General features: G+C 37.5%; 1 long non-coding RNA gene across 1 annotated transcript; it reads left to right on the top strand.

Moving 5' to 3' along the window:
* Nucleotides 1–31,814: 31,814 nt before the first annotated feature.
* Nucleotides 31,815–120,999, top strand: LOC118152985 (uncharacterized). Its single transcript, XR_004742079.3, has 5 exons — nucleotides 31,815–32,043; nucleotides 70,624–70,707; nucleotides 106,895–106,947; nucleotides 107,089–107,185; nucleotides 120,339–120,999. It is a non-coding gene; the product is annotated as an uncharacterized LOC118152985 (long non-coding RNA).
* Nucleotides 121,000–121,257: the final 258 nt, after the last annotated feature.

Genomic DNA, 121,257 nt, shown 5'->3' with positions numbered 1-121,257 from the left:
CCCACCTGCATCTAGTATTCTAGTCCACAGCCACCTGCTCAATTCTCTTAGGTTTTCTTAAACGCGTTTGTCAAGCACCCTATCAAAGGAGTGTGCTTCCATTGGACCTTCCTCCTAGTTGCCTCTGTATTTTATAAAGAAATACCCAGAAGCCACATTCTCCATAAAGCTCCTGAGAGGGACACCTTCTGGTTCCCTTCACCAGCTAAGGAATGAGTAATAAAAATAGGTGCATAGTCCATAGATCAATTGTGATAACATCCTCTCTAAGACCCATGGCGAAACGTTTAAAATGGCCGTCTAGCCATTTTAAGCATTGAATGAGCCTTCCTCAAAAAGAGACTGATAAGAGCCATGAAAAAAAGGAATAAGCACATTCTTAAGACCACAGATATTGATGATTCCTCATTTATGAACTATGAACTCAGATTTTAGTGATTTGCCAAGAAAGAAGAAAGACTAAGTAAGGTCACCAAAAAGGGAATTATTTAGATTTCTTTTAAAAATAATTACTGTTACTCTCAGAGAAGATGGGTTAAATGGCCTGTAAATAGAGGTTTATCTGCAATTCAGTAGTCCGAGCAACTCTCAACGTATTAGTTATAAATTTTCCCTGACATTTAGTATTCAAGGGAATCTCAGGTAAATTATTTATCTTTACTAATGGCCAATAGCTTCCCATCTGAAAGTGAATATACTGTGCCAGTAATGGATTTTGAATTTAGCTGCACATCTGCTTTTGAAATAATGGATAGAAGTCATCTATTTTCTACTTCTCACCATCAAGCAGCACTGCACTTCACACATGATATTTTTGCTATGTCCATATGAGGTGTGTAAATTTCCACTAGAACAAACCCATCTTATAAGAGTGCATAGTAGGAAGAGAGTAATCCAAGTTTCCTGTAATCCAAGCTCAACCACCTACTAACGGAGGGACTTTGTACTTCATTTCTCCCATCTCTAAGTAGGAAAAAAGTGTCTATTTTGAAGTGTTGTGAAAATTGAATGAAATGATGTGTATAATATTCTTACGAGTCCTCAACATACATGTAATTGAACATATATGCATTCACATCAAACTTTTTTAAATGCAATTAACATCATCCAAAAAAAAGACTCTTCATCTGGAATCAAGAATCAACTTGAAAAAAAAAAAGTCAAAATATGAAGACCAACATTTTCACTCTTGGTATACTATTAGGAAAGTCTAATGGATGTCAATTAATTTTTAATGAATAAATTTTGGAAACATACATTGAAATGAAAAAGAATCAGTATTCATAAAAGGCCATGTAACAAGTCTAAGGGAAGGGCTATTAGAAAGTTTGTGTGAGATTAGTCTCAATTTCTCTTGCCATAAATTCAGCCCATAGCATTTTTAGAACTGAGAAGGGGTCCTCAAACAGAAAATAAAAATGTCTTCAATGGGAAAAAATGGAATTGTTTTCAAGATTTTTATCTGAATAGCTTTGTTCTTGATGTGAAATTGATAGTCTTAAAACCCCCGAAGTATTTCTGCTGGCAGCCATAGTCACTTTTGCAAAGCAGAGGGTAAAGTCAATAAAGAAAATGAACTTTCTGACTTTATTCTTGAAATAAGGAAATAGGGGGAGAGAATATGTTTAAAAGTACAATTTTAAGGTCATTTTTATTTCAGTGTGATTTTGAATAGCACTTTGTCATACTTTTCATTTTTTCTTTCTTATTATGTACAATTGACTAATAGTTCAGTGGATTTCACAGTAGAAAAATGTTGGTAATTTCTGCTCATTAAGTGTGCAAGTAACAGTGCTAACCCCTCTCAAATTGATGTTTTATAATGTTGAGGCTGATACAACTACTTAAATATTTATAAATTCTGTATTAGATACAGAATCATCTATATTAGATAATTAGATACCTCCTTGTTAGATAATAAACCTGATTAGATTCTTTTTGCCTTAGGGGCACTAGCAGCATACCATTTAGCAATGCAAAAGGAGCCACACTGCCTCCCTTCCAAAGCCCAGTTTTTCCTCTGAACAGATTTGTGCAACAATTGAAGGCAATAATCAGCAAGTAGCTTACAGAAATCCAAAAATTGCTTTTTAAAGATTTTGACTGTTTGTTGCAAGAGTCTACCGATAGAAGATAATAGAGATTGGACTGAAATGATAAGATGGTAGTGGTGGCCCACCTGTTCCACTGTCCATGGTACTGAAATAGTGCCTGACTACTCAAAAGCATAGTCTGAGAATCAGCAATATTTGCATCACGGGGGAACTGTCAGCATAGCAAGATTTCAGGCCCTTGCCCAAACCTATTAAATCATACTCTGAAACTCAACAACATACTCAAGTGATCTGTCTGCATGTTAATATTTGAAAAGCACTGCACTAGGGCACACTTCGCATGTACTCTGACTTCCCTGGTGCTCTGCTTATATCAGCCTTCACTTCAGTCCCTTCCAGAAACACAGCCCAAATTCTGCCCTTTAAGCTACATTTCACTTAGTGATGGCGGTGTGGTGTTTCACAGAGAGCACAGCCTTTGCATCTAACAGCTGGGCTAAAATATTAACTTTTACTAATTATTCTGGGTTTCATTGCCCTTATCCATAAAGTCCCAATAATTTTAATATGTTCATATAACACTGACTTAAGTATTCACTGATAGTAAAATGATAATTGTAAAACATTTGGCTCTGCATGTAGCAGATATTAAACAAATCTCTTATGCACTGTATGAGTTATACATCCTCAACCCAAAAAGGGGTGCCCCCTCAATATAATACTCTCAGGCATGGTGAAAATTTATTGTAAAAGAATTTAATTCTCTAATTTCTGCTCAATCAAAATAGTACAACCATATTAAAGTAGTTAACAAAATACAATTTTTAAATTCACTAAATCATCTTTCTGTTTGGGGTTTCTCCATCCGTAATAATGACCTAGAGTAAAGAAAAATAAGGCTTTTCTTGACAATTAGATTTGTTTTATTAAGTTAGGACAAAACTATTTGGCATCTTGAATTCTAAAATTCTTATAAATATTGAGATATCTTAATCCTACAACCAACAGAAATCTGTACACACATACAGCTGAGTTTGTAAACAGTAATCATTTAGACCCAAATTAACCCAAAATGTTGGTAAAATAGAAAGCAGTTTAAATCATGCTACTTAAGGGCCCAGGGAATACCCTTTCACACATTTCATTTGGAACATGAGAAATATGTTGACACATTCGTTTTTCAAAAGAAGCTTCAAACTTGATGTAATGAGTTTTGACACTAGAGATTATTGCTCATTGTGTCATTTCTGATCTAAAAACACCTGTTTATATAAGGGAATAAGTTATATTAAATTTGAGTATGTCAGATCTTCTTTTAGACACTAAATTTATTCTTTGCCATTAGATACCCTTTTTTGCCACTCCTTAATTTTTTAGTTTATGAATACAAGCGTCCAGCTCAAGATCACATAACCACAGAATGGTAGGGCAATAGCTGGAACCTGGATTTACCTATTCCTATTTCAGTGCTTATTCAACACTCATAAAACATGACTCATGTTAGAGTGCTTTATGGATCCCATGTGACTGAAAGAGTTCAGCATATCCTTGGAGGCTATGCATTTTCCCAGCCCTACCACACCTTCACACCTAAGGAAACAGCCTTGTGATAAAATATGAGCAGTGCTTCAGTTTTAGATTGTTGTTTTATTAATTGAGAAAGCACTCACATAATGTATTGGGTGTTATATTCAGTTAGGGCCCTATAGAAATGACCGAGTGAGAGCCCTTTTCCACATATTTATTGTGGTCTTGTGTGTTTGGCACTTTTGTAAGCAAATAGCTGCAGTATGAAAAGTGTCCTAATGGGTACAAAATGGCAATATAAAGTAAGGATAATCATAAATCCTTTGTTCAAAGGAGATTTCAAAGACATGGGGATCCAAGACCTTGGCTTTGAAAGATGCAGAGGCTTCAAAAAATGGACGAGGATGTAACAGAATTCAGAAACAGGGAAATGTGTGTACAAGTTCCAGAAAAGAACACAGTATTGTACACTCAGAGAAGTGTAGGCAGAATCAGTATGGCTGGAGTTTGGGAAGGCAGAGGAGAAATAGGCAGAGGCCAGCTTGCAGAGGGCTTTGCATTTCAGGTTAAAAATTTGTTCTGTGTCCTCAAACAAATCAGACCTATTCAAAAGTTGAAGTTTAAGATACATATAAAATCAGTGGATTGTAGTATTGCATATAGTGATAAAAGTATCATATAAAATTATTATATAGTACTTAATGAAATAGGCACTATTATAAAGCATTTTCTATTAGCTCTTCATAATAATCTTCTAGCATAAGCACTAATTGTTTTTCTCTATTTTACAGCTGAAATAACTGGAGTAAGGGAGAGTAAGTAATTTATCCAAGTAAGTAAGTGGAGGAACTGGGCTCATCAACCCATGCAATCTGATGCTAAGGCCTGTGCTCTCATCAACTATGATAGCTGCCTCTCAGTGAAACTGGAAATCACCTCTGTGCCCATCAATAGGAGACTATTTAAATTATGACATGTTTATACAATAGAATATCATGTAGCATTAAACAGAAAATATCTATATCAACTGATATGGGTAGGTGTCAAGGAGACACTATTAGTGAGAAAATAAGTTGTAGAATCTTGTATAGTGTGATCTCATCTTTGTTAATATGTGCATGTGTGTGTGTGTAAGACATGGTGGGATATACACAAAAATATTTACAGAGGCTACCAGTGGGGAATGAAATTGAAGAATAAGGGTATTACTCTAATTTTTAATTTCGACAATTTTGTTCTTTCAAATTTTTTGGTGAAACTGTATTATTTTGATAATGAACAGTTTAAAAAAATAACAACAGCAACCATCAAGCCCTTTGCCTCCTCTGTCAACTGTAGATATAGCAGTGAGATGGAGCTTACTGACAAATGACAGATTTTGGAAGTTCACCTTCACATTTTCAGAAGTTTCCTGACATGTACACACAATAAATTTAAAAACTGAATTTCACCTCAGAATTTATCAGCTAAAATGCAAGATTTTTAGAATCTTTACCAAGATCTGCAATCAGAATTGAAAGCTTCCTAAACTCTCAGTGTGTCTAAAAGAAAGTTTTAAGGAATCTTCAGGCAAGTGTAAACAATGTGCAGCTTCCTTCTATTTGCTTCTTTTAGATACATGAAAGAATGATTTACTTCAAAACACAGAAAAAGGCAAGGTAATGGTTCCTTGATTTTTTTAATATCCTGGTAGGAAAGATGCTATCTGCTTAGATTCTTCTGCCTCGGGGGCAAGGAAAATGCAGCTTTTTGCCAAAGGATATTTGATTAGCAACCCACAGCTGATAAAAGAACAGATAGAAAATAATAAATTTCTGCTATGAAAGAAATTAACCCTACTCATTAGTCTTATACCTAGTTTAGTATTTCTTTTGTTACTGACAAATCTTCATTCCTCAAGTGCTTGTCAAATCAGCTGTTTTGTCTTCCTGTTAACATCCTCATTACTTTACTTAAACACAATTTTGACATGTGCCAACAAAAAATTTGAGAACTGTGCTTTTATAAAGTTTACCCAAACATATTCATGAGCAATGCTCTTTTACAGTGTTTAATAAAGTGTGTTGAGTACCAGCAGGTTTTTCCTTCACAGGTTGATCAATTACCTACTAGAGATTTGAAATTATTTTTTTAGCCTTGAGTGGGAAGATACACATTGGAATGTTGGAGCTCTGAGAGTTTAATATGGCAAGGATCTGGCAGCAAACAAATGTTAAGGCTAGGACAAGAACACAGGGCTCCTGTCTTCTTGCTCATTATCGTCTATGTAAAAATACTCTTAGAGGAAATGGTTATAACAGGAGTACAGGTGGTTTGCCAGGGGCTACTGCAAGTCAGGAGTTAATGTGGTACAGCCACCTGAATCAGCAATTTTGCTGGATGATTGAAGAAAGATTTTTTTTAACTGAAATAAAAAGATGCCATAGCAGATAATTTTTTAAATCACATAGATTTTTGAAGGTAAAACACAAAATGGCAAGAAACTCTCCATTCCCATCTAATGATTTGACCTATGTCCCCACTTCACAGTACAGCAGATATAAATGTAGAAGTCCACTTTCTTCAGCAAAAGAGATATTTTGATTGAAGTCTTTTGAATCACTTGCAAAATGGGAAGCTAAGCAACATTGAGTCACTCACATTTGAGAGCATATGGAACATGAATTAATTGTGGCTGATTGTCCTCTTAATTTCTTCCCTATGGTTCCAACAGGTAAGTGACTTCTTCATAGAAAGGAGAGTTACTAAGTCCAGAAACAAGCAAGTGATTGAGGACCAAGCTCAATTCAATGAATTCCACTCTCAGAGAAAAAAGGAAAACTAAGAAAGCTGTTGGGGACTCTGGTACCATCTACAGGAATGTCAGAAACAATCAACTTGTGATAACAACTATTCGTTCCTTTATTCAGTACACTTTTCATGAGTCCCTACTGCTATGTTCCAGACCACAGTGTTTACCCTTAATAACGTAGATGCCAGAGGGGAAGATGATAATTACATACATAATATAATGTTTGGAAGTGATACATGCTATGAAGAAAAATAAGGTAGGGTAAGAGGCTGGATAGTGATCCTGAGATGAGAATGTGATTTTATGTAGAAGTATCAGAGAAATTCTCTTTAGGATGCAATATGAGAGCAGATATCTGCATAAAATAAGGCAGGAGCTTTGCAAATATCTGCAGCAGGGGCAGACCAGGCTGAGGGAAAGGCAAATGCAGAAATTGAACTAAAGTGTTCTGGGCAGGTGTAGGGACCAACCAAATGACCACTCCAGCTGAGAAAATGAGAAAAGCGTGAATACAGATTGATGAGAAAGTACAAGGAGTCCGGGACCTGATCATCCAGGGATTTGTAGGACTCAGGTTTTGATTATAGGTTTGATGGGAAATCAAAGAGACTTTAAAACAGGTGAGAATCTTGATCTTATTTGTATGTTGTACAACCTTATTTGCATCTTTATAATTCTGAGAATTTAGTAAGATTTTTCAAACAATGATGGCAACTAAACAAAGGAACAGACAAAATAGGCTGCACCTCTACAAGGCTATGGCAAGGAAAAAATGGAACTAATGGAAAAGATAGTGCAGAATCTTCATTGACATAAATCTTTTGTGATTTCTCCAAATGTTCACTAAATCGTGCTGCTCTACACCTTGTGTAGATGTTTATCTAATAGCCACTGGGCTGAAGTACCCAACTACGCCTGCTTCCACTTGCAGTATTTCTGGGACTGCCCCTCTTGTCTCTGATCCCACTTACTGGTACTTCTCCATTTTCCCTGTATCTGTCATGCCATCTTGCCTCACTAATGATAGATCCCTGGGGGCTACTCCACTGAAGCACAATTTCCTTTCATTGCCTGCTGGGTTTAGCATTTTTCCTTTTTGAAAATGGAATTCCCTGATAGTCACAGCATTATGTGACCACAAGCTTCCTCCAGTAGAGAAAATGTTGCATCTTTTCAGTCACTGGAACCACGTGGATAAACAAAAAGAACTGCATTAAGGAAGAGTTACACATGTCATTCAAGTTTAAAAATGGAGATGACACCAATGTTAGTTGCATTTTTTTTTTTTTTTTTGAGTCAAAGTCTCCCTCTATCACCCAGGCTGGATTAGAGTGGCACAATCTCTGCTCACTACAACCACCACCTCCCAGGTTCAAGCAATTCTCCTGCCTCAGTCTCCTGAGTAGCTGGGATTACAGGCACATGCCACCATGACCAGCTAATTTTTGTGTTTTTAGTAGAGACAGGGTTTCACCCTGTTGACCAGGCTAGTCTCAAACTCCCTGCCTCAGGTGATCCACCCTCCTCAGCCTCCCAAATTGCTGGGATTACAGGTGTGAGCCACCACGTCCGGCTAATTGCATCCTTACGGAAAACAAATGTACCCTACAGGCACTGCTACAGATGTCAAATAGGATGCAAAAATCGAAAGTTCACTTTATCTGGGAAACCCACACATTACTGATTGCTGAGAAGGCCAGAGTCTTTAAAGAGAGACTTTTTCTGTGTTTTTAATAATCAGTTGATTTCCCAAGGAAAGTGTGGCTCTGGAGTGCCATAACTTTTTAAAAATTTTAGCATTGGGTGAAAAGATTAGCAAGTCTCAATCAGAGAAACATCATCTTGATCCCATAAACAAAAGATGACTCTGCTATCTCTTCCAGTTTGAATTAGCATCATCAGGTTGTGCCAAGGGACATCAACTTTCATTTATTTTTGTTAACTTTTATTTTAGGCTTATGGGTACATGTGCAGGCTTGTTATATAGGCAAACTCATGTCACAGAGGTTTGTTGTACAGATTATTTTGTTACCCACATACTAAACCTGGTGCCCAATCGTGATTTTTTTAATTCTCTCCTCCTCCCACCATTCACCCTCATGTAGACCCCAGTGTCTATTGTTTCCCTCTTGTGTCCATGTGTTCTCATCATTTAGCTCCCATTTATAAGTGACAACATGTGGTATTTGGTTTTCTGTTTCTGCATAAGTTTCCTAAGGATCATGGCCTCCAGCTCCAACCATGTGCCTGCAAAGGATGTGATCTTATTCATTTTTATGACTGCATAGTATTCCATAGTGTATATGTATCACATTTTCCTTATCCAGTCTCCAGTGGTGAGCATTTAGGTCTTTGCTATTGTGAATAACACTGCAATGAATATATGCATGCATTTGCCTTTATGTGTCTTTTTTTCATATTCTTGTTGGCTGCATGAACATATGCATACACATGTCTTTAAGACAGAATAATTTGTATTCCTTTGGGTATATACCCAGTAATGGGATTGCTGGGTCAAATGGTAGGTCTGTTTTTAGGTCTTTGAGGAATTGCCACACTTCTTTCCACAATGATTGAATTAATTTACATTCCCACCAACAGTGTATAAGCATTCCTTTTTATCTGCAACCTTACCAGCATCTGTTATTTATTTTATTTTTTTTTACTTTTTAAAAATAGCCATTGTGACTGGGGTGAGATAGTATCTCATTGCGGTTTTGATTTGCATTTCTCTAACAATCAGTGATGTTGAGCTTTTTTCATATGCTTGTTGGCTGCATGTGTGTATGTTTTGAAAAGTTTCTGTTCGTGTCCTTTGCCTACTTTTTAATGGGGTTGCTTTTTTCTTGCAAAGTTGTTTAAGTTCCTTATAGATGCTGGATATTAGACTTTTTTCAGATGCATACTTTACAAATATTTTCGACTCTTCTCTAGGTTATCTGTTGAAACACTTGGCAGTTTCTTTTGCTGTGGCATACCATACTTTTAAGGAAAACTGATGTCTGAGAGATGGCCTACAGCCTGCAGACACAGATGTGTTAGTTGATTTTGTATCCCTCTGTGAGTCTCTGATTTTTAGGAGAGTTAGTCTGATCTTTTCTTCTGGTCTCGTTTGTCTTCTGCTCTTCCCTTCATCCCTTTGCTCCCTAAGATAGTATATTTGAGATGGCTGATGTAGAAGTCAAAGCTTATTTTGGATAAGCAATTTTATTTTTGTAGTAAATTTTAGGGTTACAAAATCTAGATTAAAAAGAGGGCTGGAAATTTCAGCTGACATCCTACTTTGTTGTTGGAAGGTATCACAAATCATGTTATTTGAAGTTGTACCTTTATTTCCTAGAATAAGTGCAGATATATAAATTAGAATTTTATTTTTGGAAACCCATTTAAAATATAAAATACAAAAATTAATAACCTAAATAAATAAAACAAAAGCATATGTGTTAGGTGCTTATGTCCTGGAAGGGTTGTCTCCTCTCCTCTAGGTTTAACCAACTGATGGCCAGGTGGAGGCCAAAGTATCCATCTTATTCCTGGTGATGCAAACAAATTAAATAACTCCCAAATGCAGAGCTATCAAATCAAAGCTGGATTAGAGATTCTATTACAGCCTGAGTCATTCTACTCCCTCTCTCTCCATCACTAGATCTTCTGTCTCAGACAGTTAAGCTGGAGCAGAAAGAAAGACTAGATGCAGGTCAGAAGTGGTGGCTCATGCCTATAATCCCAGTACTCCTTGCCCACTTTAGGAGGCCCAGGCAGGTGGATCACGAGGTCAGGAGTTAGAGACCAGCCTGACCAACATGGTGAGACCCCATCTCTACTAAAACGAATACAAAAATTAGCTGGGCATCCGGCAACCAATAGAATAGGAAAAAATTTTTGCAATCTACCCATCTGACAAAGGGCTAATAAATATCCAGAATCTACAAAGAACTAAAACAGATATACAAGAAAAAAACCAACCCCATTCAAAAGTAGGCAATGGATATAAACAGACCCTTTTTAAAAGACGACATATATGAGGCCAACAAACATGAAAAAATGCTCATTATCACTGATTATTAGAGAAATGCAAATCAAAAACACTTTGAGATACCATCTCATGCCAGTTAGAATGGTGATCATTAAAAAATCTGGAGACAACAGATGCTGGAGAGGATGTAGAGAAATAGGAAGACTTTTACACTGTCGGTGAGAGTGTAAATTAGTTCAACCATTGTGGAAGACAGTGTGGTGATTCCTCAAGGACCTAGAAATAGAAATTCCGTTTGACCCAACAATCCCATTACTGAGTATATATCCAAAGGATTATAAATCATTCTATTATAAAGTCACATGCACATGTATATTCATTGCAGCACTGTTTACAAGAGCAAAAACCTGGAACCAACCCAAATGCCCATCGATGATAGACTGGACAAGGAAAATGTGGCACATATATACCACGGAATACTATACAGCCATAAAATAGGATGAGTTCATGTCCTTTGTAGGGACATGGATGAATCTGGAAACCATCACTCGCAGCAAACTGACACAAGAACGGAAATTCAAACACCACATGTTCTCACTCATAGGCTGGTGTTGAACAATGAGAACAAATGGACACAGGGATAGAAGCATCACACACTGGGGTCTGTTGCAGGGGCACTATGGAAGCAACAGCGGGGATAGGGAGGTTGGGGAGGAATAACATGCAGAGAAGTGCCAGATATAGGTGACGGGGGGATGGAGGCAGCAAACTGCATTGCCATGTTTGTACCTATTCAACAGTCCTGCATGATCTGCATATGTACCCCAGAAACTAAAGTGCAATTAAAAATGTATATAAATTAGCTAGGGGTGTTGGCATGCGCCTGTAATCCCAGCTAATCAGGAGGTGGAGGCAGGAGAATTGCTTGAACCTGGGAGGCAGAAGTTGCAGTTAGCCAAGATCGTGCCACTGCACTCCAGCCTGTGCGACAGAGTGAGACTCCGTCTCAAAAAAAAAAAGAAAACAAAGAAAGAAAGACAAGTGCAGAATAGAGTGCTGGCCTTTCTAACTGGTGGTGAGTATATCATTTTAAAAGGAAATAGATGTGAACAAGAGGAACCTTTCACACAAGATCCCAAAAGAAAACAAGAAAGGAACAAGAAGCATTTACGCTTTGCTTTTTTGCTGATAGAAATGTGAAGAAATAGAAAGTAAATGTGTCAACTCCTTCCAACATTTTAAATAATTATTAATTAGGTAAAGCCAAAATTTTTTACGGTATATCATAAACGATCATTTTAGCTAAGGCTCATTAGTATAAGAGCTCTGAGAATCTCAGAATATAGACACATCTGTTATAGGTAAAGCTCCCCAGAGCAGCATGTTTTCTTGCTGCTCATAGGAACTGTGAGTTCTATTCAAAATTAAAGTCAACTCTTCAAAATGTTTAATTTCTAACTCAGTGAGCATGAAGACCCCAGATACACTGGAAAGGCAAGTTCTCGGAAAGAGAAATTTTCATATCCTTCAATGGTCTTTACGTGCAGCTACACAATAAGCTTGAGTGGCCCTATCCTTCACTTTGCATTAGCACTTAGATGTGTAGATCAGGTGGGTATTTGGGGTCCCTTTGATTGGAGGTAATTTGCAATCATAAATAGGAGAATCAGTGGTTACTGATGGTTGGGATGATGTTTTATTTATAGTAAGAAAAGTCATAAAGTGAAGAGGTTCCAATTCAAAACCCCTTAAGTTGTGAGTCATACTGGAGTTTTAAAATATGAGAAAAACTGCTGAAATAATTTTAATGGGCTTCTACTCATAAAGCCTTAATATCTTGATTCATTAATAAAGATGCTTGACTCGAGTTGATCCCCCTTTCTTATATAAGACAATCATATTAATTTTTGATCAAGTTTTTTTTCCCTGAAAACATCCATGACTGTATATTGCAACAAGATAAAGTGCAAACTATTCAGCTTGTCATAACAACCAAGTGTGCTTTTTACCTTCCAGCCTCATCTAAAACCCCTCTCATGAAACTAACAGAACTGCCTTCCCTGGATGTCCTGACAGTTAATTTGGGAACAGGCATAATGACACATGACCCATGACAGATACTGAGACTTTTCTGGTCCCAATTATGAGAATCTGTTCTCTGCCTTTTGCTTGTTGAGCTCCCTACATTCATCTGTGAAGTCAGGCAGTCTTCTTTTGTACCACTTGAGGACAGCTGACAAATTCTCTCCTTCCTGCTGTGTGATGGGGCTTAGAAGCTCAGAGTCTGTATTTACTCATCCAATAAACAGGTGCCAAGAGCCTGCCATGTGGCAGGTACTGAGGATTCAAAGGCATTCCAAACCCTGCTGCCTCTTGGGGCTGTTTCAGGAGACTTGGACACACTTCCTATCCCCATGTTTCCCAAACCAATCTCGTCCATAATTTTACCTAAACCTTGTCATAGCCTGGGGGATTCGTATTCGCCAACACAAATACAGTTCCATCTAGATTAACACAGTATCTCCTGTTTTATCCAAAACACTCCTGGATGATGAACACCCTGACAGGCAGGAGGAGCTGAGTTGTCTACGCAGCTGCCTGACAGGAAATACCTCTGTACATGGCTGCTGCTTGTTTCTCAGAAAAGAGGTTGTGAGTTTCTGAGGCTTATTTCATTCCTAGGCTGCTTTTTCTAATATCCTTCTCCCTTTAGGGAAGCCACCTGTCCTCTACCTCCACCTCCACGCAGGCATCTAATACCTTCCTGTTCTAGGCATGCTTCTGCCACCTCCACCCCCATGCCCTGATCCCCACAACAGAAAATTCAACTCAACTCTGCACTCCTTTATTAAAGATATATATATTAAGTATTGAGCCACTCATCACCCCACCTTAAGAGGTTTAGAATAAATGGATGAATTGATGGAAATTTAATCACAGCCTAGTTTTAGATCCATAAAACATCCCTTTTCCTCCATTTGGGTACTACGATAGAAACAAGTTGTGTATACATTTTGGTAGAGGAGATGGAGGGGGTGGGTTGGGCATGAGGGGGCAGGTGTCCTGAAACAGTGGAAGAAAAGTCTTTTAGACCAAATGAACGCAGTCTCTTTTTTTTGTTCTTTCTGCTTCCCTTCCGTCCCCTCCCTTCCCCTCCCCTCCCCTCCCCTTCCCTTCCCCCCATTTCTTCCTTTTTTCTTTCTTTCTGGAAAATATGCATATATTGAGGTGAGTGGCCTCTGCAGCAAAGGATTGCCTGATAGAATCCAGGGAACGGCTGGACTCCATGGCTCATGTCAGCAATCCGAGCACTCAGCACTGTGGGAGGCCAAGATGGGTGAGTCACTTGAGGCCAGGAGTTCAAGACCAGCCTGGTCAACATGGTGAAGCCCATCTCTATTAAAAATACAAAAATTAGCTGGGACTAGTGGCATGTGCCTGTAATCCCAGCTGCTGAGGAGGCTGGGGCAGGAGAATGAATGAACCTGGGAAATGGAGTTTGCAGTGAGCAGAGATCACATTGCTGTACTCAAGCCTGGGTGACAGAGCAAGACTCTGTCCCCACAAAAAAAAGAAGCCATGGAAAGTTAGAAACAAGTCTCTCCAGAGAATGTTTAAGCATAATATATTAGGAAAATAAATTTAGATTAAAATATTAGATTCCAGGATTTTGCCAGTGGGCAAACATAGATAGCAAGAGATACACATGTAGGGAAAACACTGGGAGGACAAAAAACAAAATGTTAGCAGCTGTTCTTACTAGTTTAGTTGGGGTTAGAGGAGAATTTCTTTTTTATGTACTACCAAATTTTCTGCAGTGAACATTTGTTACTCTATAATAAAATCAATAAATTGGTAATAAGACAAGGAAAACAAAAGCCAGAAAAGCTTTTGTCTCTGAAGTTTACTTGCTGCCTAGGGTGCCCAGTGGGCCCTGTCTTATAACTGTTATTGAGGTAAAAGAGATCCATGACTCTTTTTTTTTATTTGAGACAGAGTCTCGCTCTGTCGCTCAGGCTGGAGTGCAGTGGTGCGATCTCAGCTCACTGCAACCTTCACCTCCTGGGATCAAGTGATTCTCCTGCCTCAGCCTCCTGAGTAGTTGGGATTACAGTTGCCTACCACCATACCAGCTAATTTTTTTTAATTTTTAGTAGAGACAGGGTTTCACTATGTTGGCCAGGCTGATCTCAAACTCCTAACCTCAAGTGATCCACTCACCTCAGACCCCGAAAGTGCTGGATTTACAGGCCTGAGCCACCGCTCCCAGCCCATGACTTATCGTCAGTGATTTATTCTAGCACCGATACCTTTTCTCCTGCCATTTTCTTCAACTTCTAAGCTACTTCTCAGTACTCCCAGCCCCTAACTCACCCAGCCCACACATACCCTTTGCCCTGGGACTGAGCTCTCCCCACAATGAATCAGCTCTCACAGTCTGACTTCTAGGAGAGGAATATGTGGACAATCTTTGAATCAGGAAAATAACAGAAAATTGAGCCTCTAGGACACAGATAGCTTTCTTATAATACTGCAGAGATATGCCTTTTATTATTTAAGTATTTCTTCTCCCGTGCATCAGTATGTTATTTTTGTACTGGTCGTGAAGTGTGCAACAAAGCCCTATGTGACTATAAAGCATTCTTTTCATTGTTTCGGTCACGACTTTTGATATCGGTAGCTCACTTGTGTTCCTGATTTGTGGAAACTTGGAGTTGACTCAGGGGCCCTCAGGGAGAATGTCTGAGCTTTCAGTGAAATGAAATCTTTTTCATGATACGTTTAAAAGACTATTGAAAAAAGATTCTGTGTTTATTGATAATGCAGCCCTGAGATTGCCTTTTATACTAGATTTAATATAACATTAGACAAAAAACTAAAAGTACACAAAAATCAACAATTCTAGAAGTGATTAAATTTTATTTAAAATTTCCAAAAAGTTATCTACTTTCAGAAATTTTCTAAAATGACTTACTTAACTCATTTTAGAAAAGCCAAGCTTTGTTCCTTGCATAATGGAATCAAGGCCCCGGCATGGTCAAAATTTCCGAGGTTTACCATCTACATTGCTAAGTCATAATGAGCAGTTCCTTTCCTTTTACACTCTATAGATAAAGCCTTTGGGAATTTTATATGATTTGAATAGTATTTCTTATTGCCACCTTTCAGGAAAGCTACTTAGGTCAAGAACAGTTCAAATCAATTAAATATCGAGTTACATATAAAATTTACCACACAATTAAGTGTTGGGTTAAACAATTTTCCTCTTAATTTTTAATTTTAATAATAGAGTCTCACTGTTTTAGTTATAATTAAAGAAAAAGAAGTGTTTATGTATGTTTATTGCAGCACTGTTCACAATAGCAAAGACTTGGGACCAACCCAAATGCCCATCAATGATAGACTGGATAAAGAAAATGTGGCACATATACACCAATGAAATACTATGCAGCCATAAAAAAGGATGAGTTCATGTTCTTTGCAAGAACATGGATGAAGCTAGAACCATCATTCTCAGCAAACTAACACAAGAACAGAAAACCAAACACCACCTGTTCTCATTCATAAATAGCAGTTGAACAATGAGAATGCATGTGCAGGGAGGGGAACATCACACATCAGGGCCTGTCGAGGGTGGGGAGGTTAGGAGAGGGAGAGCATTAGGAGAAATATCTAATGTAGATGGTAGGGTGATGGATGCAACAGACCACCATGGCACATGTATAACTATGTAGCAAACCTACATGTTCTGCACATGTACCCCAGAACTTAAAGTATAATAAAAAAAAAGAAAGATGTTCATTCCTAGTATTATGAAACCCTATCCAGCTGATATGGTGTTTTATATTTTTTAAAGAAGAGAAATTCCTTAAAAAATAAGATTACACTATGGTTTACAGAGTCTCTAAAGTGAGTTTTAAAGAGATTAACTTTAATTAATTATAAATGTGATTGCAAGATATGAAAATTAATAACCCAATTCTTAGCTAAAATTAATTGAAAATTATGCTTAATGCACAGGTTGCTTAGCAATTACATTTTTATGTTTTTACATTAATTTTCCAAAAAGCTCCTGCTCAGTTTATGCATGATAGACAAAAATAGCTCATTATGATTCCAAAACAATTTTTCTAGGGTTTGTAACCAACATCCTGTTAAAAAAAAAAAAGGCTTTCACTCTCTAGTTCTTAACTGTTCTATTTTATTTGATATATATTTATTAGACACAGGGTCTTTTGAGAATCTGGTAAAATCTATGACCCCTCATCCCAGAAAAAGACTGATGTAATCATATTCACAATTTTTCATGCTCATAGAGGGTTTCCTGACAACCTGATAGATATCCTTCCGTGGACCACCCAGCTAACTGTAAACCCAAAGTTAAGAACTACTGTCCCAAAACCAGGCAAATAATTACGGTAAGGTCAGGAGACATGTCAGTGTTTTTGGCTATAGGAACTCTTTATTTCCTTATCAAGTTTAATCCATTGGTGGAATAAAAACAATTTTATGGATTTTTAAATGTATTGAGCTAAATTTACAAAGGTGTTTGGATATGGAAAACACATAATTATATATTTTAATATTTTTGGCAGTTAGCAGGATCACAGAAAATGGATAATACATAGTGAACTGTCATCCTTTAGCCATTTATTTCCTAAAAGCCCTCAAAAGATCATGTTTCCATGTGTTTAACAATCTGCTACAGTAACAACAAGGCTCCCACTCACAAGTGCTGCCATCAGCCCCTCTCATTAATAACATTTCCAGGATGTCATCCACATCCTCACATACTGACAGATGAAAGGCACTCCTCATTGTCAAAGTTCTCACTGCAAACACACCCCTTCATGTGCCTTGAACTTTACCAAGAATATTTTCATTCACCTTTATATAATTTAAATATTGTTACAGTTTTAAGCTGGATCGGCTTCAACTAACCAGAGCTGGCTTCATTTAATTTTGAGGCAAGTAAAGTATGATTTTGTCCCCCTTCTTACTCAACAAATCTGCTCAGCAGGTAAGAGAAAACAACAAAGTAACTAAAATCTGAATTACAAAACAAGGCATTCCTGTGCATCTTTATTCTAAAAAGTCATTTAAGTTCGACCATTTTGCTTGTACATGGGATAGTCTAAATTATCATTCAGCCAAGGATTCTGGTGTGATGTCATGTGTTAAAGTAAGATAGAATCATGGACCATATTGGTTATTATCACTAATTTATTTCCTTCCTCCCCTCCCTAGCTCCCTCCCTCCTTCCCTCTTTCCTTCCTTCCTTTCCTTTGCCCCCTCCCTCCTTCACTCTTTCCTTCCTTCCTTCTTTCCTTCACCCCTCCTTCCTTCACTCCTTCACTCCTTCCTTCCTTCCTTCCTTCCTTCCTTCCTTCCTTCCTTCCTTCCTTCCTTCCTTCCTTCCCTTCTTCCTTCCTTCCTTCTTCCCTCCCTCCCTCCCTCCCTATGTCTTTCACAGCAAACTCAAACAATACACAAACAATAACACTGAGAGTTTGTGGAATCCCACATCAGTAAGGCTTAATTATTAAAGGTACCTAAAACTTCATGTGTTCTAAATGTACTGAAAACCCTTTAATACTTCTGGCATTGTTTTTTGCATCCAGACAAATTTCACTGAAGGATGACACACCCTGAGGCCTGACTACATCACAGAAATCAAATATCATCAAACAAATAAATAAACAAAAAGGTTCAAGAAAAGACTGAAGCGCATAACCTTCACATTCATCATAAAGGATGCCAGATGACTGGTCATGATAGCAGGAAATTTCATGCTGAGCTGTGAAGCAAGTCTCAAAATGATATAAACATAAATATAATCAGAATATCCAGTTGGATCATACCTAGTATTTTCTTCCTTTTAGCATTTCCAAGGAAGTTTTGTAGAATTAAAACATGAAATTGTGAGAATCTATTTTCATTTTACTTTAACCCTTCTAATTTTTACTTAATTGATTAGTATTTGTGGTAATAAGAATAATGGCTCTTCAAAGATGTCCATACCCCAATCCCCAGAAACTGTGAATATGTTCTGTTGTATAGCAATGGGGAATTATAACTGTAGATAGAATTAGGTTTGCTAATCAGCTGACAATGAGATGGGGAGATTATCTTGGATTATCCAAGTATTCCCAATGTAATCCTCGGGATCCTTATAAGCAAAAGAGGCAGGGAGGCAAGAGAATCAAAGTCAGAGAGAAATTAGAAGATGCTATACTAGTGGATTTGAAGATTAAAGAGGCCACAGGCCAAAGAATAAGGGAAAAGTCAAGGAAACCGATTCTTCCCTAGCGCCTTGAGAAGGAACAAGCCCTGTGGATACTTTGATATTAGCCCAATAAGACTCCTTGTGGACTTTCGACTCAAGAAATAAAGTTGCATTGCTTAAACCACTAATTATTTGGTCATTTGTTATAGCAGCAATAGAAAACTAACACAATATTATTTAACACATATTGTGTAACTATCTGTGTATTATAGATTAGATGTAAGTTATGGTCCCTAACTTCAGTAAGATTAGTGGAGGTTATATCCTCTGCATATCATTGAGTGAGACCTCTGAGGGAACCTATCACAATATTAAGAGTCCCATATTTGAGGGGCATTTAGATAATCACATAAATGGAGAGAAATAGACTTGGAAATGAATGGAGAATATTCAAATTGGGAAGGCTATCATCTTTCATTGAATCAGGACTTGTATCCTGATATCCACACTACTACTGAAGTTATTTCTTCTACACCCAACCACCAATTGTAGAAGGTAAGAGTGTGAATTAATTCTTGAGAGTCCTAGTTTCTGAAAGAGGAGTTTAAAAGGGAGAGAGAGAATGGAAAACAAACTTAAATGTAGATTTAGTCCACTCACACTGCTATAAAGAACTGCACTAGAGTGGGTAACTTATAAAGAAAAGAGGTTTAATTGACTCAATTCTGCATGGCTTGGGAGGCCTCAGGAAATTTACAATTACAGCAGAAGGGGAAGCAGTCACATCTTACATGGCAGCAGGGGAGAGAAGAGTGTGTGAAGGAAAAACTGTCAAACACTTATAAAACCATCAAGTCTCATGAGAACTCACTCACTATCACAAGAAGAGCATGGGGGAAACTGCCCCTATGATCCAATCACCTCCTTCCAGGTCCCTCCCTTGACATGTAGGACTTATGGGAATTACAGTTTGAGATGTGATTCAGGTGGGGAAACAGAGCCAGACCATATTATACTGTCCCTGGCCCCTCCCAAATCTCACATTCTTTTTACATTTCAAAACCAATCATGCCTCCCCAACAGTCCCTTCAAAGTCTTAACTCATTCCAGCAGTAACTCAAAAGTCCAAGTCCAAAGTCTCATCTGAGACAAGGCAAGTCCCTTCCACCTAGGAGTCTATAAAAGCAAGTTAGTTACTTCCAAAACACAATATGGGTATAGGCATTGGATAAATGATCCCTTCCAAATTGGAGAAATTGGCCAAAACAAAAGGGGTGTAGGCACCACATAAGTCTAAAATCAAGCAGGGCAGTCATTAAATTTTAAAAGCTCTAAAATAGTCTGCCATGACCCCATGTCTTACATCCAGGGCACACTGATGCAAAGCATGGGCTCCCATAGCCTTGGGCAGCTGTGCTCCTGTGGCTCTGTAGGATTCAGCAACTGAGGCTGCTGTCATGGGGTGGGATTGAGTGTCTGGGGCTTTTCCAGGTGCATGGTACAAGCTGTTGATGGATCTTCTATTCTGGGGTCTGGAGGATGATGGCTTTCTTCTCACAGCTTCACTAGGTGGTCCCCCAGTGGGGACTCTGTGTGAGGGCTCCAACCCGACATTTCCCTTCTGCACTACCCTTGCAGAGTTTTTCCATGAGGGCTCTGCCCCTTGCAGCAGACTTCTGCCTGTATATCCAGATATTTCCATAAATCCTCTGAAATTTAGGCAGAGGTTCCCAAATCTCAATTCTGAATTTCTGTGCATCCACGGCCCAACAACACTTGGAAGTTGCCAAGGCTTGGGGCTTGCACTCTCTGAAACAATGGTCCAAGCTGTATCTTGATCTCGTTTAGCCCTGGCTGGAGCTGGAACAGCTGGAATGCAGGGCACAGAGTTCCAAGGCTACACAAAGCAGTGAGGGGCCTGGGCCCAGCCCATGAAACCATTTTTTTCCTCCTAGACCCCCAGGCCTGTGATGGGAGTGCCTGCTATGAAGTTCTCCAACATGCTCTGGAGGAATTTTCCCTATTGTCTTGGTGATTAACATTTGACACCTTGTTACCTATGCAAATTTCTGCATTGGACTTGAATTTCTTCCCAGAAAATGAGGTTTTCTCCATATGAGACCAGCTCAGCAAGGACTGCATTGTCCACATCACTATCAGCATTTTGTTCAAAACCATTTAACAAGTCTTTAAGAAGTTTCAAAATTCCACACATACTCCTATCTTCTTTGGGGCCCTCCAAATTATTCCTACCTCTGTCTATTACCCAGTTCCAAAGTTTCTTCTGCATTTTTGGGTGTCTTTATACCAAAGGCAAAGGGTACCACTCCCAGTACCAATTTACTGTATTAGTCCATTCTTACACTGCTATAAAGAACTGCCCAAGACTGGGTCATTTATAAAGAAAAGAGGTTTATTGACTCATTTTATGACACATCTTATTGACTTACAGTTCTGCATCGCTCGGGAGGCCTCATGAAACTTACAATCATGGTGGAAGGGGAAGCAGGTACGTCCTAAGTGGTGGCAGAAGAGAGAAGAGCGTCTGCATGAGGAACTGTCAAACACATATAAAACCATCAGATCTCATGAGAACTCACTCACTATCACAAGAACAGTATGGGGGAACCACCCCCATGATCTAATCACTTCCTACCAGATCCCTCCCTCAACACATGGGGATTGTGAGGATTATAATTTGAGATGAGATTTGGTTGGGGACACAGAGCCAGACTATATCAAGGTGCCCAGCTGTACTCAGTGCAAATGGTACTGCTGGTGATGGTAGAAATCAACATTGCCCAGTATGCACTTGTGTCAGGCTGGTCTCACAATCTTTTCTGGTAGCATTAGCATCTGATGGTCTAGTTAAGCCTTGGTTATAATTTATATTCAGGGCTTTATAGCTGAGGCATACATTTGCCTGAGTATAAACAGTGATTCACATGTAAAGTGGCCAGAAACTGATCTTCTACAAAGACCACCACAAGATTGTCTAGCAAGGTGCAAACGCCACATCTTGAATGAAAGGGTTGAAAAAGAGTGAATTACACATTCAGATTTTGACGTAAGTACAAAGAAATGGTATCCTGCCCCTCAAAGGAAAGCAATTACCTTTCCCTCCTAGCATAGAGACCCAAAGAATCACCAACCAGCATTCTTCAGGCATTTAGCTACACTGTGTAAGCAGGAAGCACAATGATGGCAGGCACTTCTCCATTACTCATGTGAACAGGTGAATTTTTAGGTGTCCCTCTTATAGAAAACATAAAAATGAAAATGGAACAAAATATGGAACAAAAATAAATATGGGACCAGTTATCCAAAATGTTACTTCCACTCACCTAGGATATTATCTACAGCTATAGTAAATATGCTTTCCTTTTTTTAGAATAAAACTTTCTCAGAGATAGTCCCATGTACTAGGTTTGAACTCTCCAAAGTAATATTACATAATGTTTAGATGCAGACATATCAGAATTCAAATCCTGGTTCTGCCACTGTGTGATGCTAACAATCTAAACCCTGTTTTCCTTATCTATAAAGCAGGGATACTAGAAAATATCTCATAAGTGTTTTTTGATCATTAAAGAGATAATTTATATAACATGCTTAATATATTGTATTACTAAATGTTAGCTTTTAATAGCTGAAGCATAGTCATCTACTGACACAGAGTAAGTGTCTGATCATGTTGGCTTACAAAACCCCAGCTTTGACCATGTCGATTGGGTAAATAAATGAATAACGAGTGTGTATCTGACTTGTTTATATCTAAAGCATGTAATGAGCACACTGTCCTTCACTTAGCAGGACATAGGTGGCCCTCTATCATGAAGATTCATTAATGGAATTGTTTCCTGATTGGCAATTCAGTTGAGCTGATCCATCACATTCCTTGATGTGTTTGGTGACAAGTCACATACATTGGAGAGTTGGTGTTGGTTGGGATCAAAGCTATACTACTCAGTCTTGGCACACTGTTTTCTGGTTTTGGAATGAACCTACTCATACAGGGAGAGAACCCACAACCTTGGCCTTATTTCCATTCACCCTGGAGCATGAAAAATCTGCTAATTGACTGCCTGCTGACCACTTGGCTCATCTTTGGACATCGGAAAGCCAACTTTGAGAAAAATAGCACCTGGGAGCCTGACCCTTTGCTGCTCTCAGGTCTTGGCCCCATCCCCTGCAGCACAGATATAAGGGTGATTGATATTGCCAAGTGTTTTGAAAATACTATAAATCTTTCAAATGAAAAGAGTTGATTGATAAATGATATGTTGTCCTTTTCACACTAAGCCTGCATGCTGGCTGTCTGCTGGTAACAGATTTGTCTACTGTAAATATAGCCTGGTTGTTCATATCCTCCTGCCTTTCTCAGATAACCACACTGATGGTGCAGCATAAAGAGAGTTATACCAGAAGTTGGGGAACATGGGCTTTCATTCTGGATCTGCCACACATTGTATATATAGCTTTGAGTAAAGGGGAAGAAACTAGCATTGTTGAATGTCTTCTAAATACAAGTCTCTGGATAAGATATTGCATATGCATGTAACCTCTTTAAATCTTCCCAATAACCTTGGAAGGCAAGGATAATGATCCCCATTTTATATATGAAGAAGATGAATCTCAGAGAGACTGCAAAACTTGCCCAAGATTATTGGCTTAACAAGTAGCAAAATCAAGAAGCTAACTTAGTTCTGCTCATTCTAAAGCCATTGCTGATTCTAGCATACCATGTTTCCTCTGAAACTCAGTTGTCTCATCTGTAAAATGAAGGAGGTGAACTATATGGGCATACACTGTTTTCAGTAAAGGATTGCACAAGAGCAAAACCTAATGCCTTGAGGACCACAATCTTTTTTTTTTCTTTCTTTTCCTTAAAAGTTTACTTCAATAATGTGTCCATGCCTTATGTAGAAGTGTTGCAGGATCTTCCACTGAGATAATAATTTGTTCAAATGTGTTTCCCTCTTCTTTTCCCTTCCCATCACCAATTTCAAGCAATGAGCAAGTTTATGCTCCTTTGCCTCAGAGGACATTTATGGCAGGATGGACAGCAGAAGCCACTTGAAATCAGAGAATTTTCTTAGTTTTTTTTTTTAAACCTAAGCTCTTGGATGTTATTATGATAAGCGTGCCAGGGGATGAGGAAGGAGAAAGCAGTGCCTTTGAGGTCAACACAAGGAGGAGGAAAGATTTCTCCAGAGAATGAAAAGAATGTTATTTCTGTGCAGGAACCTGAGCATAGCTCCTTGGCAGACCCTCAGGGAAGCTGCAGCGCCACTGAAGAATCTGGCTGTCCTCTGAATCCAAAGAAACTGGATCCCAAGCCCGGAGCTTGCAGGCTTAGAAAAGACTCCTGGGCCTCCATGTGGCATGAAAGCAGAGCACATAGGCTTGAAGCATGACTACAGATGACTGTGATGAGCTGGAGATGAAACTCATTCTCCATCTGTCAGCATTGTGAACATTTCCTTGATGTTTATGCAGCCTTAATGACTAAAACTGAATTTCTCCCCTGTTGGACAGTACAAGAGCTTATATCAGATCCCTTATATTAATCCCAGTGTGATTAATTTAAATCACATTGATTTAAAATAATAAACAAATGTGATATTTCCTTCCACCAGAATTTGTAACCTGAATCACACCTGCTCTACAATATTGGATATGACTCAAACTTGAGTCAGGTTCCTGTGGAAGGTTTATTGAAACCTATCTTCCTTCTGTTTATAATCTCTCATAAGGTCCCTTTTTCAAGGTTTAATTTTAAAGGAATTAAATATGAGCTATTCAAAATTCTTTATTTAAATTAGACTCAGCTTCCAGTAAAATTGATAATTGATCCAAGTCTATTTAACAATATAATTGCTAGTAGTCAGTCATGAAGTAATCATTTAGAAAAGGGTTATGATGTGCTGAACCACTAGTTCATACTTAAGTTACAATATATGTCTCAGAATCTTAGTTCCTTCTGAGGAGAAGGTAGAACAATGAGATCAGGAAGGAGCACAAAGGGACATGGGTGGTTGTGGTCGAGTTCAAAAGTCTAAATTTTAAATGGGTGTGTGAGTATCAGCCTTTGCTTTATTATATATAATTCATAACTTACATGCACAATGATACTGTTTTGCAGATCTCAAATATGTAAAATATGTTTTCATGCTGAAAACCTGTAGCAAGAAAGACCTAGGTCATAATCCTAATACATATTCCTAAAAGATTTGCTTTACTATTCTGCCAGAAAACTGATTTATATCTCATCACTCCTCAAACTTGTCACACCTGTAACACACACACACACACACACACACACACACACACACACACACACACACACACCTGTGGCCACATCTTGAACTTTATTGAGGAACTAAGCACAATGATTATGTTCTAATCACTAAATCGACCAAGTGGCTTGCATCTGACCTTTGCATTTTTCCTTCTCTTCTGCTACAATAGAAAAATTATAGCAGTCCCTCCACAGGTCTGAATCCCATCCCCTCCAGTAGACAAAGATGTTTTTCCTGTATCAGCTTGCAGGTGCTGTAGTAACTCTCCTTCAATAAACAGCCATAAACAGCCTCTCAGGACCTAGGATCCCCTCAGCTAATTCTTTCTCCTTCACAGCAAAACTTCTTCTAAAAATCTGAACATCCTATTAGCTTACATTTTCTCATCTCCTAGTTTTCTCCTCAGCCTACTTGGCTGTGTATCTCCACTCAAACCACTGATGTTGAGAGCACAAAAGTCCCCCCATTGTCAAATCCAACTGTTTCTGCTGGCTACTTTCATGAGCTGTCAGCATGTTATTCAATATAGTGGAGGGCTCCTTCTAAAACACTCCACTTCCGTGGTTTTCCAGCCACCTCAACTGATCCCTTCTTCAGTCCCACTTCTGACACCTTCTCTGGTGAATCCTAACTACTGCCCAGGACATTTTCTCTGACTTTACCTCTAACCTCTACTTTCTGCTCTAAACTCATACACAGATGCTTTCTTGACATCTTCATCTGAATGTCTAATTTACCTCTCAAACTTAACATGTCTAAAACAGAACTCCCTTTCCCTCTAATCTTACCCAGTCTTTTCCTTCTCAATAAATAGTACCACCTTCTACAGCCTCAATCACTCAAAACAAAAATCTAGTAACCACATTCCATTCATCTCATAACTTCCCCTTTCATATTCAAATTCTCAAGCCCTGGCAACTATCCTCCAAAGAATGCCTCTGCTCTAGTTCTATCTACCAACCTAATTCAACCATTATTGTATTTTTTTTTTTTTTAGCTACTGCCATAGCCTCCTAACTAATCCATTACTTCCACTTTTACATTTTCACCAACTACCCTCAAAATGACAGAGATATTTTTAAGCAGAAATCAGAGCATGTCTGCCTGGCATGATTAATCCCTAATCATTACAGGGCCTACTTCACCTTGATGTCCAGGTATTGTGTCTAATGTCACCTCTTAAGAGAATACATACTTCACCATGCTATGTAAAGTTGTAAACACAAAGAAGCACTTACACTTACACATATATATGTATTTTTTACCATTTGTAAAACTAGTTAGCTTACTATGTTGGCACATACTAAAAGCTTATAAACTTCATGTGTTTATTTTTATCCAGTCACTAATATGACTTCCCTCATTAGCTCTAAGCTTTTTAAAAAATAAGTTTTCTTTAATTTTCTATTTGACAATTTTATTTTCTGGATATAATGTTAATGTTGTCTTCTCTTTTATACTGTCTTATTTGCCTTGTATTATTGCATTGGACAGAATATCCAAAGTAATGTTGAATCTCAGCGATCATAGTAAACAGCAGCCTTATGGTTCTGACTTTAATAGAAGTAGCTCCAGTATAACATTAGCTATAGTGACTTCTTTGGGAACTCCATGCCAATTCCACTTTTCCTGCTTATATATCTAATACTCTAATATCTTTGATTTAGTTCTAAATTTCTTTAATATTCAGTCATGGCTTAAATTAATTTATATTTCCTGTTGTACCTGTTTGTATTCAAAGGATATCTTATTCCTTAAAATAATTTCTGCAGAGAGCTAAACTCATCCATATTCTGTTCTTTTTGTGGTATCATTTTGTACAGATGAATGTTTCTGGTAGCAGATGACCTGGAGATTTTATAAATGGTAGAGATTATAATGTTGTTATTTCAGAAGTTTCTTTTCCTAATTCTTCCAAGCTGGGTCAAGGGAGCAGACAGCACCCAAACAGCCAATGCCCACTCAGCTCATCAGAAGAAATACTAAAGCCACCTTTAATCTACCCTTTCCACCAGTGATTTTTGGTACCCCCATTTGCTGCTGCAAATTCCTGGCTTTTTAGTTCTTCTAGCTCAGGAGCATCAGTTACATAATTCTTCTTTAATTACACTTCTTCAGTAAGATATTAATATGTTCCTCAAATCCAATGGGCACATAATTTAATTTCCTCCCTTTTCCTATTCTAAACTAACCATCTCAAGCAGCCATTTCCAGTTACATTTCTAGGTAAACCAGTTTCCAAAAACATGGCTATATGGCTGAATTTCACTCTATGCTTTGAAGTTCTGATATTGGTAACCTTAGATTATTTATGTAGATTAAAGCTTTGATAGCAATATAAACTCATGTAGGCTATTCTAAGAAAGTTTATATCACAAAATACAGCCATTTTAACTGCATCCCAGGTCTCCTATACCAACAACCCAACATGTTTTTGCATCTTAATAGGATGCCCTCCATTACCTACAAGTCCCCTTTGTTACCCACCTCAAATGTAGAACATATCCTCTTATCTCCTGGGCCTAACTTTCAGGCAACTATCCTTACTTCATCATACATGAAATGTACTATGCTGCAATTATTCATCTCTCCCACACTTATCAGCATCACTGAACCATTTTTTTTTTAACTTTAAGTTCCGGGATATGTGTGCTGAATGTGCAGGTTTGGTACATAGGTATACATGTGCCATGGTGGATGCCATCAACCTGCCATCTAGATTTTGAGCCCTGCATACATTAAGTATTTTTCCTAGTTCTCTCCCTCCCCTCTGGTCTACACCTAGATCCCCTCTCTCTCTTACCTGTGGCCATCTAAAGACAATCTCTTATATTCTTATTTCCCTCTGACACTCTTGTCTTGGTAAATCTGCCATTTTTACTTTATACTCATAAACCTTACACTTGCTTTCTTTCCACTTAGATTTCTCTACATTACCTCTATATACTTTGGATCCCAAATGATTTTCTATATTTTATCCAGAGATTTCTTAAAGTTGATAATAGGTGGATGGAGAATTCTAGCAAACCAGGTCTATATTTGGATGACCAGAACTTTTCTAAGGTTCAGAATTTGTAATTGGCTAAACAGCCTTGGTCTTAAGATGTAACTGATCCTAGTAGTATCAGCATGGTGGGCTGGAGGAGGTAAACAGAGAGTGTGCAGAATAGAGGCTGAGGGGACCAAACCTGATTTGGGTTGACCTCATGTGTAGTAACCTAATAATAAAACCTCAAAGTCCAAGACAACTTGGATTCAGTTTCCTTATAGCCTAGTGTGAATATACAGAAGGGCTACTCTTTTAGGTGGAGTTATGGGATTCGTAATGCCAGGGCATTGATGGCATGTAAGTGGTAGCATCTTAACCCAAAGAAGTGGGGGAAAAATGAATTTCAAATTTAAACTACTACCTAGCCAGTGCCTCTAGGTAGTAGACAGAGTTCAGCCTATCAGGAAGTGAGGATTGGCTAGTACTGGGCTGTTGTTTGGCCAAAACCAGATGTCAGAGTCCAGGGCACATAGCTCCAGGCCCAGAAGTTCCTGTAATATGAGTCAGACTTGGAGCATGAGTCCTATCACATGATTGGCTTACCAGGAGAAACTGTGGAAAGAGTATCAGTCAATTATCCCATGGGTCCACTTCCAGGTCTCACATGAGATCTGCAGCATAGATCAGCAGGTGAATTTTAAATCTCAGCTTCAGTGGAAAACTCAGAAAGTAGATAGAAGACAGGCAGCTACGGATAGGGGTAAAATAGACCATACCTAAAGAGTTAGAGCCTTCTGGGCTGGTCTGTACTTTAATATTTTAACCTCAATTCTGGAGATAAACAATGTTTGCTTCATTAATTCTCCTGGTTGGTTTGAAAAATATTTACTTTTTAATTAATTTTTTATTCACGTCTTCCTTTTCTTTGTTGATCTCTTCACATATATGTTTCATTAGTCATAATTTGGGCATTGTAGCCACTTCCACCTTATAAATTCTTCTGAGTATTAAAATGACAAAATGTTAAAAAGGGTCTTACATTTAGCATAATGCCAGATACACACCCCTCAATATGATTATAAATATTAATATCAGTATCTGTTCCACAGAGATTATAAATGCCAGCTGTCGGTTTAGTAAGTCTGTAACCAGGCTTCACGCCAAGTTGACCATTTACTCAGTTTTAATTTAGATACCTTTGGATGCATAAGTCTAATGGCTATTTTTATTAGATTCCTTTTATTTAAAGAGTTGTCTGGTTTGTCATCCATTAATTTAGAATTTGCTAGTTACTAAATATAGAATTTCATGTTTTTCAGTCCTAAATATTTAAGAGCTTTACTGATATTCTAGAGAAAAACGAATGTCTTTTTTAAAGCTATAAGTTTGATATTTAATAGTAAATTCAATTTAGTTTAGTTCTAGAATCTGGAGAAAAGTAGTATCTGTTTACTGCAGCTTTCTTTGGAATGAACTTCTTTAGCCTCTGATTTCTTTTAATCAAATTTTGACTGATGTGTTTCATGAAAAAAAGGCACATGCAATGCTTATTTTTCATAGTAAAATTCATTGATTTATAGCTGTCCATCTATATAAACATCATGTTCCAGGGGTTTTAAATTCATTTAAGGAAACAAGAATATAGTCTAGGAAAGGAAAGTAAAGCATTTCATAACTTATGAGGTACGTACTGGGAAGAAACATACCATGCTAAAACGAATGCTTTCCTATGAAAACGGAAAGTGTCAGGGGAATTATAATAGAATTATTTGTTTGTTTATTTTTAAAAATATATTATATGTATATTTAAATATATAATATTTTAAACAAATATTTGTTTAATGTTTGTTTATAAATGCAATTTTTTAAAACCTGAAATAAATTACAATTTAAAATATAACTTCCTTACAGTTTAAAATGGTATTCACTGCAGTATCATGTCTATATCCACCAGGGTAGTGCCTGGATGATTGGTGCAGTTTACAACTGGAGGGGTGGAGTAGACATTCACATTATCCTCTATGGGACTAGTATCCATGCCCAGAATAGTGCAGTGCACAATGTGTACAGCTGTGCTCAGTGGCCCTAAATATGGCAGACACACTCATAATTAATGGCAATCCTAAATTCCTGTGGCATCCAAATTGTTCATTCCACAAAAAGAAAAAACAAGTGCAAATATTTATGGACTGCCTTCTGTGCACCATTAAAATTACTACAATGCCTAAGAAAGAATTCCTACACGAAAGGAGCACAAAGGGAAAGCCAGACGGATGAACAGTAAAATTGAATGTGATACAAGTATTCAGTTAGGGAAATGCACAAGGTACAATAGGACAAAAGAAAGGGGGCATTCAACACAATTTGGGACTTCAGAAAAGAGTTACTAAAAAATACATCACATGGGCTCAGCAGTGAGAAGGAACAGGAGTTTGCAAACGAAAAAGAAATGACCGGGCATTTCTAGCAATAGAAACATCCTGGGTAAAGTCATAAGGGCAGGAAATATCAGGGTATATGGCAGAAGACATAACCAACTCAATACTATTTAAGCATAGAACATAAAGGCAAGTGTAAAGAAACATGAAGCTAGAATTAAGGCAGGTGGGTGATATAAAAATAGAGTCAGAAACTCCAAATTAGAAGCTACTGCAATCGCCCAGATAAGAGATGCTGAATGCTGAAACTAGGATCAAGATAGCAAGAGTGAAAAGGAGGAGACAGATTAGATAAATTTTCATCATTTATTCATTCCTCGGATATTTGCTGACTTTTAAGGACTATGATCAATATTCCTCTGTATTTATCAACCCAGTCCCTGTCCACATGGCAGATGCAGTCACATAAGGGAGATACACGGGAGGCAAAATTGAGGATTAGGTGTCTGACAGAATTGGAAAATAAGTAAGTGAAAGCCAGGCAGGTCAACTTCTGGATTCTTGATGGGCAACAGCTAGATGTGGCCCATTCTCTAAAATCAGTATTCCTGTGGGGGGAGAGGACGATGATGAGTACGGGAATGGGCACATCTAACTGGAAACACTCAAACCATTTAAAGAGTAATTTCAGCATTTACTTTTGCCAAAAATATAAAGAAATACATAAATCATACATACTGTGATGGTTAATTTTAGGTGTCAACTTGACTGGCTTAAGGGATATCCAGATAGCTGGTAAAGTATTATGTCTGGGTGTGTCTGTGAGGATGTTTCCAGAAAGGATGAGCATTTGAATTAGTAGACTGAGTCAAGAAGATGGCCCTCACCAAAGTGGGCAGGCATCACCCAAGCTGTTGAGAACCTGAACAAAGAGGCAGAGAGAAGGTGAATTCTGTCTCATCGGGAGCTGGGACACCCATCGTCTCCTGTCCTTGGATATCAGACCTCCAGGCTCTCCAGCCTTCAGACTCTGGGGTTGGCAGCAGCAGCCCACAAAGTTCGCAGGTCTTTTGTCCTCACACACCTTCCTTAGCTCTCTGGCTTGCAGACAACATATCGTGGGTCTTCTTGGCCTCCAAAATCATGAGTCAATTCCCATAAGACATCCCTTCTTACAGATCTCTCTCTATATATATATATAGGTTCTTTTTCTCTGGAGAAGGCTGAATAATATACTACATATACATAAATACATAAAACTACTATGAGATTTTTGCTAAACAAAAAACCTGCTAGATAGAGCTCTTATGAATGGATGCAGTTATTCAGAGCTGAATTGTACGTGCGGTATTTCATTTAAGGTGATACTGATATATTTATGGCAATAAAAAGATGTTTAATTTAAAATGACAAACTTATAATTTAAAGCAATAAAAATAATACACAAGAACCCCTGACTCCGTGGCAAGATTGAACTGCAGCCTCACAGTATGAGGCACCGGGAAAGAATCTCTTCTTGTGTGTAGGCTGGACCCAGACCAGTAGGCGATTGCATCTGGGCAAGTTCTGTGAATGAATTAACATTTTCTATTGAAACAAATGTTCTCTAAAAAGTCGTTTTTGTTACTTTACTTTCAGCTGTTTTCAAGGATTATTCAGATTTTTCGAATTCAGGAATTCACTTGAAGTATTTAACAGATCATCCAGCTTCTTCCCAGCATAATTTTCCTAATAAGTGGCATTTTAACCTACTTTCTTCAGGAAAAGAGAAATAACTTCAAGGAGAAAGAAAGTACACGGTAAGCTGATACAAACAGTCCAGAAAGTGCTTCACAATTTGAAAAAATCTAAGAATGAAATTTTATATTTTGAGGGTAAAAAAAAGCTAGTTCCCAAAATAATTATGCCTTAATATTATACAAATTCATACAACCATATGAAAAATACAGACTGTCATATACATACTTCACAGACATTTCTTAACAGCAAAATTGATCACAATTAACATACTCATCACATGTATGGCTTTTGCCAAATAGGGGCAGCAATCTGTTTAAAAGGATAACAAAAGTACTGAATTAAATTTTCGTTTTAAATCTGAAAATAAGAGGGTTGACCTAATTATCTTGAAAGTAACTTCTCACTAAAAAAGCCTACTATTCTAGATCAGTATTTTGGTATTAAACTAATTGTTCTAAACTAAAGTTTCTAAACTTTGTAAATTATTAACAGTAATTTGCTCTATGTAAAATGTTAAGACATTTTGAAGGTTTATTTACACTTAAAATGTTCTATTTTTAATCATGCAAGATTGATATGTTATTTTTAAAAGTTCCAAGATGTTAAATGCCAGAGTGTATTTATTCATTCATCCCTTGTGCCTTCCATGCACCCCATCATATTGAGCCATTTATTTATTCATTCATTGGTTTAAATATTTATTGAGCATATGCTGCATATCCAGCACTTCAAAGGCACTAATGAAAGGGAACCAGAAGGCACATTTTCTTCCCTTTTCCCTTAGAAACTGGTTGGACTGGAAATTCTTTCTTTCTTTCTTTTCTTTCTTTCCTTCTTTCCTTCCTTCCTTCCTTCCTTCTTTCTCTTTCTTTCTCATTCCTTCCATCCTTCCTTCTTTCTCTCTTTCTCACTTTCTTTCTTTTTCTCCCTCTGTTGCCCAGGCTGGAGTGCAGCATCGCAATCTCAGCTCACTGCCACCTCCTCCTCCCAGGTTCAAGCGATCCTCCTGCTTCAGCCTGCCGAGTAGCTGGGATTAAAGGCACAAGCCACCATGCCCAATCAATTTTTGCATTTTTAGTAGAGATGGGGTGTTGCCATGTTGGCCAGGCTGGTCTTGAACTCCTGGCCTCAAGTGATCCTCCTGCCTTGGCCTCCCAAAGTGCTGGGATTACAAGTATGAGCCACCATGCCTGGCCTGAACAGGAAATTCTTGAATGGTGCTTAACCATGTACAGCAACAGTCTAAGCATTCATCATACAAAAAAAAAAATGATAATGTTACAATGCAAAATATTAGTGTGCCTTTGTCCATAATTTCAGAGAAATACAAGTGAAAGAGTGAATAAAGGTAATTGAATGATGTGACTTGTCAGGGATTCGCTACAAAGAGCATCTCGAGGGAAGCCTGAAGTGTGGATTGCTAAAGAGGAAGTGGGGATCTGGGGAATGAAAACCCCAACATAGAGGCTGCAGGGAGCCTGGCTTTTGCAAGGTCTGGGAAAGCAGTATCTGTTGTCCTGTTCTCTCATTGTCTTTATTCTATATCTGTCTAACATTCACCTATCAGAAGAATCACTTAAGTACTTTATTATGTTTACTGTGAATGGCACTCTTTGCTGTTTTGACTTTTTATAAAATGCTCCACGATAACTGCTTGTAAAAAAGTTTTATTTAATATGTCAATGGTCTTTGTATGATAGTTCTTTCTGACTTTTCACTTGTTATTCCATGAACATTTTCTATTGTCAAGTTTTAAATGTTAAGAAAAAAACCAAACAAACTAGGGGCTTGAGCTTCGAGTCTAGTTTCCGTTTTTCTGTTAACCAGCAAATCACTACCATACTACCACCTAGTGGGCCATAGCAGCAGCTTCCACGATTGACAGAAATTGTAAATTCAAGTAAACTCAAATCTAGGATTCTTCAAAATTTCTGCTTTTGCATGAGTTGCTTGGAATACTCAAATCATCTTAACATAAAAACCATATCATGAATGGTTGTTAGGTTTCCAGCTTGCTCACAAAACCATTGATCCCACAATGTACTTTGTTTTGTTTTGTTGTGTCTTTTTGAGACAGTCTCACTCACTCTGTTGCCCAGGCTGGAGTGCAGTGGTGCAATCTCAGCTCACTGCAACTTCGCCTCCCTGGTTCAAGCGATTCTCCTGCCTCAGCCTCCAGAGTAGCTGGAATTACAGCTGTGCATCACCATGCCCAGCTAACACAATGTAATTTGAATGAACACTTTCCACGTGTGCTGACCCATCTGTTGTCACAGCTTCGTGGAGACTTCTTATGTCATCTCACGTGTACCTTCTGCTCTTACTCATCCTACAATCTATGAGAAAATGGCTGATTCCCAGCCTTCCGCTCTGGCCTTGACCTGTACTCTGGCTCTGGTAGAAAAGGACCTTCCATGGGGTTTTTCTCTCTCTGTCTGCTGCTGGTTCCTGAAGCTGTGGCTCAACCAACAGCCAGGTTCGGCCTCTGCCCTGTCCCAGTTCTGGAGCAGCTTCCACCCCACCCTTGCCTGGCTCTTATGGATGCCTCACTCCAGCCTTGCCTTGCTGATGGCTCAGTTAAACCCTCACTAATGAGTTCCCATTGTGACTTTCACCCTGTGGCTGGATCAGGGTCTTACAGCTTCTCTTGACCAGAGGGGTAGTTTTCTTCTCTATTCCTCTTTTCCAAATATTCCTAAATGTATGACGAATTAGTACTATGGTTGCCTGACCCTAGGGTAAAGGGAACACAGTAGCTCAAGTAATTTCTCATTCTTCTGGTTTTTTGTGATGGCCTCTGTCCCTGAGTTGAGGCCTGAATATATGTAGAATATGTCTAGCTAAAAAGAGACTGCCTTACAGTCTAGACTTCTTTTTTCAAATTTTATATAAAGGTGTAAAATATGTCATGGATATATAGGTAATTTGGCCAGGCAGTGTTTTAGGCCCTAGGTATAAGATGCAGTTCTCATGGAATTGACATTTTATTGGGGGAATGAAAGACCAAAAGTTAGCACATATGTAAGATATAATAGTTTGGATGATGAAAAGTGCCTTGAATAAGAAAAACAAGGTAAAAGGACAATGAATACTGGGGATAGTACGTGTTGCTGGGGGTAGTTTACATAGGTTTTCTAGGAAATACCTCTGGATTAGTTGTCTATAACTGCACAAAAAATTACCCAGAAGTTTAGCAGCTTAAAATAACAAACATTTATTACTTCACTATTTCCATGGGTCAGCAATCCAGGTGCAGATGAGCTGGGTGCCCCCGAATCAGGAAGTCTCCTCACAAGTCAGCTATCAGGGTTGGGGCTGCAATCATCTCAAGGCTTAATTGGGAAAGGATCTGTTTCCAAGCTCATTCACCTGGCCAGTGATAAGCCCCAGGGACTCACCTGGCTCTTGATCAGAGCCATCAGTTTCTTGCCTCATAGGTCTCTCCATAAGGCAATTGACAAGGGTTCTAAAAAAGAAAGGCTGGGAGAGAGCATGAAACATGGAAGCCAGACTCTTTTTGTAACCTGATCATGGAGGTGACATCCTATCACTTTATTGTAGTCTATTTGCTACAAGTGAGTCACTAGGTCCAGCCCACACTCACCTAGTAAATATAAGGATGCAGAGTGCATTGGGAGTCACATTAGACAAAGTGATATTGGCTGAGAAGCCAGAATGGAGTAAGGAACAAGCTCTCTGGGGAAACAGTTCCCATGACAAGGGATCAGCAAACATGTAAACCTTGAGACAGACACATTCTTGATGTGTTCAAAGAAAAGCAAGGAGGTTCACTTATTTGGAGCCCAGGAAGCAAAGGAGAGAAGCACAAAAGATGAAGTCAGATATACCTGGAAGGTAGACACTGACTTGCTGTCTGTCACCATAGATCAGCGTGCAATTTTAAGAATTTCATATAAATGGTGTCATACATTTATATAAATAATAATCAGAACATTTATTTTGAGATTTATCCATGTTTTTGAGTATATCAAGAATTCATTCCTCTTTATGTCATGGATTGTGACACTGTTAATCTATTCACCCATTGATGGACATTTATGTTGTTTCCACTTTCTGGCCATTATAAACAAAGTTGCTATAAACATTGATGTGCAAATCTTTATATAGACATACTTTTATTTATCTTGGATAGTTACATAAGCATGCAGCAACTGAGTCATATAGCAGCTATATTTATCCTTTTAAAAACTGCCAAGCTGTTTTCCAAAGTGGCAGAACGATTTAACATTCCCACTGTTCAATGTGTGTGAGTTCCAGTTGCTCCACATTCTACCCCAACACTTGATTTGATCAGTCTTTTTAATTTTAGCCATTCTAATAGGTGCATAGTGACATTATTTTGTGGCTTTAGTTTTCCTTTCCTTAATGATTAGTGCTATTTGAAGTTTTTTCATCTACCTACTTGCTATTCATTTATCATCTTTGATGAAGTTTCTGTTCAAATTTCTCCCATTTCTTTTTTTGAAGAGGGAGGAGTTGCGTGAGTTTTGAGAGTTCTCTGGATATGCTGGATTTGGGTCTTTTATTGGATATGTGTTTGATATTTAGTTCCCATTTCTGCTATTTGTTCTTTATTGTCTTTTTCCTATGACTACCTTCTTTTGAATTCATTGAATAGTTTTCATAATTCCATTTTTATATTCTCTATAATTTTTAAATGTATTAGGGGACACATGTGCGTATGCATGCATGTGTGTGTGTGTTTATTTTTGTCTCTTCACATTTCATTTTGGATACTTTTTATTGATCTATATCAAGTTTACCCATCTGACAAAGAGCTAATATCCAGAATCTACAAAGAATTTAAATTTGCAAGAAAAAACAAACAATCCCATCAAAAAGTGGGCAAAGGGTATGAACAGACACTTCTCAAAAGAAGACATTTAGGCAGCCAATGAACATATGAATAAAAGCAATAAAAGCTCATCATCACTGGTCATTAGAGAAATGCAAATTAAAGCTACATTGAGATACCATCCCATGCCAGCTAGAATGGCAATCATTAAAAAATCAGGAGACAACAGATGCTGGACATGATGTGGAGAAATAGAAATGTTTTTACACTGTTGGTGGGAGTGTAAATTAGTTCTACCATTGTGGAAGACAGTGGCATTTTCTCAAGGATCTAGGTCTAGAAATTCCATTTGACCCGGCAATCCCATTACTGGATATATACCCAAAGGATTATAAATCTTTCTGTTATAAAGACACATGCACATGTATGTCTATTGTGGCACTGTTCACAATAGCAAAGACCTGGAACCCACCCAAATGCCCACTTATGATAGAATGGATAAAGAAAATGTGTAATATATATACCATGGAATACTATGCAGCCATAACAAAGGATGAGTTCATGTCCTTTGCAGGGACATGGATGAAGCTGGGAACCATCATTCTCAGCAAACTAACACAAGAACAGAAAACTGCATGTTCTCACTCATAAGTGGGTGTTGAGCAATGAGAACACACGGACACAGGTAGGGGGACATCACACACCAGGGTCTATCAGGGTGTGGGGGACTAGGAGAGGGATAACATTAGGAGAAATACCTAATGTAGTTGATGGGGTGATGGACGCAGCAAACCACCATGACACGCATATACCTATGTAACAAACTTGCATGTTCTGCATATGTACCCCAGAACTTAAAGTATAATAAAAAACTACAGGTTGAGAGTTTTGTTTTTGTTTTTTCAGTATTTCCTGACATTGCTCCATTGTTGTCTAGTTTGCATTGTTTTCATCAAGTACTCTGCTCTCCTCCTTGTCTTTGTTCCTTTGTATCTAATGTTTTCGCCTCTAGCTTTTAAAATTTTCTTTTTTCACTGGTTTTAAGCATTTTCATTATTTCATTAAAATGTGTCTTTGTGTACTTATCTTCATGTTTCCTATGCTTGGGGTTCTTTAAGATTTTTAGACCTGAGGGTTTATAATTTTCATGAAATTTGGAAATGTTTTTAGTAGTTATTCCTTCAAATGTTTTTCTGTCCCTCTCTCTCTTCTCCTCTGTGGGACAGACAAATTCTCATGTATTAGTTTGCTTGAAGTTCCCCCACAACCCACCGATGCTCTATTAATTTGTTCAAGATTCTTTCCCTCTTGGATAGTTTCATTTGGGATAAAATCTATTATCATGTCTTCAAGTTCACTAATTTTTTTCTTCTTCAATGCCTAATCAGCCATTGATCCAGTCTGTCTTTTTATCTCACACATTATAATTTTGACTTTGAAAAATTAGATTTTGTATCTTCATATCTATAACAGTTTAATGTTTACTCTAGCTCTATAAATACACAGAATGCCTATGTTCTGTTTTAATCACAGCATTAATAACCTTATCAATAAATTTAATGCCTTTAATAACTAATTGTTTATGCAATTTCTGGGCTAATTTCAATTGATTATTTTTTACCCACTTGTGGGCCCTGTTTTCCTGTCTTTTTATGCCTATTAACATTTTATTAGATGGGCTGGGCACAGTGGTTCATACCCACAGTAATCTCAGCACTGTGGGAGGCCAAGGCAGGGAGATCACTTGAGGTCAGAGGTTCAAGACCAGCCTGGCCAACATGGTGAAACCCCATCTCTACTAAAAATACGAAAATTAGCTGGGCATGGTGGCATGTGCCTGTAATCCCAGTTACTCAGGAGGAGAGGTGGGAGAATCGCTTGAACCCAGGAAGCAGAGGTTGCAGTGAGCCAAGATCTCGCCACCACATTCCAGCCTGGGTGATAGAGTGAGACTCTGTCTCAAAAAAAAAAAAAAGAAAGAAAACTTTTATTAGATGTCAAACATTGTAAAAATTTACCTTCTTGGGTGCTACATATATATTTTATTTCTATAAATATTCTTGAGCTTTGTTATGGGAGATAGTCCATTGGAAACCATATGATCATGTTGAGTCTCACATTTTTAAGCTTTGTTAGGCAGAAGCAGAGCAGTAATAGTCCAGGACTGATTTTTGCTGTACTACTGAGGCAAAATTCTCCTGAGTACTCTGCTCAAATGCCCAGTGAATTATGAGGCTTTCCATTCTGGCTGATGGGAAGAAGTTCCAGTTGTGGCTCCATGTGAGCTTCAAGGATTTCCCCTCTAATCCTTTGGATTGTTGCCCCCAGCCTTGGGTGGTTTCCTAACATGCATGTGCTGATCAGAACTCAGCTGAATACTTACAAAAGACTCCATACAGAACTGCAGTTTTCTCTCTAGGTAGTTCTCTCTTTTCTGACATTCTGTTCTGTGGCCTGTAGCCACCTCGGCCTTCCCAGACAATCGACATTGTCTCCTTACTCTGAGAATCTGCTGTAGGTCTGCAGCCTGAATACTCTCTCCAGGCAGTAAGCTGGGCCATGTACAGGGCTTACTTTGCTTATTTCCCATCTCTTCAGCATCATTGTCCTTTGTTGCCTGTGGACAATGTCTTGAGAACTGCTGTTTTGTATATATTTTTTTCTAGTTTTCTAGTTGCTTCCAGTGGGAGAATAAATCCTATCTCTGTCGTTCCATCTTGGTCAAGAGCAGAAATTAGATGCACATTTTTAGAATAGCCATTCTATGTATTCTGTCTTTTCTCTGTGTACAAAACAACTCATCCTTTAAGTGCAAATATAATCTCAGCTTCTTTGTATAAGACTTTCCTGACATTCTCAGAATTTCCTAATGAACCCTATTACAGCATTTATCACAGTGTATTTTAATTATTTGGTTATATCTCCTCTGTTAGGAGAGATATACATAATATCACATATCATAATGTAATACATGTACTTATTATATCTCAAGGGCCTAGAACAATAAGTAACACCTAGTAGGTCTTCAACAAATACTTTATGAATGTTCTGTGAGCTCTTTCTGATTCTTCTTTGGAAGGTGCTCATGAACTGGCCATCAGTTCGTCTAAATCTGGAACGTCAGCCTTCAGTATTTTAGGATTTTAGGAAACTGTTGGGCTCCATTGCTGCCTTCTTTCTTCCACTCCCTTATCACCTAGTTGCTCATGGTTGTTCATGAAAATAATAGCTAATAGTAATGATAGGAACAGTAAGGCAAATAGCTGGTGGTGGCTACTAAATATATCCAAATTGTAACTCAGGGTTTCTCATAGGTCCATCTGCACTGAATGCTAAAACTCCACAGTCCAGAAGTCAGAATGCCTGATGTGCAGTCTGCTCTGTCACCTCCTGGTTGTGCAAATCAGAGCGGTTAACCAAGCTCTTAAAGCCATTTTGTGGTTAACAAAGTGGAATGATAATCATACAGGTTTACAATCTTTTGTCTGCAATTTCAAAATCCTCCTAAAAGCTATGAAAACCAAACGCTTTGTCATAACTCATTTGGCATCAAAATCTGACCTATATGGAATGAACTCACCTGAAATTCTTTACAACTTTGATTTGATCTGATTATGATTACTCAGACCCTCCTGGGTATAATGTATAATGTATGCTAAGGCCACCAACTTTCTTTCTAAAAATTGAAAACTGCTAAATTCCACAATCTTGTCCCAATGCACATAACTTAATAGAGCATACACGTGGGCCAAGCATTTCCTAAAAACGACTGTGGGTCTTTCCTTGCCTCATGGGGTGGTTGTGAGGTGTAAGGATAACATGAATTAAAGCTGTTATCACAGCACCTGGATGCAGCAGTAAGCCTTCATGAATTTAAGTTATTTTTATTTTTTAATTATAAAATTTTTTAGCCCAAAATACATTCTCTCAGTCCTTCTGGAAAAGCACAAATAACCGATAGCACACTCTTCTAGCAGTGTGCTCAAGTTTTCTCTTCTTTTTTCTTTTTGTCACATTTTCTTTTCCTTCCTTCCTTCCTCTCTTCTTAACATCCCATTCTCTCTTTTTTTTTTTTTTTTTTTTGAGACAGCCTTGCTCTGTCACCCAGGCTGGAGTGTAGTGGCAGGATCTTGGCTCACTGAAACCTCCGCCTCCCAGGCTCAAGCGATTCTCTTGCCTTAGCCTTGCGAGAAGCTGGGATTACAGGCACCCACCACCACACCCAGCTAATTTTTGTATTTTTAGTAGAGACAGGGTTTTGCCATGTTGGCTTGGCTGGTCTTGAATTCCTGACCTCAAGTGATCCACCCACCTCGGCCTCCCAAAGTGCTGAGATTACAAGCATGAGCCCCTGCACCTGGCCCCTAATATCTCATTCTTTTAATCTCTTTGAGAGTGTGATGAAAAGATAGGATCCTTCTTCCCAGAAAATCACTCCTTAGCACATATAAACACACTTTCACATGCTCCTTCACAGACGTCACAAATTCCACCAAGTCCATCAGGGGATCCTATTCTGGGGAGCTAATTGTTCTACAATTAATATCATATGTATAAGAAAAATACCATTCATATGATTACTACTGTTTACCAATAATTTAAATTGTTTAAAAAAATCATTTTATACTAAAAAATACTATGCAAAATGTTTAAATATTTGGGAAAAAGTGAAAATATTTTCAAAACAAATAAAAGGAATAACAGATAAGTTACTATCCTAAATAACTTAGGCAGGTGAATGAACCACACCACCTCTTATGTATATTAGCAGCTCTATTTTTCTATGATTCTATTCTTGTCAACAATTCAAATGGGTGTAGTACACATAGCTTATAAAGTGCTTTCATATATATTAATTCCATAAATCCTCACAGACTTCTTGAGAGTTGGGAAAGAGTCAGGTATTATCTTCATTTTACAGATTTAAAATTCAGATAGGCCAAATGACTTTATGAAAGGTCACATAACTCAATCTCCAAATGTCTAATCCAGTGATTACACCACCACATTCACCGGTTCTTATGAAAATGACTCCCACAAACAACTCTTTCATTCCAAGTTTTCACTGACACTCTAAATCATATTTGCATTTGAGTTCTTTTATATGTATGTACCTCTGATATATATATATATATATATATTCATATGATATTTTTCTGACATACTATAAGATGGTGGCTGTAACTGCTTCCCTCCCATATTTTCTACTGGCTTTTATCTAAGCACGTGACATGCCAGTATAAGCCAACAGGCATTGCTGTGAAAATCAAGGACAAGAACACCATATTATCCTCAATGCTCATTAGCTTGAAAGCACAAGCACAATACAGTATGTAGTTTGAGCAGGGAACTTGTGGTTCGTCCATATATTAAGATTCAAATAAGTCATAATACAATGGAAATATTAATTCATATTTAATGAGGATGTGATAACCAATAATTTTTAAAGTTCTGGTATTCAGAAAGCACCGATTATTCCCAGAAGCACTTGGAGGGCATTTTTAAAGTCACATATAGCTATACCTGTAGAAAATGCAAAAGAAGTCAAATGCCAGGTCAAAGTTTTGTTCATATGACACTTAGTTTATTTCATCTATTATGTTCTTTACAATTTCCCTATTGAGGGAATTTTACTCCTGAGAGATCCGTGACTTTTCCAGAGCCAGATATTTATCTGTGAAGATTACCACCTAACATTTTGTTAATTATTAAATTTAAATTCAATATCTTTTTTGGTTATTTCTTATGGCTAAATCCCACCTGATCCCTTAAAAGTCATGAGTTGAGTTCTTTCACATCAATAAGAGGAATTATACATGAGCAAGTATGACTAATACCTAAATAACACTTTCAGTTTGCATCTAAAAGTAAATTAAAGAGAAAGACTAACTGTAAGAATGTATGCCTTTGATTTTGTGGGTAAAATGGTGACCTATAATCTTTATGTTTGTAAGTGATGAATCATAACCCAACATAGGTTTCCATTTGGAATTTATAAAGGGTTTTCATAAATACTGTCTTGCTCAAAAATGTCTATTTTGGAGGTCCCTTTATTTCAGAGCCTCTTCAGGGCTACATTGTTAGTTTCAAATGTTGCTTTTGTTGAACAGATGATAAAAATATAACAATCAGGGCTTTAGGCAGAACAAAAAGAACATAAAAAAGTGTGTTTTGTACCTTCAAATTTTCATTCTTTTTCTCTAAACAAAACCATTGATAACACCTCTCCAACATACATATTTTACATCCTTTCCACCTTCCCTCTTATCAAAACCCGGTTTCAGATAAGCAGCTGGGAATTCTGGCTACACACAGCAGATTAAACACACATGTTTACTATTCCTCCTCTGTAACACACCAAAATGAAAATAAATGCTTAAAAGGGCATAAATCTACAAGAACAAAGAGAATGGGAGAGCAGATAGCAGATGAGAGATGTCAATAAAATGTTGGACTCAGGGAAGCAGATGGATAAATAGCAATTGATTTGGCAGACCAGAGGAGACAGAACTGTGAGCTTCCAGGGGAGGAAGCTGCTTAGCCCTGGTGAATAGTGGAAAGACTTAAATCTTAGGGTTAGTAGGTACCTCTGATAGCAGGACTTCAGGTCAAAGCTGCAAATGGGACGATAGATTGAAAGTTTACGTGAGGCTCAGTTACACCCCCAGATCTTCTCCCCAGGAACCTGGCCCTCTTCTACCTCTATTGAACAAATTTACCTTTGGAGAGACTTATAGCTAAAAATAGACAGTGGGGTGGCATTGGTGAAAGGCAACAAAGAAAGTGAGGAAATTTAATAGAGTCTACTAACTGAACAGCGAGTCTCAAGCCCCTTTACCCTTTGTCTCTCAGACTGCTTACAGCTGCACTTTTATTTTCCAGGCAGGAAATTCCTTAAGGAGTTAGTGGTTATTAATGAAGGGCAATTTCATCCACTAGGGGGACATGTGAAAATGTCTCAAGACATGTTTGTTTCATACACCTGGCATGTGGATAGGGGCTATTGGGGATTGCCTCTGGTGTCTAGTGGCTAGAGGCCAGGGATGCTGCTAAACATCCTGCAAATACACAGGCCAGCACCACACACAAAGAATTACCCAGCACAGAATGTCAACAGTCCCAACATTAAGAAATCCTGCACCACGACAGTGCTTTTCAAAGTGTACTCCCCAAGCCCACAGCATACTCAGCAACTGGGAACTTGTTAGAAATCCAAGACTCCCCAGACCTACCCAATCACACACTTTGGCGGTGAGTCTCGGGCCTCCGTGTTTTAACAGGCTTTCCAAGAGATTCTAACTTTGTTACAGTTTGAACCACTACTGAACCACTGCTCTTAGGAAGCCACAGAAACCCAAAAGAAAAGCCCCACAGATGCCGCGAGCTGGTGATCCTCAGGGTGAGGGTGTAACTGCCCCGCGTTCCCATCATGTGCTAAACCCCATGAGAACCATCAACTTATCAATGCATGACTCTTAAAAAAGAATAACCAGCCAGATAAATCACCAAATGATTGAGAAAAAAGTATCTAACATGAAAGGAACCCAAACGAACAAAAGGTATACGTGTGTATGCATGTATACTCACACATAAGGTCTATGATTAATATCTTCAACAAAATAAAGTGGGTTTCAACAAAACAACACACATGCCATTTTAGGCTGGATTATTTTAAAAGAAAAAAAGTTAAAAAGCAAAAATTATCATCAAAAGAATTAAGAAAAAGAAGAAGAGACAAGGCACGGAACCAAAACAGGGAATTGCAAATCACAGCCCAACTGAAATGAGAATAATTTGAAGCTGAGTCCCATAGTGAATAGGGTAAGATTACTTTACTGTCTCCTACTCAAAGACTGGATTGGCCCTGGACCCATAGGTGGTTGAAATAAGAAAAGACTCTACCTCTGGCAGAGGAGGACTGTAAGGGTAAGGGACAGGAAGGGCCTGAGGAGGACAGAGCACTCTGTAACAGTGTGGTGAGCAAACACGATTCAGGAATCAATGCATTACTTTCCTTTCATTTCCCACTGTTGTTTTACAGTTTCTTCGGTGGAAAACACCTGCTTTTTGATAAAAGCGGTAGCCGTTTCCTGACTTCTCACTCTTAAGTAATAGAGAGAGAGTTCAACCACCACTTAAAGTCACAAAACGAAGTCTTAATTTACACATGAAACTTGTCCAGTACAGTATATCAATCAACACTTCCATATTTATTTAGGGTAAGATGTCTCCTTCTCCTCTTTTAGCTACATGCTACAGAAGAAAGAACTTATTCATTAGCAGAAGGCATTTGTTAGCTCTGGCTTCCCTCTTTCTCACACTGCTTCTCCCCTCCTGCTGTCTGTAGTTTCAGCCCTCAGGCCTGCAAGTGGGGAGAGGGGAGAGGCAAAAAGATGCTTTCTGGACTTGTTTCAGGCAGGCTCCTGCTCTCACTCGTACTTCTTTGGGCTCATCAGAGGCCCTTCTCCTGATGGGGAATGAAATCTATTCCTGTAATTGTCATTCTGTCCTCAGATCCTCATTCTCTAGCTGTTCAACCAAACAGAGACCCTGTTTGGAAGTTCCTCTAGGACAGGACTTGAAACTGCTCCAATCCATCTCATTTGGCTCTTTTTTCCCCCCTCTCCCTAAGATGGCTGTCATCTGGTCCCATAAGACTCTTACATCCTTTGCCCTGGTAAATGTGGACATAGGAGACTGTCTCAGCACCGCCACCTCCACTCTGCTGCACAGGCCTCTTAAACTAAGCCTAAAAGAAAGCTGTAGTCTGGCAGATGTCTTCATACATTTTTTTTTCCAACACTTTAGATATTCCCTTTTCTCTTAGTCTCAGCCAATTTTTAAGAACTATAGGGTGCCCATGCCTGCAAAATAGCCCCTCACTTTCTCAGGAAATTTCAGAATAGTGCTCTGGGCACACTGTACCATGAGTGGCTGCAACAGCAGCCAGGGAGCTGTGGGCTAGTGGAACCCTCCTCGCCTCTGCCTTCAGGATGGCACATAACTTCTCCAGGCCCCTGTGCCCTCGTCTCCCATAAAACGCATCTTTTGTAAAATGTAACTGCTTTCTAAATAACTTGCAGTCCTAACATGTTTTGATTCTGACCATATACATAAAACGCTATTTTGGTAAGTGGATGGGTAAAATCTATATTCACAATAGAAAAGACTCAAGTATAATAAAAGATTCGAGATTCTTTTTAAATGCAGCTCCTCCCCTCTCTCTGTAGGTGCACCATTTGGGGGAGGAGGTGAGGTGGTGCAGGGGATGTGTGGTTCTTTGTCAGGGCTCCTGGCTCAACTTCACTCTCTATTCAGCCCTCCCCAGCGCTGGAGTCATACATCCAAGATACACCTCTCCAATGCCCTCACATTGGGCTAATACTAACTCTCCCGCTTAATCCCCAGAACAACAGTATTAGCTGTGATTTCAGCTTTTATCTTTGAAAAATCAAAACCTACTAAATTCAGCATATAGTTGTAGTTATTGAGGGTCGCACACTGGAGAATCCATTTATCCCATGCAGTGAAAAAAATTAGTGGCTATGTAAATAAATATACATTTACAATCAGTCTTCGGCTCATAATTTTTGCAATATAATTCAGATCCTTAAGCCTGTGAGATATGCCGTCTACAGTTATAAGGCATGGAAATTCACAGATGTTAAATTATCTGCATAGAGCACATTTACTGTAATTCTGAATTCAATAGAAGTACATTATTTATTGCCTGGAAAAATTATAGCACTAAAATAGAATATAAAAACATTCAAGGAAATTGTATTCCTGAGCTCACAACCAAAACTATATTGTATGTACAATGTGTTGAATTTTGTTATAATGTGTATGTTGTGCCTTGTTTTTTTTTTTAACAAAAAGAAATAAAATATTTTCATTAACCAAAAAGTATTTTTAGAAGACAGAGATAATTAACCCTAGAAAGCAAATTATTCCTTTAGTTAATTATAAATGAAATATAGATAGAAAACACTTCTATCAATAAAAATTCTCCTCATGAGAGTTCTAAAACTCACCATATATACAATAAAATCTTCTCAAGAGGCAATGCAGTATAGTTTTACTAAGATTACATTCTCATTACAGATACTATAATATTCATAAAGATGTGGGAGCAATTACGGTGATGATACTTTGCATTATTTGAAACAATTGAAACTGATTCTGTTTCAAATGGATAGGCATACCAGAAAATTCTGGGAGAATATTATTCTCTAAGGTAAGAATAGAGAAACCATGAGTGCACATGATTCTTCTCTTATTTTTCTATGCATCCGCAGCCCATTTGGGGTTTGGATTTGGAATGCAATATTATGCTCAGACAGAAACAGGTATTATCTTAATTGAATAACAGAATTACCTACAATTTTGTAAACTGCAGAAAGGTTTTTTATTCTCTCTCTCTCTCTTCATATGATATTAGTAAATGGTTGCTTTCTGAGCTGGAAGGAGAGAACTGGGAAACCTGAAGTATGCAATTGAAAAGGCGTTAGGGAGCTTTTCCCTCCCAATGGCACAGGAATCTGGCAGAGGACAATCAAGGACATTGGTTAACAGATGCAACGGCAGTGAAAATGGATTCCGACTCTCCACTCAGCAAAATAATTGGCGTCCCAAGTCCCTCAAGTTTTCTTCTTTCCTCTGACAAGGTGCCAGGAAACTCATCCTTCTGGGTTACTGTTAGGCTTTTTGCTCTTTTCAACTCCACTGCTTGGTGGCTAGATGGGCCATGGCTTCAAGAGGACCACACCTGTGCTCCTTGGTCTAATTTAGACCATACTCTGTAGCTGCTGATATCAATGATTTTAAAAGCACTCACATTCATTGACTTTGTGGACTTAAGAGCAACAACAATTATAATGGATTCAAGTAGAGTAGCTACAATGTATTGAGGATTTTTCGTGTGTCATGGTATTAGATATAATATCATCTGATCTGCTTACCACAAAACCCTGTGAAGTGTATTATTATTATGCCCATTTTATGGATAAGGAAAGTGAAACTCGCTGGAAGTCATACAATCTAGAGTTGGATTATAAACACAGAATTTGGAATCTAACATTTATGTTCTTATGCCTCACATTCTAGTTTCCCCACGTGATAAGAAATTGTATTTTCTGACTGTTGATACCATGGTAGGTATGATATCAAGTACTCTACATGCATCTTTTCAGTTTTGACTACAATGCTTGAAATACTCTGACTCCAGCCCAATGAACTTGGAGAAGGCTCTCTTCTCACTTGGGTCAAAATTACACAAGACTGCTTAAAGTTGTAGCCAAACCTTACTCTCAGAGACCAAATATGAGTGTTGATTTTGCCGTTCACTAACTTGATGAAGTTATTTAAATTATCTGATTCTTTATCATTAAAAATAAGGATAATAGTTATTCCTGTTTCATGGGTCTTAAAAAGAATTATGAATTATTTCATTAAAGAACAATGTGTACTCATTCTCAGTAAATTTCATCTATTCTGATATTAATGTTGGTATTTTACATATGAAAGGCAGACTTATAACTCTCACTCCCAAGTAGCTTGGGCCACTTTTATCTGGAGATAGGTCAAAATGGCAATTGAGAATCAATATCTATGAAGTGTTTCAGCATCTTGATTTACTTCTATATTGGGGTAAATTCTTTTCTCACTGAAAAAAATTTCCTCTTGATTTGAGGCAGAGTTTATCCTTCCCTTGTTCCAGAGTCTTAATCTAGTTATCTAGAAACTACTCACCAGCCCAGAAATTCCTCTTATTCATCTTTTGCAAGGTCTAATACGTTACCATCAAAATTGGGTCCTATGCTCTTTCCAGGATGGCCAAAGCTTCTAGATTGGTCTACAGATGGGGTTCTGCCCCCGCCAGGACATTTTCTACACATACAGAAAGAATGGAATGGAATGGAATGGAATGGAATGGAATGGAATGGAATGGAATGGAATGGAATGGAATGGAATGGAATGGAATGGAATGAAATGGAAATCTATGAACTTGCCAAATTGAGAAGGTTGAGATAGAATGAGTACCTCAACACTCTCCAGAATTTATAAGCATCTAAAAACCTTCCAAGATTATTTTAACTTCCTGGAGAGAGAAGCTCTCCCTCATACCCCTGGTTTCTTAGTCATGCACACCAGTTTCTGATTTAATCAAGACTAACAGAGCTGAACCAACAAACCCAAACAAATAAAGTAAAAGCCAAACAAAACCTTGTTTGATCAGAGAGGCCAAATGTGCATGAGAATGTGTGAGAAACCTTCCAGGATTATATGGTATATAAATTTAACCAGTGATGGGTGTTCTTTAGAAACTTAAGTTTAAAATATTTGATGGGAGGCCTTCGGACTACCTGTGAGATGAAACTCTTCTGGCTCATGTTTGGCCACAGACGGCTATGTCAAAAATGTTATGAAAGCATAGGTCTTAACTGGCAATGCACAAACTGATTTTTTACAATCTTTAGTTCTAAAATAACTGTCTCGACTTCAATAGATGCTGAACCCTTTCAGGCCAGCATCTATCTACTTATACAAAAACATTGATTATTGTGATTAAGTTAAATGAAGTATGGGCCTAGTACATTTTGTAATTAAAGCTTTTAAAAGCTTATTCTAACTTGTGGACATAACCATTAGCAACCAATTGACCTAAATTAATTCAGTAGTAAAAGTCTATAAAAATGAACTTAGGATCATAGTTATTTGATTTTCAAAAGTAAATTCTCTATTTTCCCCATGGTCTGTGGAATAATCTACCTAAATATGAAGCCCAATTCTTCTTTATTGAATTATAAACCTAAATTTCTTAAATGAATATTCTAATTCCTATCTTAAAGAATATTTGAATAATACTGTTAATACGGTCTTTGAAGACCTCTTATTTTCACAGTTATTTACAAGGAAAAAGAAAGCTTAACTACAAATCTATCTCTCTCAATACTCACCAAAAAAATTAGCTAAATAGTTTTCAGAGACCAGTGCAAAATATTAATGTGGGACCTGTCGTTCAAAAATTTAAAACTCCAAGACAGTAACAGAAGAACATTAAAGTGAAAGGGAGACCCTGTGGACCTGCACAGATCTCATGCCCGTACGAGCCTTGCTCACAACTGCATTCACTCCATGTATAATCTCTCACATTTAGGGAATGCTTCCTTTTTCACTCTATGTATAAGTTTAGATATGCGTATAATGTTTGATCTTTGTGAATTGACAAATATCACAGAATACTTTGGATACGTGAAAGTGTTTCCAGAAGCACAAAAAATACAGGAAAATGTTGTAAAATGGTTCCAACAGGCTCGGAAACAGAGAGAATGAGAGAATAAGCCAGAACAATAGCTAGATCATCCATATCCTTTGTCACATTTTAGCAACAGAACCTCAGTAGTGAATCAATAGTTAAAACTTTAATCAGTCGTTTAAAATATTATTACAGAAAGAAAACACCAGGACCAGATGGTTTATCAGCTGGTTCTACCAAATATTAAATGACAAATAGTTCTATATTCACAAACTCTTCCTCTTCCAAAGAATAGGAAAAGAAAGAACATTCTCTGGCTCATTCTATAAGGTTAGCATAAATCCTGATACTTGGGATGTCCAGTGTTTTCTCTCTTCTCCATACTTGCTCTCTATACACTTATCTCTGGAGCTTGAAGTCTGCAAACTATATTTCATAATCTCCTTGCCATCTGGCTTCCTGTTTGCTTCTGCTAATGTGAGGCACTGACAAGAGACTGGACAGTTAGAGGAATAGAAGCAATTTGTTTCTAATCTCTGTCAGTTCGACCAGCCATGGTAGCTTTAACTGTGGTGATAGCAGCCAGCTATGAGAGTAGGTGCTTAGCAGAAGAGTAACTGCTTAGTCAATTTCCTTCCAACGACAGCAGCCCCAGAATCATAGCAAACATAGGCATCAGGTAACATCATTTTTCTTTTGCTTCTCTAACCCTCATTTACCTTCCTTGGGTAATTGATCTTTCCTTTTTTGTTCCTTTAACTCTTCTATCAACTTTGTAATAAATTTAATTCCCCGTTTTAAATTTCATCTTCTTGCAATGTCTAGAATGGTCCTATATTTTTCTGCTTGGACAGTGACTGAATTAGTGCTTAAGTCATCCAAGGACAGTTAATAGAATTAAATATTTTTTAAGTAAAAATGTCCTGCTATGGTTTGAATATTTGTACCACCCCCAGCCAATTCATATGTTGAAACCTAACCCTTAGAGTGATGGTATTGGAAGGAAGGGCTTCGCGGAGGTGACTCAATCAGTGGGATTAGTGTCCTTATAAAAGGGACCCTAGAGAACGGTCTTTTCCTTTTACCATGTGAGGACACATTATAAAGCATCATCTAAAAACCAGAAAGCTGGCTCTCACTGGACCCTGAATCTACTACCATCTTGATCCTGGACTTCCAAGTATTCAAAAATAGGATAAATAGATTTCTTTTGTTCGTAAGCTATGCAGATTATGGTATTTTATTACAGAAGCCCTAACAGACTAGGACAAGTTTTAAACAAAATATTAGCATTAGCAATATTAGCACATTAACAGTACTTAATAAGATGAGAATGCCAAGTTGTGTTTATTCCAAGATTTCAGGGTTGTTTGAATATCAGCAGATTAATCAACACATTGCATCCCAATAGTATCTGAAAGGAGAAAACCATATGACTCTTTATAGACTCAGGAGAGATATTTAACAAAATTTACCATCCATTCATGATTAAAATCCTTTTCTAACTAGTAGAATAGAATGTTCATAACATGAAAAAGGGAATCTACAAAGACCTTATCGTTATCATTTTTTCTAAAACAATATAAACATTCTCTTTAGAATTAGGAAAAATTATTATTCCTACTATCAAATTTCTGTTCAACATTGTTCTGGAGATTATAGACAGGGTAGTAAGACAAGAAAAAATAAGTCAAATAATTATGTATTTAAGATTGAGGATAAATACTATAATTCTTTAGATGATATAGTTGAAAGTCTACACAGAAAACCTAAAGAATGTATAGAAAAAATATTATATATATAAGAGTTTAGCAGTGTTAATAGACATAAAATTAGCATAAATAAATCACCTTCATTTCTATATATCAGCAACAAATAGAAAGTGTAATTTTACACTTTGAGAGGCTGAGGTGGGCAGATTGCCTGAGCTGAGAAGTTCAAGACCAGCCTGGGCAACATTGTGAAACCCCATCTCTACTAAAAGTACAAACAATTAGCTGGGTATTGTAATGTGCATGTGTGGTCCCAGCTACTTGAAAGACTGAGGCATGAGAATCACGTGAACCCAGGAGACAGAGACTACAGTAAGCCAAGATTGCACCACTGTACTCCAGCCTGGGCAACAGAGTGAGACTCTGTCAAAAAAAAAAAAAAAGAAAAGAAAAGAAATTGTAATTTTACTGTTTATAATAGCAATTAAGTAAAAATCATAAAATATGTAAGCACTTTGTAGAAAAATTACAGAAGTCTATTGAATGATATATGAAAATACCCAAATAAGTAGAGTGATATGCTATCTTATTAGAAAGACTCAATATGTTTTTTTCAATTTTAATCTTGACTTAAGGTTTAGATAAAATTTAAATTTCAGCATAATTTTTTTATGGAACTTAGCAAGGTGATTCTATGCACTGAATTCCAAGAGTCCAGAGAAGAGCCAAAACTCTCCTAAAGCGAGAGTTAGTGGAGTGACTTGTTTTAACTGTGGCAAAAAGTTATAAAGCTCTAGCAGCTAAGATGAAAGTGTAATATTAGCATAAAGATAGAGAATGTGTTCAATGGAACTAAAGAGAGATCCCCTACAACTAATCTACACATTTATGGAAACTTGATTTATGAACAAGTTTGGCACTTCACCCAGCACTTTGGGAGACTGAGGTGGGTGGATCACCTGATGTCAGGAGTTCGAGACCAGCCTGGCCACATGATGAAACCCCATCTCTACTAAAAATACAAAAATTAGCCTGGTGTGGTAGAATGCATCTGTAGTCCCAGCTACTTGGGAGGCTGAGGCAGGAGAATCACTTGAACCCAGGAGGCAGAGGTTGCAGTGTGCTGAGATCACATCACTGCACTCCAGCCTGGGTGGCACTACAGGTCAATGGGAAAATGAGGGAGTGTTCAACAATGTTGTCAAAACAATTGTTTAACCATATAAGAAAAACAATTGACTATGTATATAATTGAATATGTATATAATACCTCATATAATACACAAAAATCAGTCCCAGGAGACTTAAAACTTACATTTGAAAGGGAAAACATTCAAACATTTAGGAGAAAATGTGGATAAATATGTATACACTCAAGTTAGAATTTATTAAAGAAAAAAAACAAAAATAACAAACTTTAAAGGAAAATATTTATAAATTAAAAGCTTTAAAATTAAAACCTTATGTTAATCAAAACATAATTAAAAGACAAAAAAAAACTGGGAGATAGACTTGCAACACACATACATAATTAAGAATTAAAATGTAGAATGTATTCAGAAGGGAGGTGACATGATTTCATATATTGGTTTAAAAGATTACCAGGCCAATAAATTGTATAGGTGCAATAGTGAAAACTGGGACAGCAGTTAAGAGGCAAGTTAGGTGAATGGTGATGGAATTTTGGACTGGGGTAGCAGAGCAGTGGGGAAAAAAGGAAGATGGATTCCAGATGTGTTTCTGCATGTGTGGCCAACATAACTCACTGATGAATTGTGTGTGGGTTTTTGGCTTGATCAACTGGGTAAATGAGTTTCTGTAAATAAATACATCGATTTCTATTCATGGAGAGGCCTGAGAAAGGAAAACTTTCAGACTGAGGAGGAATATAGAGTTAACTTTTGGCCATGTTAAGTTTAAGTTGTCTATTAGGTACCTAAATGGAGATATTGGCTCCATTGCAATAGACATGAGGTGCTTCAGTTCAGACCTCAACAGGCAGATCATACATAGAAGAAAAATTTGTATGTCATTGGCCATATGTGGTGTGAGGGTATCTATTTTTTTTTCTCCTGTAGTGTGATGTGAAACAGAAAAGGTGAAAGACAAAGTGAAGAGATACTCTCCTTAGAGGAGGCATGCTGCCCATGAACAATAGTGGCAGGAAAGCTACTGAAGAAAGCAATGTTCAGTGGGGTCCTCCAGAATAGGCACACAGTTGATCACCTCTAGGAACAGTAATATGTGGTACTGAATATTACTGTACTATAGATTCAGGGAATACATGTGCAGTTTCCTACATGGGTATATTGCATAATGTGAGATTTGGGCTTGTAGTGAACTTGTCACCCAAACAGTATATATAGTACCCAGTAAGTAGTTTTTCAACCCTTGTCCCCACAACTGTTAAAGTCTCCAGTATCTGTTGTCTCCATCTTTATGTTCACATGTACCCATTGTTTAGCTCTTACTTGTAAGTGATAACTTGTGGTATTTGATTTCCTATTTTGGCATTAATTCACTTAAACTTCTAGCTGCATCCATGTTACTGCAAAAAATATATATATTATTTCATTCTTTTTTATGGCTGCATAGTATTCCATGATGTATATGTACCACATTTCCTTGTCAAATCCACTGCTGATGGTCACTTAGATTGATTCCGTCCCTTTGCAATTGTGAATAGTGCTGAGATAAACATATAGGTACAGGTGTCTTTTTGATAAAACAAGTTCTTTCCCTTTGGATAGATACTCAGCAGTGGGATTACTGGATCAAATGGTAGTTCTGTTTCTACTTATTTGAGAAATCTCAATACTGTTTTTTATAAGGGTTGAACTACTTCACATTCTCACCAACAGTGTGTAAGTGTTTCCTTTTCTTCATATCCTTGCCAATATCTGTTTTTTTTTAATGTTTTAATAATAGCTACTCTGACTGCTGTGGGATGGTATCTCACTGCGGTTTTAATTTGCATTTCTCTGATGATTAGTGATGATGAGCATTTTTTCCTATGTTTGGTGGCCTCTTGTATATCTTCTTCTTAGAAACATCTGTTCATGGCCTTTGCTCACTTTTTAATGGCCTATTTGTTTTAAGTTTCACATAGATTCTGGATATTAGTCCTTTGATGGATGCATAGTTTGCAAATATTTTCTCATTCTGGAGGTTGTCTGTTTGTTCTATTGTTTTTGGTTTGTTTCTTGTTTGCTGTGCAGAAGCTCTTTAGTTTAATTAAGTCTCATTTGTCTATTTGGTTTTGTTGCCTTTGCTGTTCAGGTCTTAGTTGTAAATTCTTTGCCTAGGTCAACATCCACAAGAGTTTTTCCTAAATTTTCACATTTTGAGGCCATAAATTTAAATATTTAATTTCTCTTGAGTTAACTTTTGTATATGGTTAGAGGGGGTCCAGTTTCATTCTTCTGCATGTGAATAGTCAGTTTTCTCAGACCATTTATTGAATAGGATGTCCTTTCTTGTCAACTTTGTCATTTGTTCATTTTTGTCAACTTTGTCAAAGACCAGATGGTTGTAGGTGTGGCTTTATTTCTGACTTTTGTATTCTGTTCCACTGATCTGTGTGTCTGGTTTTTGTTTGTTCATTTATTTTTTATGATAATGTGCTGTTTTGTTTACCATAGCCTTGTAGTATAGTTTGAACTCAGGCAATGTGATGCCTCCAGATTTGTTTTTGGTTTTTGTTTTTGCTTAGGATTGCTTTGTCTATTTGGGCTCCTTTTTTGGTTCCATATGAATTTTGGAATTGTTTTTTCTAATCCTGTGAAAAATGACATTGGTAATTTGATAGGAATAGCACTGAATTTGTGGATTGCTTTGGGCAGTATGGTCATTTTAACGATATTGATTCTTCTTGTTCGTGGGCATGGGATATTTTTCCATTTGTTTGCATTATCTGTGATTTCACTCATCAGTGTTACTCAGTTCTCCTTGTAGAGATCTTTTACCTCCTTGGTTTAGTGTATTTCTAAGTATTTTATTTTTTGTGTGCCTATTATAAATGGGATTAAGTTCTCAATTTGGATATCAGCTTGAACTGTATAGAAGTGCTACTGATATTTGTATGTTTATTTTGTATCCTGAAGTTTTGCTGAATTCATTTATCAGGTCTAGGAATCTTTCAGAGAAATCCTTAGATTTTTCTAGGTATAGAATCATGTCATCAGAAAACAGAGATAATTTGGCTTTCTCTTTTCCTTTGTGGATGCCTTTTACTTCTTTCTTTTTTCGGAATGCTGTAGCTAGAACTTTTCGTAGTATATTGAATAGGAGCGGTAAGAGTGGTCATCCTTGTTTTGTGCCAGTTCTTGGAATGCTTCAAGTTTTGCCCATTCAATATGATAACAGCTATGGGTTTGAAATAAATGGCTCTTATTATTTTGAGATATGTTCCTTCAATGCCTAGTTTGTTGAGGGTTTTTATCATGAAGAGACATTGGATTTTTTTTATGGAATGTTTGTTCTGTCTATTGAGATGATTATATAATTTTGGTTTTTAATTTTATGTGTTGAGTCACATTTATTGATTTGCATATGTTGAAACATTCTTGCATCCCAGGAAGAAAACCCTCTTGATTGTGATGAATCATCTTTTTGATGTGCTGCTGGATTTGGTTTGCTAGTAGTTTGTTGAGGATTTTTGTGTCTGTATTATACAACACATGGATATGGTACAATGTCAGGGATATTGGCTTGTAGTTTCCCTTTTGTTTTGTCCTTGCCAGATTTTAGTATCAGGATGATACTAAAATAGAATAAGTTAGGGAGGAATGCCTCTGACTTGATTTTTTGGAATCGTTTCAGTAAGATTAGTACCAGTTCTTCTTTGAACATCCGGTAGAATTTGGCTCTGAATTGCTCTGGTCCAGGACTTTTATTGGTTGGTAGATTTTTTTATTACTGATTCAATTTCACAACTCATTATTGGTCTGTTTGGCATTTCTATTTCTTCCTGGTTAAATCTTGGGAGGTTGCATGTTTTCAGGAAATTACCCATTTTCTATAGGTATTCTAGGGTGTGCGCAGAGGTGTTCCTAGTAGTCTTTGGGGGTCTTTTGTATTTCTGTGGTTGTAATGCCACCTCTGTCACTTTTGATTATACTTATTTGCACAATCTTGTTTTCTTGGTCAACCTAGGGCAATGTATCAATTTTGTTTATCTTTTCAAAAAACCAACTTCTCATTTTGTTGATCCTTCGTCTGGTTTTTTGGTCTCAATTTCATTTAGTTTTTTACAAACCTTTGTAATTGTTTTTATTCTGTTAGTTCTGTGTTTGTTTGTTTGTTTTTGGTTTATTTAGTTCCTTTAGGTGCAATGTTAGGTTGTTAATTTGAGATCTCTCTATCTTTGTGATGTAGGCATTTAGCGCTATACACTTTCCTCTTAATACTGCTTTTGCTATATCCCAGAGATTTTGGTGTGTTGTGTCTCCATTTTTATTTGTTAAAAAATATTTCTTTATTTCTTCCTTAGTTTTGTTTTTTACCCAAAAGTATTCAGAAGCAAATTGTTTAGTTTCCACGTTCATCTGTTGTTTTGAGTGTTCTTCTGGGTATCGATTTCTAATTTTACTTCACTGTGGTCTGAGGAGATGCTTGATATGATATGATTTCAGTTTTAATGTACCGAGATTCTCTATAATACCAAGTATATGGTCAATTTTACAGACTGTTACAGAGCACAGATTAGAAATTATATTCCTTGCTTGTTGGGTGGAATATTCTGTAGAAGTCTATTAGGTTCATTTGGTCAAAAGTCCAATTTAAGTCCAGAGGTTTTATGTTAGTTTTCCACCTCAGTGATCTATCTAGTGTTGTCAATGGAGTGTTAAAGTCACCCACTGTTATTGGATGGCTGCCCATCTTTCTATTTAGATCTAGTAGAATTTGTTTTATAAACATGGGTGCTCTGATGCTCAATGCATACATAGGTAGTATAATTCAATCTTGTTGATTTGAACCCTTTATCATTACATAATGCCTTTCTTTGTCTTTTCTTACTGTTGTTGTTTTAAAGTCTGTTTTATCTGATACAAAAATAGTAACCTCTGCTCTTTTTTGTTTTCCATTTGTGTGATCCATCTTTCTCCATCCATTTATTTAGAGTCTACGGGTGTCTTACACAGGAGATAGGTCTCTTGAAGGCAGTGGAAGCTTGGGTCTTATTTTTGTCCAATGTGCCACTCTATGTCTTTTCAGTGGAGCATTTAAGCCATTTACATTCAAGGTTAATATTGATATGTGAGGTTTGTTCCTGTCATACTGTTGCTAAGTGATAAACAGTGTAGTCTCCATTATATAGTTGCCTTATATGATCTGTGTACTTATGTGTGCTTTTATAAGTAGCACAAAGAAGCAAGTGTCATTCTTTAGTTTCCATGTGTAGATCTCTTCTGAGTATTTCTTTTAGGACTGATTTGGGAATGACAAATTCCCTTAGCATTTGCTTCTCTGGGAATGACTTTACTTCTTCATTTATAAAGCTTGTTTTGCGGGATATGAAATTCTTTGTGGCATTTTTTAAGAAGGCTAAAAATAGGTCCTCAATCTCTTTTGGCTTGTAATGTTTCTGCTGAGAAGTCTACTATTAGTCTGATGGGATATCCTTTACAGCTAATTTTGAGCCTTTCTCTAGTTGCCTTTAAGATTTTTAACCTTCGCATTGTTTGGATAGTCTGATGACTATACCTCAGGAATGGTCATATTGTGTAGAGTCTTGCAGGTGTTCTCTGAATTTTTTATAACTGGATGTTGACCTCTCTAGCAAGATTAGGGAAATTTTCCTGAATTTTTTTCTGAAGTATGTTTTCCAAGTTGCTTGCTTTTCCTTTTTACTCAGGAATGCCGATGATAGTAGATTTGGTCACTTTGCATAATCCTATATTTCTCTAAGACTTTGTTCATTTTTAAAAATTCTTTTCTCTTGATTTTTGTCTGACTGGGTTAATTCAAAGCATCAGCATTCAAGCTCTGAAATTCTTTCTTCTGCTTTTCCTGGCCTATTATTAAAGATTCCAACTGTATTTTTGAATCCTTTAGAGAATGATTCCATTCCAGAAGTTCTGGGCTTTTTTTTTTCTTAATATAGCTATCTTACCTTTTATACCCTGAATCATTTTTTTGGCGCCTTCTTATTGGATTTTAACTTTCTCTTGGATCTCACTGAGTTTCCTTGCGATTTATATTTTGTATTCTTTTTCTGTCATTTCAAACTTTTCAATTTGATAATGATCCATTGCTAGAGACAGTGTAATCCTTTGGCAGTATTAAGGACCCTGGCTTTTAGTACATCAGAGTTCTTGTGCTGATTCCTTCTCATCTGAGTGAGCTGGTGCTTCTTATTATTGAATTTTCTATTGTTTGGAGATGGACATTTTTATTTATAAATTCTTTATTCTCTTGAGGGCATGGCTAAAGTGTATATTGCATATGGTCATCTGGCTTCATTTCTTGGTTTTCAGGGGGCCAAGCCTCTACATGGGTTTCTTTGGTTGTGGATAGCTTCTGTGTAGTGGCTTTCTTAGATGTTGCTTGTTGTAGTGATGCATTGGGTGTATGAGTCAACAAATTATCTTCTGCAGGACTGACAGTTCTGATGTCTCAAAACACTTGTCCCATGCACTAGCACTTAGCCTGTCTGGCAGCAGGCTTTTTATTCAGTGGTGCAGTTCAGGCTGCAATCCAATAGATTGTGCTTAAGTGTGAAAGCTGGGTTGCCCTCTGGTGGATGAATGATGAGTGGAAACACCTGCCCTGAAGGATGCTTGGTAGGAAGAGACCATGTTGGGGTGGACTGAAGTGTCTGGGGAAGGGGTTGGGGTGTGTACCAACTCCTCATCCTGAGTTGGCAGGAATGTGATCCACTTCCCTATCACACCCCTGTCATGGGGCTCATGACCCTTATTTCATAAAGACTTTGACCTTTGGTTCCCCACCACAGTGTGGCTGCAGGTCCTAGATACACTCCTCTGAGAGCTACCCCAAAATTGGCTCGGGGCAGACTCTCTTCCTCCAGTCCAGAGCAGGCAACTCTATGGCCCATCTCTCCTACATTGCTGGATGCTACTGTTCTGTATAGGGACTGGGGACAGGGATCTGGGCTTTGTACAAGCTCAAATGACATGGACTCACTTTCTGCGAGGATGAAGCCACCACAAAAAGTATAAAAAACACTTTCTCCAAGTGCATGCGCTCTGACCCCTGGTGGGAAGTTGCATCCCAACATTTTATGGGGGAGGGCAGGAGATGATACTCTTCCACATCTGTTCCTGGAAGCCATTGCTGCTCCCTTAGTGCTGTGCCCTCATTTCCTTTGTCTTGAGGGGGCTTTTGTAGGGCTTCTCCCTCCATGGCAGGTCCACACCAAGGGCTAGATCCACAGGTGTCCCACAGCTCCCTAGGGACCCACCGGTCCTCTGTGCTTGCCAAAGTAAAAGCAGATTATGGGTCATGTTTGCAGGGAATTTGGTGGTGCAGTGACTCAAGGCCAGAGAATCCCCTGGTTGGACAGTAGCTCACCACAGGTACACAATGAGTATAGCACCCACCACTTCAGTTTAGGTCTGAGGGGAGTACAGACATGGCTGTGAAAGCTGGCTACCCACCTCTCTGTCCTTGGGAAGTTCCCAGATTGCCACCAATAGCATTGCCCTGAGTCATGATGTCAACAGGGCTCTCCAACAGTTTGGCAGTCAGCAGGTCATCAGACGTGTGAGGTGAGCAGATCGGCACTCCCACCTACCTTTTCCATGGACTCTGAGTTTCCTGGATTGACCTTTACCAGACTCTTGCTGCTTTTCTCTTTCATACCTTAGCTTCTTCCCATAGGCACTCCGACAGATCCTGGTTCTCTTCTCTCAGCTTTCCATGCAGAACTTGTCTATTCACCAGTAACTGATCTCTCTGTGGAGAACTGGTATCTGATATCTTTAGTTCAGCCATCTGCTTTTATCACCAGATCCTCCCATTTACCTTCCTGGCATTCTCTTTTTATCTACCAACATGGTCTGGCAAACTGACCCTGGAGGTGAAGGACTTGGAGGCATTTGAGACATTCAGAATACTCAATCATGTACAAATTTCTACACAACCAACAAGCAGGGAGTTATATAAATTTGAGGTCATTCTAAGAGTCCTATTGCAAAAAAAAAATGAATCCTTACAAAGTAAAAATTAATCCGTAAAATTGGAAACATTAATAAACATGTCATGCTAATGATTAAGACCTTTTTCAGTTGAATGAAATATAAGAATAAAAAAGAAATAATGTTTTACCTTGGTTCTTAATCATCACTCCTCTTTTCTGAAGCATCTAAAGAACTTCATAAATAAGATAAATATTAATAACTGAGGGCTGAATAGAATTCCTTTGAAAAATACACACAGTGTTCAAGCAAAGATTTTCTTAGATTAGTCTGAAATACCCTGAAGTAAAGCTTATTCACGACCCTCTGAAGTGATTTTCAGACTTGTGTAGGTTTTAGACTTCTTTTGCTTTAAGCAAACCCTTTTGAAGTCTGGTATAATATATATGGCATAACATCCTTAGGCTCACCCAAATTGAAATTAAAGAAGAAAAATAGTTATCCCATTAAGTAAGCAATCTCCTTTTAAAAATATGAAACTATGATTTAAAAACAAATAATGTATTCTTGCTTACCAGCTCTTCAAACTCAAATCTGTAGTCCCTACCGTCACACCCAAAGAAATGTCTTGGGGGCGGTTATCTCTGTTCCTTAGAGAGGAGAGGCAATCTCTTAAATCAAGGTAATCCAAGAGGTTGTCTGCCCTCTTCTGGCCAGTCTCGAAGCCTGCTCTGCTCCCACTGCTAAGATGCTGTGTGCATAAAGCCCATGTTGTATCTTTACTTACCCATATAGCATAAGACTTCCACAACATCAAAAGTCAGTCCCTATCTAGAAAAGTATAGAGACTTATGAGACAAACTATGAAGTCTTTCATAGTGTGGAGCACTAAAAACAAGTTTTCCGCATAAAGTGGTGTGGAGTGCCCCTAAACCTGGTGACAAAAGCAACTCACTTCTGGCAATAAAATAGAGTCAGTCCTCATTGAATTAATCATATGTCAACATCAAATCTTAACCCTACATCCTTCAGGACTAGTTTTTAAAACTGTTTATGGAAACTGTGGAATCATCACTGGGGCTATTCTTAGGACTAAAGAAAGCAATTTCCTACTTAAGGATATTGTCACCTACCTCAGAAAAACATGGCCACAGAAAGGTGGTAATCTGTGGAAGAGAGTAATTTTTTAGATAATATTATTTCAATCTTTGTCTAGAGGAAAGGGGCAATGTAGCCAGAAGACACTTGTTTTCTAATTACCAGAGTAAGGTGACCAGAATGTTGTAATATTTTGTGGATCAAGGATACTTGAGAGCTTTCCATCAATAGCCTCAGTCAAAGATGGCAAACACACAGCAAGTTCAGCTCACACTTGGGCAGGTGTAAGACACTGTCATTCAATCATGGCATTCCTTTTCACTGGCCTCAAATGTCATTTTAAAACACTTTCCAACCCAGCACCTCAAGCAAATGGGGTTTGTAACATAAAACCAAAATGCTTCTCTAGTATAGCTGCAAATGTCAAGTTCCCTTTAACCAAACTGTGAACTCTTGAAACATAGTTTTAAATACTAATTGAGGATTAGGGACTTTGATGCAAGGAGAAAGCAGTACCCTAGATTAATCTTTGGATAGAACAGCTTCCATTGTAACTGAATAAACCGACATTGTGAATTACATACACATCATTTCTGAGTTTGACACTTAAGAGTTGTTCCTGAGAACTAAATCACCTAAGTCCCTGACGAAAGCGAAGTTCAAATTGTGAAAATCTAGGATCTGCATCCTGGGTCACTGGCTCTGCCAACTTACTGCCAACCTGTGAGAGCCTTCCTTGGTGGCCAGCTCTTCATCTCATCTCAGTGAGTGCAGCAAAAATTGACTTCTTATTCATTCATAATTTAGTAAATCCACAGTTTCAAAAACAGATTAAGTATTAGCTTAGTTTAATAATAAAGGTCACAAACCTGACCTGCTAAATTTTTAATTCCTTTTTAATTTCTATTTTCTTTTTCTGAGCTAAATTATTTTTTATCTGAACACTTAGACATAATATATAAAGACACATTAAGTACCCACAGATCTACCCACATACAGTGGCACTAATGAAATTGGGAAATTATTAAATGCACACTTATATCACTGACTGGAGAACCATAATCAAGTAATTCCAAAATTGGGGAATTATTAAATATACACTTATATCACTAAAGGAAAACCCACAGTTAATCAGTTAATTCTGAGAAATTAGATTAAAAATGACAAAAACACATGATTATTAGCAAATAACATTATATATCAACAAACTGCTTCAGATGATGCTGGTATGTTCAGATGTAGAGAAATAAATATCCTCTAACCATCTGAGATGATGGCAAAGAATTAATGAATAACTTCACATGATATTAAGAATCCAGCACCAAGATACCACTCACAAAGCAGCAAGGCTTTTTAGCTGACAGATGGTTAATTTGCTACTCTCTATCAAACTACAGAGCCAACCATGAGCCTGAGTTGGAAGGCTCAGCTACCATCTTTAAAAGGTCAATTGTCGGCCAGGTGTGGTGGCTCACACCTGTAATCCTAGCATTTTGGGAGGCCGAGGCAGTTGGATCACCTGAGGTCAGGAGTTCGAGAGCAGCCTGGCCAACATGGTGAAACCCTGTCTCTACTAAAAATATAAAAAAAAAATTAGACAGGTGTGGTGGCAGTCACCTGTAATCCCAGCTACTTGAGAGGCTGAGGCAGGAGAATCGCTTGAACCCAGGAGGCAGAGGTTGCAATGCCCAAGATCATGCCACTGCACTCCAGCCTGGGTGACAGAGCAAGACTCTATATGATAGTATACCTAGAAGACCCCATTGCCTCAGCCCAAAAACTCCTGAAACTGATAAGCAACTTCAGCAAAGTCTCAGGATATAAAATCAATGTACAAAAATCACAAGCATTCCTATACACCAATAACAGACTTAAAGAGAGCCAAATCAAGAACGAACTGCCATTCACAACTGCTATAAAAAGAATAAAATACCTAGGAATACAACTCACAAGGAACATAAGGGACCTCTTCAAGGCAAACTACAAACCACTGCTCAATGAAATAAGAGAGGACACAAACGGATGAAGAAACATTCCATGTTCATGGTTAGAAAGAATTAACATCGTGAAAATGGCTATACTGCCCAAAGTAATTTACAGAATCAACGTTATCCCCATCAAGCTACCATTGACTTTCTTCACAAAACTGGAAAAAAACACCATGAATGTCATATGGAACCAAAAGAGAGCCCACATAGCCAAGTCAATTCTAAGCAAAAACAACACAGCGGGGGGCATCACACTACTGGATTTCAAACTATACTACAAGACTACAGTAATCAAAACAGCATGGTACTGGTACCAAAACAGAGATATAGACCAATGGAACAAAACAGAGGCATTGGAGGCAACACAACATATCTACAACCATCCAATCTTTGATAAACCTGACAAAAACAAGCAATGGGGAAAGGATTCCCTGTTTAATAAATGGTGTTGGGAAAACTGGCTAGCCATGTGCAGAAAGCAGAAACTGGGCCCCTTCCTGACACCTTACACTAAAATTAACTCCAGATGGATTAAAGACTTAAACATAAGACATGGCACCATAAAAACCCTAGAAGAAAATCTAGGCAAAACCATTCAGGACATAGGAGTAGGCAAGGACTTCATGACCAAAACACCAAAAGCATTGGCAACAAAAGCCAAAATAGACAAATGGGACCTAATGAAACTCCACAGCTTCTGCACGGCAAAAGAAACAGTCACTAGAGTGAATCGGCAACAGAATGGGAAAAAATTTTTGCAGTTTACCCATCTGACAAAGGGCTGATATACAGAATTTACAAAGAACTCAAATGGATTTACAGGAAAAAAACAAACAAGCCCATTCAAAAATGGGCAAAGGATATGAACAGACACTTTACAAAAGAAGACATACATGAGGGCAGCAAACATATGAAAAAATGCCTATCATCACTGGTTATTAAAGAGATGCAAATCAAAACCACATTGAGATACCATCTCACACCAGTTGAATGGTGATCATTAAAAAAATCTGGAGACAATAGATGCTGAAGAGGATGTGGAGAAATAAGAACACTTTTACACTGTTGGTGGGAATGTAAATTAGTTCAACCATTGTGGAAGACAGTGTGGCGATTCCTCAAGGCCTTAGAAATAGAAATTCCATTGGACCCAGCAATCCCATTACTGGGTATATATCCAAAGGACTATAAATTGTTCTACTATAAGGACACATGCACACGAATGTTCATTGCAGCACTGTTTACAATAGCAAAGACCTGGAACCAACCCAAATGCCCATCAATGATAGACTGGATTGGGAAAATGTGGCACATATACACCATGGAATATTATGCAGCAATCAAAAATGATGAGTTCGTGTCATTTGTAGGGACATGGATGAATCTGGAGAACATCATTCTCAGCAAACTGACACAAGAACAGAAAATGAAATACCACATAATCTCACTCATAGGCGGGTGATGAAAAATGAGAACACATGGACACAGGGAAGGGAGCACTACACAGTGGGGGCTATTGGGGGGAATAGGGGAAGGACAGCATGGGGGGAGCTGGGGAGGGATAGTCTGGGGAGAAATGCCAAATGTGGGTGAAGGGGAGGAAGGCAGCAAAACACACTGCCACGTGTGTACCTATGCAACTGTCTTGCATGTTCTGCACATGTACCCCGAAACCTAAAATGCAATAAAAAAAAATAAAATGCAATAAAAAAAGTCAATTGTCATCACCATTTATGGCATGCACATTTTGTGAACCAAACAACAGAATGAAAGATCTGACAAATAGAGTATGTGAATGGAAATAATAAGGCAGAATCCTGGAATTGTGACTGTTCCAGTGAATTCAGGACAATTGGTTACTGTCCTTGTACTCAAACCAGAGGAAAGGGAAAACCACAGGACTAACAGAAAAATTTGTTTTTCATTTAAAACTTTATGTTGTTATATTTTTAGATTTAATAACAGTAATAATGACATGTATTTAATAGTAGCCATAATTTACTGCACATTTACTCCCTACTGTCTTATTCTGAACACACTGCATGTGTGTTCTATTTGTAATTTCACAACTCTGTAAGGTGGTTTAACAGATGAGAAAATGGAATCACAGAAAGACCGCAGAAAGACTCTTAGCTCCCAAAGGTAGAGATAGAATTAAACTCAGGTAACCTAAATCAAGATCCAAAGTAGTCATCATAATGCTGTATTGTGCTGCTTAGTTTTACATGTCAACTAGGCTAGGCAATTGTATCCCAGTTGTTTGGTCAATCACTAGTCTGGATGTTTCTGTGAAGGCGCTTTTCATATACAGTTACCATTTAAACAGTAGACTTTGAGTAAACAGGTTACCTTCATCATATGGGTCACTGTCATCTAATTAATCAAAGGCTTTAAGAGCAAAAACTGAGCTTTCCTAAAGAAGAAGTAATTCTAACTCAAGAGGGTAACATAGAAATCCTGACTCAATTTCCAGCCAGCAAATATGGGACTCAATACTGCAACACCAACTCTTGCTTGAATTTTCAACCTGCTCACCTGTTTACAGATTTCAGACTTACCAGCCCCATAATCACATGAACCACTGCCTTAAAATAAATTCCCTCTTAAAATAAATACACACACACACACACACACACACACACATCATACTGGTTTTGCTTCTATAGAGAACCCTGACTAATACACGTATATTTGTAGCTCTGAAGTTTCTATTATATACCATTATATTATATAACCTTTATCATAATCCTATGCACTAGGTAAAACAAGCATTATTAACATTTTACAGATAAATGAAATGAAGGCAGACTATCGAAATCATAGCTCTAGTATGTGATAAAGCCTGAACTAAAACATAGATCCAAGATTACAAGATCTGCCAGCACGTGCGTTAGTTTGGCTGCAGCAAATGTGTTATATATTTCCATAAGGATATGAGTTTCCCATCACCTACCTAGGTCTTCTGACTACATGGTTTAAAAATCTTTTCTTGGGCCAGGAGTAGGTGGCTCACACCTGTAATCCCAGCACTTTGGGAGGCTGAGGCAGGCAGATGGCTTGAGGTCAGGAGTTCTAGACCAGTCTGGCCAACATGGTGAAATCCCTTCTCTACTAAAAATACAAAAATTAACTGGGCTTGGTGGCAGGAGCCTGTAAATCCCAGCTATTCAGGAGGCTGAGGCAGGAGAATTGCTTGAACCTGGGAGGCAGAGATTGCAGTGGGCCAAGATCATGCCACTGCACTCCAGCCTGGGCAACAGAACGAGACTCACTCTCAATAAATAAATAAATAAATAAATAAATAAATAAAAATGACATTTTATGAAAAAAAAAATGTCTCCTCTAGTATTTTTTAATTTATTTCGGACCTCAAAAATCAAATTAATTCTTATTCCAAACAAGATAAAATATTTTCTCTACCCAACCTTGTCCATTCAATAATTTCCTCTCCTCCAAAAAAAAAATAATTTCTTTACATTTTACCACCTCTCAAATACATAAGTGCCACTTATCAGACAAACAAACATAGGAAGAAGAGAACACTGAATTCAAAATTGTGGAAAAATTCTGCCTCCTAACCATTTTTGGAGCTAACACAATATGCAAATGGGCAAAGATGTAGAAAATAGAATCCAGAAAACCAACATCTTCCTTTGTATTTTTAAATATCTATGGAGTTCCTATTGCACAGTGTGTACACTTGTCTCTCGAATGGTGGCAAAAGAAGTATGTTATTGAGTCACAGAGCAGTGGGTCTATGCTAAAAGCCTATAGAGCTTCTAGCATTTAAAGTAGCCTCAACAACAACGTCCTTCTCCTTAAGCTAATTTACCATGTCACCTGTGCACCACCACTGATTGTATTATTTATTAGATGTGTAGTTTTACAAGGCAATCAGTAATAAGGTCCCAGACAAGTGTTTCCACAGTTAACACTATGTAGGTCTAATCCATGGAATAAGAGATTGTAGTAGAGTGCATAGAAGTTAACTGAAGAGGGGTGTTTGACAGCAGACAGTAAAGAGCAATACTGTGTAAATACTTTAAAAGATATCATCTTAAATAAAGTGAAATAGCTGTGTAGTGAGCATTTGTTAGAGACCACACCCCTCATAAGACTGCAACCACCAATCATTAGCTCTTCTCAGCAACCTCAATCTATTTCACTTGGCAACTACTCTCCCACTCACTAAATTTTGCAAACCTATCACTATCTTTAAACCATTGATTTCTTCCTCTCATCCCAGCTTCACAGAGGAAATAGAAGCCATAGATTTGGAGTTACCTAAACATCCACATCAGTACCCATCCTCATTTCTCCTTTTACCCTGGAAGAACTGACCCTCCTCCTACCCAAAGCCAAACTTTCACCTACCTCTTTGGCTTCCATCTTGTGATGGTTACTTTGATGTATTTACCTTGGCTAGGCTATGGTACCTGGTTGTTTGGTCAAACACAAGTCTAGCTGTTTCTGTGAAGCTCTTTTTTTCAGATGTGATTAAAATTTAAATCAGCAGACTTTGAGTAAACAAATTACTCTCCATAATATAGATGGACCTCACTCAATAAGTTGAAGGCTTTAAGGGAAAAGACTGAGATACCCAGAAGAGGAAGAAATTCTGCCTTCAAGACTGCAACATTGACTGCTGCCAGAAGTTCCAGCCTGCTGGCATCCTGCCCTACAAATTTCAGACTTGCCAGCCCCCACAATATGGCAAGCCAACTCCTTAAAATCAATCTCCTTTTTTCATGTCTTTCTCTATATAGATGTATAGATATATCTGGTTCTATTTATCTAGAGTACTCTGACTAGTACACATACTCATCTACTTTCTTGGGAACCTCACACAAGAGCTTCCTAGTATTTTTCACAAAACGGTCTACTTAAAAACAAATTTGCATAACATACTGGCTGCTCATAGCTGGAAGCCCCTGCCACCTGTAGCAGAGGACATCAAGACTTCAGCACACCTGTAACTCTTAGCTGCAGACTCCCTCTAGAGGATCCCTTCATAACCCTTTGCTTACTTCTCTCCCTCCATGTCTTACCTCTCATTGAATTTTAAACAAGTCCAAGGCAAACAGGTTAAAAAATAACATAAAATAGAATATAGGTTTTTACATCTTCCTCGAATTAACACCTTATTTATTTTTCCTGTTTTGGACTTTTTATAGTTATTTATTCTGCTTCCCCTTTCTGTGCCTCCCATTCAAGTATTTGTTGAATGATTAAAGAAATGAATGAAGACCGGGTGCGGTGGCTCAAACCTGTAATCCCAGCACTTTGGGAGGCTGAGGAGGGTGGATCACGATGTCAAGAGATCAAGACCATCCTGGCCAACATGGTGAAACCCTGTCTCTACTAAAAAATACAAAAAAAATTACCTGGGCATGGTGGTGTGTGCCTGTAATCCCAGCTACTCAGGAGGCTGAGGCAGGAGAATTGCCTGAACCCAGGAGGCGGAGGTTGTGGTGAGCCGAGATCGTGCCATTGCACTCCAGCCTGGGTAACAAGAGCGAAACTCTTTCTCAAAAAAAAAAAAAAAATGAATAATTGTCTACTAAATGCAAGAATGCTAGGCATATAGGTTCTATCAAGATACATGAAACTTACTCCTTAAACATATAAGGCATATATTAGTACAAATAAGCATATGTATAAAACGTCATGTGATTGCTATAAGCAACGAGGTAGAAGGATGGCGCATCAAAGGATGAGAATTGCTTGGAAGATTTCTACTAGGAGACTAAACTTAGGTAAAGATCATTATAGCAAAGTACATACCATATAAGCTCATTTAGAAAACAACTGGAGCCAAGCAAAAAAATAGGTAAGAAGTATGGCATCCAAAAGTAATTCTGGAGGTAGGTGAAAGGTAGGGGAAGGAGAGATTTTGAACAGAGAACAAGGCTGGGCACAGTGGTTCATATCTGTAATGCCAGCACCTTGGGAGACTGAAGTGGGCAAGTCCTTTGAGGTCAAGAGTTTGAGACCAACCTGGGCAACATGGTGAAACCATGTCTGTACTAAATATACAAAAATTAGCCAGGTGTAGTTGTGTGCACCTGTAGTCATGGCTACTTAGGAGGCTGAGGCAGGAGAATCACTTGGACCTGAAAGGTGGAGGTTGCAATGAGCAGAGATCTCGCCACTGCACTCCAGCCTGGGTGACAAAGTGAGACTCCATCTCAAAATAAATAAATAAATAGAAAATGAGTTTCTCTAGGGATAAATCTAATTTTGGAGAAGCTAATGAAGGAAAAATTTTAAAGAAAATGCAGAAGCATCAGGGAAAATAGAAAAAAATATATATGGATATCTATATCTATGTAATTTTCAGTAAGTAAGCCAAGGGCACACACATAGAGAGCAGTTTCCACAAAGAAAAGAAAATGTGAAGCAAAAACTAGATTATCATATGTTAAGAGCACATGAAGGTGTGGAGGCAATAAATACCAAGTGTTTTTTCAAAAGAAAGGAACTGTGCAGTAACCTTGACATCTATTTGATGCTTCAGCATTCTCCCCACCATGTTTCCAGTCTCTCATTAAGGCTGACTGTTCCTCTCAGAAACGCCTACCATCCCGATCTTCCCTTTCCCCTTGCTACACTACCCCCTCTCCTACCTTACTTGGTCTCCTTGACGCTCGCTTCTCCTCCCTTCAGGCCATCCTGTGTTAGGTCAATGAAGCATGTGAGATAAAGGCAGCTGGTGCCACAGGAGGGACAGCATAGCAGGAAACAAAGCAGGTAAGAGCCTGGCTTCTGACACTAAATAACCTTAGTTTCAATCTTATCACTATCTGATCTTAAGCAAATTATTTGAGTTCATAAACCTGTTTCTTCATCTATAAAGCATGGGCAGTACCTTCCTTGTTGATTTGTTATTAGCTTCAAATGAAATCAAATAGTGCTAACTAGACAGATATATGTACCCAAGGTACATAATCATTTTTATTATGACATCAAACTAGTGTTTCTAAACCTTTATTATCCCATATCCATGATCAAAAGTCTTCAAGGCCCTACCATCTCTTACATCTTTAAATGTAAATTTCTCTCTCCTAAACTATGAGCTCTTGGGCTGGGACTTGTCTTAGTTATCTTTGCAACCCCAATTAAACACTTAGTACCATTTATTCAACACACATTTGCTTAACTGGGAAAAAGATGGACTTGTTAAATTGTCACTAGGTCAAAATAAGATGCTATTGACTTCAAGTAACAGAAAATACAACTAGCAATGACGTTACAAAATAAATGCTTATCACGTATAACAGAATTGTAGACATAGTGAGTTTCTGGATTATAGTGAGTTTCTGAATCCGTTGACTCTACACTGTCAGGTTCTTTCTCTCCTAATCCTCCACTCTTAGCATATTGGTTTTTTATCCTCAAACGTGCTCCATCATACTTCCAACTGGATGGTGTAGCCTTGGGCATCATGACCTCACATGAACACATTTAAATAGGAATCAGTGAAGACAAGCAACATGAGAGCTCTCCTTATTGCCCTCTCTCTCTCCTTACTTTACTAGTGAGGCTGCTTTTCTGGACTTCATCTGCCTGATTTTCCTTCTCTCAATTTGATCTGTAATCGTTGGAAGCCCCAGCGTTCTAAATTGGGTTTTCTTCACTACTAACTCTCATTGATGACTATGAATACTCACGCTTTCAAAAACTGTATTTGGATAACTGCCACATCTCTTCAAGCTCCATGCTTATATATCCAATTCATATCTTTACTGGGGTCTACTCTATATAACATTTTGCAACTTTTTTGTCATTCAGTATTAGGGAATGATAATGCTGGAATGATCAGATAGAATTATCAATCTTATCCATGAGATCTAGTCCATTCTACTGAATACTAACCAAATGTATAAATAAGTCTCAGTTTAGCTATCTCCTTGACTTGGGATAGTTTAGAAACTGTCTTTTTTTTTAATCTTTCTTGGTTTAAAGTCTGTTTTATCAGAGACTGGGTAGGCAATCCCTGCTTTTTTCTTTTCCATTTGCTTGCTAAATATTCCTCTATCCCTTTATCTTGAGCCTATGTTAGTCTTCGCACATGAGATGGGTCTCCTGAATACAGCACAATGTTGGCTCTTGACTCTTTATCCAATTTGCCAGTTTGTGTCTTTTAACTGGATCCGTTAGCCAATTTATGTTTAAGGTTAACATTGTTATGTGTGAATTGGATCTTGTCATTATGATGCCAGTTGACAATTTTGCCTACTCAATGATGCAGTTTCTTCATAGTGTCAATGGTCTTTAAATTTTGGTATGTTTTTCCAGTGGCTGGTTCAGTTTCTCCTTTCCATATTTAATGCTTCCTTCAGGAGCTCCTGTAAGGCAGACCTGGTGACAAAATCCCTCAGCATTTGCTTGTCTGTAAAGGATTTTATTTCTCCTTTGCTTATAAAGCTTAGTTTGGCTGGATATGAAATTCGGGGTTGAAAATTCTTTAAGAATGTTGAATATTGGCTCCTACTCTCTTCTGGTTTGTAGGGTTTCTGCAGAGAGATTCATTGTTAATCTGATGGGCTTCCCTTTGGGGGTAACCTTACCTTTCTCTCTGGTTGCCATTAACATTTTTTCCTTCATTTCAACCCTGGTGAATCTGATGACTATTTGTCTTGGGGTTGTTCTTCTTAAAGAGTATCTTTATGGTGTTCTCTGTGTTTCCTGAGTCTGAATGTTGGCCTGTCTTGGTAGGTTGGGGAAGTTTTCATGGATAATATTGTGAAGTGTGTTTTCCAACTTGGTTCCATTCTCTCCACTATTTTCAGGTACACTAATCAAACAGACGTTTGGTTTTTCCACATAGTCCCATATTTCTTGGAGGCTTTGTTTGTTTCTTTTCATTCCCTTTTCTCTAATCTTGTCTTCGTGCTTTATTTCACTAAGTTGATCTTCACTGATATCCTTTCTTCTGCTTGATTGATTCAGCTATTGATACTTGTGTATGCTTCATGAAATCCTCGTGCTGTGTTTTCAGCTCCATCAGCTCATTTATGTTCTTCTCAAAACAGGTTATTCTAGTTAGCAATTCCTCTAACCTTTTTTCAAGGTTCTTAGCTTCCTTGCACTGCATTAGAACATGCCCCTTTAGCTTGAAGGAGTTTGTATTACCCACCTTTTGAAGCCTACTTCTGTCAATTTGTCAAACTCTTTCTCAATCCAGTTTTGTTCCCTTGCTGGCAAGAAGTTGTGTTCCTTTGGAGAAGAACAGGCTTTCTGATTTTTGGAATTTTTAGCCTTTTTGTGTGATTTTTTTCTCATCTTTATGGATTTATCTACCTTTGGTCTTTGATGTTGGTGAGTTTGGATGGAGTTTCTGTGTGGACATCCTTTTGGTTGATATTGATGCTATTCCTATCTGTTTGCTGTTTTCCCTTCTAACAGTCAGGACCCTCTGCTGCAGGTCTGCAGCAGTTTGCTGGAGGTCCACTCCAGATCCTGTTTGCCTGGGTATCACCAGCAGAGGCTGCATAACAGCAAAGACTGTTGCCTGTTGCTTCCTCTGGAAGCTTCATCCCAGAGGGGCACCCACCAGATACCAGCCAGAGCTCTCCTGTATGAGGTGTCTATCAACCCCTGCTGGAAGGTATCTCCCAGTCAGGAGGCATGGGGGTCAGGGATCCACTTAAGGAGGCAGTCTGTCCCTTAGCAGAGCTCCAGCACTGTGCTGGGAGATCCACTGCTCTCTTTAGAGCTGGCAGACAGGAACGTTTAAGTTTGCTGAAGCTGCACCCACAGCCGCCCCTTACCCCAGGCACTCTGTCCCAGGGAGATGGGAGTTTGATCTATAAATTCCTGACTTGGGCTGCTGCCTTTCTTTTAGAGATGCCCTTCCCAGAGAGGAGGAATGTTGGCAGGCAGTCTGGTTACAGTGGCCTTGCCAGTCTGCAGTGGGCTCTGCCCGGTTCAAACTTCCTGGGGGCTTCTGTTTCTGTTTTTAAGTGATGATGTGGAAATTGCTAACATATATACTTGATTAAACAGGAACTAAAATTAATCAATCATGCTAATGTTCTTCTAACAAAAATTACTCATTTTTCTTATTAAGTGTTATAGATGTTTGGAATATTATTACATCTTGATATATTATTACCAAAATTAATAACCATGTTCTCTGTAAGAAATGCTTCTTAGGCTGGGCATGGTGGCTCACACCTGTAATTCCAGGACTTTGAGAGGCTGAGGTGGGCAGATCACTTGAAGTTAGGAGTTTGAGACCAGCCTGGCCAACATGGTAAAACCCAGTCTCTACTAAAAAGACAAGAATTAGTCTGGTGTGATAGCACATGAATGTTATCTCAGCTACTTGGAAGGCTGAGGAAGGAGAATTACTTTAACCTGGGAGGCAGAGGTTGCGGTGAGCCAAGATAGCACCAGTGCACTCCAGGCTGCATGACAGGCCAAGACCCTGTCTTGAAAAAAAAAACAAACTTCTTTATATTGACTCACATGTTGCCTAATTTCTTTGCTTACCATTGTTACTTGAAGCCTATTCTTCCTTCTGGCTTTTTCCTTACTTATATCCTTTAAAAGTCTTTAATCGTCATAGATCTGAAAGTGGAAATACTCTTAGTTTTGTCAAAAAATTATTGTTAACTCTCCTTCCCAAATGAAAGTTTGCATAATTTATTTTAGATTAGCAGTTATTTTCCCTTAGTATTTGAAGAAACACAATAAAATATACCATTTTTTTAGCCCTTACTCTTGCTATTAAAAGCATATGCCAGCATAATTTTTGTTTCTTTTTAGGTAATCTGTCTTTTTTCTCTGATTGCCTTCTAGATCCTCTTTTATCTTTGGTGTTTGATGATTTCACTATAAGGTTCTATATGGGATTTATTTTTATTTAGTCTGCTCATAACTCATAATGTTGCCTTAATCTAAAGATTCACACCTTTCATACATTCTGGAAAACTCTCAGCCACTACCTCAACATATTACTTCTCCCTTTTCTCTCAAACGCCACCTTCTACAGCTTCTACCAGACTGATACTCTCACTCTAACCTTCATATCTGTTAATTTCTCCTACCTGTTTTTGAATTGTTTATCTCTCAGTGTTATATTCTGAGTAACAGTCTTCATTCCCACTCTCTGTTTGCAAATCCTTTAGTTGTATCTTACCTTCAATTTAGTCTACTGACTTTTTATTTCTAGAAATTACATTTCATTCTTTTTCAAATGTGCCATCTTTTTTATCTTACGATTTAAATTCCACATTTTATTTTTTATTCATTTTGTACAAACCAATTTTGGACCAGTGCTCTAGCAGTGGAAATTCTTAGGGTTCCAATCATTCCCATTGCTGTGTCTGTTGACTTATAAATTGTTGATGAATAGCATCTGTCAAGGGTGTGCCTTCCTGAAAGTTTTATATTTGCTTCTTTTACGTGCCCCAAGAGAACCACCACGCTGGGTCCAATTTTTATAGAAATCTCTTTCTTTCAAGGTTTGCAGACTTTGTGAGAAGTTATTATTTTGCATCTTGAACCTGCATGAAACACAAGTTTAGAATTTGAATTCTCAGAAAATTCTCTTTTGTTTCAGCTGCTACCTTTGGCATCCTTGTATTTTCTGTATCCGTGGGTAGATTTTTTTTTTTAGAACACTCTTTCTCTGAGGATTTCCCTGAAGTTCAGTAGTTTTGAAAGTCCCATATTTATTCAGCATTCTCCATTTCAATTCCCCCCTTCTTTTGAAGACAAGCCTTCAGTATCTGTCTCCATGAGGATTTTAAACTCTGAGCCTCTGTACTATTGAAACCAAGACCACTTCAGGGCGATCATAGCAGCTCATGATCTCAAACACTTCAATTTGACACCAGGGGAGGCTCTGTTCTTCCTTGTATGCTCAATTGTGCATTTATAGTTGCCTTAGTATATAATATATATAACATATATTTCAAAGGTATTGGTAGTAGAATTTTCTGCTTCTCATCTTCTGTTTATCTTTTTAAGACTACCATCTCTTTAGAACCAGAACATAAGGCTATTTCCCTAAACAAGCCAATTTAATGCAAAGAGTAAAAAGAGTAAGTCCAAACCTCTCTCTATCTCTATCTCTCTCTCTCTCTCTCTCTCTCTCTCTCTCTCTCTCTCTCTCTCTCTCTCTCTCTCTCCCCCCCCCACCCCACTCCACCCCATGCGTGCATGGGGGAGATGTGTGTGTGTGTGTGTGTGTGTGTGTGTGTGTGTGTGTGTGTGGCTTATGTGAATACTTTAAGTATGTAAAGCAAGGCCTCAGCCAGGGAAGAATTTCCCAAGGAGCTCTGTCATGTCCTGAAGGAAAAAGAATTTACTATAGATGCAGTGGATGTCTGTTCTAGAGAGAGAGTATGGCATGTGCAAATGGTCAAAGGTTTAAGAGAACATGAATTATTTGAAGACCTGTGAGTAGGTCCATTCCACTGGAGAATAAGGTTAACATGGGGAAATAGCCAAAGTCAAGGACTGAATAATGAAAATCTCTTCTTTCTTTTCTTTTCTGTTCTTCTTTTCTTCTTTTCCCCTCCCTCCCTCCTTCCTTCCTTCCTTCCTTCCTTCCTTCCTTCCTTCCTTCCTTCCTTCCTTCCTTCCTTCTTTCCTCTTTTCTTCTTTTCCCCTCCCTCCCTCCCTCCCTCCCTCCTTCCTTCCTTCCTTCCTTCCTTCCTTCCTTCCTTCCTTCCTTCCTTCCTTCTTTCCTCTATTTATTTATTTGAGTTGGAGTCGCACTCTGTTGCCCTGGCTGGAGGGCAGTGATGCAATCTTGGCTCACTGCAACCTCCACCTTCTGGCTTCAAGCAATTCTCCTGCCTCAGCCTGCAGAGTAGCTAGAACTACAGGCAAGTGGCACCACGCCTGGCTAATTTTTGTATTTTTAGTAGAGACAGGGTTTCTCCATGTTGCCCAGGCTGGTCTTCAACTCCTGACCTCAGATGATCCTCCTGCCTCAATCTCCCAAAGTGCTGGGATTACAGGTGTGAGCCACTATGCCCAGCTGAAATCCATTTTAGTTCCATTCTAAGAAGCTTATATTTTATCCCAAAGACCATTGAAAGCTCTTGAAGAATTTCAAGCAGAAGAGTGACATGATTAGATTTCCTCTATAGAGACAGTGCAAAAATGAAGAACAGATACAGGGAGATAAAAGGCCATTGCATTAATTCACATATTTGATTCTCCATGCTGTAAAGGGTAATTTGGGGGCAGATAATGTCAAGGTGGGTTGCAGATGCACAGAAAAATTTCCAGGGCTGGATACCTGAAACTAAGGGCATAAAAACCAAAGTGATCAGAGGGTCTGAAGTTCTCATGGCCAAAACTGAATTGAGGCCAGTATCCAAGTCTGGTTATGGAATCAAGATATCTAGACCAGAAAATGCCGATCAACCTGAATAAAGGGGGAGAACAGGGATAAAAGTTTCATGCTATCAGCTATGGTGCACTGTGGCCAGTAATTGTTAAGCTTTTAGATATGTCTGTTAGCACTCATTCACATAACAGATAGGTATGCCTATTGTTTATTTTTACTGCCTTTCTGATTAAGTCTATTTGATCCACTAGTATTACTAAAAATTTATTTTTAAATGCAATTGACAATGAAAAAAAAGATGAGCAAACAATGGTTTGTAAATGATATATCACACTGCTTTGACTACAGAAAAAGAATTCTTTAATGTAGCTATAGCTGCATCTTTAGGGATACAGACATATACCTATCATACAGGGCAAAGAGGCAATGTCCTTGCCAAAAGAAGCAATCTAGAATGCCTTGATTCCCCATTTCCTTTGTAAGAGAAATCCAGCAAACCTCTAGATCCCTGGCAGGTGTTTATCACTATGTCTACACCAAAGGGAGAGAAACAGCATGACGATGTAGTGTTCCAAATTTAAAACAAAACCCACTTTATCCCAGATGATGGGCTATAACTGGTTATCTTCTAGCAAAGTGACTGCTATTATCAAGCTTTCATATTCTTTTGAAAAATGTAGCCTCTGTCTTCTTCATCTTGGCAATGGTGCATCTCTAATCCTAATTTAAAATCCCCAGTGGTACACATCTGATGGCCCCGAAATGTAAATAAAGAGGAAATAATAACTTTATACTATAAAACCAATAAGGAAGAGACTTTCCATTTTTCTATCAGTTTGACCTGTAGTGATTCCTACTATGCTCAGTCACACTAATGAGCACTTTCCCCTTATACACAGTATTGCTTTCCATGATTTCAGTTACCTGCCATTAGGCACAAAGCAAAATTGGGGAGGACAGTACAATAGGATATTTTGAGAGGGACAGAGAGAGAACCACATTCACATAACTTTCATTACAGTATATTGTCACAATTGCTTTATTTTATTATTAGTTATTGTTGCTAATCTCTTAGCATGCCTAATTTATAAATTAGACTTTATTATAGGCAAGTTTATAGGAAAAAAAGTATTTAGATAGTTCAATACTCTCCATGATTTCAGGCATCCACTGGAATGCTTGGAATGTATCCTCTGAGTATGTGAAATACTGTATCACATTTTTAATGTAAACATTTATTTTGAAGTATATATTACACATATTATAATTATCACATTATAATTATCCTGATGGTGATAGAGATGAATGATTACTAAATTTTAATATGAAAATAGAGGGGAGGCAGCCAGGCATAGTGGCTCATACCTGTAATCCCAGCACTTTGAGAGGCCAAGGTGGGTGGATCACCTGAGATCAGGAGTTCGAGACCAGCCTGGCCAACATGGAGAAACCCCATCTCCACTAAAAATACAAAACAAAATTAGCTGGGTGTGGTGACAGGTGCCTGTAATCTCAGCTACTTGGGAGGCTGAGGCAGGAGAATCACCTGAGCCCGGGAATTGCAGTGAGCTGAGATTGTGTCATTGTACTCCAGCCTGAGCAACAAGAGCAAAACTCTGCCTCATGAAAAAATAAATAAATAAAAAGAGGGGAGGCAAGAAGATAAAGACTATCTTTAGACGACTCCTGTCCCAAGGAGTTTACAATCTGCAATACAATGTTCCAAATAACTATAATATGGGATGCTACGTGTACATGCCAAAATAGAACCATGAACAATGGCCAAATGGTTACAAAATCCAATTGGGACACAATAAATTTGAGTGTAGGAAAAAAAATCATGTCAAAATTTGATTAGGCAATTGGGAAACTAGAAGAGAGGTCAGAGGAGAGGCTAGACATGGAAGATGCCTGCCTAGAGGTGACATTTTCAAGCTTTGGGAGGAAATGTGAGTGCCAAGGGGAGGCCTGTGAGAGAAGAGAAGAGAGACAAAAATGAACCTTCTGGAGACACTCCTGGAGGGGACAGGTAAATAAATTGAATCAGGAAGAAGGTTTAGGAATGGTGAAAAGAGGAAGACATATGTGAATATATGCCATTCTCAAGGGCAAAAAAAAAAAAAATTAGAATGTTAAACCACAAGAAAGAGCTGCAAGGTGAAATGCTTGTGAAGTTTAATAACTTTGTGATGAGGAGGCTGGTTGCAAGCAAGAGAATAGCTTCAGTCAATAGGAAAAGGAAGATTATGATGAGCCGAGCAGTGAATGAGAACTTTTAAAAGTAGAAGTAGCTAGCGAAAAATAATGTAACACAAAACAAATGTTTGAGTTTGGTGATAAGAAAGAGGGAAATGGAAAAATAGCCTAAAGCAAGGTTTTAGTTTGTTTCAAGTGGTTTGGTTTTATTTTTAACTTAGGAAAAATAATTATTATTTGTGACTGCATTTTATTTAGCTCCTACTGAATGTCAGGTGGTGTATTCGTCTATTTCTCATGATGCTATGAAGACATACACAAGACTGGGTAATTTACAAAGAAAAGAGGTTTAGGCCAGGCACAGTGGCTCACACCTGTAATCCCAGAACTCTGGGAGGCTAAGGAGGGTGTATCACCTGAGGTCAGGAGTTCAAGACAAGCCTGGCCAACATGATGAAACCCTGCCTGTACTAAAAATACAAAAATTAGCCAGGTATGTTGGCAGCCACCTGTACTCCCAGCTTCTCAAGGAGTTGAGGCAGGAGAATTGCTTGAACCTGGGAGGTGGGGGTTGCAGTGAGACTGTGCCATTGCACTCCAGGGTAAGCAACAAGATCAAAACTCCATCAAAAAAAAAAAAAAAAAAGAGGGTTAATTGGTTCACAGTTCTGCATGGCTGGGGAAGCTTCAGCAAACTTAACAATCATGGCAGAAGGCACTCACAGGGCGGCAGAAGACAGAATGAGTGCCAACAGGAAAATGCTAGATGCTTATAAAACCATCAGACCTCATGAGAGCTCAGTCACTATCACAAGAACTGCTTGGGGAAAACCGCCCCCATAATTCACATACCTCCCACTGGGTCCCTCTCATAACACGTGGGGATTATAAGGATGGAAATTTAAGGTGAGATTTAGGTGGGGACACTGCCAAACCATATCTGGTAGAATGCCAGGAACTTTATATCCATTAAACTACATAATCTTACAATAATACTATTAGATATATATTGTTAAGCTCATTTTATGATTTAGGAAACTGAGACTCGCAATGGTGAAATAACTTGCCAACATCATACAGTAAAGTTAAGTGGTGGGGCTGAAAATTAAATTAAGATCCAACTTGATTCTAAGTTTCATTCTCTAACTGTTGTACTAGGTTGACCCTAGCACAGGAGACTATTTGATAGAATTGCAAAGTGTCTAACCACGTATGTGTTTTTCTACCATCTATGTAACTATAGCAGTACTGCATATGCAGTAAGTCATATGCTCATGCTAAGATCAGAGTGTGCAATAGGCATTATTGTGCCTTACTATCCAGTTCTCCTTCTTTTCAGGTACACAGAAGAGTGAACCTCCAGCTCCTTGTTGTGCAGGAAAATATGAGTAGTTCAAGCCAGTGAAATGTGAGCAAAAGTAAGATGCCACTTCTGGACTGAGGCAATGAAAAGCCTTATTTTCCAATTTCACCTTTCCACCACTGTGCCAGTTGTGGGGAGGCCTTGAATTGAGAGCCATCTCAATTCAATTTTGACAGCACTAAAAGACTGAAACAGACTAGATTAATGAGTCATAATATGGAGGAAAACAATTCTGAAGACTACAAAACAACTCTGAAATAGAAATTGTATAAATAAGAAATATTCTTTTATTGTGTTGATTTGTAACTGCCCAGTGGGTTCGCCTTGCCCACTGCCTAGACAGAGATGATTTATCAAGACAGGCGAGTTCCAATAGAGAAACAGAAATTTACACAGAGCTGGACATGCAGGAGACTGGAGTTTTATTATTACTCAAATCAGTCTGTCTAAGCATCCAAGGATCAGAGTTTTTAAGGATAATTTGGTAGGTTGTGGGGCCAGTGAGTTGGGAGTGTGGATTGGTCATGTCAGAGATGAAATCAAAGGGAGTTGAAGCTGTCTTCCTGAGCTGAGTCAGTTCCTGGGTGGGAGTCACAGGATTTGATGAGCCAGTTTAACAATCCAAGTGTGCCAAGTGATCCATCAAGTGCAAAGTCTGCAGAGTATCTCAAGCATTGCTGTTAGGTTTTGCAATAGTGATGTTATCTCCAGCAAGAATTTGGGGAAAGTCAGAATCTTGTAGCTTCCAGCTGCATGACTCCTAAACCATAATTTCTAATCTTGTGGCTACTTTGTTAATCCTACAAAGGCAATCTCGTCCAGGCAAGAAGGAGGTTTGTAACAGGAAAGGGCTATTATCATCTTTGTTTCAAACTATAAACTAAGTTCCTCCCAAAGATAAGTCAGCCTACACCCAGGAATGAACAGGGACAGCTTGGAGGTTAGAAATTAGATGGAGTTGGTTAGGTCAGATCTCTGTCACTATCTCAGTTATAATTTTATAATGATGCTTTCAAAATATCTAATATAGAGGATTATTTGTTACCACATTGTAAACCAAGCCTGTGCCTCAGAGAACCAAGAGGGAACATCCAATCTGTACCTGGGGCATTCATAAAAAGATCCTTGGAAGAAGTGACTTCTAGGTTATTCCTAAGGATGAACAGGAGTTGCATAAGCAAAAGAAGGAGAAAAATAGAAAAAGGAGAACCAGTAGACTGTACACCATTTATGAATGTTTAGAAGAACAAGATGGTATGTTCAAAGAAGAATATGGCAGGTCGATTTGTGTCAATGAGCACTGACTTTGAAATTGCCTTTGCAAAGATTATAACAGCAAAAGAAGTCTAGCATGGCTGACTCCATCTTGCTTCTAGCCTCACAGGCTGACTGTCCTTGTTCGTTGCTGAGTGTAAGCCAAGCTTACCATGGGAGTAGTTTAGTTTATAGTTTAACTTTGAAACAAGAATAATAGTCCCTCCCTAAAACTGACCCACTCCTTGTTTGGGGACTGAAACTGTCTGTGTAAAACTAACGAAAGGCCACAAGATTAGGATTATGATAGAGGCCTAAATTGTACAAAGATGTAGGCAGAGTTAAATAATAACAAGCCATTGTTACATAGCTTACTTTTCTATAATCCCTTACTGCTCAGGAATCATGTGGCCATAAGTCACAAGATTTGTGACTTTCTCAATTGCTTTTACAGATAAAACTATTGTAGAACCTAGAATTGGTCTTTTGAGATGTTTTTCCAACTTTTGCATTCTGGTGACCAACTGGCTCCTCTTGGACCTGTGCTTGATAACTGAACCAGTCCTGTGGCCCCCACCAGAGGCTGACTCAGCACATGAGAACCATTTTCCACACCCCTATGATTTCATCCCCAACCAGTCAGCAACACTCATTCCGTAGCCTTCTACCCATGCTATTAACCGTAAAAACCCTAGTGTCAGAGTTCTCAGGGAGGCTGGTATGAGTAATGAATTCCTGTCTTCCACTTGGCTAACCCTGCATTAATTAAACTCTACTGTAATACTGCTGTCTCAGTGAATTGGTTTTGTTTGGGCAATGTGCAGGAAGAACCCATTGTGGGGAATCATACCTTTATTATAATGTAAATGTATATATAAATATAGGTTTTTACTCTATGTTACTTATTCTTCTTTCATGATACATGAAATTATTGCAGAAAAGTATTAAGACCTAAAATTAATAAACTGATAAAAGCTTTATACTTGTACTAGTTTTACTAGTTTCCTATTCCTGCTATAATTTATTAACACAATGATAACACCTTAAAACCATTATTTAACCAATTTATTATCTTACTGTTCTGAAAGTCAGAACTCTGGAATCAGAGTTTTTCTGAGCTAAAATCAAGGCATCATTAGGCCTTAGTTCCTTCTGTAGATTCTATGAGATAATCTGTTTCCTTACTTTTTCTCTCTTCTAAAGGCCACATACATTCGTTGATTTATGGCCTCTCCTTCTATTTTCCAAAGTACATAATTCCAACTTTTGCTTCTGTCTTCTCTCTGACCCTCCTGTCTCCCTGTTATAAGGATGCTGTATTATGTTAAGCCCACCTAGATAGTCCAAGAAAATATTTTCCTTCTCAAAATCCTTAATTATATCTTCAAAGTTCCTTCCACCATATAAGGCAACATATTCATAGTTCTGGGCATTAGAATGTTACCATCCTTGGAGGGCCATTATCCAGCCTAACACATACTTAAAAGAAATCTGAGCAAGGTCATAATCAGAGAGTGAGAAGGGGAGAAAAAGTTTTAAAATAAGAACACAACCATACTGAAATTGATTTTAAAAGTAAATAATAAAAAGAACATGATACACAAAGATGAAGAGAATGTAACTTACAGGGAAGAGGAGGGTAAGACTTGAAGATCAGAAAAATAAAAATTTGAATAAAGACCAAATAAGTGATAATCGTAATATACCAAGAACTGATTTTTCTCCCCATATCACTAGTTGAGGAAGGTATTGGTAAATTAATAAACTCAAATTTATATCATAAATAGATTGCTACATACAACTGTGCTTTAACTGTGTACTCTAGTTAAATTATATAGTGGTTATTATAAATTAAATATATACTTATTATTCCTCCATTGTTCAGTGCAATTCAGCCCTCCTGGGAATTGAGAGAGATTTCTGAACTGTTTGGTCTTTATCTGAGTATTTTTGAAAGACTTTAAACACAGAATTGACATGGTAAAAAGGTAAAATCTCTTTTGATTATTCTTTAATATGGCTTATTATTATGTCAATAAAATATATAATGCTGATAATAGGAACCAAGAAGCAAAATAAATCAGCAATTAAGTCTTCACAGTCAAAGTTGAGAGCTACTGGGTTCAAGATAACTTCTGTCTACAGGAAATAAAGGATTAAAAAACAAACAACAACAAATAAATGACACCCCAGGGAAGCAGAGAAAAATACAGAATTAAGGGCATTTATGAGCAGTGTTTCTCACATTTAATGGGCATACAACTCACCTAAGAATCTCATCAAAATGTATATTCTGATACAGTAGGTCTGGAGTGGGGCCTGAAATTCTACATTTCATATAAGATCCCAGGTGATGCCAGTTCTGCTAGTCAGGAGACTATATTTTGAGTGCCAAGCGTCCAAAAAAAAATGACTAAGCCTGATAGCTCCAAAAAGTTCACAGTATGAAGAAAAAAAATAGCAAGGTAGGAATTGTAAGGGACTGAGTTTAAGAGTCTTAAGGGACACAGCAATCAAACGTAAAGGGAGAGTATCTTCAGTAATATAGTGGAATAGGAAATCCTAGCCCTTGTCCCCTCCTCAACAGAAACACCAGAAAAAAAAAATTGGACCAAATTGCCTCTATAAGAATTTCAGATTCCAGTTAAGAAGTTGCAATGCTCAGATGAGTACATAACTGAGAAACACCCCTTCAAAATTAGAAAGAGATATAGTTTCACTTTACCTGTGTCCTCCTCCAAGCCAGCAGAGCTCAGCATGAAATCTCTTTGGCATATAATATGTCCTGGGGATGGATGGAGCCTTTTTTACATGTGTCCCACTTGCAGCTGAGGAACCCTGAAAAACAGCAGGCCACCCTAACCTTTATACCCCAGAGTCACATGTCACTAGACTAAAGCATTAAAGGACATCCTATTCTGGGAAGACTATAACAGAAGCCAGGCTTTTCCAGACAGTCTCTCCCTATTTGAGGATGTTGCATTCCCAGTTCATTCTACAGTTATAGTTGAAAATCATAAACAAGAAAAGGGAGAGAACTGGGTTGGTCCAAGGCCACTCAGAGAACTATTCTGCACAAGGGAGTCTCCATAAGACTATCAGTTGATTTCTCAACAGAAAACTTACCCACCAGGAGAAAGTGGTATGATATAGTCAAGGTACTAAAAGACAAATGCTGTCTACAAAGCATACCATACCCAACAAAACTGTCCTTCAGAAATGGAGGGGTAAATATTGTCCTAGATAAATGAAAACTGAGGGAATACATTATTACCAGACCTGCTTTAGAAAAACACCAAAGAGAATTATTCAACTTGAAATAAAAGGATGCTAAAGAGTAACAGAGAATACTCTAATACTGCAATGGTGATGTGTAAATCACTTTTAATTTTAGTACATAAGTTAAAAGTCAAAAAATATTAAGAATAACTTTACAAATACTTGTTAATGAAGTCACAGTATAAAAAGATATAAATTGTGACATCAATAATATAAATTGTGTAGTGGGAAGTAAAAGTATAGAGATATTTACATGCAATTAAAGCATACTTAGTACTTCTAAATTGTTCTCAGCTTAAAATAGATGGTTATAGTAATAAAATGTTTATATATGCCTTATGGTAACCACATACAAAAAATACATACAGAAGATACAAAAAAGAAAAAGAGAAAGGAAACAAAGACTATATCCACAAAAAAGAAAATCAATAAAATGACAAGAAAAACATCAAAAGAAAAGGAACAAAAGAACTACAAAACAGGAAACAATTAACAAAATGGAAATTGTAAGTTCTTCTCTACCAATAATTATTTTAAACATAAATGAATTAAAGTTCCCAATCAAAAGACATAAAGTCATTAAATGGTTAATTTTAAAAGACCCAACTATATGTCATCTACAAGAGATTCATTTTAGATTTAGGGATATACATAGGCTAAAAGTGAAGAGATATAAAAAGATATTCTGTACAAATAGTAACCAAATGAGAGCAGAGGTGACTATACATCTATCAAACAAAAGAGACTTTAAGTTAAAAAATTCATGAGACAAAGAAATACATTATATGATAAAAGGACACTTCATCAGGAAGATATAACAATAATAAATATATATGCACCCCACATCATTTTTAAATATATAAAGCAAATATTAAGGGAACTAAAAAGAGAAACGAACAGAAATACAATAATAATAAAAAGCTTCATGTCACCTCAGAGCCAGTGTCAGAGAAAGAAAATTTAAAAAAAGAAAAAAAAACTTCAATACCCCAACATTAAAAAATCAATTAAAAAAGCAGACTTGAACATCACTATAGACCAAATAAATAAATAAATTTCAACTGTCTATGATAGCTGAGGATGAGGATGCTAAAATCTGTGTCTAGTAGTCTAAGTTTTCCTAAAGATTCCAGTCATTCTTGTCTTCCAGTCTACTATAAATGAGTGGGCCATAGTTAAAAGTTTTCATCTATCTAATCAAGGTGGCACATAACAGAAATCCCAGCCACTTGGGAGGCTGAGCTGGGAAGATCACTAAACCCAAGTACTTGAGACCACCCTGGGTAACATAGCAAGACTTCATATCAAATAAAATAAAATTAAAATTAAAAAGTTGAGATTCAGTGTTGTACACCAACTAAAGCAACAAAAACTAATCTCACCTTGCATAGAATTACTCCATATTTCCACAAAGCACAATCACATTTAATTATCAGTTGGAGATTTATTATCTTATCACTAGCCAGTTAATCCTTCTGGTATTTTAAGGAATATTTTCCTGATTCTCTAGTTATTTCCTCATTGTTTATGTAAATCAAAAGTATTGGACCTATTTTAGGGGAGGTGGCTGTTTAGGACACTGAAAAGCTATGACTTGGAGGCAAAATAATTTAAAATAATAAATAAATACATTAGATACTAGCTGTCCCAATCCGATCCCAGGTTCTAAGACAAGCTTGAAACAGTAATTGATTTTAGATATTCCTGAATTCAATTCATTTAATAAAGACTGACAAATCCTTATACATGAATTAAGTATACAGTAAAGATGGCATTTCAAAACAGAGAAAAGATGAATTATTTAATAAATCGAGGTGGGATAATGGTCAGCCATTTGAAAAACAAATATAACTGGATGTTTCCTTTACTCTTTTCACAAAAATAACTTACAAGGGAATCCAAACTTTAAACATTGCTGGGTGTGGTGGCTTATGCCTGTAATCCCAGCACTTTGGAAGTCTGAGGCAGGCGGTGGATCATGAGGTCAAGAGATCGAGACCATCCTGCCAACACAGTGAAACCCGTCTGTACTAAAAATACGAAAATTAGCTGGGCACTGAGTTGCACGCCTGTAGTCCCAGCTACTCAGGAGGCTGAGGCAGGAGAATTGCTTGAACTCGGGAGGTAGAGGTTGCAGTGAGCCAAGATCACGCCACTGCACTCTAGCCTAGCGACAGAGTGAGACTCCATATCAAGAAAAAAAAATTAAATATAACAACATAAGATAATTATTTATAATCCTGGAAGATATAAGACCTTTTAAGGCCAAACACTAAACTCAATAAACTACAAATTAAAAAATGGATGATATGGTTTGGCTGTGTGCTTGCTTACATCTCACCTTGTATTGTAATAATCCCCATGTGTCATGGGAGGGACCCAGTGGGAGGTAACTGAATCATGGGGATGTGTCTTTCCTTTACTGTTCTCCTGATAGTGACTAAGTCTCATGAGATCTGATGGTTTTATAAATGGTTGTTCTCCTGCACATGCTCTTCCCTTGCTGCCACGTAAGATGTCCCTTTGCTCTTCATTTTCTAACATGATTGTGAGGCCTCCACAGCCATGTGGAACTGTGAGTTCATTAAATTTATTTCCTTTATTAATTACCCAGTATCAGTATATCTTTATTAGCAGCATAAGAACACACTAATACAATGGATATATTTGCCTATGTAAAATCGGCTGAGGGAAAAAGAAAACAAAGAAAGTCAAACACAAATAACAAAAATGTGAAAGTATATTGGCAATACATATGGCCAACAAAATATTGTTTTCCAAATAGATAAAGAATATTTACAAATCATGTAATTAAAAAATACACTGGGTAGATTATAGGCAAAGGAAATAAATATAATAAAGTCTTTAGAAAGGTAAGAAAAGACGGTCAGTCACAATCTTAAAAATGCTAATAAAAATCACAGTGAGAAAACAATTTGACCCAATCAAATTTGTAAGCATCAAATAGTTTCATAGTACACAGGGATAGGGAAGTTGAAGGGAAACAGGAATTCTCAGAGACTGTTGACAAGAGGTCTGCACAGTGGCTCATGTTTGTCATCCCAGCACTTTCAGAGGCCAAGGCAGATGGATTGCTTGAGCTCAGGAGTTCCAGACCAACCTGGGCAATGTGGTGAAACCCTGTCTACAGAAAATACAAAAATTAGCCGTAGTCCCAGCTACTCGGGAGGCCAAGGCAAGAGAATCACTTGACCCCGGGAGGTGGAGGTTGCAGTGAACTGAGATGGCGTCACAGTGCACTTCAGCCTGAGCAACAGAGTAAGACCCTGTCTAAGAAAAAAAAAAGATTGGATACAAATTCTGTGGAAGGCAATTTGGCAGTATCTACCAATATTTAAAATGTGCACATCCTTTGAATTAGGAATTTCACTTCTAAGAATTTTCCACAGACATATTCATACAGATCCTCTAAGAAATATGTACATAAATGTTTCCTGCAGTGTTATTTATAACTAAAAAAAGAACCCTAGTATTATCTTAAAATCCATGAGTAAAAGAGTGGCTAAACAAATTATTTATTCATACAATGGAATATTTTATAGCTATTAAAATGAATAAAATAAGTCTATTTGTTCATGTATCTGTAAGAACATATGAGGGCCACATGAAAATATTCTGGGGAGATTAATTTCTGAAAAAGTGATGTTTAGGCCATCCATAGTTTATATTTATAAGTGAGAACATTTTTGCTTAGGCTTAACTACATAGGCAAATTCTTGCTTGTATACCCTTTCATTTAAAATCCCAGGAAGGGGTGCTGAAGTTGAAACAAAAAGAGGAGACTGCGATTGCTTTAGGTCAATGAAGTCCTAGGAAGCATCATGAGATCTGGAGCTAACCTACATGTTTGAGTCATAGATTCGTGTGAACTATTAAGAAATCCTGGCCAGACGCAGGGGCTCAAGCCTGTAATCCCAGCACTTTGGGAAGCTGAGGCGGGTAAATCACTGGAGGCCAGGAGTTTGAGACTAGCTTGGCCAACAAGAACCGTTTCTACTAAAAACACAAAATTTATCTGGGGCCTGGTGGCACATATTACTCTGGAGGCTAAGGCACACAAATTACTTGAACCTGGAAGGCAGAGGTTGCAATGAGCTGAGATCACGCCACTGCACTCCAGCCTGGGCAACAGAGTGACACTCTGTCACCTCAATAAAGAATTTCCATAGCCTTAAAAATTCTATAATTATGACTGTAGAGGGGTGAAATCATGCAGAGTTTGCATTCTGACCACAATGAAATTAAAACGAAAACCAGTAACAGAAAGAGAACTAGAAAATGTTCAGATAGTTGATAATTCAGCAACATACTTCCAAATAGTCCATGGATGAAAGAAGGAATGACAGTAGAAATTAGAAAATATGTGACATACTACTAAAGCAAGCCTGGTCAGGAAGCTTACACCACTAAGTCAGACTGAGGAAAGACCTCAAATAAACAGTGTTGCTAACTGAATCAAGTAGAAAAAGAGGAGTGAAATAAATCCAATGCGAGCAGAAGGAAGGATATAATAGTGTTAAGAACAGAAATCATTTAAACTGAAAAGGACACAATGGAGAAAGTCATTGAAACAAAGTGCTGGTTCTTTGAAAAAAATCAATAAAATTAATAAACTTCTAACAAGACTGACAGAAAGAAAAAGAAAGAAGACATAAATTACCAATATCAGGATGGAAACTAGGGATATTACTACCAATCCTTTATCATTAAAGTGATCGTAAGGAAATGCTACAAACAACTTTATCTTCATAATTCAACAACTTAGGAGAAATTGACTAAATTCTCAAAAATCACAAACTGAAATACCACAATGAAATAGATAATCTGAGTAGTCCCATAACCATGACAGAAATTGAACTCATATTTTAAAAACCATCTAAAAAAGAATACCCAAAAATAACCTAGAAATATACCCACAAATATACCCTACGATTTTTGACGAAGTGCAAAATGTCATTCAATGAAGATAGGAAAGCCTTTGCAACAAATGGTGCTGGAGCAATTGAACCTCAACCTAAACTTCACACCTTATACAAAATTTAACTCAAAATAGATCACAGACTTAAAGGTAAGAGTATAAGAATTTTGTGTGTGTGTGTGTGTATGTGTGTGTGTGAGACAGAGTTTTGCTCTTGTTACCCAGGCTGGAGTGCAATGGCACGATCCCGGCTCACCGCAACCTCCGCCTCCTGGGTTCAAGCAATTCTACTGCCTCAGCCTCCTGAGTAGCTGGGACTACAGGCATGCACCACCATGCCCAGCTAATTTTTGTATTTTTAGTAGAGACGGTGTTTCACCATGTTGACCAGGATGGTCTCGATCTCTTGACCTCGTGATCCACCTGTCTCGGCCTCCCAAAGTGCTGGGATTATAGGTGTGAGCCACTGTGCCTGGCCAAGAGTGTAAGAATTTAAGAATTAAAAAAGGAGAGTAAAACTTCAGGACTTAGGGCTAGGCAAAAAATCTTCAGACCTGACACCAAAACCATAATCCATAAAAGGAAAATAAAATATTGATAAATAGAACCTCATGTGAATTTAAAACTTTTACTGTGCAAAATATCTTATTAAAATGATAAAAAGGCAAGCTACAGTATAGTAGAACTATTGGGAAAACCACCTATCTGACAAAGAAATAGTACAGCCATGCATCATTTAATGACAGAGATACATTCTAAGAAATTTGCCTTTAGGTGGTTTTGTCATTGTGTGAACATCACAGAGAGCACTTAAACAAGCCTAGATGGTATAGCCTACCACACACCTAGGCTATATGGGATAGCTTATTGCTCCTAAGCTACAAACCTGTACAACACATTACTAAACTGAATGCTACCAGCAATTGTAACACAATGGTAAGTATGTATCTAAACATAGAAAAAGTACAGTAAAAATATGGTGTAAACAACAAAAAAAGGTACATCTGTATAGGACACTTACCATAAGTGTGCTTGCAAGGCTAGTAGTTGCTCTGTGTGAGTGGGTGAGTGAGTGAGTGAGTGGTGAGTGAATATGAAGGCCTAGGACATTGTTGTACACTACTGTAAATTTTATAAACAAACACTGTACACTTAGGCTATAATAAAATTATTTTTAAAAGCATTTCCTTCAACAATAAATTAGCTTACTATAACTTTTTTACTCTATAGGTTCTCTCATGTTTCAAAAGTTTTGTGATCCTTTGTAGTAACAGATTAAAATACAAACAATGTCTAGCTATAAAAAAGTATTTTCTTTCTTGAATCCTTAGTCTGTAAACTTTTTTTCTATTTTAATGTTTTATTTTTATATTTCACTTTTTGTTAAAAACGAAGACACAAACATGCACATTTGCCTAGGCTTCCACAGAGCCAAGATCATCAATATCACTGTGTATCCACTGTACATTTTGCCCCATTGGCAGGTGTGCAGGGGCAATATTGTGCATGAAGCTGTCATCTCCTCTGACAATAATGCCTGTTTTCTGGAATACCTCCTGAAGGACCTGCCTGGGGCTGTCTTACATTTAACTTGTTTTTTTTAAGTAGAGAGAGTACATTCTAAAACAAGCATAAAAAGTATAGTGTAGTTAATATATAAACTAGTAATATGAGTTATGCTATTAGCAAGTATGTACTGTACATAATTGTATATGTTACATGTTTACAGGACTGGAAGCATAGTAGGTTTGTTTACACCAGCATCACCACAAATGTGAGTTGTACACTGTGCTATGACATTATGATGGTTACAATGTCACTATATGATAGAAATTTTTCTGCTTCATTATTATCTTATGACACCACCATGCTATATGTAGTCCATTGTTGAACAAAACATTATTATGCAGCATGTGACTGTATCTATGATATAGAAAGGACTCTAGGAACTCAATAGTGAAACAGATTGAATTAGAAAATGGACAAAAGAACAGACATTTCAACAAAGAGGATATACTGATAGCAGGTAAGCATATGAGAAGACATTTCACTTCAGTAGCCATTAGGGAAATGCAAATGAAACAACAATGAACTATCATTACACATATATCATAATGGCTAAATTAAAAAAAACACGTATTAAATGTTGGTGATGATGTAAAGATACTAGACGAGTCACACATTGCTGGTAAGAATGTAAAGTAGTACAGCTAATCTGGAAAACAGTTTGGCATGCAATTACTATATATCCAACAATTGCACTGTATGCCAGAAAAATCAAAATTGATGTTCACACAAAAATCTGTATGCAATTATTCATAGCAGCTTTATTTATAATTTCCTCAAACTGGAAACAACACAGATGTTCTTGAGCAAGTAAAGGATGAAACAAACTGTAGTATCTCCATAGCATGGAATATTATTCAGCGTTGAAAAGGAATGAACTATTGATATGTGAAACAACTTGGATGAATATGTAATTCCATTTACAATTTTATTTATTTCACATTTTGAAATGAAAAAATTATAGAGAAAAGATTAATGGTTTTCAGGGGTTACAAACAGAGGAGAGGTGGGTGGGGAGAGAGGCAAAGTGAGTGCAGTTAAAAAAGGACAATACAAAGAATCCTTGTGCTGATGTAACTGTTCTAATCTTGACTGTGGTAGATACCCGAACCCACACGTGATAAAACTGCACATAACCAAATACAGCACATAAATGGGCACAAGTGAAATAGAAAAATTTGAACAATATCAGTGGATTAAGTTAATGTTAATATCTTGTTTTTAACATCGTACTAAAGTTTTGTGAGATGTTATCACTAGAAGAATCAAAGTAAAAGATAGGTAGACTTTCTCTGAGCTACTTCCTATACCTACACATGAGTGTATAATTATCTCAAAATATAAAGTTTATTTATTTATTTATTTATTGGAAAGAAAGAAAAAAAAGGAGTGAGGGAGAGGAAGAAAGAGAGGGAGAGAGAATGGGAATGTAGCTTTATTCTAAAAATGGGTATTAATAATGGCCAATCAATATTTTGTGTATTTAAGGTGGAGAATGTATATTTTGTGTATTTAAAATGGAGAACTCTATAAATATTTACTGAGTTTACTTGTTCCAGATCTGAGTTCGAGTCCTGGATATCCTTATTAATTTTCTGTCTCATTGAGTCTAAATCGCTTTATGGGTCTTATGTATCTGGGTGTTAGGATCATTAGCTCTTATTGTTGCATTGATACTTTTACCACTATATCTTTGTTGCTTTGAAATCTATTTTATCAGATGCGAGAATTGCAACTCCTGCTTTATTTATTTATTTATTTATTTATTTATTTATTTATTTATTTTTGCTCTCCATTTGGTTGGTAAATCTTTCTCCGTCCCTTTGTTTTGAGTCTTTGTGTATCTTTGGATGTGAAATGGGTCTGGATATAGCATACCATTAGGTTTTGGCTGTATCTTTTGATTGGGGGATTTAGTCTACTTAAATTTAGGGTTACTGCCATTTGATGTTAACTGGCTATTTTATCCATTTGTTGATGTAAATTCTTCTTTATGTTGATGCTCTTTACTTTTTGGTATATTTTTAGAAAGGCTAATACTGGTTGTTCCTTTCTATGTATAATGCTTCCTTTAGAAGCTCTTGTAAAGCAGGCATGGTGGTAATAAAATCTCTGAGTACTTGCTTATTCATAAAAGATTTTATTTTTCCTTCAATTATGAAGATTAGTTTGGCAGGATATGAAATTCTGGGCTAAAAATTCTGTTCTTTAAGGATGTTGAATATCGGCCCCCACTCTCTTCTGGCTTATAGGGTTTCTGCTGTGAGTCTAATAGGCTTCCCTTTGTGGGTAACCTGATCTTTCTCTCTGGCTGCCCTTAGTATTTTCTCCTTTGTTTCAACCCTGGTGAATCTAACGATTATGTGCCTTGGGGTTGCTCTTCTTGAGGAATATCTTTGTGGTGTTCTCTGTATATAAAATTAAAATATAAAGTTTAATTTAAGAGAACACATTGAGTCCAGGTTTTGTGCTCCTCTGGCCTGGCAGGTCTTATATTCTAAATCACGTACTGAGACAATGGTAAAGGGCCTGTTTCTATTCACCATTTCTTTTGATCATTTATATGCTGCTATGGTTAGGATGTTTGTCCCTTCCAAACCTCATGCTGAAATTGTATTCCCCCAATATTGAAGGTGGGGCCTATGAGAGATGTTTGGGTCATGGAGGCTGATCACTTGTCAATGTCATAGATATAAGTGTATGGATTGTATAATTCCATTTTTGCCTTAAGAAGAGACAAAACTAATCCATGGAAATACAAGACAGAATAGTGTTTACTTCCAGAGTACCAGCAGCAAGGGGCAGAAAGGAATTTCCTAGATAGCTAGAAATGTTCTATAAACTCATCTGATTGTTTATTTGCTGGGTTTATATATTTATATTAAGTTCATCAAGTTTTATACTTGAAATTTATAGATTTTACTGTATGTACATTATAATTTCAATTAAAAATTTTTAAGTCAATTTTTTTAAATTAAAACTTAATATTTCTATAACATTTTGAGTAAATTAGATATGAAGATGTACCAGAAAGTTTGATCTAGAGTGGAGAGTTGGCATTGAGAGGTATTCAGAATAGTAATTGATGGATAGGGAATTAATGGTCTCTGACTTACAGTTTTTCTTAATCTGTCAGCAGTGAAATTATTCTGCTAATTTTAAAAGTAAATTAAAAGAATGACAAGAACTACTTGAAACCAATTTTTCTGTTATTACTAAAATGCCTTAAATCAGGTCAGTGTGGTCATGAGACTAAATGACTCGTACACCAGGACTGTCTTAGTCTTTTTGGTCTACCATAACAAAATATAAGGCTGGGTAATTTAAATATAGAATTTTATTTTCTCACAATTCTAAAGGCTGCTAAATCCAAGATCAAGGTGCTGGCCAATTCAGGTCTGATGAGGGCTCTGTTTCTGTCTTGCAGATGGCTGCCTTATTGCTCTGTCCTCATAAGGAGAGAGAGAGAGACACACATACAGAGAGAGAGAGAGAAAGACAAAGAGAGAGAAAGGATGAGAGAGATCTTCCCTTGTTATAAGTCAACAGTCTTATCAGATTAGGGCCACAACCTTTGACTTTACTAAGGCTTAATTGCCTCTTAACCATCTTGTCTCCAGATATAGTCACATTGGGGATTAAGACCTCTACATATTAATTTGGAGTAGGGGACATAATTCAGTCCACACCAAGGACAAAGAACACATCTTTAGAGAGTTACTTACAAAGCAACTATTTCCAAAACAATCTGAGATAGCTAAATAGTGATTTGGGGTTACTTGTAAAATAAGCCTTATTCATGCCATTTCAGAAAGCTGAATAAAATGTCTCACAAAGTGATAGAGAATTAAACTCATCCATTTAATGATATCTGGTTAAGCTTGAACATCTGGGTTTGATGTTTAAAATAAGTTTGAAACCAGAAAATTTTTTCTTTTTTATGCCAATTTTGTTTCATTTCTTTTATTGGGGAAAGAGCTTAGGCAACAACATCTGTTCCCATGAGCACTGGGATAGGACTGCATAATGACAAAGCATGCAATCATAAACAGACAAGTAAGAGGACAAAGACTCTTCTAGCTAAAAAATGGAATGACATGCAGCAATACAAATTAGAGAGACCCCTGAGCAAAAGAAGAAAAAAGTTTCCAAGAAAAATCATAGCAGTCAAGGAAATATTCTACAAAGAATAATAATGGTTATTAATGTTTTAAACTATTTTATTTTTACATGGAAGAAAATAGCCAAGATTTAGGGCCAATGGTCACTGGTCTTGAAAGCTCCTTGGAGTACAATTACAAGTGGTTGTCTTAGATTCCAGTAGAAAGGGCACACAAATGGGTCAAATAGCAAATTATTCTGTTATAAAAGTCCTAGTTGCAGAAGAGATTCTGAGATGACAATCTCATTCTTGACTTGTGCTAAAATACAAGAAGCCTGGAGTTGCATACTTAATTAAGCAGCTCATCAATGAAATCAAGAGTCCAAACCCTTTCTACCTTTCCAGTGTGCATGTTTATATATTTGATGCTTTTGCTTGTTCTCATGATCTCAAAATGGCAAAAATATATAGTAGATAAATAAAACAAAAATAGAAAAATGTCAAAGCATACCACTAGAAAAAAACATCAAACCACAAAGGAAGACAGCAACCAAGGAAAAAAAGAATCAAAATACCTACAAAACAACCAGAAAACAAGTAATGAAATGGTGTTAGCAATTTTTTGTTTAAAAATAATTACTTTGAATGTAAATGGATTAAATTTTCCAAGAAAGAAATATAGAATGACAGAATGGTTTTTTGTTTATTTATTTAATTTTTTTATTTTTTATTGCATTTTAGGTTTTGGGGTACATGTGCAGAACATGTAAGATAGTTGCATAGGTACACACATGTCAGTGTGTTTTGCTGCCTTCTGCACCCTCACCCACATTTGGCATTTCTCCCCATGCTATCCCTCCCCAGCTCCCCGCCACGCTGTCCCTCCCCTATTCCCCCCAATGGACCCCAGTGTGTAGTACTCCCTTCCCTGTGTCCATGTGTTCTCATTGTTCATCACCCGCCTATGAGTGAGAATATGTGGTGTTTCATTTTCTGTTCTTGTGTCAGTTTGCTGAGAATGATGTTCTCCAGATTCATCCATGTCCCTACAAAGGACACGAACTCATCATTTTTGATTGTTGCGTAATATTCCATGGTGTATATATGCCACATTTTCCCAGACCAGTCTATCATTGATGGGCATTTGGGTTGGTTCCAGGTCTTTGCTATTGTAAACAGTGCGGCAATGAACATTCATGTGCATGTGTCCTTATAGTAGAATGATTTATAATCCTTTGGATATATACCCAGTAATGGGATTCCTGGGTCAAATGGAATTTCTATTTCTAGGACCTCGAGGACTTGCCACATTGTCTTCCACAATGGTTGAACGAATTTACACTCCCACCAGCAGTGTAAAAGTGTTCCTATTTCTCCACATCCTCTCCAGCATCTGTTGTCTCCAGATTTTTTAATAATCGCCATTCTAACTGGTGTGAGATGGTATCTCAATGTGGTTTTGATTTGCATCTCTCTAATGACCAGTGATGATGAGCATTTTTTCATATGTTTGTTGGCCTCATGTGTATGTCTTCTTTTGTAAAGTGTCTGTTCATATCCTTTGCCCATTTTTGGATGGGCTTGTTTGTTTTTTTCTTGTAAATCCCCAAAAACTCCTGAAACTGATAAGCAACTTCACCAAAGTCTCAGGATATAAAATCAACGGCAAAAATCAAAAGCATTCCTATACACTAATAACAGACTTAAAGAGAGCCAAATCAAGAATGAACTGCCATTCACAATTGCTACAAAGAGAATAAAATACCTAGGAATACAACTTACAAGGAACGTAAGGGACCTCTTCAAGGAAAACTACAAACCACTGCTCAACGAAATAAGAGAGGACACAAACAGATGGAGAAACATTCCATGTTCATTGTTAGCAAGAATCAATATCGTGAAAATGGCTATACTGCCCAAAGTAATTTACAGAATCAATGCTATCCCCATCAAGCTACAATTGACTTTCCTCACAGAACTGGAAAAAAACACCTTGAACTTCATATGGAACCAAAAGAGAGCCTGCATAGCCAAGTCAATTCTAAGCAAAAAGAACACAGCAGGAGGCATTACACTACCGGACTTCAAACTATACTACAAGGCTACAGTAATCAAAACAGCATGGTACTGGTACCAGAACAGAGATATAGACCAATGGAACAGAACAGAGGCATCTGAGGCAACACAGCCTATCTACAACCATACAATCTTTGATAAACCTGACAAAAACAAGCAATGAAGAAAGAACTCCCTGTTTAATAAATGGTGTTGGGAAATCTGGCTAGCTATGTGCAGAAAGCAGAAACTGGACCCCTTCCTGACACCTTACACTAAAATTAACTCCAGATGGCTTAAAGACTTAAACATAAGACCTGGCACCATAAAAACCCTAGAAGAAAATCTAGGCAAAACCATTCAGGACATAGGAGTAGGCAAGGACTTCATGACCAAAACACCAAAAGCATTGGCAACAAAAGCCAAAATAGACAAATGGGACCTAATCAAATTCCACAGCTTCTGCACAGCAAAAGAAACAGTCACTAGAGTGAATCAGCCACCAACAGAATGGGAAAAATTTTTTGTTTGTTTTAGAAAAAAGGTGAGACCCAACTATATGTTGCAGACAAGAGACTAACTTAACTTTTAAGACTAAAGACTAGGGTCAGGCGTGGTGGTTTACACCTGTAATCCCAGCACTTTGGGAGGCTGAGGTGGGAGGACCGTTTGAGTTCAAGAGTTCAGGACTAGCCTGGACCATGTAGTAAGAATTTCTCTCTATCAAAAAGAATATTTTAAAAAATAGAATATATATTAAAAGTGAAAGTAGGGAAAAAGATACTTCACATAAAGAAACCAAAAGAAAACAAGGATAGCTATTCTTAGATAAAATATACTTTAAATTTAAAACTGTAGTCAAGGGATCAGTTCATCAAGAGGATATAAAAATTGTAAATATCTATGCACCCAGTATTTGAGCACCTAAATATGTAAGGCCAATGTTAAAGAATCTGAAAAAAGAAATAGATTGTATAGAATAATAGTAGGGGGCTTCAACACCCTATCATCAACAATGGGCAGACAGAAAATTAACAAGGAAACATTGGATTCAAACAATGTTTTAGATCAATGGAACTGATGTTACAGAACATTAAATTTAACAGCAACAGAATATGCATTCTTTCTAAGTATACACAGAACATTCTTCAGAATAGATGATATGTTAAGCCACAAGAAAACTCTTAGCAAAGTTAAGAAAACTTAAATCATATCAAGTACCATTTTCTGATCACAATGGCATGAAACTAGAAGTCAATAACAGGAAGAAGTGTGGAAAGTTTACAAATACGTGGAAATTAAACATTCTCCTGAACAACAAATGGGTCAATGAAGAAATTTAAAAAGAAATTGAAACAATATCTTGAGACAAACATGGAAACACAACATATCAAAACTTACGAAATGTCACAAACACAGTTCTAAGAGGAAAGCTTTAAGCAATTATTATAAGCAAGGATTATCTACATCAAAAAAGAAGATCTCAGATAAACAACCGTGCTCCTCCAGAAAATTTGAATTCTACCAAACATTTAAAGAACTAATACCAATTCTCCAAAAGTCTTCCAAAAAGTCAAAGAGAAGGGAATACTTTAAAATTTTTTATGATGCCACAGTTACCTTGATGCCAAAGCCAGACAAAGCCATCACGAGAAAAGAAAACTACAGGCCAATATCCTTGATGACCTTAGATGCAAAAACGTTCAACAAAACACTGGTAAACTGAGTTCAACACACTATTTGCCATGATCAAGTGGGATTTATCCCTGGGAGGCAAAGATGTTTCAACACATACAAATCAATAAATGTGATTTACCACTTAAAAAAATAAAGAACAAAAATCACATAATCATCTTATTAGATGCAGATAAAGCATTTGACAAAATTCATCATCCTTTAATGGTAACAGCATGGAATGAATTTGGTATAAAAGTAATAAATCTTGAGCTAAGCACAGTGGCTCATGCCCATAATCCCAGTGGTTTTGGAGGCCGAGATGTGGGGATCATCTGAGGTCAGGAGTTTGACACCAGCCTGGCCAACATGGTGAAACCTCATCTCTACTAAAAAATACAAAAATTAGCTGGGCATGATGGCACACGCCTGTAGTCCCAGCGATTTGGGAGGCTGAAGCATAAGAATCACTTGAACCTTGGAGGTCGAGGTTGCAGTGAGCTGAGATTGTACCATTGCACTCCAGCCTGGGTGACAGAGTGAGACTGTGTCACATATATATATTTTAGTAATTTATGACAAAATAGATGGAATTGAAGAACATCATGCTAAGTGAAATAAGCCAGGCACAAAGAGACAAATGCCATGTGTTCTCACTTATATGTGGAATCTAAAACAATATAATTTTAAAAAGCAGAAAGTAGAATGGTAGTTACCAGAAACTGGAGGTATGAGGAATGGGAAAGTGATGGTCTAAGGGTACAAAGCTTCAATTAAACTGAAAGATTAAGTTGATTTTTGTTGTTGTCTTTACTTTGTGACATATTGTACAAATGGGTACTGTAATAAATTATAATGTAGTGTACATTTCAGAATCACTTGGAGTGGTTTTGAATGTTCTCATTACAAAAAATAATAATTATCTGAGGAGATGAACATGCTAATTAGCTTTAATTATTCCACATTGTATTTATAAATTAAAGCATTGCTTTGTATCCCATTAAAATATACAACTTGTCAACTTATATATATTTTTGAATGCTATAATGCAAGAACATTTTCTAGACAAAAGTACAATAATATCAAAAGTGCTCACTTTACACCAGGAAAAATTGATCTAAAACAACCGAAACCAAGATATAGTCTATTAAAGTATCAGAGTTGAATATTAAAGAATTATCTGGAAAACAAAGCAAAACTATACAGTTATTTCTAAGGGGGAAAAATCAGGGTGGCTTCACACACTTCACACCAGTATTCAATGACAGAGAAGCAAGATCTACAAAGCCTTCAAAAAAAAAAAAAAAAAAGATTCAATGATTTTATACTCATGTACTGCCATTCAAATATATAACCAGCATAAAAGCAATTTTTGAGTATGCAAGAAATCCAGAAATATTATTTCTAAAAATTATTTCTAAGAAATCTCAGATTTCTTCTTTGGCCTTAAATACTACGGCCTTTTTCCTATTATTTTTGTTTTATTTTGGTGGGATGCTAATTATCTATCTGTCTCTACTAAGAAATCATGGCCAGGTGCGGTGGCTCACACTTGTAATCCCAGCACTTTGGGAGGCCAAGGCAGGCAGATTGCTTGAGCCCAGGAATTTGAGACCAACCTGGGCAACATGGCAAAACCTTATCTCTACTAAAAATACAAAAAATTAGCTGGACGTGGTGGCACACACCTGTAGTCCCAGATACTCAGGAGCTGAGGTAGGAGAATCAAGTGAACCCAGGAAGTTGAGGCTGTAGTGAGACATGATGGTGCTCCTGAACTCCAGCCTGGGTGACAGGAGTGAGACCCTGTCTCAAATAAACCAAAAAAAAAAAAAAAGCGGTGGGTAACTATAGCAAAATGCTTGCTGGGACATTTTGAATGTATCTAATTGCAGACCTAAGACTAAAACAAACATGAGCAATATAGTAACAGGAGAGAATATAAATGTTATATACCCCAACAATGAAGACAGGAGGAGAGGTAAGGGGTAATATAACATTATTTAATGATGTTAAAAAATCAGATAAAAGAAGCATAAGCATATTTATCTGATTTTTTAATCATTAAATAATGTTATATTACATAGTACAAAGATATCCTCCTCCACCAAAAAAATAAATAATTTAAATTTGATGGCAAGGAAGAAGTAGAAGGAAGTATTATACAAATTTATTTCTTAAAATAGAAAGCATTGATATTTACTTAAAAAGGTAGGAATATAAAATTATACATATAATATTTATTTAAAAGTTTATATTCCATAAGTATAGAATTACTGAGTTATATTAATAAAATTATAGAACAATGCAAGTTCTCTTTAACTGTCAGACCTATGCAAATAAGACAAGAAATGGATCACATTGTTAAGGATTTTGAAGCCCTAAAAATTCCAAAATAACACACAGGTAATATGGCATACCTAGAATCAAAGAAAAGATATTTTCATTTCAATAAGTCTAAGCTTATCTATTGAAAAAGAATTTTAGGTAGTAACTCAAGATGGCTGCAGCCCAATGGTTCCAACTAAGCAAGGAGTGCACCCAGACTCACAAAAGCATCAAGTTTTCTTCTGTTGTTTCTGCCTCCAGGAGAAGCCAGAGCTGGACTTACACTAGGGCAAGAAAAAGAAATCGCCTATTTTTGTCTTATTTCTTGTACCACAAGAAACTTGTGACTAATAAAGAGTTTCCAGAAGAGGATGTGCTGGAAGCAGTGAAGTTTCATAACGCTGCATCTCTCATGCAATTGCTAAGGAAAGGATACAGCACAATATGAACTGAACTTCACTAGGTTGTATAAAGCATGTAAACAGAATTCTGCAGAGTCAAGAAAAAAAAAAATGCCTGACCCAGATGGCTGTTACTTGTCTGATTATTGGAAATGTAAACAGCTAATCAAGATTGGAGTTTCCTATAAGGATGGAAATTACTGCTAAAATAATTTTACCAATGTCATTGTCTTAAGATCTACAAAAAAGGCAAAGATTCTTCAGGAGAGCAGATATCCAATATAGACTTAGAATATAATACTAAAATTCCAGGGAATCCTTCCACAGAACACATCCCTGAAGCTTGCTCCTATGCCACAGCCGAATTAATACCAATTGAAGCTAAGCCTACAGTGGATAACTGTTTTGGCTGCCACCAAAGAATTCCAAACCAAATCCAGGAAACCAAAAACAAATGACACTTCAGTCTGCAGAAACCCTTTCAAGTTTCTGTTTTTGTGAGTTGTAACAAAGCTTTACACCAGTAGCTGGATTAGTTTATCAGTTGAAGTCTTTATGCAAATTTAAATCAGAGGACGGCAAGATTTGGCCAAGTGATTTTTGCTTTGTATTCACCCCAGGTGACCTAAGAAAGATAGACTGGTTAAATCTGTCTTTCCTCTTCTCTTTCTGTAATTAAACTAAAGTTTTGAATAAAAGGTAGTTTACCCATATTTCTTATGAACAAATGCCTATTTCAGGAAGAAAAAAAAATGAGATGCAAAGGAAAGCAAAGACTGTTAAAATAGAGAAAAAAACTTACTCTAATTATATGCTGTCTATACAAGACTCACTTGAGATCCAAAATGAAAGTAAGTTGAAAGTGAAAGGACAGAAAAAGACATACCCTTCAAAATCAGTAATCAAAGAGAGCTGGGGTGGCTATATTCATATCAGAAAAATAGGCTTTAAAACACAAGTCGTTACTAGCATTAGGCAAGGACATTTTATAATAAAAGGGTCAAAATGTCAAGAAGATATAACAACTATAAACATAGATGCATGAAACAACAGAGCCCAAAATACATGAAGTGATAGACAGAACTGAAGAGAGAAGCAGACAACAATAGTTGGAGGCTTCAGTAGCTCACTTTCAATAAGGAACAGAACATCTAAACAGAAGATCAGTTTTAAAAAAAGAGGACTTGAATAATAGTATAAACTCACTAGACCTAACACATCTGTAGAGCCCTCAGGATCAGATTATTCTGTATTCTTTCCTTAACAATTGCACAAGAGACCCAGAATAGCCAAAATAATCTTGAAAAATAATAACAAAGTTGGAGGACTCACACCTTCCTATTTCAAAACTTACTACAAAGCTACAGAAATTAAGATTGCATGGTGCTGGCACAAGTATATATCAACGGAATAAACTTGAAAGCCTACAAAGGAATCTTCACCTCTAGGATTAAGTGAATTTTTAGCAAGTATGCTAAGCCCATTCAATCAGGGAAATAATAATCTTTCAACAAATTGTGCTGGACCAACATGTGCATGCTAACGATGAAATTTGATTTTTTTCCTCACCTCATATATAAAAATTATCTCAAATAGATAAAAGATCTAAATGTACGGGTTATTATTATAAAAGTTTTAAAAAAAATAGATGAAATTTTGAGTGTCCTTGCATTATTCAGTGGTTTCTTCAATATGACACCAAAAACATACTCAACCAAAGAAAAAACTAGATAAATTAGACTTCATCAAAATTTAAACCATCTGTGCTTCAAAAAACACTATCAAGAAAGTTGAAAGGATGTAGAATCAATAATATGTAAATAACTCTTCCAACTCAACAGTGTAAAACAACCAAATTTATAAAAGGGCAAAGAGTTTAAACAGATATTTCTCCAAAGAAAATATGCAAATGGCCCATAGACGCATACAGAGATGTGTCCCTGTCCACAATGGAAATGCAAATCAAATAATAAGATACCACTTTATGCCCATTTGGATGGCAATAATCAAAAAGACAGAGAATAGCAAGTATTGGCAAGAATGTGAAGAAATTCAAACCTGCATTCACTGCTGTTGGGAATATAAAACGTTTCTGCTGTTTTAGAAAACTGGCATCTCCTCAAAAGATGAAAAAGAGAGTTATCATATTACCGGCCATACCACTGTAAGTATATACCCAAGAGAAATAAAAACAGGTCTACATAAAAACTTGTACATGAATGTTTATAACAGCATTATTCATAATAGCCGAAAAGCAGAAACAACTGAAATCCATCAACAGATAAATGAATATAAACAAAATGTGGTATGTTAATACACTGAGATATTATGTGGTCATAAAAAAGAATGAAGTATTTATCCATGCTATAATATGGATGAGGCTTAAACCCATTTTGTTAAGAGAAAGACACAAAAGACCATATGTGTACAACACCATTCATATGAAATGTTCAGAATAGGTACATCCACAGAGACAAAAGGCAGATTAGTGATTGCTTGGACAGGTGATAGAACAATGGGTGAGGATGGAATGGAGAGTGACCGCTAATGTGTATGCAGTTTCTTTTTGGCGTAATATAAATAGTCTTAAATTGTGGTAATAGTTGCACATCTCTGGAAATACACTAAAAACCAATATACTATAAACTTCAATGAGTAAATTTCATGTTATGTGACATCTATTTCAATAAACATATAAAATGGGGGAGACTACTATTTAGCAGGCATAACTGCTTCTACAGCTTTTCTTCCTCCTCTCTCTTCCTAGTCCTTTAGCACTACAGCAAAAGAGTAAGGGCACTTGGGGGTAGACCCTGTTTTGATAGCTTAGAACAGGAGGGGTAAAGCTTTGAAAGATGTTAAATGCAGTGTCCAAAAATGTTACTTTTGTGACTGTCTTTAGAAATAGTTTTATTCAACGTTCTGTCCTTATGCCTCCTTTTGGTTTCTAATCTTAGCTAATGTTGTGACTCCAGTCTATACCCATAGTTGTATGTACCTGTTGCAGAGCTATTTGGGTGCTCCAGTGCATCTCCATCCCCACATATTTCCTATTACTTCATTCCTGGGAGCACCATATTGTTTAGCATCAAACCCTGTGATTGATCAGGGTTGGATGATGTAAATGGGAAACCCTCCTTTAGGCTGTTACCATAAAGCTTATGCCTGGACTTCCTCAGAGCTTGTGGGTCTCGGTGAGACTATTTGGGAACACTAAATGGCCAGAGTCTGGTTTTTCTGTTTTTGTTTTTCCCTGGATAACCTTCAGTATTATGTCACGTTCTACTCAGAAATATGACTTCTCTGAAAATGCTCTTTTCATAAAGAACTGACCCTAAGACTGATCTTTCTGGGTGCCTTCAATCCTATCATTCTTTATGTTCCATAGCTCATTGCTTACTGGGTGCGTCTGGAGTGTAATTTTTATAGTAGAGACTGTAAAATATCTTTTGAGCTTATCATATTGCTATGTCCAGTTGTGTGACTCTTCTATTGGCTTCTTACTTTCATTCTTTGTTTCCTTAGTTCTGTTTAATAGAATAAAAGCATACACCATGGGATGCAGGTGTTGATAAATATATGTATACGAGCTACCATGAGTACAGATGCTCGAGTGTTATAACTCTAGCCAGTGCTCAGAATGTTCATAGCTACAAAATATAAGATAATTACAGTGAAAACATCCATCACTTCTCCCTTCTAAGCTCCCAGACACCAAATCTTTTCAGAAATGAGGCTTTGAATGTATTTAAGAAAAAAAATGAAAATGAAATAAACAGCCATTTTACTAGAGTAAGACAATAGGTGTAAAAGAGGTACTCTTTGGCCAATTAGAGTAAGTCACGTTAGACTCATGAAGACAAAGAGGAGCTAAATTCAGGAAGTTGTGTCCAATCCATGCTAACTGTTTAGGTCCCAGCCCTTTTATTTCCTTTCCTAGGAACTTCATGCCGCTGGTCCACACCCAAGCTACATTATCAAGTTTTCCAGGAAAGAGAGCGGTGCTCTGGAAGAGTGGATTTCTTAATGATTATCTCGTGGATAAGTTTTATTCTGTTCGTCTTTTCAGAAGTCCTCAGTCCTATTATGTTTTTAAAAACTGATATTGAGCCCCAAACCAGATGACCTGTGAGACAGACACAGATGATATTTCTGCCCTCAAAACCTGGTTTTAATCAAGTTTTACATCTGATCGCCACCTAATAATATATTCAAAATTTCCGAAAGCTCCAGGAATAAGAGCAGGATTTATTATTAAGGTTTCTAGGCGGCATCTTAGTCAAACTGCTTATAAACAGAGCTTAGATCTTTTCCCGAAAGTCTTCTCTCCTTTCCTTCCTTCTACCCTTAAAGAGAGGCTGGCTTATTATTGCAGATTTCTGCCCATAATTTGGGTCAGCACTAATTTCCCCAGTGCCAGATACTGCCATGCTTGGAGCATCTTCCTTGCCTTTTTCTTTCTGCTCAGGCCTTGCAAGGACCAAGGGGATGGACAGGCTGAGCACTGAACAGACAAGTGTGGTGAGTAAACTGGCATCCCTGGGGTGGCAACAAGCAGTGTACTTTCTATTTGTTTCTCAGACATCAAAGACTTTTCCTTGTTGACAAGGTAGGGTGACTCCTCAAGGGCGATTTTGTTTCTGCACATTTTATAACTCTCAGGGGCGTTCGTGAGATGCAAGAAAAGAAGAAATGGAGACGCTCAAGGGGCAGAAGGAGAGAGGACACTGCTCCCTGCAGCATGGCTTTGATGGCCACAGTAAGTGCTCATTTGTTGGGGCCGTTGCCTATGATGTGTGTGTTTGAATAATGTTGAGATGCTGTGAGTGACATTTTGTTAGTAAAGCCAGAGAAGCAAGAAACAAACACTTAAAACCAAAATCATTCAGAACAATTCAAAATAACAGGGTGATCAAAAGTATACCAGACAAATGCTATCAAAGAGAAAGCAGATGTAGAAATCTTAATATCAGCAAGGTTGAAAGCCAGCCAAAAATAAATACCACAGTGAAGGGCAGCTTGTAATGCTATGGGGGGCAGTTCACACTAAATATATTAGCAATACTTATGAACCAAATGATATAACACGATCACAAGAGAAACAGAAGATACAAGCAGAACTAGAAGCACACCAGAGGCAGACAACTGTAATGCACCCACTTAGGCTGTGACGGGTACAGTAGGAAAAAAGTAACAGAGACACAGAAATGCTAAATAACCTGATCATAATGTTCATCTCATGATAATCCAAATCTTCCATTCCTTTTCTACACATTAGTCAAATACGTCTATTAAAAACTCATCAACTATGTTATTTTCCTGAGATCTATTTCAGACAAGAAGGAGAGGATGAATACCTGGCTTTGTTGTTGCTCTCTTATGCACCAGTTTTCAAAATATTGTTCACTGAGCACCTTTCAATGGTGGTCCTATGGTTGTGTTTTTGTATCATTACAAATTCACGGTTTTAAATACATTATCAGTGTTTCAATCCATTACAGATATTATTCATATTAATGGTTAAATTGTCCCATCTTTGTCCAGTGGGAACATTTTTTTTTCTTTTTGAGACAGGGTCTTGCTCTGTCCTTTAGGCTGCCGTGCAATGGCGCAATCTCGACTCACTGCAACCTCTGCCTTCCAGGTTTAGGTGATTCTCCTACCTCAGCCTCCCATGTAGCTGGGTTTACAGGCATGTGCCACCATGCCCAGCTAATTTTTGTATTTTTAATAGAGATAGGGTTTCACCATGTTGGTCAGGCTGGTCTTGAACTCCTGATCTCAGCTGATCTGCCCAACTCGGCCTCCCAAAGTGCTGGGATTACAGGTGTGAGCCACCACACCCAGCCAGGAGCATTTTCATGAAGGTTCCTGACTCCTTTGACATGACAACAATAATTTAATAGCTGCTTAAATTTCTAATGTGCAGATGTCTCAGGCTCATTTTATTCACTTCTTGCTCTAGGCCTGGAATCAGTCACTTCTCCAAGGAGAGCTGGTTCCTTTGGAAATAGTATTTAGAAATAATAATCTGGGTTCTAGGAGTGCTTATTGCTCTTGTAGGCCTTTTTAGTAGTTAAAGTAATATATATTGAAAATAAATCATATGTTCATAATGGTATTTCCAACTCAAATATACGAGTAGAGGAATTTTACTTATCCTTTTCACTTGTGCTTTTTTTTTTTTTATTGAGATGAGTCTTGCTCCGTCACCCAGGCTACAGTGCAATGCTGCAACCTCAGCGCATTGCAACTTCTGATTCCCAAATTCAAGCCATTCTTTCACCTTAGCCACCTGAGTAGCTGGGATTACAGGCACCCACCATCATGCCCAGCTAATTTTTGTATTTCTGTAGAGATGGGGTTTCACCATGTTGGCCAGCTGGTCTTTAACTACTGACCTCAGGTGATCCACCCACCTCAGCTTCCCAAAGTGCTGACAGGTGTGAGCCACTGTGCCTGGCCAAATTGTGCATTTCTGTATGCTTTTTCCCACAACTTAAATACAATCTTCCAGCATCAACGTAATTACCCATTAAATACACATGCAACATTCTAAAAAAAAACCCAATACCAATACTAGCACCAAGATATGATTACTGAAAACAGCTTATAATTGTTTTTTGTATTTTTGGTCTTTAGGGTGTAACTGCTAGTCATGTATAGTCAAATTAATGTGTTTTCAAGCTACTTGAAACAATTCCTCTTTTGTGTGGTTACACCGCCAACTCGATACACTATTGTGTTCTTTTATTCATATTGCTTTCAGTTTTTACAGAGGCTTTTAAAATGTTTACTGTTTATAATTATGTAACATAGTTACACTGTTTTAAAGTCTATAAAATGAGGTACATATATATTTAATTTTTTTATATGTTTGTATATGTGTGAGGGAAAACACATGCATGATTTGCCACAAAAATAGAAAAAGGAAAAGTTGCAGGAAAATATTTGGTCACCACCTCTAAGATATGGAAGAGGTTGGAATAGATTTTAAGTTGGCAAGTCGTAGAATTCATGCCCTACCCTGTTATGTACAGTTTTACATGCATTTCAAGAGTTTCATTACATTCCCTGTGGCCAATACGTGGTTCTGCTCCAAAGGAAGGTTGAGAAGAAGCTTAAGCTTATTGGAAGTCTCCACTTACTGTGTGGTGGCCACCAACGTGCTCTCAGCGAGTGTTTTCTTTTATCAGATTACAAAAGACACAATGCAATAGCACTGTTCCTCCTGGCAGGTGCCAATGACCTCCAACCTAAGTGGAATATCAATTCCACTATTTGAGTCCAGTGTAAGTCTGAATTGAGTGTCATCACATAGAAGCTGTGAGAGCACACACTTTCTCTTGTTTATACTGGGAAACACATGACACCCTGAAAAAAGTGGGAGGTTTGAAAACTATGAATTGGATCTGAAGATGAAACATAAAAGTATCATGTTGAAGTAGCATTACTTGTTCCTTTCCAAAGCTAAGAGTCCTTCTACAATCTTCTAGCCATTTCTGATCATAATGTGTTTTCTACCTGTCTTTGGCAGCAGAAACAACTTTTAACCACTATTCAAAGTAGTCCCGCACTTTCCACCCAACTTTAGTTCTTATAGAAGATGTCAGTGCCTTGGCTATAATTCCAATGTCTCGTGGAACATTTTCCTAGAGACAGTCATACATATGCATCTAGAATATTCCTAATTCAAATGAACTTGTTAACTTCTACAGAGTCACCCTGTATAAGAATTCCTATAGCCCACGAGTACATCAGAACACTTAAGTCACAATACTGCTTTCATGCATGTGTCCTAACATTCTTCTTCTGAATGTTCCCCTAGAAAATGTCTTGGAAGCAAAAATAGCAAACATTTACCCAGGGATCACTAGAGGCCTGGCATCATTCTACAGCTTTGTTCTATATGATTCGACAGCACCATCTCAGTTAATTAATCACTACTGCAACCCTATGACATCTGTATACTACTGTGCTTTTTTTTTCTTTTTTTGAGATGGAGTCTCACCCTGTTACCCAGGCTGGAGTGCAGGGGCATGATCTCGGCTCACTGCAACCTCCACCTCCCAGGTTCAAGCAATTCTCATGCCTCAGCTTCCCGAATAGCTGGGACTACAGGTACACAGCCCCATACCCAGATAATTTTTGTATTTTTAGTAAAGATGGGGTTTTTTCATGTTGGTCAGCCTGATCTCAGACACCTGAACTCAGGTGATTCCTCCCATCTAGGCTTCCCAAAGAGCTGGCATTACAGGTGTGAGCCACCGTCCCTGGACCTATTGTGCTATTTTATAGGTGAACAAACAAAGGCACAGAAATATTAAGTACGTTACCGGAGAGTGCATAGCTAGAGAATGAAGGAGCCAAGAATCAAACCCAGACATATGACCTTGAGCCTGTTCTTCACTACATTTGGTGCCTTCCTAATGGAAAATGCTAGCAGAGAAGTTTCTCTATCATTTATATGCTTTTATGACACATCCTAAGGTTAGTGGGGCTACAAATTGTCTTTTGAATAAAAGCTTTGTCTTTGTCACAAGCATGAAATATTTTCTTTTAAATCAAATAAACCAATAAAACTAAATTATACAGCCCAATTAAAATGTACTTTCAACTTGCTAGGAACAAATTTAATAGTCTTACTTATTCAGAAAAAGAGCCATTATTTGAAATATATCTTCTTTTTGTATTTGCAAGCTGATTAAAATTTTGTTACTCATTTATCTAATGAGAATTTAATGGGTTACCTACTCTTTTTATCTAGGCTCATAAACAAAAAATCCAAAATCAAGTTGAAAGTTGAAGACATATATATTCATGAGACTATTAGAGAATACAACATTCAAATAGCAGCAGCTACATTTTAAATTTTGTTATTATATAGTTAATGCTGTGTTCGTGCTGTGTGTGTGATTGTGCAGTTATGTCTGTATGTGTAATATAAGAGACACTATTCTTCCCAATGATTGCACCTTTGGAAAATGCCCAAATTTATTGAGCCCCATAGTTTTTAAAAGCATTCATGGAATTATATACATATATATCTAGCCCACAATCAGTATTTTTTAGAGTTGCAAGAGCCCAGAATTTGGTATAAACTCAGGTCAAATTTTAGTTCTGTACTAAATAGTTATGTAACTTTGCACAAATTATTAAACCTTCCTAAGCCTGTTTCCTAACCTGAAAAAATGGAAATGCTACTGATCTTGTAAGGAAATTGCTAAGACTGAGGAATACATAGCATCTGGTACTTTAGATGTCATTTACAATTATCTTTTCCCTTCTGTCTTGCATTCTTTCCTCTCTTAGGAAAGGGGTGGTGAGCTATGGAAAGGTAGAGGTAGAGGTGTCTTCTGCTTAGGAGAAGCCTTTACTTGAAGGACTCAGCAAAGTCTGGTGGCATCAAAGAAGAGGGAGAAGGCTACATTAAGGAAGAGAGGAATAAATGGACCTAAACTTCCTTTCCACTTATCTAACCCATCTTACCAGGACAGAAAAGTAGTTAGGGATTCCGGTGGAGACGTAACTGACAAGCACTTGTTCCCCTTGGGTCATGTGCCCTTTCACACGTGCGTGGGCTGTAAAAGAAAGATGAGGTTCTTGGCATTGTAGGGAGGAACAACTTGGGGAGGAGGCTATTGCTCTTTGCCTCTGTGATGTGAGACTAGACTAATACTAGTGGACAGATGCCTCTGGGGCTGCATTGCAGAATGCCTGAGATTTCCCAGTCAATGAAGGAGCTGAGCTATTGTCACTGCTGACACCTGCTGTTGACCCTAAGACTTGCTCTCTTCACCTGGCAGCGCCTGCCTCCAGCTATTAAAGGGATACTGGCTCAGCCACCAGAGCTAACTGTGCTTCCTAAGCCGAAGGCAAACCATCAGCAACAGCATTTCCCCATATCTTACCCCTTACGGTGCATCTCAGTGTCCTTATTGTTCCTCAACCTCCTGATTTGAGCAGAGGGAGAGCTCTTTGGACAAGGCAGCTCTGGATATTATTCTATAAATCATTGCTGTAATTTCAGCTTGGAACCTGTTCTTCCCAGATTTACATGGTCACTTGCTTCTTATTCTTCAGAGAGGTCCTCCCTGCATACCTCAACAAAGTACAGCCCTCATTTTCAGGTCATAATCTAATGTATTACCTGTTTGACTTCCCTTCCAGCAGTTATTACTATCCAAAATATCTTGTTTACTTATCTATGATTGTGTTTTCTTTTACCTGCAATCAATCTCTAGAAAACAAGAAAGTTTCCTGTATAATTTCAGGGTAGGCAAACTACTGCTTGTGGGCCAAATATGGCCTACTGCCTGTTTTTGTAAATAAAGTTTTATTAAAACACATCTACACCCACTATTGACATATTATCTATGACAGTGTTTGTACTACAATAGCAGAGTTGGGTGGCTGAGACAGACACTGTCTGGCCCACAAAGCCTAAAATATTTATTCTTTGGCCCTTTATAGAAAAAGTTTGCCAACTTGTGTGTCAGGAAAATAATTCTCCCTCGATAGGCTTAGATGCTGTTGCATTGAAAGGTTACACTAATATGAATAGCTGAAGAATCATAACAGATAATATTGACATTTATCTTTAAAGTTTCCACTGTTTTTTGTTGCCACTGGTGGTGGTAGTATGTTTGGTAGGAGTCAGGACTGAATTTCCTGCTGTATTTTCAGAGCTACATTAAACAAATGGATTTAATCCAGAAAAGCACCAGGTCTCTTAAATACAATTTTTAAAATGAAGTTCATTTTAAAAGAATGAAAACTCATTACTGAAAGTGTAGAACAAGTGGGAAAAACAGTCACAGAAGCACCTATGACTGTTTTTACCCAGGCATTCCCACTTTAAAAAAAAATTAAAATTAAAAATTAAAAAAAAATGTAGAATTTAAAAAAACTCCATCCCATTTTTCTGGGACAGATGATAACATCAAATACTTTCCTTTTGGGTCTTTATTCCAAATACAAGAAATTTTTTAAAGTTGTGTTCATAATAGTATTAAAAAATTTCTATCTGCTTATTAATTTTAAATAAAGAATATTTTCTTATATATTAGTAAGGAGTATTTGGTAGTAAGTCACAGAAACAAAGGCTAAGTGAAAAAGAAAATTTATTGATAAGTTTTAAGGTAGCAAATAGAATCAAAGGAAGTTTAAGGCCAGGCGAGGTGGTTCATGCCCATAATCCCAGCACTTTGGGAGGCTGAGGAGGGTGGATCATAAGGTCAGGAGTTTGGGACCACCCAGGCCAACATAGAGAAACTCTGTCTCTACTAAAAATACAAAAATTAGCCAGGCGTGGTGGCACATGTCTGTAGTCCCAGCTACTCAGGAGGCTGAGGCAGGAGAATCACTTGAATCCGGGAGGCAGAGGTTGCAGTGAGCTGAGACCATGCCATTGCACTCCAGCCTGGGTGACAAGAGTGAGACTCCATCTCAAAAAAAAAAAAAAAAAAGGAAAGAAAGAAAAAAAGTTGGGAAGTTTAAATACAAAACAGGTTCTTCAGGAGTCCAATAGAATAGATCACCTAAAGATGTTTCTAGCCTTGTATCACTCTAATCAATATTCAAATTTCTGGCAAGGAGAGTCTGATTGGCCCAGCAGGAGTCCTGTTGCCTCCTCTGGCCAGGGGCTACTGGGGCATCTTGACTGACAGTTCACAAAGGAGGAATGCAACAGAAGAAGGAAGTGTGTCTCCAAGTACTGGGGTGGTATTACTAGCAGAAGGAGAGAAGGGAGTCCAGGTAAAGACAAATGTCCACTGTCTTTGTTTCGTGCTGCTATAACAGAATACTTGAGACTGGGTAACTTACAAGGAACAGAAATTTCTTCCTTCACAATTCTGAGGTTGGGAAGTCCAAGATCAAGGCACCAGCATGTGGTATGGTCATTCTTTCTGCGTCCTTACATGTTGGAAGGGCAAGGGAGAAACAGACTGTGTCCTCACATTGCAGAATAGCAGAGATCAGATCTCACAAGCCCTTTTAAGAACAGCATTAATTCATTCATAAGGAAAGGGACCTCACGACCCACATACTTCCCAAAAGACCCCACCTGCCAACACAGTTGCATTGGGGATTAGGTTTCCAACACACGATTTTTGAGGGACACATTTACACCACAGTATTCACTATGACACGGTGTTACAAACTTTTCATAAATAGGTTTAAACTGTTTTCAGAAATGATGTAGGAGCTAATAATTTAATAGGATGGAAAGAATTTTCCTTTGCCTCTGATCCCAGATGTCTATGATTACTCATCTCTCTGACATTGTGCCATCTCTGAACGTTACAGCTTATTCCACATGTTCCTTCTTTGACCCTGTTTGGTCCTGTGGATATTTTATTAAGACACACAGAGATTTGGTGCATGTGGTATGAATTGGGGTCATCAGCAGTGGTGCCCTGAGACTCCAGAGGAATTCCACAGCCATCTCACGGTATGGGTTAAGGAGTTTTTGTTTTTGTTTTTTGAGACAGAGTTTCGCTGTTGTTACCCAGACTGGAGGTTAAGGAAAATGTTGTATGTGAGAAGAGGAAACTTCCAGAGCTAAGGTCAGAAAAAGAAGAAAATGCAGTAAATCTTTCCCTTCTTCCATTTTCTCCATGAAGGGACATAATACCAGGTGCTGTGATGATAACGTGTGTAGCATGAGTTTGCATTCCAGGAGGGGGACCCAGTTCTTCTGGTGCTGTGCCTTTTAATAAGGCTTTATACAGAATAGATTTGCTTGTCAGCTATTTACATGATACTGGCTGCACAGCAATGTGAGAAGTCAGCAGTGCTCTGGGAAGCTGAGCTTGGACACACGCCTCCTATTAAGAGTAGGGAGCCCTGGTCTCAATTAGCTGGTCATCCAGTCAACCCACGGTGAGTTTGTCAGGTGGTTTGGCACATTTTTCTTAGGTCCAGGAACCAAATGTCTGCCATGGAAAGGAAAGAGGAGAAGTTCAGAGCAAAACTCCCCCCTCAAAACAGAAACCAACCTACTGATATAAGTTTGTGTTTTTTTACTTAGAAAAGGAATGTGCTGGCTTGTAGCCTTTTTTTCTTGTCACTAACTCTGAAATCTCAGACAAGTTACCCCGGTGCTTGCTTGTTCCTCACCTCTTTTTCTCTTATCTCCCCTCTACAGTGTTCAAACACAATAGAAGTAGTTGGGCCAGGTGTGGTGGCTCATGCCTATAATCCTAGCACTTTGGGAGGCCAAGCCGGGCAGATCACGAGGTCAAGAGATCAAGACCATCCTGGCCAACATGGTGAAACCCTGTCTCTACTAAAGATATAAATATTAGCTGGATGTGGTGGCGCACACCTGTAGTCTCAGATACTTGGGAGGCTGAAGCAAGAGAGTCCCTTGAACCCAGGAGACGGAGGTTGCAGTGAGCCAAGATCACACCACTGCACTCCAACCTGGCAATAGAGCAAGACTCCATCTCAAAAAAAAAAAAAAAGAAGTAGTTGGACTTCATACTTCTTAGGTCTCTTCCTGCTCTTAACTCTTATAAATCTATATTTATAGAATTAATTATAAATATTATTTGGTGAACCAAAAAATAATGCCTTTACTTGCTAAGTTTTCTGTGATGCTGTAATATTAAAAATTTCTTTCTAATTTTTACATCAATCTAGTCTCATAAATCGCTATATAAGTGCCTTAATATAGCTACAGATAGGTATTTTCTTTCTTTTTTTTGAGACGGAGTTTCGCTCTTTTTACCCAGGCTGGAGTGCAATGGCGCGATCTCGGCTCACCGCAACCTCCGCCTCCTGGGTTCAGGCAATTCTCCTGCCTCAGCCTCCTGAGTAGCTGGGATTACAGGCACGCGCCACCATGCCCAGCTAATTTTTTGTATTTTTAGTAGAGACGGGGTTTCACCATGTTGACCAGGATGGTCTCCATCTCTTGACCTCGTGATCCACCCGCCTCGGCCTCCCAAAGTGCTGGGATTACAGGCATGAGCCACTGCGCCCGGCCCAGGTATTTTCTAAGCAGCTACTACAGATGGTTTATAGTTTACTCATCTTTAGCTCATGGTTGCAAAGCAGATCCTAGAAAGTGGTACACCCCACACCATTTCACAATATGCTGGAAAGAGTGAGAAACTAGGAATCAGCAAATAGAGGCAGTTTTATCTGCATTTGCAAGGTAGCAGTGTAGCCTCAGGAGAGTCAGTCCACTCCTCTGGCCCTCTGCTGGTTGTTCGATGCCACTCTCAGACGTCATCTCATAGGTGTTCCGCAAGCATTCTGCTCCTCCTCCTAAAATATGGGAAACTAAGAACATTCCTGCCATCTACCTTGTCTTCTATTCCTTCCTGTTCCAGATATGGCCAAGCAGTAATGTGTTTACCATGTCCATATGGGCATGTAGACAGCATGGGCTCAGTTTCCCCGCTTGCTCATATTCTTTCTAAGAGTCCTTTTAGAACCATGCATTTCCTAGACCAAGTATTTTTTTTTTTGTCCTTTTACTTGTCTTTTTATCTTTCTTCACAAATGCCCAAAGACAATTTTCTCTCTCCCTTTCTCTTTTTTAAATAATTAAACATGATCTCTTGCTATTGTTCCTCCTTACTCATATTATTTTAAAGAATTGACTTGAAGGAACTAAAATTAAATAATTATTCTTGATTTCCAAATATATTTATATGATACTATATATAGGGAGAAAAAGAATATTAGCTGATAAAAGAATCCACTTGCTATCTTCCCACAATATTTTCTTGTTTTTAATACTTATTAATTATTTGACTTAACTGTCAACTTTGATCACATAAATATTAATCCCCGATCAGAAGACTATTGGGTTTCTGCCTCTGTGCACATAGTTATCCCTGAATAAATTTCACTTTACAAAATATTAATAATATTGAAAACTTGTTTTTTATAAATATGCATGACTTTGGAATACTTTGAACTATAAAACAAACTAAAAACATGACTGAGAACATTCAGCATCTTTAATTCTTTGTTTTATTTTCATCCTCTATTTTGAGAATTAATTCTAATTAACTTTCATTGTGACTTAAATTTGCAAAATAAACAACTAAATGAGTTTAGCATATATCTTTGTTTAAAGTTTCCTACACTTGGAAATGAAACTTCACTAAATACTTTTAAGCACCCTACATTTGCGTTCATTTTAATGATCACTTACAAACATGAAATCACTGAATCATCACAACTAATAAACTAACCTAAAGTATCACCTGAATCAATTTGGAGGTTGCATTTACTTTTAGACACAGTCCCTTATTGAGATCAGATTCAAATCTTGGTTGAGACACTTACTAGTAGTTTGAGTTGGTAATGTATTCACCTCTCTGAGCCTCACTCTCCTTACGTATACAATAAGAATGGTAACATTGGCTTCAAAGGATTAAGGTAAAGTATAAATGCATATGTATTTGAAGTGTCCAGCAATCAATAGTGAGAACTATCTTTAATTAATTACTAGACAATTTAAAGCAGTAAAAAAAAGTCTGACCCTTATCAAAATATATCTCTATCATTTCTATCCTCTGAATGGTCATTGGGCAGCAGTTTGGGGTAAAAGTGAATACTTCAAGACAGCTCATAAATTTAGATCCATTCAAAATGTATCAACTACAAAATGCCAAGTTCTTCACAAAAAGATGAGAAATGAGAACAAGCTAGGAAAGAATTACATACAGGAGATTATGTGAGTATAATGAAGTGGAGGGGTGCTGTAATGAATACAACTATAACATGTATTCAAAAATAGTTTGAATAACAAGTTACCATTGAATGAGACATATTTCTTGTGAAACAGTGTAGTAACTCCTCACTGCCCAGACCCTTGGCCTTCAGTCCTCAACAATTCATAATCAACAGATTCTTCTGAACTGCCGAAGATGGAAAAACATTTTTTTAAATCAGCACAGCTTTACTTTTTCTTTAATGCAGTACGTAGTAGTCATTAATTATAACAAAACCATAAAAAGTTAAGAATGATGATGAGTTTGAGTTGGTTTTCTATTACTAGCAGGGTTGGATAAAATTGGGCAATATTTTATTTATTGCAATGGAAGGCAAATGGCTGAATCTTTTGTTAGTTTCCTGTTTGTAACCATATCAAGTTGATACAGAGAAAAGTCTTTCAAAATAAAACATCTATAGTCAAAAGGAAAATTATAAAATGTAAAAAAAAGATAAAACTTTAACAAGCTAAAATTACTGACTATGCAAATGACCAAACACCAATATTTTCATCTAATCAAATAGGTAACCAGAAGTACTGATTCCATAATATAAACTGTCCATATAACTTGGGCAATATAAAAAGACAATCATTGCCAGGCATGGTGGCTCACTCCTATAATCCCAGCATTTTGGGAGGCTGAGGCAGGCAGATCACAAGGTCAGGAGTTTGAGACAAACTCAAACTGGCCAACATGGCAAAACCCCGTCTCTACTAAAAATACAAAAATTAGCCAGGTGCTGTGGCAGGCTCCTGTAATCCCAGCTACTCAAGAAGCTGAGGCAGGAGAATCGCTTGAACTTGGGAGGTGGAGGTTGCAGTGAGCCAAGATCACCCCACTGCACTCCAGCCTGGGTGACACAGCAAAACTCCATCTTGAAAACAAAAATCAATCATTTTCTTGCTTTCTTCTTAACTATAACTTACTTAGGGCAGGGAAACAGGCCTGAGGTCTAACTTCCACTCTCTTTGTCAATTCATGCTGTGTATCAAAATAGCATAGACTGTTTTGCAGAGATTAACACATATGTGTAATCCACCATATTTAATCAAAACTTCCATTAAATTACTTTTAAAATTAAATAGTTTAAAGTGTTTTGCTATTAAATAGAATTCACAAATAATGGGTATTCAAAGACTTGGAGAAATAAAATCAATGTATTCATTTAAAAATCTGTAATAGATGTATCTAATCTTTAATTTTTAATATTTTGAAAGTATAATTAAAATCTAATGATTTAATAATTTTTTAGGTTATGTGTATTGCGTGTTTGATCTCTGGGTTTTCCTTATTAGCTATTAAGTTGGTTGCCTCCATCTCTACATCTCAACTACAGAGTGAACACAACAATAGTGCTGCCACACAGAGGAATAAATGATATCATTTATTATATATACCTGTAAATCATTTTGCACGGCTCTTGGAACAGAGAAGTTGCTCAGTAAATGTTACTTTTTTAATTCTCATTGCACTTAAATACAAATTGAAAAAGTTAGTCTCTACTACTTGTCTTTTAAACATTTTTGAATACTGAGAAGCAATTGCTCTATTATTAACTTTTGAGGAAGCAATTGACTTAGATTTAACACAATGTCTTTTCACCTAAAATTTGAGGGTCTAAAAGCATATTATTTTAGTTTTGAAAACCTCAGGCCATGGTCCAGGTAGAAAATCTTCCTTTTAGTTTTTTTGACTCCTAATATTTGGTGTTTGATCTAATAATAGTGACCTCATACTTAATGATCCAGATTTCCAATCTAGACATTAAGTATGATGTAATTCAATGATGTAATTCAATTACATAATTCAATGACGTAAAAGAAAAATTGCGTCATTGAAGAAGTCGCTATTAAATTCTAAACTCACTACAATGCTCAAGCGCAGTAGGGAATAACATTATTATTTTCAAACTCAGTGCAAAGACCTGGAATTGGTTGTAAGAAAGGACTTGCAAAAATAACAGCCTCATGTTAAAATTGAATGATGAGAGTACTACATACAACATGATTTAGTTCTGCCAGAAGATAATATGATTACATTTAAGCAGGTTACATCAGAGAAAAACTTAGCTGGTTTCATATTATTTTAATAAAGTCAAAATATGAATTCAATTTGTCAATTTAAAGAACTACAATTTCCCTATTTTCTTTTCTTTTTTTTTTTTTGAGACAGGTTTATGCTCTGTATCTCAGGCTGGAGTGCACTGTCACGAACACCACTCACTGCAGCCTTGACCTCCCAAGCTGAAGCCATCCTCCCACCTCAGCCTCCTGAGTAGCTGGGACCACAGGTGCACACCACCATGAATCACTGCCTGACTAATTTATTTTTATTTCTAGTAGAAACAGGGTCTCCCTATGTTGCCCAGACCAGTCCTCAACCTCCTGGGCTCAAGTAATACTCCCAAAGTGCTGGGATACTAACGTCAGCTATAGTGCCTGTCCTTCTCTTTCCTTTTAAAGTTTATTGTGTATTCAAACGGTTTATAAAGATTAGAGTTTAAAGAAAAACTAGTTTTCAATTTCTGACATGGCAAATAAATATTAAAGCATGGACAACCCATTTCCTATCTGCAGGGCAGGGCATCAGTGGTAGGCTGGACTCTGAACAGAGCTCCGTGTGTGTTCAAGGACAGCCATCATCTTACACATTAGGTCAAATTTGCTATGTAGATTCGGTAGTAATCTGGGACATGTAACTTCTGGGGTGATGAAAATGTTCATTATCTTCATTATGGCAATCATTTTATGAAAATACAAATATGGATATATATGAATGGATAGCCATATATTTGTGGATATGGATATATATGTGTGTGTGAAAATTTATCATATTGTCCCCTTTACATGTGTATAATTTGTTATATGTGAATTAAACTTTAATAAAGTTGCTTTAAGAAACCTCTTATTGATACTGGGAAGAAATAGTCAAACAAAAAAGAAATATGTACCTTATATAAATATAATGGATTTTGAACATATGAAGAAATGATTAACTTTACACATAAGAGAAGCAAAACTTAAGCCTCAGCTAATTACATAAGAGTGGCAAAAATCCCATAGTTTGGCAACTTCCAATGAATGACAAAGAA

Source organism: Callithrix jacchus, chromosome 4 (assembly GCF_049354715.1).
Source record: "Callithrix jacchus isolate 240 chromosome 4, calJac240_pri, whole genome shotgun sequence".
In the NCBI taxonomy this organism is placed as follows: domain Eukaryota; kingdom Metazoa; phylum Chordata; class Mammalia; order Primates; family Cebidae; genus Callithrix; species Callithrix jacchus.
The sequence above is the reverse complement of the archived record's forward strand: the minus strand, read 5'-3'. Positions and strand labels throughout refer to the sequence as shown.